The sequence below is a fragment of the Phoenix dactylifera genome, chromosome 15 (genome assembly GCF_051530095.1).
Source record: "Phoenix dactylifera cultivar Ajwa chromosome 15, Ajwa_hap1_PhDact_Kaust_v1.1, whole genome shotgun sequence".
Taxonomy (NCBI): domain Eukaryota; kingdom Viridiplantae; phylum Streptophyta; class Magnoliopsida; order Arecales; family Arecaceae; genus Phoenix; species Phoenix dactylifera.
This window is the reverse complement of record NC_143204.1, coordinates 975,065-1,119,243: the sequence shown is the minus strand read 5'-3', so window position 1 is coordinate 1,119,243 and position 144,179 is coordinate 975,065. Positions and strand designations below refer to the sequence as shown.

The 144,179-nt window shown below is 39.5% G+C and overlaps 2 protein-coding genes and 1 pseudogene across 10 annotated transcripts in view; all 3 read left to right on the top strand.

The window, feature by feature from the left end:
* The first annotated feature begins 319 nt into the window (after positions 1–319).
* Positions 320–417, top strand: LOC149751184 (small nucleolar RNA R71; annotated as a pseudogene).
* A 63,569-nt stretch (positions 418–63,986) lies between these two features.
* On the top strand, positions 63,987–116,055 carry LOC103697805 (protein DA1-related 1-like). Of its 9 annotated transcripts, XM_088711632.2 has the most exons (14): positions 63,987–64,374; positions 64,507–64,618; positions 65,622–65,747; positions 66,309–66,461; positions 70,757–70,826; positions 72,836–72,968; positions 92,468–92,591; positions 92,675–92,758; positions 93,709–93,828; positions 94,054–94,266; positions 94,355–94,417; positions 94,549–94,667; positions 94,983–95,041; positions 115,520–116,055. In XM_088711632.2, exons 4-14 carry the CDS (start codon positions 66,351–66,353, stop codon positions 115,834–115,836), a joined length of 1,413 nt encoding a protein of 470 aa, XP_088567758.1. In that variant the 5' UTR covers positions 63,987–64,374; positions 64,507–64,618; positions 65,622–65,747; positions 66,309–66,350; the 3' UTR covers positions 115,837–116,055. The 9 variants fall into 9 exon arrangements, with proteins under 9 accessions (XP_088567758.1, XP_088567759.1, XP_088567757.1 ...); XM_088711633.2 differs by lacking the exon at positions 65,622–65,747; XM_088711631.2 differs by lacking the exon at positions 63,987–64,374 and having other exon boundaries at positions 64,377–64,618.
* A 23,162-nt stretch (positions 116,056–139,217) lies between these two features.
* Positions 139,218–144,179, top strand: part of LOC103713886 (4-hydroxy-3-methylbut-2-enyl diphosphate reductase, chloroplastic-like) — a 6,273-nt gene continuing 1,311 nt past the window's right edge. The window contains exons 1-9 of the mRNA XM_008800938.6: positions 139,218–139,645; positions 139,780–139,976; positions 140,625–140,804; positions 140,901–141,032; positions 141,135–141,209; positions 141,297–141,402; positions 141,484–141,578; positions 143,383–143,568; positions 143,700–143,786. Coding sequence (XP_008799160.1) covers positions 139,378–139,645; positions 139,780–139,976; positions 140,625–140,804; positions 140,901–141,032; positions 141,135–141,209; positions 141,297–141,402; positions 141,484–141,578; positions 143,383–143,568; positions 143,700–143,786 — 1,326 coding nt within the window. The 5' untranslated portion in view covers positions 139,218–139,377. The remainder of the gene's footprint in view (positions 139,646–139,779; positions 139,977–140,624; positions 140,805–140,900; positions 141,033–141,134; positions 141,210–141,296; positions 141,403–141,483; positions 141,579–143,382; positions 143,569–143,699; positions 143,787–144,179) is intronic.

Genomic DNA, 144,179 nt, shown 5'->3' with positions numbered 1-144,179 from the left:
TATGGTCTTGACGGGTTCAATCCTTCTATGTTCAATTTCCTCTACCTTCCTAGTAAGGGCTGCCATTTTAGCCTGAATATCATCCTGAGTACTAAGGTTATAAAGGCCCCCCTGTCCAACGCTAGTAGGCTTAGGCAAAGGTTTATTCACTCTATCCCCTGTATCCCATAATTGTGCAGTCTCTGAGAGAGAATCTAAATAATCCCATGCCTCATCGGGTTGCTTTTCCAAAAATAGTCCATTACACATAGTCTCTATAAATTGTTTTAATTGTGGAGACAACCCTTCGTAAAAGAAACTAATGGATCTCCATGTTTCAAACCCGTGATGAGGACAAGAGAGAAGCAAATCTTTAAATCTCTCCCAGCATTCATAAAATGTTTCATGGTCTTTTTGTTGGAAGTTACTAATGTGCCTTTTCAAAAAGTTAGTCCTTTGTGCGGGAAAGAATTTTTTCAAGAATTCTCTTTGCATATCTTGCCATGTTCCTAGCGATCTAGGTCTCAAGGAGTTCAGCCATGTTTTGGCTTTATCCTTTAAGGAAAAAGAAAACAAGGTCAATTTAAGGACATCTTCCGATACATTTGGCACTCTAAATGTGATACTAATTTCCTCAAAATCCTTAAGATGAAGATAAGGGTTCTCGGATTCCATTCCATGATACTTTGGCAGCAATTGAATTACTCCTGGTTTGATTTCAAAGTGTCCTACATTTTCAGGAATAATCATGCATGAAGGTTGACTAGTCCTAGTGGGATGTAAATATTGTCGAAGTGTCATAACTGAGGGTCTACCTTCATCACCATGGTGACTTCCTACATCATCAGGAAAATTTGCCATCTCACAAGGTGTGAGATACTGCGAAGGAATTTCAAGGATGTGTCCTAAGGGATGATCTAAAGTTGTAGACTTAATCGACCGGTGTCGTCCCTATCCCAACCTAGCATACAAAATTTAATTAAATTTTTTTTAATATTTTTTTTAAATAAATATAAATATAAGTACCAACTAAAGATACCCTAAAACTACACCCTAAGACAAAAATCTATTCACAATCAAACATGCAACTAAACATTACACCTCAATTTCTAATATTTTTCTTAAATTTCTAGACAGCTCCTAACTAGTTTGAAGAGGGCACCTAAGCCTCCAATCCGGTCTAATGAACCGAGTTGACCAGGTAAGCTCCCAGGTAAGTGGAGGGGTCACGATGCGTTCGCAAAGGTCCCACTTAAAACCACTTGCCTCGAACAGATGAACTATCTCCCTTATAGGGACAAAGCTTGCCTAGACATCAACTAAGCCACAGAGCGAAATTGGTGCAACTTTCGTTGGTCTTCATCCTATTGAGCTCGAATGTCCTTAGGGGCCAACGTCTAGTTGATTTTAGTTAAGCTTAGGATATTTATGCAATGGGGTGATTTTTGGGCTAAGGACGAGTGATGAAATCCCGACCTTATCTTTTTAAATGGGTTCAGCCCTTAGAGTATTTTATGCTGATGCCATATACTATATGCAACAATCAAGAGATTTTTTTTTTAATATTTTATGACATGACATTAAATTTCATTGAATAGGTGATCAAGCAAATTTTTTTTTTTTTTTTTTAACTTTTCAATTAGCAACAAGGGTTAATGAGATATGATAACAATAAAATTCTGATCTAAAACAATTAAATGCAGAAAATTCAAAACAGACAGCAGCAAGTTTTCGTATTAACTGATAGTCTTAAAAGTTTCAGAATGTCAATCAGACCGTTCAGATGAAAGCAACACAGGTCCTGCACCTAAAGACCAAATTTGAGTTCAATCAGACGGTTAATTTCTTTGATATCAGAGTTTGATGCAGACTGTGCAGGGAATAAAAAAACAGCAATAAAGATTTTTTTTTCAAAGAAAAAGACTAAAAAAAAATACTAAGATACTGATTAAATCTAAAATTATACTAATAAATCAGTCGTTCCCCGGCACGGTGCCAAAAACTTGATGCAAAAATAAAATTGTTCTCCCAAGTGCAGGAGAATCGCACAAGTAGTAAATTCTCGGGAGTCCGAGGTCGAATTCTCAGGGAACGAAATATATGTGAGATTATTTAGTATAATTTCAGATTAATCAATTCAATAAATTTGTGGATTAAAATGATGTTTTGATTTTTAGAAATTAAATGCAAAGAATAATAAACAAAATTCAATGAAATAAAGATGGTAGGGATCTGGTATCTCCCTTGATGATATTGCATCCAAGGAATAAACTTTATGGTTCTTGATTAAAGATTAAATGTAGGATAGATCTAATCATGGTATATGTTTCATGAACATATGAACTCAATTTCTAAGCATCCGTCATATTTTCTACGTCTACGACGAATCAAATACTAAAGCAATCCATATATCAATAATCATAATCCATTAAAGATCTATCTATGAAATAACTACACATGAATCAAGAACATATCAATAAATATAAACCATTGAAAGCAAAAGTTTAGAGTTTACTTCAAAAAGCAATACATCAAAGGTTCCTCCATCTCCCTCCCTAAGAAATCAGCCCTCCATTAACATAAAAGAAAACTCCTTTTTTTTTCTTTTCTTTTTTTTTCGGAAACAGGGGCTCTGTTTCCCTTTCTTCTTTTTTTTCTTTTGACAGAGGGCTCCTCTGTTTTCCTGCCGAATGGGAAAGAATGAGGCTCTGTTTTTTTTTTTGAATGAACTGCCCTCCCCTTTGCCAACCGAGAGAACCCTCTTATATGCTGCGATTGGTCCCTGATCCCACAGGATAAGGGGAGATTCCGAGTATCCCGGATGCGAGAAGGCCAAACGCGAGATGGGAGCTGATCACGGATCCTTGGGGCTGACGTGGCGTGGCAGGCTCGGCTGAAGATCCTCGCAGACGGCTGGGAATGCTGTGGATACGGGTGAATCACCACGGTTGGCTGGGAGATCTGGGAGAAGTTGGATGCAGGAAGGCTTCACGGAAGGATGTGTGGACTGCGAGGAAGACGGAAGGCTGATTGCTTGCTTAATCCGGAAGAAAAGGATGGACGCGGACGGGAGATGATCGCTGATGCTGAAATCACGGGATGGGAAGATGGATCTTTGCTGGGATGAGGTGCGGACGAGGCGTGCGCTCGTGAGGAACTCGGACGTGGACGCTGCGATGAAGTCGGATGGAGCTGGGACGTGCTGTGGAAGCTTGGGAGATCTGAACCGTGGATGGCTCGCGGAAGAAGCTCCATGGATGATGGATGGCTGGATCGAAGGATGAAATTTGGGTGCTGGGAGGTTGCACGGACACTGGATGAGGGGTCACACATTGGGCTGCTCTGGAGAAGCAGACGCGGAAGATGCTTCGCGATTCTTCCACGCGGGTGGATGGGCTGCACGCGGCTCAGATGCTTGGGCTCATAGAAGACTGAAGCTGCGATGAAGTGGACAGCTGAACTTGACCTCCTCCTAGTGTGCAACTGGGGTCGACCCATACGGTTGGCTGGTCACCTATAGTGATGCATCTTTTTGAACCCAATGTGCATTTTAGCTTTGATTTCCGATCACCTGCACCCCACAAAAATATAATATTAATACAGCAATTTTATCATTATTTGTTAGCAATAATACTAATTTAAGTGATGTATAGATCGCACTTTTGTGCTCTCATCATGTACTCTTTGATATTCCTTTCAAAAGTTGTTCTATCTGATGAATAGTGCCACTTTAAATAGTCTCCTACATCCATTGGACAAGCCCCAATGGTTAGAATTCAAAAACTAGCCGTTACTGACTTTGGGAAAGACAAAAAGTACATCTGCAGAACTAGCCGTTATGCTTCAGCCCGTGTTTGGGTCGGCTCAACCTGTCCTTGGGTCGACCCAACTTTCACTTGGGTCGACTCAAATATTCCTTGGGTCGACTCTCTCAGAAAACACAGAAACTTGAAATTCAGCCTTTCTTCCCTTGGGTCGACCCAACCATTCTTTGGGTCGACTCAAAGTTCACTTGGGTCGACTCAACTTCTTCTTGGGTCGACCCTCTCAGTAATTCCAGAGAACCATTTTCTGTCTTCTTTTCTGTCTTGCCTTTGGGTCGACCCTCTCAGGGTTTGGGTCGACTCAAGCTTGGGTCGACTCAACTACTTCTTGGGTCGACCCTCTCAGTGAATCCAGAGAACCATTGTTCTGTCTTGTTTTGAGGATCTTGATGTTTGGGTCGACTCATGCTTTCCTTGGGTCGACCCAACTCACTGTTCATCTGTGCCATTTTTGCAGAAGTGTGCCAAATGATTTCTTGATGTGCCGGGGTCGACCCAATCATCCTTTGGGTCGACTCAATCCACACTTTGCTGCATCTCAAGGTTAGATTCATTCAAATAAACAATGAAATGTATCTATATCAATTTATACAAATATCCTGAGAGTAATAGTCTTATAAATGAAGTATCAATTTAACTTATAACATACTCTAGATAATTGCTTGTTAATCATCAAAATAACACTATCATCCTCAATCTCCCCCTTTTTGATGATTACAAAATAAAGAGTATGAGCCTATTGATACTTGTCTTTAAGATCAGTTTTTGAAAGGGCTTAACTTGCTGAATTTCAGCTTTTCATATATAAGAGTGAAATCTCCCCCTATTTCATTTAAATGTTGCCAATTTGACTTTTTGAATTGCTCCCCCTTTCATTTATAATTCATTAACGATGAAACTTCAAAAATTTGAGATAAAATATGAGTTTCAGGTTATGTATCGGGGTGCGAGAGGTGCGTGCCAAATTCTGAAATTATATGTGCCAAATTCTGAAATTTGATAGAAATTTTTGATTTGATGATTTTCATTGTTACAAATTGCTCCCCCTTAGATGTATAAGCTTTCTTATATGATTTTCAATTTGTTTGCCCAATTATTTCTCTTTTCTTGCATAAGTTCTTATTTCTCTTTCTTTACATAACTTCTTATTTCTTTTTCTTTACTTCTCCTTTCTTTAACTTTCTTTACTTTTGCTCTTATTATTCTTTCTTTACTTACTCTAAAGATATCTTTAGTTCTCTCCTTTTTGTTACTTTATTTACTCTAAACAATATCTTTACTTCTCCCCTAAGATCTTTACTTCTCCTAAAATAAATACTCTTTCTTTACTTCTCCCCCTTTTTGTTATCATCAAAAAGATACATGGGAAAGATGCAATAAATACCAAACTTCAAACTTCATTGATCAAAATGGGAACATTTTCATACATTCATGCCAAAAATAAAAACAGATACAATGTTCCTGAATCAAAGTTTAAAGATACATGATAAAAGCAAAATACATATGAGAACTAGATATCTAGCCTAGGCTCTAAACATAGATGCTAAGATCAGCCTAGGGAGACTCTAACGGCTGGGATCTAGTCCTCATCCTCCTAGTGTACGTGGTGAGGGGAGGTCGAGCCTGGTGAGACTGTGTCTGGCGTGGAGCACGACGAGCTGGATGACTCTGTGCCGAAATCTCTGACTCAGCAGCCTGTGGCACAGATGGTCCATGGGTCTCTCTCTCTCTCCGGAGTGCTCCTATCTGCTGCCTCAGATCACTGATCTCAGCAGACATGACGTCCAATCGGGCGTCCAATCGGCTCGTCAGCCCGTCAGTGATAGTCCTCGCCTGAGCTGACATGAGCTCAGTCATCCTGCTCCAGAACTCATCCATATCTCTCGAAGGAACGGATGATGATGGTCCAGCCTCTGAAGGTGCAGTAGGATGATCCATATGCTCCTCATCCTCATCCTCTGGTGCATCTCCCTCTGGTGCCTCACCCTGAATGCCTGCTCCAGTGTGAATCCACTGCCCGTTCACTTTCTCATATCCCATGTGTATAAGTGTCCGTGCAGTGTATGTGTCAGTATGATGCAGACTCTTGGATGCCTCCTCCTCGAGTGCTAAACCGTGCTGTCGAAAAATCAAGGTGAGTATCATACCATAAGGTAGTGATACCCTGGAGTTGCACATCACCTTCCTCATCTGTCTCAGTATCATGGCTGGAAGATTTAGGGGAATCCCCTGAATCATACACTCTATCACTGCTAGATCTCGCTCTGTGATGAGATCGAATCTCCCGATCTTTGGAAATAAGATTCTATTTATTATACTGAGCAGTAATCTCATTTCAGCAGTAAGAGAACTAGCTATTACCTTCGCGGAAAAGTCGAAGTTCTCATTTTTCATGATCAGCTGTAGAGCTCTCATTTTGTTTTCAGGCTTTTCCGGAGTGGCTCCTACGCAGGGTAGATGAAGTAGCTCACTCAAGCTCTCCTCAGAAACTCGAACTCGAACCCCTCGAACTTCCGAAACAAGCCCTCCCATACCAGTTTTGAGGAAGGCACAGAACTCCTGAACCAATCCGGGGTAGATCATCACATCTAGGGAGCAAAGATACTCCCAACCTTGCCTTTGGATCCATTCCCTCAACCGAAACCCTTCTTGATCAAAAAACTCGGAATGGATCCTTCTCCCCATTGTAACCGGTCTCCCCGCAAATCTTGCAAGTATCACTGAGGGGGAAGGAGGAGGAGGGGCCTCCGCACGTGCCTCACGTCGTGGAGACACGGTAGATGGCTCCGTAGGTTGCCTTTCCTCCCGTTGGATCCGTGTGACTCTTCCGAATCTCTTGGCTACGGCTCTTTTGGGTCCCATTTCTCTAAGATCTCAAGGTAATCTACTGTTTGGAGGAGTTTGGAGGAGTTTGGAGAGTGGGGATTAGAGTATTCAGAAGAGGACAAGGGCAAACAGTGCCCTAACAATGCTCTCGGGTCCCCTTTTAACAGTGGGGTCCCGACGTTGGGTCGACTCAACGTTGGGTCGACCCTATTCTGGGTTGGGTCGACCCAAGTGCAGAATTTTTCTTTTCTCTTCCTTTTTGCTTCTAAGAATTTTTCTTGCTTCCAATCCTTATAAACTCTTTATGGGACAGTGATACATGAGTAAGGAATCTCTAGATAACAAATTTGACTCATGTTTCATGGGATTTTAGAAATTGGAAGAATGTATCATGAGACTACTAGCTCCCTTTTATATTTCTTCAATAAAAAGGATCACATATGCCTAATTCCCTCCTTAGCATGCAGAATCTATCTTCACTCAATGGTTTCGTAAATATGTCGGCTAATTGTTTTTCAGTGCATATATGCTCAATACATATATTTCCATTTTGCACATGATCCCTAATAAAATGGTACCTTATTTCTATGTGTTTGGCTTTAGAGTGCTGAACTGGATTTTTAGTAAGATTGATGGCACTAGTATTATCACACTTAATAGGAATATTATCTAGTTTAACTCCATAGTCCTCTAGTTGTTGCTTAAGCCATAATACTTGAGCACAACAACTACCAGCAGCTATATATTCAGCTTCAGCTGTGGACAGTGCCACTGAATTCTGCTTTTTGCTAAACCATGATACTAAGTTATTTCCTAAGAATTGACATGTGCCACTTGTGCTCTTCCTATCTAATTTGCATCCGGCAAAATCAGCATCTGAATACGCAAGCAAATTTAGACAGGAGTCCCTTGAGTACCATAGCCCTATATTGGTATTTCCTCTTAAATATCTAAGGATTCTCTTAACAGCACTTAAATGTGACTCCTTAGGATCCGATTGTGTTAGGGTTTCCCAGTGCCCTAGGGCGCAGCGGAAGATACGGGATTATAAAATTTTCTTATAAAACCCATTATATGAACTAGACTCCTCAAGCTGGATAGCTTCTCCTTGACCTCCGCTACCATGAGAGATACTACTACTGTGGAGGGGGTGAGGTCAGTGGAAGGTGCACTGGTGGTACCTCTGAGTTCCCTTACAATGTCATCCCTCAACTCTCTAAGCTGCTCAGGACTGATTCTGACCTCTAGAGGCTGCTGAGGTGGTGGCACTGTGGTTGAAGGTCTAGCAGAGGACGAGGGCCTGACAGTGGATGAGGGACCATCTGTGGATGGGAAGGTGGAAGGATCTGTGGAGATGTCCTGGTCATGGTCAGAGGTAGGAGAGTGATGAGTAGTGGGGTCAGATGGTATGGATGTAGAGGACTTCCTAACCCATGTACCCTCCACTTTGTAGAAACCCATTCGGTGGAGAGTCCCCTCACCCATATGGTCTGTGTATCGAAGTGTGCGAGAGGGTTCCCCCTCAAGGATAGGAACCTCTAACTCCCTAAAGATCAAGGTGAAGAGCATACCGTAGGGGAGACTCAATCTAGGCTTATCTAGGGGTTCACTTGTTGGGTTTCCCAGTGCCCTAGGGCGCAGCGGAAGATACGGGATTATAAAATTTGTACTGATGATCAACTTGCTGATATCTTCACCAAATCCTTGAGTAAAGATCGATTTTGTATTCTTAGAAGAGGGTTAGGAGTGATTGATCCATTCCTTTGATACTCTTCTCTAATTCATTGATTTTGACGATTAGCTTATGTTGGATATAGGATTTCACGTCTATGATTATCAAATCATTTCTTGAGTTCTAAAGATTTTCATATCTCTCACTTTTGGCATGAAATTAAGTGAGATTTTGGTTATGTGCCAGAGTTCGAGTCGACTCGAATGAATCTAAGAGTCGACTCGTAAGCGAGTCTACTCGCGCATGTTTAGGAGTCGACTCGAGGGCGAGTCGACTCGCGAATTTGCAGGAGTCGACTCGAGGTCGGAAATCCATCTTTTAACCCTAAACGAACCGATTTTTTCCAAAACCTATTCTCGGACGTCATTGTTCCAAAAATCCTAGAGTCGTCTCCCATGGTCGTCTCCGACTCCCTTCTTCGTTTTTCGTCGGTTTTTTTCTTCCTTTTCACGGCTCTCCATCCTAGGGTAGGTCAAGATGCCTAGGAAAGTCGTTGTCCCTAGCCAGAAGAGACCTCTCACAGCGAGCGGCGCCGAAAGACGGTCCAAGGCGTGGAATGAACCCGTGAGGCCACCACCTCCGGTTCCTTTTCCGCCTAGGTCGATTCCCTCGCGTTCGTGTGCCGGGAGGGTTGTCTCCACCGGGAGGAAAGTCGATTTCGACTTCCTCTCCCATGAAGGGGATAGCTCCCACACACCCCACCGATAAGACTGAGGCTCTTACGGCCATCCTAGGGAGACCACCCCAATCACCCATAGAGGAGGTGTTTGCAAATCAACTTTCAACTGAAATGCGCCTCCTCCTGAGTATCATCTCTCGTACCCTCTTTTCCAAAATCGGTAGGTTTGACTTTATCTCTAAAAAGGACTTAGCACTTATGTTCAATATCCTACATGACATTCCTCTCAACTTCCCAAAACTCATCTACAGTTACATTAGTGATGAAAGAGTAGATGCCCTATAAGCCAATCATTTGATGGGTTTCTCTTCCTCCAAATCATGTACTTTGACACTCGATATATATCAATAAAGGCATTGTGTTTCATCATTTGCTGCTTATCTATTTTATTATTGGATGATGAACCCCATAAATTAGGACATTGGTTTTAGGGTTATGATGAGATCATACCAGTGAGATCTAAAATCCTAAAATCCTAATTTAGAATATTCCCGGTCAAATTGGTATATTGAGTCGGGGATCAATATTACCGGAAAGACTGGCACATCTTATGTATGCTCAATATAGAGGGTGATTGATCTCACAATCACTTGTGTGAGACACTAATACAAAGATGTGGGTGCTCATTAGAGAAATGAGTTCACTGAAATGACCAGCCATGAGAACATCTTATGGATTCTTACTTAATTATTAAAAGATGGTTCTCATAGTGGGAGTTGTGCAAGTGATCCTTAGACCTGAGATCACCATGGTACCTTGTGCACTTGAAGCTATGTTTTGGTTTACCCTCATTCACGACATTGCGTTGTGTACGGGGTATTCTGGATATGGTGGATTTTGTACGAAGGTTGTGAGTAGGTCAACAAGGAATCAGTCACTTCTAGTAAGAGAAGGTAACATCCTACTTACTCTAATCTTATGATGATTCAAGAAGCCTTTGATCAAAGCAAAATGAATATTAGAAAGAGTTTCTAATGTTTCATTGTTTGAATTATCATATAAAAGATTGAGAGAGACATGAATAAGTGATTGAGTTTGATATTGATCCATACTCATGCACTTATTCAGGATGTAGTATGACTGAGGGATTGATTGCACAGTAACTTGCCACTGAAGGGTATGTTTGGATTTGTCCAATACATTCCTCATCTTCCGGGTAGACATGATATGTTGCTAGACGTCAATCATGTCTTGTGGGTTGATCGGATCAAAGAGTTTGATTAGATCAAAGCATCAGAAAGGTTCTAATTGCTAAGTCAGGTTTAGCACTAAATTGAACCTAAATTGGATTAGAGGTATTCTAATCAGGTTAGGTCAACTTGCACCTGCACCTACTGCTGGCTAAGATAAGGAACCCAATGGGTCACACACAAGGGAATTGATCAAGGGTCTAATTGGATTAGATCATGTTTGCAAGATGAACATGCTAGCACGTGTTGCAAACCCTAGCTCCTGATTCAAATTAAATTCGAATCTGATTCTTAGGTTAGGTTGATCTAATATGATTAGATCATGACCTAATATGGGTTAGCCAAGAGTTGGAACCAATTTGGCTTTAATTAGACCTGATTTGATTAGATTTAATGTTTTCTTTAAGTTGGTTAAACCCAATTGGATTGGGTTTGATAGGGCCTTCACTTCTGGACCATTGGATCACTCCCTGGATGAAGGATCTGGTCCACTGGTTGACGCCTTCATCTGGACCATTGGATGGTTTCCTGGATGAAGGATCTGGTCCACTGGTTGGCGCCTTCATCTGGACCATTGGATGGATTTCTGGATGAAGGATCTGGACCATTGGTCAGCGCCTGAATCTGGACCACTGGATGGCTCTCTGGATGAAAGATCTGGACCGTTGCTTAGCGCCTGAATCTGGACCATCGATGATGGCATCTTGCTTCTGGACCATTGAATGGCACCCTGGATGATGATGCCTTGATCTGGACCATTAGATGGTGCCTAGATCTGGACCATTGGCTTTGGTTCACTGCATTTGGGCCCTTGGATCATAAGGATTTAAGAGGGAGACATGAGAAAGAAGTTGATACACCCTTCTCCTTAGCACCCCATCATGATGGGATGCCTCTCTTGGCACATGCCTCATCATGATGAGGTGTGTGGATGGGATGCATCCCTTTATGATGCATCCCTCCATCTCTTATAAATAAGGAGGTGCTTTGGGGTTCTAAAGATCGTCAAAGAAAAAGTCTCTCCTTCTCTCTCCCTTATCCCTTCTTTCTTACAAGCCTCTCTCTTTTGTCCTAACCCAAGACAAGAGGGTCTTCTTTAGGACAAAAAGGCTAGTGAATGTTTTAGAGGTAGAAAGAAAGAAGGAAGTGAAGAAAAATCAGCCAATTAAATCCTTTGGAAGGATTGAACAATTAGAATCAAGTTTTGGTGGAGCTAGAGTCTTGAACCCATTCCTGTGTGGATCAACATCGGAGGGTGAACATTTGGGCACCTTAGGACATCTTCAGACATATTGGATATAGCGTGATAGGTATTCTTCTATACCAAGATTATATTTTCTACATTATTTGGTTATACTATTAAGGTGATCTTGGCTTATTAGGATTTCATATAATGGGTTTTATAAGAAAATTTTATAATCCCGGATCTTCCGCTGCGCCCTAGGGCACTGGGAAACCCAACAAGTGAACCCCTAGATAAGCCTAGATTGAGTCTCCCCTACGGTATGCTCTTCACCTTGATCTTTAGGGAGTTAGAGGTTCCTATCCTTGAGGGGGAACCCTCTCGCACACTTCGATACACAGACCATATGGGTGAGGGGACTCTCCACCGAATGGGTTTCTACAAAGTGGAGGGTACATGGGTAGGAAGTCCTCTACATCCATACCATCTGACCCCACTACTCATCACTCTCCTACCTCTGACCATGACCAGGACATCTCCACAGATCCTTCCACCTTCCCATCCACAGATGGTCCCTCATCCACTGTCAGGCCCTCGTCCTCTGCTAGACCTTCATCCACAGTGCCACCACCTCAGCAGCCTCTAGAGGTCAGAATCAGTCCTGAGCAGCTTAGAGAGTTGAGGGATGACATTGTAAGGGAACTCAGAGGTACCACCAGTGCACCTTCCACTGACCTCACCCCCTCCACAGTAGTAGTATCTCTCATGGTAGCGGAGGTCAAGGAGGAGCTATCTAGCTTGAGGAGTCTAGTACAGGGTCAGTACATGTTGCCCAGATAGACAACCCAAGAGGGAGGGTGAATTGGGTTTTAAAATAATTTTGCAATTAAAACGTTTGAGGATGACTAATTAATACTTTTGCAAGATGATTAATTAGTTGCTATGTGCTGTGAGTGAAATGAGAGTGAGAGAGAGAGACACAAGCAATCACAAACACAATGTTTATAGTGGTTCGGAGCTAACCCTTGCTCCTACGTCCACTCCCCAAGTCTTACTTGGGAATTCACTATAACCCCTTGGATTACAGCCGGTTGTTTTACAAGCTCACAACCCAACTTGTTGTTTTACGAGCTCACAACGAACTCGGTCGGTTTTCCCAGGCTCACCGACTAGAACCACCCCGATTGTTTTTCCGGGATCACAATCGAATCCTTACACGTTGGTTTTACCCTCGGCTCACCAACCAACCTCTACACACTCTTGATTCAATCCCCTGATTGAATCAAGCAAAGACAAGATGGAAAGAACAAGGACAAACAGAAAAACAGAGCTTCTAAAAAGCAGATATACAGCAATATAAACTAGAGAGAAGTTAAGAGCCCTCAAACACTTTTGAGTTGGAATAGAGAAGGGCTTCTTGAACTGTGAGTCTCCTCTTGAATGTCTGGTCGACTTGAAGGCAGGAGGAGACTTCTTTAAATGTTGGGAAGAGGTAGCTGGATGGAGTTAATGGCGCTCTTCCTTCTTTTCTGTTGAAAACCAGTTGGTAGAGATAGGATGCTTGATTTCTTTGAGTGGAATGGTGCTTCTCTGCCTTGCTACAGTCCTCTGTGGCTATTTAAGCCATCCCCCACGGAAACTAGCCGTTAGACACCTTTTTCTGCCCGTTCTGCACACTCTGCACATCCTGACAATATGTCCGTTGGGGTCGGAGTCGACTCGCGCGATCTGGAGTCGACTCGGCTGTAGCGGGAGTCGACTCATGCTTTTCTGGAGTCGGCTCGGCAACTGTTCCAGATTTGAATTGAAGTGACCTCCGCGACTGGGAGTCGACTCGACTTAACCCGGAGTCGACTCGCCAACTTCTGGAGCTGACTTGCCATTTTCGGAGTCGGCTCATCCCATGAAGTCCATGGAGCTAATTTTTCAACTTGGCCCACTCGAGTCGACTCGACAATCCTGGGAGTCGACTCGGCGCTCAGAGCCCGAACTCCCGATCTTCTGTCTTTTGGCTCGTCCAGACTTGGAGTCGACTCGAACTGTTCCAGAGTCGACTCGGCTCTCAGTTTCCGAAACACAGCCTTCTGCCTTTTTGATGTAGCGCTGCCTTGGAGTCGACTCGAGCTGTCTGGGAGTCGACTCGGCTCCCAGAGACAATAATTCGGTCTTCTGTCTTTTTGGGGTCGCGCTGTCTCGGAGTCGACTCGTGCATTGAGGGAGTCGACTCGGATCTCAGAGTCCGAAAACTGCTCTCTGACTTTTGCCTTGTGTACCACTGAGAGTCGACCTGCCAACCATCGGAGTCGACTCGCGTTCCACAGGAGTCGACTCGAATCTCAGGGTCGAAAATCGCTCTCTGACTTTTCTGTCTGTAACTCCTTGGAGTCGACTCATACTACTCCGGAGTCGACTCGGTAATCATCGGAGTCGACTCGCGCACTTCAGGAGTCGACTCGCTGACAGGTTTTGAGTTGAGTCTTTCTATTCGTCTGTCAGTTCTCAGTCGGAGTCGACTCGTAATGATCCGGAGTCGACTCGAGCCCGTGCCAGTGATTCTGATACGCTTGGAGTCGACTCGTAATATCTCGGAGTCGACTCGAGTCTCAGACTTTGGTTCAAACTGACTTCTTAACTTATCCAAAATATCTTGAACCAAGTCTAGAAACACTTAGACAAGATTTTCACTGAAACACTCAATTGAATTCATTAGTAAACAAAAGATATACTCAAATGCTTTGAGCTCATCAAAATCAAATAGGGTTTTAATCAATCACTCCACAATCTCCCCCTTTTTGATGATGACAAAACATTGAGTATATGTAAAGTGAATTGCTCAATAAACAAGGAAATGAAATCTATAAATGAATTCAAGTGTCTGGTTTTTTAATTTATCCAAACTTGAAAGGTGTGAAACAATAAATTTTGGAGTTAAAGCTCCCCCTTTCATTTGGAATTATATAAGCCTTCATGTCATGCACTCAATTGTTTGGCTTATATATATTTAATGATTTGACTTTCTTAAAAATTCAGATTCTCCCCCTCAACATATGCATTCTACTTTATTTTGATTCTCTGAATTTTCTTTTAATGCATTGAAGTTTTTGAACTAAAATTTTTGATTTTTAGAGGGAAAATCTGTCAATTTGTTCTTGAGTAGGATTCAACTAATCTCCGAATATCCCTTGAATAGATTCTGGAGATTACTCCATTAGGAGCCCCAACAGAGAGATAATGAGCCTCGAGGTACCAAATCCACTAAGAACAAATTATGTTTTAATTTTTGATTTATTTTATGTTGATTCCATTTACATATCTATTAAATATTTCTCCCCCTTTTTGTCATCGTATCAAAAAGGAAGTGAGTATAACATGCAATCATTTAGAGAGCAAATTGCACAAAATTGAAGAGAATATGTCTACTCATTGTATTGATGTGTATGTAAATACATTTGTGAATACAATAAGTAAAGCAAAAAGAATACATGTCAAAATACAAAAAGATATCTAAGGCTTCCTCGAGAAGGATGCGGCTCCCCGGGGCATGCGCTCTGCAAGTAGTGTGACTGCATTGGTGACGTGCTCGAGCTGTCGGATAATGGCCGAGGTGGCCCTGCTATGTGTCGTATCGAGCTCGGTCACCGACTGCTGAAGTGTGTCAAGCTTGGCGATGAGCACATTCGCCAAGCGCTCGGCCCCCTGGGTAGTGATGCCCATGTCGTGTCGCATGTCATCGCGCATCTTCCGAGTGGTGCTCGTGACTTCGCTCATGCTGTGGAACTGGGCTTGGATCAGGAACCTTACATTGTAGATCTCTTCCCGCACATGGGCCATCATCTCAGCCACGGCTGACAGGGAAGGGACCAACGCTGAAGAAGGTGCAGGAGAAGGAGCAGGCACTGAACCCCGGAGCTCCCTAAGTAGGTCGTCTCGGAGATCTCTAACTATCTCCTGCCGCAACTTCCGGAGCTGCTCAGGAGCGATCCGGACCTCCATGGGCTGAGTAGGTGGAGCTGAGGAGGAGGGTCCGGCTGAGGTGGTGGGAGCAGAAGTGGAGGGAAAGGTAGGATAGTCTGAGTCTGGGTCAGGACTGGGGGAAGGTCTGGTGGTATGTGTGGAGGTGGATGATTTCCTAACCCAGGTTCCCTCAACCTTCCGAAACCCCATCCTGTGTAGGGTTCCCGGACGCATGCGATCTGTCCATCGCAATGCGCGAGAGGGTTCCTCCTCAGGAATGGGAATCTCGGCCTCCCTAAATAGAAGAGTGAACATCATGCCATAGGGGAGGGTGAGCCTAGGTCTATCTAGTGGCTCACATAGGTATCTATACATCATCTTGGAAAAGTTGATTGGGGTGTCCTGGAGGATGTAGAACATAAGAGCTAGGTCTCTCTCAGATACAAAATCGAAGCGGCCAGTCTTCGGGAAGAGGGACCTAGAGATGATACTCAAGAGGAGCCGCATCTCAACTGAAAGTGAGCTAGCGGACACCTCATCTAAGAGGGACTGAGGTGGATGACCTAGAATGGCCGTAAGGGCCTCAGTCCTATCCTCGGGGTGTGTGGGAGCCACCCCTACTTGTGGAAGATGGAGGACCTGAGCAATGATATCCTCCGAAATGAACAATGGGACACCGGCTACCGTGCCCTCGATACCCCCATCGCCCCTATGTACAGTACCGTAGAACTCCCTAACTAGGCCAGGGTATGTGGGGAGATCTAGAAAACAAAAATACTCTAAGCCCTGGGCCCGCAGTCTCTCTCCTATAGTAAAGCCCTCCCGGGAGAGATAGTCGAAATCGATGTATCTCCCGGTGGAGACCGCCTTCCCGGCGCACGGCCTCGAGGGAACCTCCCTCGGGGAACGAGCCGGAGGTTGTGGCCTCGCGGGATCGTTCCGAGCCTTGGAACGCCGCTCGGCACCGGTCGCGGGTTGGGGTCTCTTCCGGACAACGGCTTTACGAGGCATTTTGACCTAGGGAAGAGGAAGGAACCTAAAGAAGCGAGGAAGATGGACGGGAAAAACCTTAAGGTCGGCCGGAGACGCTCTAGGAGTCGGCTCTAGGGCTTGTGAACAGTGGCGGCGGTGAATAGAAGTGTTGAGTAAACGATGAAGTTAGGGTTAAAAAATCGGATCCCGACTGCGAGTCGACTCCTCTGAGTCGCGAGTCGACTCGACCTCGAGTCGACTCCAAAGTATGCGCGAGTCGACTCTCCTTATGCGCCTATTGACCTCGAGTCGACTCCCGACTGAATGCGAGTCGACTCCCCCTCTGCTGCCATCGATCTCGAGTCGACTCCCGTAAATGTGCGAGTCGACTCCCCGTTACGAGCCGACTCTGAAACTTGCTCGAGTCGTCTCGAACTCTGGCACGCACCTAAAAATCATGCTATGTTCGTGCCGAATGAGGGATAATCACTAAGTTATGATCTGATTTGATGATCATTGTAAAGAAACTCTAAATTAGCCACAATCTAATCATCAAAATCAATGAACTAGTGGAAAATACCACTAGGATGGATCAATCACTCCCAATCCCCTCCTAAGCACACTAAATCTCTCTTCACTTAAGGGTTTTGTAAAAATGTCAGCTAATTGATCATCAGTGCAAACAAATTGAAGTGTCACATCACCATTCAGTACATGATCTCTTATGAAGTGATGTCTTATCTCAATATGTTTAGTTCTTGAATGCTGGATTGGATTTTTAGTTAGATTAATGGCACTTATATTATCACAATTAATGGGAATTTTATCTTGTTTAATGCCATAATCTTCCAATTGTTGTTTGATCCACAAGATTTGAGCACAACAACTCCCGACTGCAACATATTCAGCTTCAGCAGTAGATAATGCAACCGAGTTTTGTTTCTTGCTAAACCATGAGATTAAGTTTTCTCCTAGGAATTGACATGACCCGCTGGTGCTTTTTCTATCAAGTTTACATCCAGCAAAGTCTGAATCTGTGTATAGGTTAAGTTTAGGCTAGATTCTTTAGAATACCATAACCCTATATTCTTTGTTCCTATTAGGTATTTAAAGATTCTCTTGACTGCAATTAGATGAGATTCCTTAGGATTAGACTGATATCTAGCACACATGCAAACACTAAACATGATATCAGGTCTACTTGCAGTAAGATACAATAAAGATCCTATCATACCTCTATATAGTTTCAGATCTACAGATTTACCTGATTCATCTTGGTCTAATTTGCATGATGAGCTCATGGGGGTGCTGATTGATTTGTTCCCCTCCATATCAAACTTCTTAAGCATCTCCTTGATGTATTTAGCTTGATTGATGAAGATGCCTTCTTCAGATTGTTTGATTTGAAGCCCGAGGAAATAATTCAGCTCTCCCATCATGCTCATTTCAAATTCACTCTGCATCAAGTCAGCAAATTCTTCGCAGAGGCGATTGTTAGTAGCACCGAAAATAATATCATCAACATAAATCTGCACTAACAACATATCTTTGTTTTTCTTCTTTAGAAACAATGTTGTATCTACATTATCCCTAGAAAACTCATGTTCTAATAGGAATTTGCTAAGCCTCTCATACCATGCTCTAGGTGCTTGTTTCAAACCATAAAGTACCTTGTTCAATTTATATACATGATTAGGAAATTGATAATTTTCAAAACCAAGAGGTTGTTCTACATATACCTCCTCATTAATATACCCATTTAAGAATGCACTTTTTACATCCATTTGAAATAATTTGAAGTCCTTAGAGCATGCAAATGCTAGTAAAAGTCTAATTGCCTCAAGTCTAGCAACAGGAGCAAAGGTTTCATCAAAATCTATACCTTCTTCTTGATTATAACCCTTTGCTACTAGTCTAGCCTTATTCCTTATTACAATTCCATTTTCATCAAGTTTATTTTTACAAATCCATTTGGTACCTATAATTGAATATTCAGTAGGTCTTTCAACTAGATTCCATACTTTGTTTCTAGTAAATTGGTTTAATTCTTTTTGCATTGCATTTATCCAATTTACATCTTTTTCAGCTTCTTCTATGTGTTTGGGCTCAAAATGTGAAACGAAAGCTAGATGATTGTTTAAGTTCCTAAGAGATGCTCTAGTCCTAACAGGTTGAGATGGATCATCTAGAATTAATTCCTTAGGATGCTCGTGAGCAAACCTCCAAGCCTTAGTCAGCCCATGATCCATAATAGCCTCTTGGCTTGATGATGCATTTCCAATTAATTTTTGATTATCATCTTGTAATGTCATCTCATCTATCTTCTCTTCAAGAATTTCACCATCATCATCAAAATTAACTCTCTTGCTAGAAGAGATATCACTAAAATCATCAAAAACAACATGTATGGATTCTTCTATAACTAGGGTTCTTTTATTAAAGATTCTATAGGCTTTACTAGTTGTGGAGTACCCCAACAATATACCCTCATCAGATTTAGAGTCAAATTTTCCTAGATTATCTTTTCCATTATTATGAACAAAACACCTACATCCAAAAATATGAAAATAGTTCACTTTTGGTTTTCTGTTTTTCCAAAGTTCATAAGGTGTTTTCTTTATGATGGGTCTTAATAAAACTCTATTTAATATATGACAAGAAGTATTGATGGCTTCTCCCCAAAAGTACTTAGGGAGGTTACTTTCACACAACATAGTTCTAGCCATTTTCTCTAGAGTTCTATTTTTCCTCTCCACAACTCTATTTTGTTGTGGTGTCCTAGGTGCAGAGAAATTGTGTGTTATCTCCTTTTTACTACAAAACTCATCAAATAAATAATTTTCAAATTCGGTACCATGGTCACTTCTAATAGCTATTACTGAAGTATCTCTAGCATTTGTTACTTCTTTATGAAATTTCTTGAAAATTGAAAATGCTTGATCCTTATGGCCTAAGAACATGACCCAAGTATATCTAGAATAATCATCTACGATAACTAGACCATATTTATTTCCACCTAGACTTGTGGTTCTAGTTGGTCCGAATAGGTCCATGTGTAGTAGTTCTAGAGGTCTAGAGGTAGAGACACAATTTATAGATTTAAAGGAGTTCCTTGATTGTTTGTCAAATTGACATGCTTCACATATTTTATTCTTTTCAAACTTTAATTTTGGCAAACCTATCACAGAATCTCTTTTAACTAGTTTAGATATGGTGTCCATGCTTGCATGACCTAACTTACGGTGCCATAACCAACTAGCATCATTATCCTTAGTTTCATTAACAACTAAACATGGGTTGTGTTTGGCAAGATCCTCAAGGTCTACAACATACACATTTCCACGTCTTATTCCTTTAAAAACTAAACTATTGTCATTTGGGTTTGTTATGATGCATAGTGATGGTTTAAACATAACATTATAACCTCTATCACATAATTGACTAATGCTTAATAAATTATGCTTAAGACCATCAACATATCGAACATTATCAATAAAAGTTGAAGGGGTAATTTGTACTTTACCTATACCAATGATGTGACCTTGGTTATTGTCTCCAAAAGTCACAACACCTCCCTTCTTAGCTTCAAGGGTGAAGAATTGATCCTTGTCACCCGTCATGTGTCTTGAGCAGCCACTATCCAAGTACCAACAATTTTTGTCGACCTTGGCTGCAAGACACTCCTACATAAGCAAATTATATAATCTTAGGTACCCAAGTTTTCTTGGGTCCTTCATGGTTAGTAATGTTGGTTCCTTTTGGAACCCAAACCCTCTTAATTTTTCTTTTAGTTTTCTCTTTCCTATAATTACACACATTTGCTTTATGTCCTAAAGTTCCACAACAAAAGCAGGTTATTTTCTTAGTTTTACTTTTCCCTGCTTTAACAAAGAAGTTACTAAGAAGTTTTTGCTTATGTTTAGGTTTATACCCTAAATCCGCTCTATTGAATACCGCTCGTTGACTATTAAGTATCATATTCAATTTTTCAGAACTATATGTAAATTTTTCAACCAAGGGTTTGTATTTTTCAAGTTTTTTAGTTAGTGTTTGTTTTTCTGCTTTTAGATCATTTAGTTTTTTTATGAGACTCTCATTTATATGTTTATTGTTTTTGGGTTCTAATGTTTCTTTGTTCAGCCTTTCATTTTCTTTAGTTAAGGTATTATTCTTTTGTATCAAGATTTGGTTACTTGTTTTAAGTTCTGCATTTTCTTTGATAAGAACATCTTTATCCTTAACTAATGAATCATACTTACGGAGATGAGTTTGGTTAGTTACTTTTAGTTCTTTGTTTTTAACGTTTATTGTTTTGTATTCATCCATTAATTCATTGAAAGCATCATATAATTCATCGAAAGTAAAATCTAAATGTGATACGGATGTTACCTCATTTTTATTGGCCATGAAGCAGAAATTGGCCTTTTCTCCTTGTTCCTCATCCGATGATGATGATGATGTGTCGGAGTCCGATAGGGTGGTGACAAGGACTTTCTTCTTCTTGTACTTGCTTCCCTTCTTCAGTAAAGGACACTCAGCTCTGATGTGTCCCGGCTTCTTGCACTCATAACATCCAATCCCCTCATTTTTCCTTTCCTTACCTTTATCCTTTCGATAGAAATTTGAGGGGCCTCTCCTTTGATGAAAGGACTTCTTTTGGTTGATGAATCTTCTGAACTTACGTACGAGAAGAGCCTCATCATCCTCTCCCTTGTGATCTTCTTCTTCACTGCTGCTACTGCAAGACAAGTCTTTGTTAGATGATGTAGATTTGAGAGCTATTACCTTTTTCTTATGGGAGGACTCTTCTTCGCTGTGTTTCTTCATTGTTAGCTCGTGCGTCATTAGGGATCCAAGAAGCTCCTCAAGTGGTAGCTTGTTCAAGTCCTTGGCTTCTTGGATTGCCGTCACCTTGGCTTCCCATGACCTTGGTAGACAGCGAAGAATCTTCCTGACAAGATCACTGTTAGTATAGTTTTTGCCAAGGCTTTTTAGGCCATTGACAATGTCAGTAAATCTAGTGAACATGCAAGTGATTGTTTCATTAGAATCCATCTTAAATAGTTCATACTTATGAACCAATATGTTTATTTTGGATTCTTTGACTTGATTCGTGCCCTCATGGGTCACTTCAAGTCTATCCCAAATCTTTTTTGCAGAATTGCAAGTAGAGACTCTATTGAATTCATTCCTATCTAATGCACAGTAAAGCACATTCATTGCTTTGGAATTGAGTTGTGCCTTTCTCATGTCATGGTCATCCCAATCCTTTTCGAGTTTGGGTACAGTGACACCCTCTACATAGATGGATGGGATGTATGGTCCATTTACTACAATGGTCCACATCTCATAGTCTTGGGCGTGGATAAATATTCTCATCCTAGCCTTCCAATATGAGTAGTCGGATCCATTAAAGAATGGGGGTCTTTGGGTGGACTGACCCTCAATGTGGGAAGATCCAAATGGGGTTGTCATTTTGATCTTTTACTCTTAGGGTAGAAGAGTTTAGGCTCTGATACCACTTGTTGCCCAAATAGACAACCCAAGAGGGGGGGTGAATTGGGTTTTAAAATAATTTTGCAATTAAAACGTTTGAGGATGACTAATTAATACTTTTGCAAGATGATTAATTAGTTGCTATGTGCTGTGAGTGAAATAAGAGTGAGAGAGAGAGACACAAGCAATCACAAACACAATGTTTATAGTGGTTCGGAGCTAACCTTTGCTCCTACGTCCACTCCCCAAGTCTCACTTGGGAATTCACTATAACCTCTTGGATTACAGCCGGTTGTTTTACAAGCTCACAACCCAACTTGTTGTTTTACGAGCTCACAACGAACTCGGTCGGTTTTCCCAGGCTCACCGACTAGAACCACCCCGATTGTTTTTCCGGGATCACAATCGAACCCTTACATGTTGGTTTTACCCTCGGCTCACCAACCAACCTCTACACACTCTTGATTCAATCCCCTGATTGAATCAAGCAAAGACAAGATGGAAAGAACAAGGACAAACAGAAAAACAGAGCTTTTAAAAAGCAGATATACAGCAATATAAACTAGAGAGAAGTTAAGAGCCCTCAAACACTTTTGAGTTCGAATAGAGAAGGGCTTCTTGAACTGTGAGTCTCCTCTTGAATGTCTGGTCGACTTGAAGGCAGGAGGAGACTTCTTTAAATGTTGGGAAGAGGTAGCTGGATGGAGTTAATGGCGCTCTTCCTTCTTTTCTGTTGAAAACTAGTTGGCAGAGATAGGAATGGTGCTTCTCTGCCTTGCTACAGTCCTTTGTGGCTATTTAAGCCATCCCCCACGGAAACTAGCCGTTAGACACCTTTTTCTGCCCGTTCTGCACACTCTGCACATCCTGACAATATGTCCGTTGGGGTCAGAGTCGACTCGCGCGATCTGGAGTCGACTCGGCTGTAGCGGGAGTCGACTCATGCTTTTCTGGAGTCGGCTCGGCAACTGTTCCGGATTTGAATTAAAGTGACCTCCGCGACTGGAAGTCGACTCGACTTAACCCGGAGTCGACTCGCCAACTTCTGGAGCTGACTTGCCATTTTCGGAGTCGGCTCATCCCATGAAGTCCATGGAGCTAATTTTTCAACTTGGCCCACTCGAGTCGACTCGACAATCCTGGGAGTCGACTCGGCGCTCAGAGCCCGAACTTCCGATCTTCTGTCTTTTGGCTCGTCCAGTCTTGGAGTCGACTCGAACTGTTCCGGAGTCGACTCGGCTCTCAGTTTCCGAAACACAGCCTTCTGCCTTTTTGATGTAGCGCTGCCTTGGAGTCGACTCGAGCTGTCTGGGAGTCGACTCGGCTCCCAGAGACAATAATTCGGTCTTCTGTCTTTTTGGGGTCGCGCTGTCTCGGAGTCGACTCGCGCATTGCGGGAGTCGACTCGGATCTCAGAGTCCGAAAATTGCTCTCTGACTTTTGCCTTGTGTACCACTGAGAGTCGACCTGCCAACCATCGGAGTCGACTCGCATTCCACAGGAGTCGACTCGAATCTCAGGGTCGAAAATCGCTCTCTGACTTTTCTGTCTGTAACTCCTTGGAGTCGACTCATACTACTCCGGAGTCGACTCGGTAATCATCGGAGTCGACTCGCGCACTTCAGGAGTCGACTCGCTGACAGGTTTTGAGTTGAGTCTTTCTGTTCGTCTGTCAGTTCTCAGTCGGAGTCGACTCGTAATGATCCGGAGTCGACTCGAGCCCGTGCCAGTGATTCTGATACGCTTGGAGTCGACTCGTAATATTCCGGAGTCGACTCGAGTCTCAGACTTTGGTTCAAACTGACTTCTTAACTTATCCAAAATATCTTGAACCAAGTCTAGAAACACTTAGACAAGATTTTCACTGAAACACTCAATTGAATTCATTAGTAAACAAAAGATATACTCAAATGCTTTGAGCTCATCAAAATCAAATAGAGTTTTAATCAATCACTCCACAGTACATGAGATTCTCCGAGATTCAGGAAGCTACCAAACAAATGCAAGACTCGGTGAGGTCCGAGCTACTAGGCCTGAATCAAGGAGCAGAAAGGGTTGCAAATGCAGTGATAGACAAGTTAGAGACAATCAATGAAAGTGTAACCCAATTGACCCAGACTCAAGCTCAGGCGACTTCTGAGATAATTGCGCAACTGGGGAATGTCTCTAAAGGAATGAGTTTGCTCCTGCAGGCTCAACGGCGAAGTATGGGAGCTTCATCTTCTTCTTGTAGACATCCTTAGATTTGTATTTATGTTATCATTTAAAGTCCTTTTGGACTTTCAATCAATGTACTCAAATTTTGTAATACATACAATGAATTGAAGTCATTTTCTGAAAAGTTGAGCATTGTGCCTTTTGTGTTATAACTTTCTGTGTTATGTGCCTCTACATTGATTCTTTGATACTTCACCTTTTTGCTATGATGACAAAAAGGGGAAGAAAATATAATACATTGTATGTAAAGGGAATCACTAAACAAGAAAATTTTTTAAGCAAAATATGATTTGTTCTTCGTGGATTCGATACCTCGAGGTTCATTATCTCTCTGTTGGGGCTACTCAAGGAGTAATCTCTAGAATTTATTCAAGAAATATTCGGAGATTAGTTGAATCATATTCAAGAACAAATCATCAGATCTTTTCCTTCTATAATTAAGAACTTAAGCTCAAGTTTAAAACATTAAAAGAAAATTCAGAAAACTTGAGCAAAATTCAAACAAAATTGAATGTACATGCTGAGGGGGAGAATCTAAAATTCTAAGAAAGCAAATTCATTAAAGACATATAAGCCAAACAATTGATTGCATGATTTGAAGGCTTATATAATTCCAAATGAAAGGGGAAGCTTTAATTTCAAAGTATACTGACTCATACCTTTCAATTTTGGATACACTAAATGACTAGACATTTGAATTCATTTTAAAACTTTATCTATGAATCATTCTTTGAATGGATAATTCTTTTTACAAATACTCAATGTTTTATCATCATCAAAAAGGGGGAGATTGTGGAGTGATTGAGTAAACCCCTAATTGATTTTGATGAGCTCAAAGCATTTGAGTATATTTTATGTTGTACTAAAGAATTCAATCTAGTGTTTCAGGCAAATATGTGTGAATTTCTGTTTAAGTGCCTCGAGCTTTGGTTCAAAGTAATTTGGCTAAGTATTGGACTCAATTTGAACCAAAGTCTGCATCACGAGTCGACTCCGGAACTTTGCGAGTCGACTCTAGGTGGTTTAACGCTTCTGGCACAAGCTCGAGTCGACTCCAGAACTCTTCGAGCCGACTCCGACTGAGAACAGACAAAAAGACAGAAAGAAGAGTTTCAGATCCTGTCAGCGAGTCAACTCTAAAAGATTTCGAGTCGACTCTGATGCTTGGCGAGTTGACTCCAGTTGGTCCCAAGTCGACTCCAAAGGGTAACAGACAGAAAGACAGAACGATGGATTTTAGACCCTGTTACCGAGTCGACTCCACAAGGTTGCGAGTGGACTCCGATTCTTGGCGAGTCGACTCCCAGTATGTCCGAGTCGACTTCCAAAGGAAAGCAGTCTGAAAAGTCAGAGACTCACTTTCGGAGACCTTGTGAACGAGTCGACTTCAAGTGTTGCAGAGTCGACCCCCAAGATAGTCGAGTCAACTCCAGTAAGGTCCGAGTTGACTCCAAGGCAGATCAGTTCAAAAGACAGAGAATCAGCTTTGCAGTCTCTGAGAACGAGACGTCTCCTGAAGATCTCGAGTCGCCTCACAAGTCAGCCGAGTCGACTCCAAGTAAACTCGAGTCGACTCCAGGAAGAAAAATAGAAAGTTGAGTTTCTGGAACTCTGAGAACGAGCCGACCCCTAAGTGTCTGAGTCGTCTCCAGCTGTTGGCGAGTCGACTCCAGTTTGATCCGAGTGGACTCGAGGACGAAGCATGCTGTTGCCCAAGAAGACAACCCAAGAGGGGGGTGAATTGGATTTGGATTAATTCTCGACCAATTAAAAACTATGATTAGTAATTAACTAATTCTATTGCAAGCAAACTAGTTAAGTTACTAGATGAAGTGAATGAAGAGAGAGAGAGAGAGAACAGCAACCAATACAAATACAAACCAATTTATAGTGGTTCGAAGCTAACTCTTGCTCCTACGTCCACTTTCCAAGCTTTACTTGGGAGTTCACTATAATTTCTTGGATTACAGATGGTTGTTTTACAAGTTCACAACCCAACTTGTTGTTTTCGCGAGATCACAACGAACTCGGTCGGTTTTCATAGGCTCACCGACTAGAACCATCCGATTGTTTTTCCGGAATCACAATCGAATCCTTACACCGTTGGTTTTAACTTCAGCTCACTAACAAACCTTACAACTCTTGATTCAATCCCCTAATTGAATCAAGTAAGAAAACAGTTTGGAAAAAGTTACAGGAAAAACTTCTTTATAAGCAAATATTAATCAATATAAATAGAGTAGAGTTAGAAGTCCTCAAACAGATTTTGGAAGATGAAGAAGGAGCTTCTCGAACTCTGAGTCTCCTCTTTTAGTGCGCTGAAGATCTGATGTCAGAGGAAGAGCCTTGAATGCGAAGGGAAGACTTCTAGGAAAGTATTAAATGCAGTTCTTCCTTCTTTTGCTCGACTTTTCTTTTTAATGGACTCTTGAAAATTGAAAAACACTTAATGCTCAGATGGAGTAACTCTCCTCTGCTCTACTACTATTCAATCTGGCTATTTAAACAGTCCTACTTGAAAAATAGCCGTTAGACACTGATTTCTGACCGTTCTGCACAGTCTGCACCTCCTAACAATGTATTCGTTGGGGTCGGAGTCAACTCGCTCGATCTGGAGTCGACTCGGCTGTTGCTGGAGTCGACTCATGCTTTACTAGAGACGACTCGTCTACTGTTCAGAATTTGAATTAAAGTGCTGTCCCGTCCTGTAGTCGACTCGGGCCAAACCGGGAGTCGACTCGCCAATATCAGGAGATGATTCGACACTTTTGGAGACGGCTCGTTCTCAGATTTTCAGAGATCTATGTTTCTGCATTTCTCTCTCGAGTCGACTCGGATCATCTTGGAGTCGACTCGAATTCTTCTGGAGTCGACTCGGTAACAGGATCCAGAAAACACTTCTCTGTCTTTCTGTCTGTTACTCCTTGGAGTCGACTCGAAACTGTCGGGAGTCGACTCGGCAAGCATCAGAGTCGACTTGAATCCTTCTGGAGTCGACTCGGTTACAGGATCAGAAATTCATCTTTCTATCCTTCTGTCTGTTCTCAGTCGGAGTCGACTCGTAGTGTATCGGAGTCGACTCGAGCTTGTGCCAGAACCTCTGAAACACTTAAGAGTCGACTCGCACTCTTTTGGAGTCGACTCGAGCTTCAGACTTTGGTTTAATTTAGCTCAACACTTAGCCAAATGTCTTGGAACAAAAGCTCGATGCTCTTAAAGATAAATTCACATATATTTACCTGAAACATTAGATTGAATTTATTAGTACAACATGAAATATACTCAAATGCTTTGAGCTCATCAAAATCAAATAGGGGTATAACCAATCACTCCACAATCTCCCCCTTTTTGATGATGACAAAACATTGAGTATTTGTAAAGTGAATTGCTCAACCAAAAGGAGATTTATGGTAAAGTTTTGAAATGAATTCAAATGTCTAGTCATTTAATTTATCTAAAATTGAAAGGTATGAATCAGTAAATTCTGAAATTAAAGCTTCCCCTTTCATTTGGAATTATATAAGCCTTCATATCATGCAATCAATTGTTTGGCTTATATGTGTTTAACGAATTTGCTTTTTTAAGATTTCAGATTCTCCCCCTCAACATATGCATTCAATTTTGTTTAGGTTCTCTGAATTTTCTTTTAATGTCTTGAGCTTAAATTCTTACTGTCAGAGGGAAAATCTGTCAATTTGTTCATGAGTATGATTCAACTAATCTCCGAATATCCCTTGAATAGATTTTGGAGATTACTCCTTGAGGAGCCCCAATAGAGAGATAATGAGCTTCGAGGTAACGAATCCACTAAGAACAAATTACTTTTTACTTTAAGAATTTTCTTTTTAGTGATTTCCTTTACATTTCAATTCATCTATTTTTCTCCCTCTTTTTGTCATCATAGCAAAAAGGCACAAAACATAGAAAAGTATGCACAATTTTGAAAGAAAATTTCTACTCATTGTATTAAATTCAAATTTGAGTACAAGAGTGATTACATATTAGAAAAAGTCCTCAAGGAACTGTACATCATAAAATCAAATAAAAATAGACTAGGTTTTCTTTGTAGTGGAGGATGTGGCTCCCGTTCTCAGTCGATTAACTTGCATGACCAAGCTTATCCTCAGAGACGTTTCCTAGTTGCTCGATGATCTCCGAGGTGGCCCTAGACTGTATTGAGGTGAGCTAGGTCACACTTTCTTGGAGGGTGTCAAGTTTGGAGATCAAGGCATTTGCTAGCCTTTCTGCATCCTGACTTTGGCTACCAAGCTCGTGCCTGATGCTATCTCGCATCTTCCTGGTGTCATCCTTTACGTCGCTAATATTCCAGTATTGAGCTTAGACTAGGCTCCTGATGTTGTAGATTTCCTCCTTCAGGTCTGCAACCATCTTAGACATGGTTGCTAAGGAGGGAACAACATCAGAGGAGGGAGCAGTAAGGGGACCTCGGAGCTCTCTCAACAAGTCATCTCTCAGCTCCCTCACAATCTCCTGTCTCATCTCCCGGAGCTGCTTAGGACAGATCCTGACCTCCAGGGGCTGCTGAGGTGGTGGTGTAGTAGAGGGTCCAGCTGAAGTGGATGAGAATGAAGGACCAGAAGTGGAAAAAAAAGTGGGAGGAGCTATGTAGTGATCCTGGTCATGATCAGGACTAGGTGAGTGATGGGTGGTAGGGTCGGATGGTGTGGATGAAGAGGTTCTCCTAATCCAGACTCCTTCTACTTTATGGAAGCCCATCCTATAAAGAGTCCCCTCACCCATACGATCAGTGTGCCTAAGGGAGCGTGTGGGTTCTCCCTCAAGGATAGGAACCTCTAATTTCCTAAAAATAAGAGTAAAGAGCATACCATAGGGAAGGCTTAGCCTAGGCTTATCTAAGGGTTCACAGAGATACTTATAGATTAGCTTTGGAAAGTTTATGGAAATGTCATGTAGGATGCAGAACATCAATGCTAGGTCCTTTTCTGAGACAAAGTCAAACCGACCAGTCTTAGAAAAAAGGGTCCTAGATATGATGCTCAGGAGGAGTCGCATTTCAGCCAAAAGCTGATTTGCAGACACCTCCTCAATGGGAGATTGGGGTGGTCTCCCTAAAATAGTCATAAGGGCCTCTGTCCTATCTGTAGGATGTGTGGGAGCGATCCCATCGCAAGACAAGTGGAGGATCCTAGCAATGAGATCTTCGGAAATGAGAATGGGGACATTGGCTACTACTCCTTGGACACCACCGCCACCCCTTGTAACGGTCCCATAAAATTTCCGAACTAACCCCGTGTAGATGGGGAGGTCAAGAGAACAAAAATATTCTGGACTTTGGGCTCTAAGGTGATGCCCTAGGTTGAACCCTTCCCGGGAGAGGAAGTCAAAGTTGACTTTCCTCCTGGTAAAGACTGCCCTTCCGGTGCACGGTTGCGAGGGAACCGTCCTCGGCGGAGAAGGAACCGGAGGTGGTGGCCTCACGGGTTCGTTTCTCGCCTTGGACTGTCTCTCGGAGCTGCTCGCGGAGAGAGGTCTCTTCCGGCTCGGGACAATGACTTTTTCAGGCATTTTGACCTAAAACCATGGGATGGACAAGAGATATGGAAGAAAACTCGAGGGAGAGGACCTAGAATGGGTCGGAGACGAGGTCGGAGGCGACTCTAAGGTTTTGGAACAGTGTCGGCCGAGAATAGAAGTGAGGAATAAACGTTTCAATTAGGGTTAAAAATCGGATTCCCGACTTCGAGTCGACTCCTAAATATGCGCGAGTCGACTCGACCTCGAGTCGACTCCTAAATATGCGCGAGTCGACTCGCCCACGATCCGACTCTAAAATCTATTTGAGTCGATTCGAACTCTGGCACATAATCAAAAAACTTGTTATTACCGTACCAAAGAAGAGAGTTATGGAAATATCTAAGATTTAAGAACTGATTTGATGACCATAGATAATAAATTCTATGTCTAACATAAGCTAATCATCAAAATCAATCAATTAGAGGGGAGTATCACAAGAATGGATCAATCACTCCTAATCCTCTTCTGAGAATACAAAATCGATCTTCACTCAAGGGTTTTGTGAAGATATCAGCAAGTTGATCATCAGTGTAAACAAATTCAAGTATTACATCATCATTTAACACATGATCTCTTATGAAGTGGTGTCTTATCTCAATATATTTAGTTCTTGAGTGTTGAATTGGATTTTTGGTTAGATTTATGGCACTTGTATTATCACAATTTATGGGAATCTTATCTTGTTTAATGTCATAATCTTCAAGTTGTTGCTTGATCCATAAAATTTGAGCACAACAACTTCCAGCAGCAACATATTCGGCTTCAGCCGTAGATAGTGCAACCGAGTTTTATTTCTTGCTAAACCATGAAATTAGGTTTTCTCCTAAAAATTGACAAGACCTGCTGGTGTTTTTTCTATCAAGTTTACAACCAGCGAAGTCTGAATCAGTGTACCCTATTAAATTTATGCTTGATTCTTTAGAGTACCATAGACCTATGTTTTTTGTTCCTATGAGATATTTAAAAATTCTCGTAACTGCAATTAGGTGTGATTCCTTAGGATTAGATTGATATCTAGCACACATGCATACACTAAACATAATATCAGGTCTACTTGCTGTAAGAAATAGTAAAGATCCTATATGCCTCTATACAGCTTTTGATCTACTGATTTACCTGATTCATCTTTGTCTAGTTTGCATGATGAGCTCATGGGGGTGCCAATTGACTTATTTCCATTCATATCAAACTTCTTTAGCATTTTCTTGATGTATTTAGCTTGATTGATGAAAATCTCTTCTTTGGATTGTTTGATTTGAAGTCCGAGGAAGTAGTTCAATTCTTTCATCATGCTCATCTCAAATTCACTCTGCATTAACTCAGCAAACTCTTCGCAAAAGCGATTGTTAGTAGCACCGAAAATAATATCATCTACATAAATCTGCACTACCAACATATTTTGGTTTTTCTTTTTCAAAAATAGAGTTGTATCAACATTTCCTCTAGAAAATTCATGGTCTAATAGAAATTTGCTAAGTCTTTCATACCACGCTCTAGGGGCTTGTTTTAGACCACAAAGTGCTTTGTTTAGTTTATAAACATGATTGGGGTATTGATGATTCTCAAAACCAGGAGGTTGTTCTACATAAACTTTCTCATTAATATACCCATTCAAGAAGGCACTTTTTACATCTATTTGGAATAATTTGAAATCTTTATTGCATGCAAATGCTAGTAACAATCTAATTGCCTCAAGTCTAGCTACAGGAGCAAAAGTCTCATCAAAATCTATTCCTTCTTCTTGATTATAACTCTTTGTTACTAGTCTAGCCTTGTTCCTAATCACAATTCCATTGTATCAAGTTTATTTTTGTATATCAATTTAGTTCCTATTATTGAGTATTCAGTAGGTCTTTCAACTAAGTTTCATACTTTATTTTGGTTAAGTTCCTCTTGCATAGCATTTATCCAATTTACATCACTTTTAGCTTCTTCTATGTTTTTAGGTTTTAAATGTGAAACAAATGCAAGATGATTATTTAAGTTCCTAAGAGAGGCTCTAGTTCTAACAGGTTGAGATGGATCATCTAAGATTAATTCTTTAGGGTGGCTATGAGCATACCTCCAAGCCTTAATAAGCCCATGATCAACAATTACCTCTTGGTTTATTGATGTATCTCCAATCTGTTTCGGTTCATTTTCTTGTAATGTCATGTCATTCATCTTTTCCTCAAATATCCCTGCATCATCAAGAGCTACTCTCTTGCTAGAAGAGACATCATTAGTATCATCAAAAACAACATGTATAGACTCTTTAATAACAAGAATTCTTTTATTGAAGACTATATAAGCTTTACTTGATGTAGAATATCCCAAAAAGATACCTTCATTAAATTTGGAATCAAATTTGCCTAAGTTATCTTTGCCATTATTATGAATGAAACACCTACACCCAAAAACATGAAAATAGTTTACTTTGGGCTTTCTATCTCTCCAAAGTTCATAAGGTGTTTTCTTTATAATTGGTCTCAATAAAATACTATTTAATATATGACATGATGTGTTAATGGCTTCTCCCCAAAAATACTTAGGAAGGTTATTTTTACACAACATGGTTCTAGCCATTTTCTCTAGGGTTCTATTCTTTCTTTCCACAACTCCATTTTGTTGTAGTGTCCTAGGTGCAGAGAAATTATGAGCTATCCCCTTTTTACTAAAGAATTCATCAAATAGATGATTTTCAATTTTCGTTCCATGATCACTCCTAATAGCTATAACTGAAGCATTTCTTGAGTTAGTTACTTCCTTATAAAATTTCTTAAATATTGAAAATGCTTCATCTTTATGAGCTAAAAACATGACCCATGTGTATCTAGAAAAATCATCTACAATGACAAGACCATACTTGTTTCCACCAAGGCTTGTGGTTCTAGTTGGTCCAAAAAGATCCATGTGAAGTAGTTCAAGGGGTCTAGCAATAGAGACACAATTTATGGATTTAAAGGAACTTCTAGATTGTTTGCCATATTGACATGCTTCACAAATTTTGTTTTTCTCAAATTTTAGTTTTGGCAAACCAATCACAGAATCTCTTTTAACTAATTTTGATATTGTATCCATACTTGCATGACCTAATTTACGGTGCCATAACCAATTTGCATCATTGACTATAGAATCACTAGCTACTAGGCAACGGCTATTATTGGCGAGATCTTTAAGATCTACTACATAAACATTGCCACGCCTTATTCCTTTGAATACTAAGCTATTGTCAATTGAGTTGGTTACGATGCATAGAGATGGCTTAAAGAGAACATCAAAATCTTTATCACATAATTAACTAACGCTAAGTAAGTTATGCTTAAGACCATCTATAAATCGTACATTATCAACGAAGGTTGAAGAGGTGATTTGTACTTTACCTATGCCAACGATGTGACCTTGGTTATTATCTCCAAAAGTCACAACACCTTCCTTTTTAGGCTCTAGGGTGAAGAATTGCTCCTTGTCACCCGTAATGTGTCTTGAGCAACCACTATCCAAGTACCAACAGTTTTTGTCTACCTTGGCTGCAAGACACTCCTACACAAGGAAATCATACAATTTTAGGTACCCAAGTTTTCTTGGATCCTTCAAGGTTAGTAATGTTGGTTCCTTTTGGAACCCAAACCTTTTTAATTTTTCTTTTAGCTTCTATTTTCCTATGGTCACACACATTAGCTTTATGTTCTACTTTTCCACAGCAAAAATAGGTGATACTTTTAGTTTTACTTTTCCCAGCTTTTACAAAAAAGTTTTTAAGAAACTTTTGCTTATTCTTGGGCTTATACCCTAAACCAGTTTTATTAAACACAGCTCATTGATTATTAAAGATCATCTCCATTTTTTCAGAACTATATGTAAACTTTTCTACAATAGGTTTGTATTTTTCAAGTTCTTTTGTTAACTTTAGTTTTTATATTTTTAGTAAGTTTAAGTCTTTTGTAAGATTATCTTTTATAGTTTGGTTACTGTTTTTAAGTTCTGAAACTTTCTTAGTTAGTCTTTCGTTATCTTTAATTAAGGTATTAGTTTTTTGAATTAGCAATTGGTTACTTGTTTTAAGTTCTAAGTTTTCTTTGATGATAGAATCCTTGTTCTTAATTAATTTATCGTACTTATGAGTGTGAGATTGATTAGTTAGTTTCAATTCTTTATTTTTAAGGTTTATTGTCTTATATTCATCCATTAGTTCATTAAAAGCATCATACAATTCATCAAAGGTAAAATCTAAGTGTGTTTCAGATATTACCTCATTTTCATTTGCCATGAAGCAAAAATTTACTTTTTCCTCTTGTTCCTCATCTGATGATGATGAAGTTTGACCGGAGTCTGTCAAGGTGGAGACAAGAGCTTTCTTCTTCTTGTATTTGCTGCCCTTCTTCAGCAAAGAACAGTCGATTCTGAAATGTCCCGGCTTCTTGCATTCATAGCAACCGACTCCCTCACTTTTTCTTTCCTTACCTTTGTCCTTGTTGTAGGAACTTGAGGAACCTTTCTTCTGATGAAAGGACTTCTTTCGGTTGATGAATTTTTTTAACTTTCTTACAAGAAGAGCCTCATCTTCATCTCCCTCATTGTCTTCTTCTTCACTGCTGCTACTGCAAGAGGGATTCTTGTTAGAAGAAGTAGACATAAGGGCAATTACCTTTTTCTTGTGGGAGGACTCTTCTTCACTGTGTTGCTTTATTGTGAGCTCATGTGTCATCAAAGATCCAAGGAGCTCTTCGAGTGCCAGCTTGTTCAAGTCTTTGGCTTCTTGGATCGCCGTTACCTTGGCTTCTCATGACCTTGGTAAAGATCGAAGAACTTTCCTGACAAGGTTACTGTTAGTATAACTTTTGCCAAGGCTTTTTAGGCCATTGACAATATCAGTAAATCTAGTAAACATGCAAGTGATAGTTTCATTAGATTCCATTTTAAATAGTTCATACTTATGAACTAGCATGTTTATTTTGGATTCCTTGACTTGATTTGTCCCCTCGTGGGTCACTTCAAGTCTATCCCATATCTCTTTTGCAGAATTGCAAATAGAGATTCTATTGAATTCATTAGGGTCTAAGGCACAAAATAGTACATTCATTGCTTTGGCATTTAGTTGTGCCTTCCTTCTATCACTATCATCCCAATCTTTTTCAAGCTTGAGTATAAAAATGTTATCTGCACAGATAGAAGGAATATATGGTCCATTAACTATGATACTCCAAACATTATAGTCTTGGGCTTGGATAAATATCCTCATTCTAGCTTTCCAATAGGTGTAGTTAGTTCCATTAAAGAATAGAGGCCTATTGGTGGATTACCCCTCACTAGGAGAAGATCCAAAAGGGGTTGTCATTTTGATCTTTTACTCTTTTAATATAAGAGCTCCAGCTCTGATATCACTTGTTGCCCAAGAAGACAACCCAAGAGGGGGGGTGAATTGGGTTTGGATTAATTCTCGACCAATTAAAAACTATGATTAGTAATTAACTAATTCTATTGCAAGCAAACTAGTTAAGTTACTAGATGAAGTGAATGAAGAGAGAGAGAGAACAGCAGCCAATACAAACACAAACCAATTTATAGTGGTTCGGAGCTAACTCTTGCTCCTACGTCCACTCCCCAAGCTTCACTTGGGAGTTCACTATAATCCCTTGGATTACAATCGGTTGTTTTACAAGTTCACAACCCAACTTATTGTTTTCGTGAGATCACAACGAACTTGGTCGATTTTCACAGGCTCACTGACTAGAACCACCCGATTATTTTTTCGGGATCACAATCAAACCCTTACACCGTTGGTTTTAACTTCAGCTCACCAACAAACCTTACATCCCTTGATTCAATCCCCTGATTGAATCAAGTGAGAAAACAGTTTGGGAAAAGTTATAAGGAAAGCTTTTTTATATGCAAATATTTATCAATATGAATAGAGTAGAGTTAGAAGCCCTCAAACAGATTTTGGAAGAGGAAGAAGGGGCTTCTCGAACTCTAAGTCTCCTCTTTTAGTGCGCTGAAGATCTGATGTTAGAGAAAGAGCCTTGAATGCGAAGGAAAGACTTCTAGAAAACTATTGAATGCGGTTCTTCCTTCTTTTGCTTGACTTTTCTTTTTAATGGACTCTTGGAAGTTGAAAAATACTTAATGCTCAGATGGAGTAACTCTCCTCTACTCTACTACTATTCAATCTAGCTATTTAAACAGTCCCACTTGAAAAATAGCCGTTAGACACTGATTTCTGGCTATTCTGCACAGTCTGCACCTCCTGACAATGTATCCATTGGGGTCGTAGTCGACTCGTTCGATCTGGAGTCGACTCATGTTGCCCAAGGTGACAAGCCAAGAGGGGGGTGAATTGGTTTTTCTAACTTTTTGATTCCTTAATCGAGTTAATTGATGAGTAAGTAATTGTAGTAAAGTAAGACAATACACAATGCAAACACACAAGAAATATAGTGGTTCGGTGCTCTCCTAAGCACCTACGTCCACTCCCCAAGCGACCCCTTGGAAATTTACTATAATCCCGCGGATTACAGTTGAATTGTTTTTCGGGCTCACAATCCAAAAACCTTTACACTTTGGTTTTTCGGGATCACCAAAAACCTATGTTGGTTTTACGGGCTCACCAACGAACCTTCACAATTGGTTTTACGGGTTTACCAACAACCTACGTTGGTTTTACGGGCTTACCAACAACCTACGTTGGTTTTACGGGCTTACCAACAACCTACAATGTTGGTTTTACGGGCTTACCAACAAACCTTACAACAAGAATAAAGAACAAGGAACTAAAGCTTCTAAATGAGCAAATAAAACAATTATGAGCTACAAAAAAGAGTTTAGAATATAGTTATCCCTTTAATAAGGCTCTTCTCTTCTTTGTCACGATTGCTTCACTCTTCAAGGGTTGGTGGAGCTCTTAATGTCTCTTGGAATCTGCTCAACCACTTCGTTTTGGCTCTTTGAATGAAGCAATTGAATGAAGCTTGCCTTGCTAGGGTTCTCTCTTGAATGCACTTGATGTATTTTCCAAAGCTTGCTTCCTCTGATGAATACTCCCTCTTAAATACTTCTCCAACCTCCAAATAGTCCTTCCTGACCGTTGGATTGAAGAAACTAGCCGTTTATAGCCGTTGGGAGTTCAAAAAGCACTTCTGCACAACTAGCCGTTATGCTTCTGCCCGTGCTTGGGTCGACCCAAACTTTTCTTGGGTCGACCCAAACCACTGTTCATCAGACTTGGGTCAGCTCAAGTTTTTCTTGGGTCGGCCCTCTCAAAAAATACAGAACCTTGTATTTCAGCCTTCCTTCACTTGGGTCGACTCAACTCTTTTTGGGTCGACTCAAGGTTGGGTCGACTCAAGGTCCATTGGGGTCGACCCTCTCAGAGATTTCAGAGACTTGTTTTCTTGAAGCTTGAAGATGGGGTCGACTCAACTTTCACTTGGGTCGACCCAAATGCTGTTCATCCGTGCCATAAGTGCTAGAATGTGCCAGAATGTTTCTTGATGTGCCGGGATCGACTCTACCTCTTCTAGGGTCGACTCCTACTTTGTGTCAAGTGTTCCAAAGGCGTGTCAAACGTATCGAGGTCGACTCCAAACTAATTGGGGTCGACTCGAACCATGTTTTTCTGCACTTTGAAGGTTAGTTATGCTCATTGAAACAACAATATGATATTCCAAGTAAATTATGATGCATGGCACAATAAAGTTTCATACCCTTAACAGTCGAAATTACCGAATTGCCCTTTTAGGTATTTTTAACGTGAAACTTTGTCAAAATGAATTCTTGAGCTTTCTACCATTCTCTATTACAAATTTTATGTCGTTTATCAATTTTGAGAGTGGTTTTGACCATATAATCCTAATGTATCATGAGTGTATCGAGGGTGTGCCATTTATCAATGATGTATCAAGTTAATTTGCATTTCTAATTTGATATAGCCTCAATAGTTGTGTTAATCATCAAAATAACATTATCATTCTCAATCTCCCCCTTTTTGATGATTACAAAACATTGAGTGTAAGCAAATTTGCATTCATATGAAAAGTTAGATTTAATATTCATAAAGTACTTTTGGTTCAAGAGTTTCAAAATAGTCTTATTTAGAGTTTGTATAGATGAACCAAGAGCTCTCCCTATCCTATCCAAATGGATGCCAAATGAGTTTTAGCTTTGCTCCCCCTTACTCTTGTATTTCATTAAGACAAAATTTTCAAAAGTTTGTGTCAAAGCAAGAGTTTCAAGTCATGTATCGAGGCAAGAAAAATCTCTATGATTATGTGCCAGATTTAGATTTTCTCTTTGTTAATTGTCTCCCCCTTAAATGTATGATGCATGTCTCCCCCGTAAGTATACAATATATACCTTTTATATTTTTTTTGTTGTACGGTCTTTGTTTATAGAATTATCTTTCTTATAGAATTTGTTTCTAGTTTCTCTCTTATACTTTCTCCCCCTTTTTGTCATCATCAAAAAGAATAAATAGCAATGGATAGTATTATTATGACAATCACAAAGATCATGACTCAAGAGAAACATTGTCTATGCCAAAAGCACTATGTTTTAGAGAAGAAATACAAACTACCACAAAGAGCAAATGTAAGTCAAAACAAATACAAAGTCTAGAAGATACTTTAAGAACATACTTCATGATAATGCTTTAGAGTTAATCAGCTTTAACGTAATCAACATATTTCAATCTAAGCTGATTGATATTCAATTCAAAACATAAAGCATTATAAGCATATACTCAGATATTTCTTTTTCTTTTTGACAATATCAAAACGATTGCAAAATAATGAAATATCAAGCACAAGACAATATTTCATTCAGTGCATGCCAAATTATTGCAAGAATATGAATTATGTGACTCAAGGCAATACTATCAGGGCAAGATAATGAGTATAGATTAGAGCCAATTAAGATAGTTTTAAAATTATGATTGGATCACATCAAAATCAGGGATTAAAAGTTTGGCTTTAAAAATGAGACATTTAAGATGTGAGCCAAAAGAGATCTCTAAATATAGATTCCAAAGATATTTTTCAAATCAAGTGTAGATGGAATCTTTTTCAAGTTATTTCAAGAAGTATCAAGAATAATATTCAAAGAAGGCACGAATGAAAATTCAACACCTCTTTTATATATATATATATATATTCATATATTAAGTATATAGCAAGATGAGAGCAATCTAATTAATTTTCAGAGTATAGTATAAGAGCAGATAAAGATCAAAGCTTATATACTCGAAAAACATAAGATTATGTTGAATCCTTAATTCTTAATGACTTCAAAGTTCTTTCATGATATAAAAGTATTGGGGCATAGATACCAAAACATGAATTTATGCAATGTAGGATTCATAAAATTCAAGGCTTTGAAAGTTCTTTTAGAGCTCTCTTAAAGACTTTCTTTTACTTCTTTAAAAATCATAGCATCAAAATCAATTAAAATGAATTGGCTCAGATTGAAACACTAAAGTGCAAGCCAATAAGAGCTCATTAGTAGATTCTAAAGTAAATTTCCAATACTCAGACAAATGGAATCCTTTTCACTTAGTTTTCAAAACAAGTGATTTACCAATTAAGTACAGATGAAAATCCAATTTTCAAAAGATATTCAATGAAGCACAAAGTCCAATACCAAAATATGCTTAAATTGATATCAGTTTGAAACCAATTTGACATTAAAAGCATGCTAAAAGTCCTTTGCCAAATTTACATAGAGTAATCTTTAATGATTTAGCTTTAAGAAATTCATGTCTCTTTCTTGTATGTAAGGCTCTTGATATCAATTCATGCTTTGTAAGTAAAACAGTTAAATTCAGAAATTAACAAGAATGATCATGAATCAAATATAAAACATTCAAGGTGTATATTTATAAATTTCAATTTCTTAGTCATAGTTTCTCAGCAATGTATACATGAAGCACAATAAATCTTTTTAATATCAAAATAAAATCATATGTTTAGAAACATTTGTTCGCAATCAAGATTATTGAAAAATACATCATTTAGACCAATTTTAATAAACTTATAAGATAGAAAATGATATGTTTTAGATGCATATCGGAGCAAACAATCAAAGCATCAAAATTAATTCTATTTTTCTTAAACCATAGTTTTCATCTAGAAATCATATTGTGTTATTCTCCAAAATGATGCAATCATTGAAGCATATAATGAAAGTTACAAAGATGCAACGATAGAAGCATTTTTGAATTAAGTTTAAGCTTTTATATAAAATTAGATTCTGAATTTCATAAAAATTTTCAAGGAAGCTTTTAGGATTATGATTTGAGATATACATCTTCTACATTGTAGCTCATCTTAAACTATTAAGATTGAAAACACATATTTCAAAAACATTAGAGCACATCTAGAATCTTTGTAATTCATATTGAATATTGGTACAAATTGGAGGACATTATGTACTAATGTTAGGCAAGTTGAAAGATAAATTATAATCAATTCATTCTGCCTAATTTGCAAATTCAGATTATCCTTTTCTTTTATTTTTCAGAAGATATTTATTAAAATAGAAGTATCCTTTTCTTCTTCTTTTTATAAATATATTCAACTTTCAGATTTCAAAGGTGATCATGAACGACAAATCTAAAATTTCTTTCAAAAATATTTTTAGAAAAATTCTTATGTAATTTTTCAAACATTCAAGCATTGGAACCGATTTAATAAGAAATTTTGTTTTTGATCAAGAGAGTACAAGAGAAATCCAAAATATCATTGATGAGTATAGAATACAAGTAAAAACAATTTTCATTAGGCTTTGGAACATAAGTTATTTCGAAGTCAAAGGTGAAGCAAAAACTTGTATACAAAGTTAAAGCCTATTCCAAATTATGAGTGTCATAAAAAGAAAAATAAATTTGCTATTGGTAGAAACATATTTCAATCAAATTATTCAAGCATGGAGCATTTCAAACTGAATATTAAAAATATATAATTCAAAGTATGCAAAACATAACAAGCATGTCATCGATCAAAATCAATTCTTTTCAAATAAAATTTCTCCTATTTAAATACAATTTAGCACTGATTTTATCCTTAAGGTGTGTTTTCAAGTGATTGAAACTTCATTTGCTTTTTCACAACCTTCTTATATATTTTCATTTATTTATCATTCATTCCCCATTTTTTTTTTTAATTTCTTTCTTTAACCACTCAATGAACATTTTGATTATCTTCATTTGTTTTTCGATTTTACTTTTCTATGCTCTATATTCTATTTGCTCCCTATCTGGTGGAGTTGGAAGGGGCACGAGGTACTACCACTAGCCTCTCTCTTGTGCCGTCCCTAATATACCCTACACCGAATAGTTGGGTCAAATAGTGCCGGGTACTACCACTAGCCTCCCCGTTGGCACCATCCCTATGATGAGCAATGTAGAAAGGTTAAACTTTTCTCTTTAAAAATGTTCACTCCAAACTCTTCCTATTATGTTGATTATGGATTTTATCCCATCCAAAGGAATGCTCACATAATTCTTACAAATGTGCTGAATATATTATGCTTGTTTTGCTTTTACCTAAGATTGGAGTACTTACTTAGTTATATTATCTTAACAAATTTTTATGAATCTTTTGATATCAATTAGATGTGATTCATTAGAATTAGTTTGATATCTTTGCATATAAGCACAAAATGAGCATACAATTTGGCCTACAAGCTGCATGATATAGTAATACAGCTTCAAACAATAAAATTACCTTGCTCATTATTTTTAAACTCTACAATATGGGGTCATAGATATACCTTTCTTCATGCCAAACTTCTGTAAGAATATTCTTGTGAACTTACTTTGGCCAATGAAGATCCCCTTTCTTATTTGTCTTAGTTTGGAGTTCGAGAGGAAAGATTAATTCATCTATTTTACTCATTTCGAACTCACCCTGCATGAGCTTAGAAGAAAAAAAAACTTTACATAAAGCTTCATTAGTAGCACCACAAATAATGTCATCAATATATATTTGAGCAATTATGATATCAGAATTTTTCTTTTTGATACATAGTTTTATCACTATTACTTTCTATCAAAAAGTTACTTAATCATTCATATCATGCTCTTGGTGCTTGTTCTAAATCAAATAGTATTTTATCATTTTTGTAATGAATATTTTTCAAATATAGATGGTTATTTTTACATAAAAATTTTAATCCACACAGAAGTTCATTCTACACATTTATTTGACAAAATACAAGTCTCATAAAACAATCAAATGAAAGTGGTTATCTTTGGCTTCTAATCATGCAAAGATTTCATCAAGATCTATTTCATCTTTTCTGATTAATTCTTTTAGTAATCACAAATTCTTCTTAATTAAGTGTGTTTCTGAAAAACTCAGTTTTGTTCCAAATATAAAAAGTTTTCAGATTCTTCAATAAGATTTCAAATTTTATCCCTTTCAAAATGATTTAGTTTAACTTAACCAATTATCATCTTGTTCATTCTTCTTAATGTCTTTTAAATAGAAGCAAAATGACAAACTAGATTCTCAATAAAAGATCTAGTTTTAGTAAGAATAATATAAATTGATATTTCTACAACTAGTATCTTTTCATTGAATATTCTATATGCATTGCTTAGAGAGTAATATCTAAAGAAACACTTATTTTATCAGATTTGGCATATATTTCATTCTTGAGAACATAACATGTATAACTGAAAAACATGAAGGTATGCACCATTTGATTTTCTATTTTTCATAAGTTCACATGGGATTTTCTTCAAAAATAGATTTAATAGAAATCTTATAATATGACAAGCTGTGATGATAACATTAATCAACTGCTATCACAAAGCATTGTCCTTACACAACAAAGGTTCTATTTTTATATTTTTATAACCTCTATATGTAATAGTATTCTTGGTGCAAAAATAATTGTATTCAATACCGTTTTCTGTGCAAACCTTATTAACAAATTGGTTTTCAAAACTGTGCCATGATACTTTCACAGTTTGCAAACCCTTTTTATTTGAAACCTTTTGTAAGTTTGTGCCAAAGCAGAGAATATTTCAATTTAAGTGCCAAGAATAAAACCAATGTTAGCTTTGAGAAATCATCCATAATTACAAAGTCAAGAAGTTTATCTCCTAGGCTCACTATCCTAGAGATCCAAATAAGTTCTTATGGAGAATTTTCAAAGATTAAGAGGTGGAAACAATGTTTTCAGATTTCGAAATGATTCTAGTTTGTTTTTCTAGATGACATGCATAGCAAACTTTGACCTTTTAGAAATTAATTTAAGTAAGCCAATGACAAGGTCTTTTGAGATTAAGTACATACTAGTATGAGTTGATTTTATATGCCAAAAGTGGTTTCTTTAATCTTGGTATTCATAGTGCATATATTTAAAGGCATACCAAGTATACATTCTCATGTCTATTATCAATAAAAGATAATACCATTGATAAAAACTCTCAATCAAACATATAGAGAATTCATAGAGTTATTCTTAATAAATTGATTAATCATTTAGCAACTTATCCAGCAGTAAGTAAAGCATACTATAAAATGAAGTGATTTGATTATATTTTTAAAAATATTACCTATATCACAGAATTGACTAATACCTGCAATTTATGTTTTAATTGGATACTAAGGCAAAGAGAATGATGAGATGCAAGGATTACTAATTTTATTATTCTTTTCATTTCAATTACTTTTCTTAAGTATATTTTAAGTTTCATTCTTTAATATATGTCTAGAGCACCCAATGTCTAAATTAACATCTTTTGTTGGAGCCTTGAGTGCTAGACACACCTACAGAAAATATTCAGATTTTCAACTTAGGAACCCAAGCTCTTTTGGGTCCTTGTAGGTTAGCTATTATTGTTTCTTTTGGAACCCATATTTTCTTAATAGCTATTTTGTCCATAGGCTTGCAGATTTTATGATTATAAGGAATGTATTTCTGCATACTCTTATTAAATTTAACAAACATCGATTTAATATAAGTAGATGATGGATTTTTAATTTTCTGTTTTTGTTCATTAGGTTCATCAGATAAATTAGAATCCGTTTTAGGATAGATAGTGGAGGATTTAACACATATGTTATTAAGGAATTTTTGTGTGTACCAAGATTGATATCCTAATCCAGCCTTTTCAAATTCAGCTTTTTGATTATTTATCATTAAGTTCAGTTTTTCAGAGCTGATAGTAAATTTTTTAACTATAGGCTTAAATTTGTTAACTTCTTTAGTAGCCTTTCATTGTCTTCTGAAAGTATTTTATTATTTTTCTGAGTTATATCATAGCTTTCAGCAAGAGATAGATTTTTCTGATTTAGCTTTTTATTCTTTAAACTAAGCTTCTTATATTCTAAGTATAGATCAGAAAAAGCATCATAAAGTTCATCAAATGTAAAATCAGATTGAGTTTCAGTATGTACTTTATCTTGGAATGAGAAATCACTTTGTGTTCCAATACATACCTTATCTTCATGTGCCATAAAGCAAGGATTTTTAATTTTAGTTTGCTGCTCTTCTTCTTCAGAGCTAGTTTCAGATTCACTAAAAATGTTAGTGCATTCATATTTACCTTCAAGCATATTCCAGATTTTCTTAGCAGTTATGCAAAAAGATATGCTATTAAGTTCACTATCATCTAATGCACAATATAGAATATTCATGGCTTTTGCATTTTGCTGAGCCATTTTCTTATCATGATTAGTGTTTGTGTGTAGCCCGTTGACTATGATACTCCATAAATCATAGTTATGTGCTTGAATGAAAATGCGCATGCGTGCTTTCCAATGTGTGTAGTTTATGCCATTAAATAGTGGATGTCGATCAATTAATTGTCTCTCTCCTAGAAAACTGTCTATTTGAATTGTCATGATATTTGGTTCTTTGACGGTTAGGTCAAAATCAAAAAGGCAAGGAATTATAGAGCACCTACTCTGATACCAGTTGTTGCCCAAGGTGACAAGCCAAGGGGGGGTGAATTGGTTTTTCTAACTTTTTGATTCCTTAATCGAGTTAATTGATGAGTAAGTAATTGTAGTAAAGTAAGACAATACACAATGCAAACACACAAGAAATATAGTGGTTCGGTGCTCTCCTAAGCACCTACGTCCACTCCCCAAGCGACCCCTTGGGAATTCACTAAAATCCCGCGGATTACAGTTGGATTGTTTTTTGGACTCACAATCCAAAAACCTTTACACTTCGATTTTCCGGGATCACCAAAAATCTATGTTGGTTTTACGGGCTCACCAACGAACCTTCACAATTGGTTTTACGGGTTCACCGACAACCTACGTTGGTTTTACGGGCTTACCAACAACCTACATTGGTTTTACGGACTTACCAACAACCTACAATGTTGGTTTTACGGGCTTACCAACAAATCTTACAACAAGAATAAAGAACAAGGAACTAAAGCTCCTAAATGAGCAAATAAAACAATTATGAGCTACAAAGAAGAGTTTAGAATATAGTTATCCCTTTAATAAGGCTCTTCTCTTCTTTGTCACGATTGCTTCACTCTTCAAGGGTTGGTGGAGCTCTTAATGTCTCTTGGAATCTGCTCAACCACTTCCTTTTGGCTCTTTGAATGAAGCAATTGAATGAAGCTTGCCTTGCTAGGGTTCTCTCTTGAATACACTTGATGTATTTTCCAAAGCTTGCTTCCTCTGATGAATACTCCCTCTTAAATATTTCTCCAACCTCCAAATAGTCCTTCCTGACCGTTGGATTGAAGAAACTAGCCGTTTATAGCCGTTGGGAGTCCAAAAAGCACTTCTACACAACTAGCCGTTATGCTTCTGCCCGTGCTTGGGTCGACCCAAACTTTTCTTGGGTCGACCCAAACCACTGTTCATCAGACTTGGGTCAGCTCAAGCTTTTCTTGGGTCGGCCCTCTCAGAAAATACAGAACCTTGTATTTCAGCCTTCCTTCACTTGGGTCGACTCAAATCTTTTTGGGTCGACTCAAGGTTGGGTCGACTCAAGGTGGGGTCGACTCAAGTTCCATTGGGGTCGACCCTCTCAGAGATTCCAGAGACTTATTTTCTTGAAGCTTGAAGATGGGGTCAACTCAACTTTCACTTGGGTCGACCCAAGTGTTGTTCATCCGTGCCATAAGTGCTAGAATATGCCAGAATGTTTCTTGATGTGCCGGGATCGACTCCACATCTTCTAGGGTCGACTCCTACTTTGTGCCAAGTGTTCCAAAGGCGTGTTAAACGTATCGGGGTCGACTCCAAACTAATTGGGGTCGACTCTAACCATGTTTTTCTGCACTTTGAAGGTTAGTTATGCTCATTGAAACAACAATATAATATTCCAAGTAAATTATGATGCATGGCACAATAAAGTTTCATACCCTTAACAGTAGAAATTACCGAATTGCCCTTTTAGGTATTTTTAACGTGAAACTTTGTCAAAATGAATTCTTGAGCTTTCTACCATTCTCTATTACAAATTTTATGTCGTTTATCAATCTTGAGAGTGGTTTTTGACCATATAATCCTAATGTATCATGAGTGTATCGAGGGTGTGCCATTTATCAATGATGTATCAAGTTAATTTGCATTTCTAATTTGATATAGCCTCAATGGTTGTGTTAATCATCAAAATAACATTATCATCCTCAACTCATGCTTTACTAGAGACGACTCGCCCACTGTTCAGGATTTGAATTAAAGTGTTGTCCCGTCCTGGAGTCGACTCTGGCCAAACCTGGAGTCGACTCGCCAATATCCGGAGATGACTCGGCACTTTTGGAGACGGCTCGTTCTCAGGTTTTCAGAGATCTATGTTTCTGCATTTCTCTCTCGAGTCGACTCGGATCATCTTGGAGTCGACTCGGCTCTCAGAGCCCGAAAAACTGATCCTCTGCCTTTTGAGTTGAACTGCCTCGGAGTCGACTCGGATTATCTTGGAGTCGACTCGGCTGACTTGGGGTCGACTCTCGTATTCTCAGAGTCGACTCATTCACAGAGTCACTTTGTTTGGTTTTCTGCCTTTCAGTCTGCTTTCCTCTGAGAGTCGACTCTTGCTTGTTTAGGAGTCGACTCGCCAAATGTTGGAGTCGACTCGAATTCTTCTAAAGTCAACTCGGTAACAGGATCCAGAAAACACTTCTCTGTCTTTCTGTCTGTTACTTCTTGGAGTCGACTTGAAACTGTCGGGAGTCGACTCGGCAAGCATCGGAGTCGACTTGAATCCTTCTGGAGTCGACTCGGTTACAGGGTCTGAAATTCATCTTTCTGTCCTTCTATCTGTTCTCAGTCGGAGTCGACTCGTAGTGTACCGGAGTCGACTCGAGCTTGTGCCAGAACCTCTGAAACACTTAGAATCGACTCGCACTCTTTCGGAGTCGACTCGAGCTTCAGACTTTGGTTTAATTTAGTTCAACACTTAGCCAAATGTCTTGGAACAAAAGCTCGATGCTCTTAAAGATAAATTCACATATATTTACCTGAAACACTAGATTGAATTCATTAGTACAACATGAAATATACTCAAATGCTTTGAGCTCATCAAAATCAAATAGGGGTATAACCAATCACTCCACACATGCACTTTAATTCAAATCTGGAACGGCGGGTGAGTCGTCTTCAGTAAAGTGTGAGTCGACTCCAGTAACCGCCGAGTCGACTCCAGATCGCACGAGTCGACTCCGATCCCAACGGATACATTGTCAGGATGTGCAGACGAGACAAAACGGCTCCAAATCTCTCTCTAACGGCTAGTTTTCGAAAGGAACTACTTAAATAGCCAGAGTGAACAGTAGTAGACAACAAGAGAGCTATTCCACTTGAGTATTAAAGCATATCAACCACTGAGAGCTTCAAGAGAGTTAATCCGAGCAAAAGAAGAAAGAAGCATATTCAATTCAAACCGAAAAGTGCTTCCTTCTCATTCAAGGCTCTACTACTGTCTTCCAACCTTCGGTGCTTTCAAGAGGAGACTCAGAAATCGAGAAGTCCCCACTTCCTCATCTAAAATCTGTTTGAGGGCTTCTAACTCTACTTTGCTTATATTGTTCTCACACTTGCTTCTTAGAAGCTTTCTTTGTGAACTCTTAAACTTTGTCTTTTTCTTACTTGATTCAATCAGGAGATTGTATCAAGGGTTGTAAGGTTTGTTGATGAGCCAAAGATAAAACCAACGGTGTAAGATTGTGGTTGGTGAACCGAAAAAACCAACTGAATTTGATTGTGAATCCGAAAAAATAATTGGGTGGTTCTAGTCGGGGAGCCTGTCAAAACCGACCGAGTTCGTTATGACCTCGTGAAAACAATAAGTTGGGTTGTGAGCTTGTAAAACAACCGGCTGTAATCCTAGAAATTATAGTAAACTCCCAAGTATGGCTTGGGGAGTGGACGTAGGAGCAAGAGTTGGCTCCGAACCACTATAAATCTTTTGTGTTTGTATTGCATTGTGTCTCTTTCACTCTCTTCACTCATTGCATCTAGTAATCTAACTAATTCGCTTGCAATAGATTTAGTTAATTACTCATCGCATTTTTAATTGATCAATATTTAATTAAAATCCAATTCATCCCTCCTCTTGGGTTGTCTCCTTGGGCAACAGATTGATTAGATAGCTTTAATTCTTTATTCTTGAGAGTTAGAGATCTGCATTCATCTATTAGTTCATTAAATACATCATATAATTCTTCAAAAGTAAAATCAGGATGAAATTTAGAGCTTACCATAGTTTCATCAGCCATAAGGCAGTGATTTTCTTTTCTTGTGGTTCTTCCTCCGATGATGAATTTTTAGTTTCGCTCAAGGATGTGAGGGTGCTTTCTTTTTCTTCTTTCCAAACTTCTTCACTAATGGGCAATTAGCTCTAATGTGCCCCGGTTTTCCGCATTCATAGCACCTGACTGTCTCTTTTTTTTTTTGTATCTTCTCTTTGTTAAAGGTGTTGACCCTCTAATGGATTTTGATGAATACAAAACACTAGAGCATAATTCCCTTTATCTTAACAAGTTATTTGAGGATTTTAGTTGGTTAATTAAGAATATTGTTAAGAAATGTCTAGGCAAGTTCCCATGATTTTTAAGAACTTATTGAAGAATTTTTGAGATGAAAGAAAAAGTTCAGGGACAGCCGAGACGTCTCCGGGTTGTCTCCGAGACGTCTCTGGCACAAACAGGAAGAACTGGCACGTCTGGAGACGTCCCCGTAAAGCGCGGAGACATCCCCGGAGCGCGGAGACGTCCCCTGAAAAAGCGGAGTCGACTCTCTCAGAGAATTCCAGAAGACTTGTTTTTCGGAGATATAACGGCGGAGACGTCCCCGTAAAGCGCGGAGACGTCCCCGGAGCGCGGAGTCGTCCCCGAAGAAGCGGAGTCGTCCCCATGCAAAAAGCGCAAACAAGCGGAGACGTCCCCGTAAAGCGCGGAGACGTCCCCGGAGCGCCTGGGACGCGACTAACAACTTTTTCAGGTTTGATTTGAATTTCAAACGTCTCTTTTTTGTGTCTAACGGCTATATTTGCTTTTTAGGCTATAAAAGGGACCTCTTAAGTGCTTCTCAACATCTTCTTACCAACCCAATACAAGATCATTCAAGAGAGAAGAGAGAAAAAGAGGTTCAAGAGAGTTAGTGCATTCAAGTGAAGAAATCAAGCGCCTTCAAGTTTTCCAACAGATTTCGTGCTCAACTACTCTCTCCCGTTTGGCATTCAAAGCTCACATTCAAGCCAACGCGATCCACATCGGAAGAACCATCATCTCCCACGCTTCCAACGGCTAAAAGGGTTCTTGCGGGTTCTATTATTTATATTATTATATTTGCTTGTTTAAGAAGCTTTGATTTGTTTTAAACCTTTATTCTAATATCTTGTAACTTGATTCAATCAAGGGATTGAATCAAGGGGTTTAGGTTTGTTGGTGAGCCGAGGGTAAAACCAACGTGTAAGGGTTTGATTGTGAGCCCGGGAAAACAATCGGAGTTGGTTCTAGTCGGTGAGCCTGGAAAAACCGACCGAGTTCGTTGTGCGCTCGTAAAACAACAAGTTGGGTTGTGAGCTTGTAAAACAACCGGCTGTAATCGGTAGGATTATAGTGAAATTCCCAAGAGGTCTTGGGGAGTGGATGTAGGTGCTGGGGTGCACCGAACCACTATATGTCCTTTGTGTTTGTAATGCCTCTAGTTATTGTCTAACTAACACACTTACTTACTTAGATAAATTGCTTGCTTAATTCTTATCCGCACATCCTTTAGTTGCAAGCATATTTAATCAAGTCGAAGTCTATACATCAAACCCTTGCTAAGTTTAACTTTCACTGTGCATCTATACAACTTAGTATAGTTAATCATAAAGTTTTAGAAGTAGCATAAAAGTTTTAAAAGACCCAATTCACCCCCCCTCTTGGGTTGTATCTACTGGGCAACAAGTGGTATCAGAGCAGGTGCTCAAATATTATTTGTAGTCTTAACCGACTAGAGCCAAAGATCATGACAACTCAAATAGATAGTTTTCTAGGAGAAGGACAATCAATTGATACACCTCCACTATTTAATGGCATAAACTATACACATTGGAAAATACGCATGCGCATTTTTATACAATCAGTTGATTATAATTTATGGAGCATTATAGTCAATGGAACACACACAAATACTAGTCATAATGAGAAAATGGCTCAACAAAATTCAAAAGCCATGAACCTACTATATTGTGCACTAGATAGGAATGAGTTTAATTGCATATCTTCTTGCATGACTGCTAAAGAAATATGGAATATGCTTGAAGACAAATATGAATGCACTAACAAATCTGAAACATCATGTGTAGAAGGAGAGCAGTATCACATTGAAAATCCATGCTTGGTGGCACAAGAGGTACATGCTGAAACTGAAAGCAATTTTACATTTGATGAACTCCATGATGCCTTTTCTGATTTGTATTTAGAATATAAGAAACTTATTTGTAAGAACAAAAACTTGAAGATTGAAAATCAAATTCTAATAGATGAAAAACTGAAACTAACCAGTAAAACTGAAATCTTAATTAAAGAAAATCAAGAACTAAATCAAAGAGATCAACTTCTCACTGAAAGTCATGATAAACTTAAGAAAAACAATGAGTTACTTTCAGAAGATAACAGAAGATTAACTAAAGAAGTTGACAGATTAAAACCTGTTGTTGAAAGATTTACCCTCAGCTCTGAAAAATTGAACCTAATGATAAATAATCAAAGAGCTGAATTTGATAAAGTTACATTAGGATATCAACCTTGGTACACCCAAAAACCTTTTAAGAATATGTTTGTTAAAACAGTTTTTAATTACTCTAAAACAGATTCTTATAAACAAAAGCTAAGTAAAATCTCTTCTGTTGTTCCTAAATCTATACATTACAAATTTGATGAACCAAAAAGGGAGAAACAGAAAATTAAAAGTTTTCCTACTACTCATGTTCGATCTAAGTTTGTTAAATTCAACAAGAGGATACAGAAATACATCCTTTGTAATCCTAAAATCTGTAAATTCATGGACAAAATAGCTATTAAGAGAATATGGGTTCCAAAAGGAACAATTATAGCTAACCTACAAGGACCCAAAAGAGCTTGAGTTCCTAAATTGAAAATATGATTATTCTCTCAGCATGCATGTCTAGCTATCCAAGGTTCTAATGAAAGATGTTATCTAAACAATGGGTGCTCTAGACATGTGTTAAAGAATTGAATTTAAAATGTAATTTAAAAGAATGATTTAAATGAAAGAAAGAATGAAATAAGTAATTCTTACATCTTCTCGTATTGAAATTACTTTATTAGTTGATTAAAACATAACTTGAAAGTATTAATCATTTTTGTGATATAAGTGATTTTTTTTTGGGTATGAAAAGAAAATATATTCAAATCACTTCATTTTTATAGTATGCTCCACTCACTATTGGATAAGTTGCTAAATGATTAATTAATTTATTAAGAATAACTCTATGAATTCTCTATATGCTTGATTAAGAATTTGTATCCATGGCATTATTGTTTATTAATCATAAATATGATAATGTGTACTTGGTATGCTTTGGAATATATGCACTATGAATACCAAGATTAAAGAAACCATCTTTGGCATATAAAATCAACTCATGCTAGTATGTACTTAATCTCAAAAGACCTTGCCATAGGCTTACTTAGATTATCTACTTAAAGGTCAAAGTTTTGCTATGCATGCTAACTAAGGAAACAAACAAAAATCATTTCTAAATCTAAAGATGTTGTTTCCATCTCCAAGTTTTTCAAAAGCTTACATTGGATTTATTCTGGAAAAATAAAACTGAAGTATTTTTCTGTATTTACTAAATCTTGTAAAAGTGGTTCAAATGATAAAGGTTTCCAAACTGTGAAGATAAAGAGTATCATGGCACAGTGTTGAAAACCAAAATCCTGATAAAGGTTATACAGAAAATAATATTAAATCCAATGATTTCAGCACCAAGGACACCATAAGCAAAATAGGATTAATAGAATTCTTGAAGAAATGAAAAAGACAATTATGTATGATAGTCATCTACTTAAATAATTTTTAAAAGACTATCATCACTGCTTGTCATACATATGATTTCTATTTTTGATGAAAATTTTGATCTTCTGAAAAATGAAAAATGAACCATTGCATATCTTTCATATTTTTCAGTCGTACATGTTATTATGAAAATAATGCCAAATCTGATAAAGATACTTCTATCCTTGGATATCATTCATCAAGCAATGCATATAGAACATTCATGAAAAATTCTAGTTGTAGAAGTATCAATTCATTTTATTCTTTATGAGACTAATGATTTATTATCAAAATACTAAAATCAAATTATATGGTTAATCTTTTACATATGCACTTAATGAAGAAAAATTGATGACTACTAAAAGACTAAATCAAGAAAAGAGGAAATAGATCTTGATAAAGATTCTTGCATGATTAGAAGTAAAGATCATCATTATCATGTGCTTGCTTCATGAGCTTTATATTCTGTCAAATGAATGTGTAGAAGTCACTCCTATGTGGTTACTTCATTAAAAAGGAGATCTATGAAAAATAACCACCATATTTAAAAATACACATTACATATATGATAAAGCAATATGTGATTTAGAACAAGCATCAAAAGCATGATATATAAAAGCTTAAGCAACCTTTTTGATAGAAAGTAATAGTGATAAATCTATGCATCAAAAAGATGAATTTGTGATATCTTATTTGCTCAAAGTATGCATTGATGACATCATTTTTGGTTCTACTAATGAAGAGTTACATTGCAAAGTGAGTTTGAAATATGATGAATGAATTAACATCTTCTCTCAAACTCCAAATTAAGACAAACAGGAAAGGGGATCTTCATTGACCAACGTTAGTCCACAAGAAAACTCTTATAGAAGATTGGCATGAAGAAGGTATATCTATGACCCCATCTTGTAGAATTTGAAAAGGATGAGCAAAGTAGATCTATTGTGTTAAAGCTGTATTGAAGTATGATAGAATAATTATTTTACAGCTAGTAGACCAGATTGTATGCTCATTATGTGACCTTGTGCAAGACTTCAATCTAACTTTAATTAATCATATTTTATTGATAACAAATAAATCATAATCTGAATTTTGATAGAAACAAATGTTTAAGATAAATTGATTAAAACATAGTTAACATATCTTATTGATAATTATCTTAAGCAAATAGAATCTAAACTAAATTGACTTAAACTATCTTGGTTAATGAATCTATCTCTTTAGTTCAAATGATATGTGCTTGCTTATATTTAGGCAATCTCTTGAGTAAAGTGACTCAACATGCAACTATTGTCATATCTTATATTGAGTCATCTAGTTAAAAAAAATATATATGTTGGATGAATGCTTTGTATCTTAAAGAAACTAATGACCTTCCTTCAAGAAAGAAAAATGAGAAATTTCAACTTGAAGGATATCTTCATGTAAGATACACTAAACATTCACATGCAAACAAGAGAGAGGATCTTCTTCAGCCAAAAGTTCACACATAAGAAATCTAGTTTGGCTTGAAGAACATATAATGAATAGGTAATTTAGATACCTTTCTCACAAATTAGTTGAGCAAAGTCAGTAACTTAAATCTTATTATGGCATGATTAAATTCTTTAATTATTAATTTTTGATATCATGTCTATATGTGTATTGACTGACTTATACTTTTAGAAATTATTTCATGGTTTGCCCAAACTAAAATATATCTTTGCCTATGTCATAACCATGAAATACACAAGTATATGCTTAAAATGTTGATGTAAAATAACTTGTGAAAAGTTATGAAACCTTGAGCATAATGAAAATGTTGTTTGCATGATATACATATATATGATACGTAAGATTAATTCTCTATTCTGCTCTCTCATGAAAATTACTTGAGAATAACAAAAAGAGAGAGAGATAAAGAAAAGAAAATGGATATTATTCAAGAGAAGTAAAATCCAAGTAGAGGCAAACACTTCAACCTTAAGGAAAAGCAAAACAAACTTAATATATTCGACACATTTGTGAGACTTGTGTGAGCATTCTTTTGGAAGGGATAAAATCCATAATTAATTACACTTAAACAGGGAGGTTTTGAAATAAACATTTTAACCTTTCTATATTGCTCATCATAGGGATGGTGCCAATGGGGAGGCTAGTGGTAGTACCCGGCACTATTTGACCCAACTATTCGGTGTAGGGCATATTAGGGACGGCACAAGAGGGAGGCTAGTGGTAGTACCTCGTGCCCCTTCCCAACTCCACCGGATAGGGAGCAAATAGAGTATAGAGCATAAGAAAGTTATAAATGAAAAACAAAGTAAATGAAAGTAGAATTAAGTCAAATTTTTAATCACTTGAAAACACACCTTAAGGATGAAATCATTGCAAGATTATATTTAAATAGGGGGAGTTTATTTGAAAAGAATTGATTTTGATCCTTGACATTCTTGTACTTAGTATTTTAATGCATGACTTAACACATGGTATATTTTGCATATGGTATGATGTCTTGATTTATGGATTCTCAATATTTTGTAATGTTTCATACTTGGACAATTTGATTGAATGTTTGAAATACTACATAACATCTTGTGTTTGGTTTATTGAAAAGAAATTTCAGATTTGTCGTTCACAATCATCGTTAAAATCTGAAAGTTAAATAAATTTGTAAAAAGGAGAAGAGAAGGATATCTCTATTTAGGCAAAATGAATTGAGTTTGTTTTATCTTTCAACTTGCTTAACTTTGGTATATAATGTGCTAATTCATACCAAAACTCGCATTAAATACAAAGATTCTGAATATGCTCTTATATGTTTGAAATATAAGTTTTCAATCGTAATGATTTAAGATGAGCTATAATGTGGAAGATACATATCTCAAATTATGACCTTGAAAGGCTCTATTGAAAATCTTTATGAAATTCAGAATCTGATTTTGTATAAAAGCTTAAACTCATATGATTTCTAAATAAAATCTTAATATAAGAAAAATAGAATTAAAATTTTGATGCCTTGGTTGATTGCTCCGATACGCATCCGAAACATATCATTTCTTATCTTTAAAGTGTACTAATATTGGTCCAAATGATGTGTCTTTCGATGATTTTGATTGCAAACAAAAATTTCTAAATATATGATCTTATCTTGATATTAAAAAGATTTATTGTGTTTCATATATACATTGGTGAAAAACTATGATTAAGAAATTGAGTTCTATAAATATATATACCTCAATGATCATCTATATGTTTTTCTCTCCTACATTCTTAAAGACTTCCATCAGAATATATATATAGAGTGAATGATCTTAAAGCTAGAAATATTTCAGCTCACTCAAATGATTCTTAAAAGAAAGATTAGGAGAAAGCATAACTTGTGCTTAAAAGATTAAAAAGGGTGATTGCTATAAATTTTGAATAATTCTTGATCACTCGACATTCTCGATATCATAGAATTTCAGTTTTATTCACGCTTGTCATTAAAATCTGAAATTCAACAAAAGAAAAGAATGATTGAAGAGGAATGCATCTTTTGAGGGGGAGCTTTAGATATCTTATCCTAAAGTTACTTTAATTTGATGCATACCTTGATTTTTATGGATTGATTTTGATGAACATCCTTATATTGCAATACATGCTTTAATTATAAGTTTATACCTTAAGATGAGTTCTATAAAGGTTGTCTTATCTCAAACCTTGAGTCTTATGAAAATAAGCTGAAACTTATAGAAAACATATTTTTGAGATTGACAATTTTATTGAACATTATCTACAAATTCTAAACTCTTAAAATGGAATGATCAATTAAGGGGGAGAAAGAAAATTTCAGAAGGAAAGATCTTATGGAACTTAATCGCATAAATCTATAACTAAAGGAGAGGAAAAGAATACTAAATGAAAAGTGATCCTAATACTCTCCAATATGTATCATCTGAAATTTAAATCTGAAAATCTTTATGATACACCTTGAGGCGTGTTATTTGGTTAGTATATCTCATGCATCACTCTTGAACCAAATTGCAAATCTTAAGAGCCTCTAATTTAATGAAAAAGGGGGAGAATAATGTGTTAAATTTTCTTGAGTATCTCTTAGAAAATCTATTTTTGAACTTCACTAATGAGTCCTAATTGGCTTGCTCTTTAGAACTTCAATTTTGTGCCAATTCATTATTTTATGTATCAAATTGTGCTTATTCTCTAAAGAAATAAAAGAAAGTCTTTAAAAGAGCTCTAAGATGTATCAAAAATTGCATGAATTCATATTTTGGTATTTGTGCCCCAATGCTCTTATTATCATAAAAGAACTTTGAAGTCATTAAGAATTAATGATCCAACAGGATGATATGTCTTTCAAATATATAAGTTTTGATCTTTTACTCTGAAAATCAATTGAATTGCTCTCCTATTGATAAAATACTTAATAGATTAGGCAAAAGGTCTTAAATGAGCAAGCTTTTCCACTTATTATTGAAGAGAGGTCAGATTTCCATTCGTGCTTTCCTTGAATATCATTTGTGGTACTTCTTGAATTAACCTAAGGAAGATTCCACCTACACTTGATTAGAAAACTATCTGTGGTATCAAATTAGAAAATTTCTTGAAATCACATTCGATGTGTTCTGCTCTGGAATTATCTTAATTGGCTCTGATCTATGCTCATTAATCTTTTTCTAACATTATTGCCTTGAGTTATATGATTCATATTCTTGCAAATCAGAGTACAATAAGAAAAAGAAATATCTGAGTATTCTTATCTTTGTGCTTAATGTTCCACTATCTTTTTGATGTTGTCAAAAAGGGGGAGAAATATCTAAGTATATGCTCATAATGCTTTGTATTTTATATTGAATACCAACTCAGCTTAAACTGAAATAGGTTGATTGTGTTAAGCTGATTAAATCTAAAGCATTATCATGAAGTATGTTTTAAATATTTATGTTTTCTACTTCATGCAACTTAGCTATGCATTAGTCCTAGAACACAATATATTTTATATTGCACATACTCCAAGTTTTGTCATCATCAAAAAGGGGGAGATTGTTGACCCTCTAATGGATTTTGATGAATACAAAACACTAGAGCATAATTCCCTTTATCTTAACAAGTTATTTGAGGATTTTAGTTGGTTAATTAAGAATATTGTTAAGAAATGTCTAGGCAAGTTCCCATGATTTTTAAGAACTTATTGAAGAATTTTTGAGATGAAAGAAAAAGTTCAGGGACAGCCGAGACGTCTCCGGGTTGTCTCCGAGACGTCTCTGGCACAAACAGGAAGAACTGGCACGTCTGGAGACGTCCCCGTAAAGCGCGGAGACGTCCCCGGAGCGCGGAGACGTCTCCTGAAAAAGCGGAGTCGACTCTCTCAGAGAATTCCAGAAGACTTGTTTTTCGGAGATATAACGGCGGAGACGTCCCCGTAAAGCGCGGAGACGTCCCCGGAGCGCGGAGTCGTCCCCGAAGAAGCGGAGTCGTCCCCATGCAAAAAGCGCAAACAAGCGGAGACGTCCCCGTAAAGCGCGGAGACGTCCCCGGAGCGCCTGGGACGCGACTAACAACTTTTTCAGGTTTGATTTGAATTTCAAACGTCCCTTTTTTGTGTCTAACGGCTATATTTGCTTTTTGGGCTATAAAAGGGACCTCTTAAGTGCTTCTCAACATCTTCTTACCAACCCAATACAAGATCATTCAAGAGAGAAGAGAGAAAAAGAGGTTCAAGAGAGTTAGTGCATTCAAGTGAAGAAATCAAGCGCCTTCAAGTTTTCCAACAGATTTCGTGCTCAACTACTCTCTCCCGTTTGGCATTCAAAGCTCACATTCAAGCCAATGCGATCCACATCGGAAGAACCATCATCTCCCACGCTTCCAATGGCTAAAAGGGTTCTTGCGGGTTCTATTGTTTATATTGTTATATTTGCTTGTTTAAGAAGCTTTGATTTGTTTTAAACCTTTATTCTAATATCTTGTAACTTGATTCAATCAAGGGATTGAATCAAGGGGTTTAGGTTTGTTGGTGAGCCGAGGGTAAAACCAACGTGTAAGGGTTTGATTGTGAGCCCGGGAAAACAATCGGGGTTGGTTCTAGTCGGTGAGCCTGGGAAAACCGACCGAGTTCGTTGTGCGCTCGTAAAACAACAAGTTGGGTTGTGAGCTTGTAAAACAACCGGCTGTAATCGGTAGGATTATAGTGAAATTCCCAAGAGGTCTTGGGGAGTGGATGTAGGTGCTGGGGTGCACCGAACCACTATATGTCCTTTGTGTTTGTAATGCCTCTAGTTATTGTCTAACTAACACACTTACTTACTTAGATAAATTGCTTGCTTAATTCTTATCCGCACATCCTTTAGTTGCAAGCATATTTAATCAAGTCGAAGTCTATACATCAAACCCTTGCTAAGTTTAACTTTCACTGTGCATCTATACAACTTAGTATAGTTAATCATAAAGTTTTAGAAGTAGCATAAAAGTTTTAAAAGACCCAATTCACCCCCCCTCTTGGGTTGTATCTACTGGGCAACAAAAGGCATGAGGGGTATATCTCTTCTTATAGTAAGGCTTTTTTTTGTTCATAAACTTTCTGAACTTCCTCACAAGTAGAGCTTCTTTTTCATCTTCCTCATTCTCATCCTCACTGCTGCTGCGGCAAGCACTTTTTTTGTTAGTAGTGGATTTAAGTGCTATTACCTTTCTTCTTTGGCTCTCATCCTCGGTATGTTGCTTCATAGTTAACTCGTGAGTCATCAAGGATCCAAGAAGTTCTTCGAGTGGAAGCACGTTGAGGTCTTTGGCTTCTTGGATTGCCGTTACTTTTGCCTCCCATATCCGAGGTAGAGAACGCAACATTTTCCTAACAAGTTCACTGTTAGAATATGATTTACCTAGGCTTTTCGGCCCATTAATAATATCAGTGAACCGAGTAAACATGCAAGTAATGGTTTCAGTTGGTTCCATCTTGAAAAGCTCAAATTTATGCACTAATATGTTTTTCTTAGACTCTTTTACTTGATTAGTACCCTCATGGATAACTTCAAGTATATCCCATATTTCTTTGGATGAAACACAAGAGGAGATCCTATTGAATTCATTAGGGTCTAAGGCACAATATAAGACATTCATAGCCTTAGCATTTAATTGGGCTTTTCTCCTATCATTGTTATCCCAATCTTTTTCAAGCTTGGGAATAGGGATGTTATCCACTGTGTGTATAGGAATGTGTGGTCTTCCATTTACAATGATGCTCCATATATCATAATCTTGGGCATGAATGAAAATTTTCATTTTAGCCTTCCAATAGATATAGTTAGTTTCGTTAAACAACGGTGGCCTATTGGTCGACTGTCCCTCTGCAAGGGAAGACCCGAGTTGAGTTGTCATCTAATCTTTTACCCTAGTTTGATTGGAACAACAATCACTATAAGAGCACCTGCTCTGATAACACTTGTTGCCTAGTAGACAATCCAAGAGGGGGGGTGAATTAGGTACTAATAAAACTTTGATACTTTTTAAGTAATCTAATGAGAATTGTGAAGCTTTCTTAATTCTAATCTAAGAGGATAAATCAACCTATGAATAAAGCAATAAGGAAACGATGCTCAAAGAACCACGACACAAACACATGGAATTTTATAGTGGTTCGGAGCCAACCCTGCTCCTACGTCCACTCCCCAAGCCTCACTTGGGTATTCACTATAATCCCTAGGATTACATCTGGTTGTTTTACAAGCTCACAACCTAACTTGTTGTTTTCACGGGATCACAACGAACTCGGTCGGTTTTCACAGACTCACTAACCAGAACCAAATCGATTATTTTTCCGGGCTCATAATCTAACCCAGTTGGTTTTCTCCGGCTTACCAACTACAACCTAAACAATGTTGATTTTACACTAGCTCACCAACAATCCTTAATCTTCTTGATTCAATCTCCTGATTGAATCAAGAAACAAAGTTAGAACATATAAGTTACAGCACAATATAAACAATATGAAAAAGGTAGAAGCTCTTAAACAGATTTTTATGCTGAAGAAAGATGTGGCTTCTCCTTTTCTGGATCCTCTTTTGAATGCGTCGATGGTTGAGGATTAGATAATCAAGCCTTGAATGTGAGGAGTACTTTTGAAATCAATGTAAGCGTAGTTATTCCTCTTTCCCTTTTCTAAAAAGGCTCTAAACTTTCTTTTGGGAAGATGTAAACTTGAATGCCCTTCAATGGATGCTTTGTTGTTGTCTCCCTTCTCCTTTTAAACACTTTCAAGGCTTTTTTTTTAAAAAAAAGTAGCCATTAGAGAGACTAAGAGAGTCGTTCTGACATTACTGTGTAGCCTGACAATATGACCGTTGAGATTGGAGTCAACTTGCGCGACTAGAAGATGGCTCAACTGAAATTGGAGACGACTCATGTTCTTCAAGAGACGACTCGCTCACTATATCTTTAATAGTACTGCTTAGGTATTTCTTCCAGGAGATGGCTCGCGACATTTAGGAATCGACTTGCCAAAAGCGAGAGATGGCTCAAGACCTTCAGGCGTAGACTCGGTCTCAGTGTATCAGAAACTGGATTTCTGTCTTCCTTTATTGGAGTCGACTCGATCACAGTTGGAGTCGACTTGATCTCAGTGTATCAAAAACTGACCTTCTGTCTTTCTTGTTGGAGTCGGCTCATCCACAGTTGGAGTCGACTCATTATCAGAAGCTTTAAAGACTTGATCTCTCACTTGATCCTCGGAGTCGACTTGATCTCAGTGCCGCAGAAAACATTCTTCTGTCATTCTTGTCGGAGTCGACTCGTCCATAGATGGACTTGACTCGATAGCAGTTGGCTTAAAAACGAGACTTCTGTCTTTTCGCAGGAGTTGACTCGCCCACAGTTGGAGACGACTCGATATCAGTTGGCTTGAAAACTGGTCTTTTGTCTTTTCGCAGGAGTCGACTTACCCACAGTTGGAGTCGACTCGAGTACTGTATCTTAGAAAATAGTTCTCTATCTTTGCTCTTAGAGTCGGCTCAGTCTCAGTCGGAGTCGACTCACACTTTGCATTCAGAAATCCTACTTTCTGCTAATGCATCAGGAGTCAACTCGCCCAAACTGGGAGTCGGCTCGAGGGCGTGCCAGTTAGCAGTCTTTGTGCCAGAGTCAACTCAAGAATCTTCGGAGTTGACTCGAGTGCAGGGCATAGATTGAAATGGTTCCAAATATAGTAAAGGTTGAATTTAAAACCCTTGAACCAATTTTTAAGTCATTCTAGCACATTCAACAATATTTCCCTGAAACACTCATTTGAATTCATTAGTATAATATGAAATATACTCAAGTATTTTGGGCTCATCAAAATCAAGTAGGAGGACAACAATCACTCAACAACTTTCAATTAGCCATCTCATTAATCGAACTCCATCCATCCCTTCCTTTCCTCGCACCTCCTTTCTGATATTTTTAGTTCTTTGCTTGCTTTCTTTTCTTGGTCTTCTGCCTTTGTTCATCGATTGAGTGCTTGGAGGACTCAAACCAATTAAGCAAGGCACTTACCAATTGAATCAATTCCTGGTGATGAAGAAGAAGAAGGAGCTGTGAGGAAGGGAAAAAAGTAGCTAGTCAAGCCATAACGAGCCTAATTGCAACCCAAACCAATTAAGCACCTCCCCCCATCTTATTCGTCCACAACCGTTGAACCCAATTGATCTAATTAGTCATCCTCATCATCTCCTTCTTCCTTTCTCCATCCACATGAACCCTAGCCGCCATCGATAGAAGCAGAGAGAAAAAAATAGAGATCAACCCCCATCATCCCAAAATCTAGCAACTATCCCACCCATCTACGTCAATTGGTATTAGAGCAAAGATCCTTGATCACCACGAGCACACGAAGCGAATGTCCCTACAATGCCCATCATCAACTTGGGTACTCTACCACCATGATTACGAGAAGCGGCCATCCCTACAATGTCGATCGACTTCAACTTGGGTACTTTACTATCATAAGTATAAGAAGCAGCTGTCCCTACGGTGACGATTGAGAAGAAAAAGAGATGTTGGCTAGCATCGCCCAATCAACTTGCTACTATGGCACAAAAGATGGATGTTGTGGATGCACAACTACATCATCGCTCTCATGTTGGGAGAGGATCTTCGGAATACAGCAACAAAGGCATTTCTTTCCCTCGAGATAATTTTTCTTTTACAAGATCTGAAATTTCTGCCAATAGGGAAAGCCAATCCGATTGCAGCAAGTGCGGTGGCCGAGGGCGCTTCGCCGATATTTGCCCCACCAAAGATCAGTGATTTATATTGGTTTGCGAGGAAGACAAGATCGCTGCGACTTCTGAAATTTTTTCTAAACCTGCTAAGGTTGAAGAAGAGAAAAAAGGCAATGAAGAAAAAGCCGACGCAGTGGAACTAGAAGGTTCAGAACTGTTCGTTTATGTCGTTCATAGGATCCTTTCGGGTTGCAAGCAAGGCGAGAAAGTTGGATCTGAAATTTTCAAGGTAATCTCTTCTTCCCCACTATCATCTTTTCCAAGACCTTCTTCTCTATTGCTGCCCCTTCCTTCTTCTGCTCCACCAAAAGTGGTCCATGTCCGTGTCGAGCACAACAACAAGGCCATGAACCTCACCATCGACAACGGGAGCGGAATATATTCACCGACGCACTCCGACCAAGCTCGGGGTGCCCTTTATATTCACCGACGCACCCCGACCGAGCTTGGGGCATCCTTTATATTCGCCAATGCACCCCGACCGAGCTTGGGGCGCCTTATCCATCAACGCGCCCCGACCCTCGAGCTTGGGGTGCTCTACCGAGCAATCCTCGAAATCGGGGAAGCTAGGCCAACTTTAGCACCCGCCAAGCCGACCTCGCCGAGTACACGATGCGATCCCTCATCGAGCTCGGCCTCACCTGCGACCGCATCCACGTGCGAGCCCACGCTCGTCTACATGGCCATACATTACAATGTTACCATGCCATGCTTGCTTGTTGGCCAACGACAGTCAAGAACAACACCATGCTGCTCCAACCATACCCCGTCGCACCTGTTAACGCCTTACCGTTCACAGATATGCTTACACTGTGCGCCTCAAGTAAGCTCTAGCTGCGCGCCATCTGTCTAAAACCTATCTCCTCCCATGATGAGAACAGGCCATATCTCCGCCACTTGGACACCTTTATGGAGATTATAAATAGCCCCATCAGGTAATACTAGAGGGACTTTTGGATCAACTAAAATCCATTCTAACTTGGGCGTTGGAGGGTCCTCACCGGAACCGCCGGTGAGGCTTTGTGCAGATATGCCGTCGCTCGGGAGGTGGCTATCCTCTTTCTTCGCTGCGGCTGGTAGCTCCTTCGACTCCCCCGGCGTCATCACCCTCAGGCCAAATTTGAACCACAACAAATCTAAATCTTGTTATTGATAGTAATTTCCACATAATGAGTGGAGAGTTTACCGCATGTAGAATCCCCACCCCCCCCCCCCCTCTCTCTCTCTCTATATATATATATATATATATATGTGTGTGTGTGTATGTATATATATATATATATATATATATATATATATATGTATGTATGTATGTATAAAATAGATTTTGGAGGCATACAACATATTTTCAGCTATTTGCTGTCCGGCAAGGTCCAAAATTATGTAACTGTCTTGGCCAATAAAGGATTCTACCGTATCTAGAGTACCATACACGTCGAATCCCATTGAAGGTTCATTAACCCGGAGGGACAAAAAAGAGCGTAAGAAATATGGAAGTATATTTGCACTAGTTTGACAAAAAGCCCAGGTGGAAGGCTCATCGAAGATCCCAGCCCTTGCATCGATATTGCCACTCTCCGTCATCTGTCTGGTTGGTGGATGGGTATTGGGCCAGGAATCTGTTGTCCAACCCCTTCTGCTCTTCTTATACTTCGGCAGATTCCTCCTCCACTTTCTATACTGAAAAACGTTCCCCTTTTTTAATGTTGGCGGTGGGTGGTTTGGTACTCAAAACAGCCGTGGATCTTACCTTTCAAAAGCACCCTCTCTTTCCCCCGCCTCTCTGTGACTCGTTGCATCCACGTCTTTATCCTCCCACCAAGCCACGAAAGCCGCAAAAAAATCGAAACCAAAGTACCCGAAGAGAGAAAGAAAGCCGGGAGAGGCCAAAACAAAATAGAATAGAATGTTGCATTCTATTCTCTTCTAACCCCCTCCCTCTATATATTTTTTACTGAGGTTTTGGCTTATCTTTAGGGATTTGGGGGCCTTGGAAAAGCCCGGAGGACCCACCGCCCCTTGGAATGGCGTAGCGTGAGAACTTTTCAACCCCCACATGCGTCTGGTGCCCTCCTCCTCCTCCACCAAATCTCTCACGGCTTCGCCGTGAACCCGGGGTCGATCCCCGTCATCGCTTCGTTTTGTTTCCTCTTTTACGAGTTCCATTGATCTTTGCTCTGCGATGCTCCTTTCCCAGATTGGAAAGAAGAGGGGAAATTGTGGGCGATCTGTTGACGATCGGGGAGCTTTTTTGATCTGGGTCTCTGTCGATTTGACCGATGTTTTTGCAGTTCTAATGTCAATTTGAGGTAAAAAGAATCATGGTGTTAGTTGTGGATTCCTTATCTTCTTGATTGGTTTAGTATTAATTGCCAATTATATAGTTGAGGATGGTGTGGTGGTGGATGGTGCCTTTTCTCTTCTTGGAGTTCACTATTTAGGATTGCCTACGATCCAGTCTTTCATTAGAATTACTAGTTATCAATTTTTGTCCTGCATGCCATTTCTGCTATGATTTTCTATCTTTCTTCTGTTTGCTTCTCTATTGTTATGCCTATATGAATCGTTTGACATATCATGCACTGAATTGTTTGGATTATGTCCATTGAGGTGCACATGATCCGCTGGGGATAGGGATCATATGGAAGCGCATAACTCTATCACTATTGATGTATAACTTCTTCCTTAGTGTAGTCTCGGTGAATACTTTAAGACTTGGATGGTTTGGTATATACTACGATATCAGACTTCTTAAAACTTCAATAATATCTTTTTGCCCAGAGCTGGTATTCTAAGTCCTCTAAATTTTGCCTCATTTTCTTCTTCTTTTTCATTGTTTTTCCCACCAACTCTTTGATAATGGGAATGGTTGCTAAATATGTTACCATTGCTAAATGCATTGCCCCAACAAGTGGAGGACTTGAATTTGTATGTGAAACAGCGAGTGATTGGACTATGTCAAAACAACAACAACAGGGTCTGAATTTTTTTTCACTCGATCATAGATTTTGACTGTCATTAACTGATTGCATGATGTGGGAGACCAATTTGATGTGGGAATACCTTTATAAGAATCAAATAACACCATATCGAGTATCAATTCAAAGAAAAGCGGAACAAGAACCTCTTTTTCATTGAAATAGCAAAGCTGTTAAGTTATTCAATCTTGGATTCTTAAACAGACATTGTTAAGTTAGCATTATGAGATGCCACATTCATATTACATTGACAACCAAGGTAGAAATTTTCTTAACTCTACCAATCTGTGTTGACAAGACATTTCTGCCTAACAAATTGTTTTCTCTGCCCCAGGGGTGCTGAGAATTTATTGATCCAGTAACAGACACTCTTCATGTTGCACGCCTTCCTTTTTTTCCAATCATATACCTTTTTCCACCGCTTGATCATCTTTCCCACAGTATTGAGCTTCTAACAGAGGTAAGTGGCTGCCTGATGTTGTTTTGCCTTAACATAGATTGATCAGTGTCTCAGCAGTCCCATTTTACGGTGTTTTCTGCAATGTCTTTATTATTTTTTTTTGCCATTGGCAGATTTGACTTTGTCACATGAACATTTTTCATTGGAAAAGTTTTTGCTATTTAGTCCAGTTCGGTACTCTTTGCTCAAGTTATTGCATAAGAGTCCAATGCTTTGCTAAAATCTGCTTTAATCAAAAGCACACCACTGATATACTAAACTTGGATACTTGTTATTGCACATAGTCCAAACCCATGCCGTTTATACATGTTATGTTGAAGCTCAGGAATAAACAACGAAAATAAATAAAAGTTCAAGCAAGCTAGCATTGTTATTTTCTCTGCAAATTATGAAGCTCCAGGTATTACATTATGCAGAAAACTAATTTTCAATATGGTGTATCCTGCGGAAAGACTGGTCTTAGTTTATACTTTTTACTGGAGATGTCTTTTGAATAAATGCTTACATGTTTTTGTTTTCAATCATGTTCTATGTGCCTATTGAAGTTTTATCTTTTTGCAGTCAAAAATTAGCCGCAGCCATGTTCAGATAACTTCATGCATCATGGGTTGGTTGAACAAAATCTTTAAAGGTTCCAGCCATAAAATTTCAGAGGGACAATACCATGGAAAACCTGGGGATGATAGGTTCTGGAATGAGCCATCAAGCTCATTGGTAACTATGATGCATAGAACTTGTCTGTATTCTCTTTTATTGCATTTTTTTGATACTCTTTTGAGGTTGTCCAGTGTTTTCATACCTAACATGATTCTTGTGGTTAAATTCAACTATCCAAGCACTCATATTTTAACTTGTATCCAAGGATGGGAGATAAAAGCGAACAGACAAACTTAAAATAATCCATGAGAAACATGACAGTTAAGTTGGGAATGGTAATGTCCAGAATAAATGTTTTAGTAGTTGCAACAGCTTGAACTCCTTTCTAACACTTTCTAATATACTGATACATTATGATACATCAGAAATCTGAATATGATGAGGCGTGAATGAATCTCTTAGTTCATCTGTCATTTCAGTGGGTGGAACTTGCTTCCCATATCCTTTATTGTGTGATCTAGTTTTCTTTTTCTCACATTTCACACCATTTTGTCATAAAAGATGCTTTCCCATCCTCATGTACAAGGAAAAGCTTCCAATGGTTGAGAGGATGTATATATATATATACACACACACACACACACAAGCAAAATGTTGGTCAGTACTGTCTCTCCATCACTCTCTGAGTGCTTTGAACTTATTATCTATCAAAAATAGCATATTCTTGTTCCCCATTCTGCAGTAATTGTTCCTGTCTCTTATGGGCTCTAGCTCTAGGCTTGATTTCTGTAAGCTTTGTAATTTGTCCACCATCGTAGAAATGATGGTTTGGCTTGTTTCCATCATGATATTGATACTTGGTAAATCTTGTATGTTGTGAAAAATCTTACAATGTTGCTCTCGTCTAACTACAGGCCTTCTTGTTATGCTAAGACAATCCTGATCACAATAATGATTGTAGCCAGTCTGTTCAATGCCTTACAAACACATCAATGCTGACTGCTATTCCATGTTTTTATCAAAAATATTGGGCAGCCATTGTGTAAGTCATGTTAATTCACTATAGTTTTTTATTGACCCCTCAACCTTTGCTGTAAACTATAAAAATTAGAATAATGGAAGATTTATAAAGCTTCATAACCCTAATCATGTCAAGATATTTCAATGAAAGATCACTAAAATATGTTGCTTTGTTGTTTAGCCAACAATGCCAGATATAAACCTTCTTCCCCATGTACTGATGAAAAGCAATGAATCATATGTTTTCTTCTTCATCTCTCTCTGGTATCTGCTATTTTTATCCATTTCATGATTATAGTTTGCTAGGCTATCTAAAAAAAATCCTACTTTCAAGTGTTTGCCCTTCTTTTCCCATCTGGGTGTACAATGGAAAATGTTGGCTGACAAAAAGGGTGCAAGTTAAATGGCTACGATAAATAGGTGCATGGGTATGCCACCGACGTTGGATCAAATGGAAAGATGGTGATCAAAGGGAGGATAAAGAATAGCATGGGTTTATGTGCCTTGACCTTCAAGAACTTTCTCAACTGTCATATTACCGTTCAGAGTAGATGGATTTGGATAGGAATAGGGGTGCAACACTAGGCTATGACAGTATAAATTCTAAGTTACAGCTACTTTTAAGGTAGAAAAGGTAGAAGTTGTTGATAGATTAAGAACTAAGATAAGATAAAATGCATTGATTTGGATTGTCGAAGGATCTTTTTTTCAACATTATAATTTGATATTTATAAGTGGCTCTTCGTTATTGGCGAGATAGGTGCTACTACTCCTCTTGGATATTTGTCTTTGCTATTGTTTGCCACATGGCCCAATACTGCCATACATGATAAGTAGTGCTACCCCTCCTTTCACGTCGTGAGTTGTGGAAAGATAGGTGTAACTATCCCACTCCTTCCGTGTTATGAATAATATAGGTAGATGGGTGTAACAACCCTTCTTAGATTTCACTCTATTAAGGTCTCATCATAGGTTGATAACTCTTGCTCCCTTGTGTCTACATCACATTCATTCAGCCTGCATCCTTGGCGTTTTAGTCTGCATCTTCCTTGGTATATCAGTCTTTAGATTGCAATTGGTTTGAACGTAGTGTAAACAATGCCTTCCACAACCCATCAGTCGATGGTCAAGAGGGTGACGGAATGTACTTGACACTACATCCATTGTTCAAAGCTTTGCACTTGGATATCATTTTGCTTGGTCAATTTAAAGACCATGGCGTATTTGGTAGTGGTGCGACTTAAATTTGAGCAATAGTTAGAAACCATTGAGGATCTGATGGAGATAAGAACTATCGCCGTGCTTGCCTCCTAGCTTGTGGGGATGGTAGATGCGGCTGATCTAGAGGGAAAGGTGCTCAATAATATGGATAATGCCCCTTGGTATTTAGATTTGGCATGTGTGGTTGTCAAGGAAGAGGTGGTGGTACCCTCGCAGGTGGTTGCCTCTCCAGCTCTCAAAATAAGGGCATGCTGCATTGCAAGTTGATTGAACTATTGTCCTCCATTCACTGCCACTGGAAAATGTCCGACTCTAATAAAAGGGATTAGTGTTAGCATGATTTTGCTGACATTCCTCCTAATAACCATATGCAGATTAGGATGGCTGAAGCCCGTCTCAGCCTCGAACACTAATCATTGTTTACCTGTTGGTCTTACCTGCTCTTGCATTTATCTGTAGGATATCTTCCTCATTTCATCGGTCTGTAGATTCTGAGGACTCCATGGAACAGACTTCAGTCTTGTCCTTCAGGTGGGTTGAAAAATAAAAGTTAAGTTTCTTAAAGATCCTAACATCCTCGTACTGTGAAAATTGATAAGCCAATCCGCCCAACAAAGTGGTAAGATTGGCTAATTTTGTCATAGTATGCACTAGAATATGTTTTGGCACACAATTCAGGCTCTCAATAATAGAAACAAGTCTTCCAACCTGCTCTAGCATCGAAGTCGAAGATGTTGCATATCACTCCAAGAGTGGCCTTAGCACAACAATTTCTTTCTTTACAACTGCTTCATTAATCTTTTTCCATAATGGCATGATAGTAGCTATGCAGTGTCCCACCGGACGTGCGACAAAACTTGTTTGCCCTTCTTGTCCCGCTTGGATGTGCCAAGGAACTTGTTGGTTGATGGACAAGGGTGACAAGTCAAACTGCTACAATAAATAGGTGCATGAATGTGCCACCGGCATTGTATCAACTGGAAATATAATGATTGAAGAAAGAGTAGAGAGTTGTGTAGGTCTAGGTGCTTTGACCTTCAGGGATTTTTGCTTCTATTACACTACCGTTCGAAAGAGATGGATTTAGATAGGGATAGGAGTTTAGTGTTGGGTTGTGGTAGTAAAAATTTTATGTTATAGCTACTCCTAAGGCAAAAACTACTGATAGATTAAGAACTAAGATAAGACAGAATGCATTAATTTGGATTATCGAAGGATTTTTTCTTCAACACTACAACTTAATATTTATAAATAGCTCCTTGTAACTGGTAATATGGGTGCCACTACTCTTATACACTTGTCCTTGCTATTATTAACCATATGATCCACTACTGCCATACATGATAAGTAGTGCTACCTCTTTGCTTACATCCTAGATAGTGGAAAGATAAGGAAGATAGGTGTAACTACCCCACTCCTCCCATGTTACAAATACTGGGAAGATGGGTGTAACTACCTTTCTTGGATTCCGCTTCATTAAGGTCTCGTCATAGGCTGATAACTTTTGCTCCCTTTGGTCTTCGTCACGTTCATTTGGCCTACATCCTTGGCATTTTGGTCTGTACCTCTCTTGGTGTAACAGTTTTTTGATTGTAGTCGGCTGGGATGTGGTGTAAATAGTGAGTCGTGACTATTTTGTGATCAAGCTACTATTTTTCATAAATGCCTTCTAATTTTTCTTATTTTACCAATAAATACAATAAATACATTGTCATTCCAACTTTTGCTGCCCTATTCATACCTCTATCAATTTACAAGCATGAAACGGTATCCACTCAATTTTTGGATGTGTGAAAAAGTGCATGTTACTTGTGATGGTAGTGTCATGGCTTCTTACAATAACATAAAAACAATGCTATTCCATCAAGTGGGTAATGAATCCTACTAAACCATAATTCTTTTAAATTATGCACTCTCTTTTGTTGGTTTATCTAGTCTTGCTGTGTTCACCAAATAGCATTTTGCATTTGAAGTTAATATATGGTGCCTAAGAGAGAACGGTTTTCCTTTTTTCAGATACATGACGGTGGGGCAAATATTTACTCATGTGATATTTTGCTTTTGTTTTTTGTAACAATATTGAATCTATTTTAGTGTCATCTTTCTTGTGTTTAATATTGGTTCTTCAGTGTTTTCAGTATCTATACTTAATTCAGTTTGCCTTGTTACAGGATGAAGATATAGATCATGCTATTGCACTTTCGCTATTAGAAGAAGAACATAAAAAGGCAAAGGCAATTGGTAAGTATTATGTTTGTTGCATGGTCCTGCTGTTAGCTTGTTTTGCTATCAGATGATGAATGACATCATTTTTTTCACCCTTGGATGAGAAATCCAGGTGTGGTCCACCTAAGAATACAAATCCTTGCTAATTAAACCTTGAATCTATTGTCTCTCTATGTCATAATAGAAGAGTCCCTTTTAAGATATTCAAGTCAATTTTGTAGATTCAATATAATCTTTCTTTTTTTAATGGGGTTTGATTGATCTCTTTTTTTCACAAGGTGATTGTTATTTTTCTGCTTCTTATTGACTGCATATCCACTAAGTTAGGTAATGGTGACATTTATTTGTTTATTTATTTTTGAGGGGGGTGATAATAATGTTAATGGCAGCTATCATATCAATGCCGTTATACGATATCAATGTTACTAATTTTTATATTGCTTCTCCCTTTATATCTGTATTCCACATTAGGGATAACATACCTGCATTCTTAATACTGTGAAACACCTTTAAATTCCTGTAGTCTGCTGCCTTTGATTCATGCATCATTCTAATATGATATCACGGATACAGATCATGTATGTGTTTTTCTCATCTTCTGTATTTCCAATCCCAATCTGCCTTATTAGAGCTCCATTTTATGCAACTTCTTCTTGCAGAAAGTTGCATTTCTACTTTGACTAATGATTGTTGGCCCAAAGTTTCATATTTCCATGACATTTGTATTTCTTCCTACTGAATATTGGACTTGTTCATATTGTTGAGAAGTAACACAGACTCATCGCAGTTCAATTCAATTAGTGGGTTGCAGAGTATAAGTTCTTGTTATTCACCATTCTTGCTGCGATTGTCTCATGCAAGGTTTTAAGAATCTGTGCCAGTGGGAGTGCCAGTCACCTGCTGGCATAGTACAAACTGTCTCCTCACAGCACGCACAGTGCGGTGGCAAACAAAAAAGGATTTCAAAATATAGGTGCCAGTACTGGCACGGCATGGTATGTCCTGGCCAGCACAGCCAGCAATTAAAACCTTGTTCTCCTGTTGACTCCCAGTTACTTATGTCTACCTCATCTACCCAAGTACTAACTCTTTATTGACAAATAATTAGTTGTGCTGGATCGTATCATAAAAAATACTGCTTGTGGTATATGGCCAACTCTCATGCACACTGCATGCAGGATCACCCTGAGGGGGATGTTATCATCATCATACAGATTTTTCTTCTTCTAAGGAGCCCAATAATTGATGAAATTTTAGTCTTTTCTCCTACTCCTTGCATAGTACTGACTGTTGACCACATGTCTGAAAGTTGAGTATTATAACACAGAGATTCTGATTGTTTTCTGGCCCTTTGATGACTTCATCACAGCGAGGAGTTCTGGCATATGCCAAAATCCACATGAAACCCAGCATCACAATCTTGATGCAAACTTTCGTTGAATCCATTCCTTATGTAGTACCATGTTCTAATCAAAATACTTATTATCTATCTATCATCCTCATAATGTCACCAGATTCTCTTCTTCTTCAAGAACTATATTCATGTTAGACTAGCCCAAGTATCTGAGCCTTATCTTCGATGATTGTGGTAAGATGAAGTGCAACCAGGGGACTACTGCACTTCTCCTGACTTGTTGCGTTGAATTTGGCTAGGAGGATAGTTGCTGAGACAATGTTACTTCATTTTGCTAATCCACTTCGTATTAAGTATCTTTGCTTTTGCCTTGGATCAATAGCAGTTCGAATCCTGTTAATTTGTTACTTGATAGTTTTTTCAAAGTACATTATTGAAGGAATTGGAATGTTGTAGTATTCTTTATTTTGGTGCCTTTCTTTTATCTTTTCTTTTTCTTCTTTTTCAACCCAGAACTTATTGGCCAATGAAATAAACAAGTGATTTTCTAAATTTTCTTGGAACTAATTCCTTCTTTTGAAGATACTCAAAAAATTGGATATTTTATTGATTGTTTTTAATAATTATTGTGTACTTATGATGCTTTTTAAACTTGGTTGCTCTACTTCAGAAAATGAATCGCACTTGGAGGAGGATGAACAACTTGCAAGAGCTTTACAGGAAAGTCTAAACGTTGAATCTCCTCCTCGCGAAAATGGCCATAATTATCAACCACTACCATTTCTCTTTTCTTCAGGGTTCAGGTATCTTTTTCTTAAGTTTGGTTTGCTATCTTCACTTTATCACATATCCAAAGCCTACAATATATTTATCATCAGATATTGGTAAATAATGTTGCACCTATTTAGTAGTACTTTTTCCAACTTCTCTTGTCCATGAGATGCACTTTATCATGCTAATTAGAGCTTGTAGCTGCAAAAAAAGTTGGGAATAGAACTAATTGAAGGTGAAGACTATATAACTGCACCTAAGTAGTGTTTGACTGCGTGCTATCTATTCAATCGAATCAACTATAGAACATCAAAATATGCCACTTTTAATAAAGATTTCATAAAGAATGAATCTAGCGGTCGACCATTTCTGGATGTCAGAATCCAATCTCAGCAATCCAAATCCCTCGAAGCAGTGCCAACATCATGGTACTTCATTTGCCAAGTTAAATGACCTTGCAAAACAAATTGGCTGCTCTATATGATTCCTTTTAGAGATTATAATTGCAATCTTATTTAACTTTTGATAATTAAATCACATGCTCCTGGTAAAATATTTTTCATTTAAGGAAAAGGATGATTCTATTGTGGGCCTCATTTCAATTGCTGTTGCACTTGGTTTCCATACCCAAAGTTTAATTATAATGGTGTTTAGTGTGGTGATGTTTGTTTTTTGACTGATCACCTTATGTTCTTTAGAGTGATTATTTAAAATAAACAGAAACCTGATATGTGGTTTTGCTGTAATGTTAACTACATATACTTAAATATGGAGTAGATCAGAAATTGTCTCAAACATGGACTTCCATGAGCTGCTGGGCTGTTATGTATGCATGATCGAATATCCCATCTATCAATTTTGATGCATAGACTGTTGCACTTAATCTTGCTCATTTGATCCTCCATTTTATCCAAAGTTGATTGCATTGAACACATCTACATTGAGGCTGGGAAACCTCCTCCCCACCCACACCTTCATTCTCTTCCTTCTCCGATTTAGAAAGCATACTAAATTTCACTCCAATCTTTCCCCATTAGCAACAAGAGAAGCTCTATCATTCTGCCCTTGATAATTAAGCTTAGTTAGCTGTACTGCACCATCCTTTATTGATAAGGCGTGAACTTGCCAAAACCGTAATGGCCCAATGTTGTATAGGTCGTACCAAACTGTTGCCCAAGGTGACAAGCCAGGAGGGGGGGGGGATGAATTAGTTTCTCTAAATTTTTACTATCTTAATTTAGTCAATCGATGAGTGAGTGAAGTTAAAACAATACACAATGCAAACACACAAGAAGTATAGTGGTTCGGTGCTCTCCTAAGCACCTACGTCTACTCCCCAAGCGATCCCTTGGGAATTCACTATAATCTCGCGGATTACAGTTGGATTGTTTTTCGGGCTCACAATCCAAAAATCTTTACACTTTGGTTTTCCGGGATCACCAAGAACCTATGTTGGTTTTACGGGCTCACCAACGAACGTTCACAATTGGTTTTACGGGCTCACCAACAAACCCACACTATTGGTTTTACGGGCTCATCAATAAACCTTTACAAGGTGATTAAAAAGAAGAAGAAAGTTGGAACTCCTAGATGAACAAATATAACAATTATAAGCTATAAAGAAGAGTTTAGAAAATAGCTATCGCTTGATGAGACTTCTCTCTTCTTTGTCAAGAATGCTTCACTCTTCAAGGGTGGATGGAGCTCTTAATGTCTCTTGGAATCTGTTCAACCACTTCCTTTTGACTCTTTGAATGAAGCACTTGGATGAAGAAAATTAGGGCTCTTGTCTTTCTTGTGTAAGCTTTGATATTTTGCAAAAGGATCCTTTCTCTGATGAATAGTGTCACTTTAAATAGTTTTCCTCACCCATTGGACACCCCCTATTGGTTAGATTTCAAAAACTAGCCGTTACTTACTGTTGGGAGGACAAAAAGTACTTCTGCAGAACTAGCCGTTATGCTTCTGCCCGTGCTGGGGTCGACCCAAACTTTCCTGTGGTCGACTCAAACCACTGTTCATCAGACTTGGGGTCGACTCAACTTTCACTGGGGTCGACCCAACTTTTACTGGGGTCAACTCATGCTACATTGGGGTCGGCCCTCTCAGGAAACACAGAACCTTATATTTCAGCCGTTTTTCACTGGGGTCGACTCAACTCTTTTTGGGTCGACTCAAGGTACAGTGGGGTCGACTCAAGTTCCATTGGGGTCGACCCCCTCAGGGATTCCAGAGATCTAGTTTTGAATGACACAACCTTAGGGTCGACTCATGTTCAGTTGGGGTCGACTCAAGGTGGGGTCGACTCAAGTTATATTGGGGTCGACCTGTTAGGGATCAACCTTACGATTACGGAATATAAAGGATAGTAGGAGAAAGAGGAACACGGCAAAAACAATAGCAAACGCACAAGACACTTAAGTTTATGTGGTTCGGAGTCTCTTGTTTCTACGTCCACAGCCGCACAGATCAATATTTCACTATATGATCAAAGGAAGTTACAGAGATTCAAGAGAAGAGAACAAACTCTCTTTCTCACAGCAAGCAATCTCTCTCAAGACGAGCAACATGTCGTCTTCCTGATGCACATAAAGGATCTACTTTTGGAACCTCTCGTTGATGAGTTCTAGGGTTTCTTTAGGTTGCAACATGCCTCTCGTGTCCCTCAAGAAGTCTATATATACCTCCCAATCTCTTACTTTGATTAGGGCTCAAAAAATCTTGGCTTGGACCCGGTTCATAACTCAGCCTCGCGTGAAAAACGTGCTCAAGTCGACTCCCACAATTCTGCGAGTCGACTCGGCAACAGTTCACAGAAAAATGCCTCTCTGTCTGCCTGTGGGAGTCGACTCCAACACTGGGGAGTCAACTCCAAGTCTGCTGGAGTCGACTCCAAAAAGCTGTGCCAAGACTACCTGCGTGCCAGAGTCGACTCCAAGTCTGCTGGAGTCGACTCCGGACCTTGCTGAAGGTTTCTTTCTATGCTGATTCAACTCTGAATCTTCTCGAACTCTTTCCCGCTTGTGTTCCCTTGATCCTCCACCACCATAGTGCATATAGGGGTCTAGAAAAAAAGGAATGGATCAGGCTCTACAACCCAACAACTCTCCCACTTGGAGACTGATACATCCAGTCGTGCATCTATCTTAAAAATAAACAAACTTCCATATCTTGATCTGTATTCTCTGTGCGGCACCTCCATTCAACTATCTTTGGAGGCCAATTGAGGCCATGCATCGCCTCAATTTCTCTGTAGTGACTGTCTTAGTCAACATATCAGCTGAATTCTTTACTCCTTGAATCTTCTCAAGTAACAAACTGCCATCTTCTAGCAACTTTCTGATGAAGTGATATTTCAGCTGTATGTGCTTCGTTCTTGCATGAAACATTGGGTTCTTAGCTAAGTGAATAGCACTCTGACTGTCGCAGAATAGTACACTACAGTTCTGTTCTCTGTCCAGCTCTTTCAGAAGGTTCTGCAGCCAAATCATCACCTTGCTGGCTTCTGTAATGGCAACATAATTTGCCTCAGTTATCGAAGAGCAACGATATTTTGCAGTTGTGAGAATCAGCTCACTGTTGTCCCGCCTACGGTATAAACATACCCTGTGGTGCTTCTTCTAGTGTCAGTATCACCTCCTAGGTCTGCATCCACAAAACCTTGTAGTGTTTGACTGCCTTTTCTAAAACACAAGCCTACATTTCTGGTACCTTTCAAATATCTTAGGATCCACTTGACAGCCTCCCAATGTTGTCTACCCGGATTGGCCATGTATCTGCTCACAGCTCCCGCTGCATGTGCAATGTCGGGTCTCGTGCATATCATAGCATACATCAAGCTGCCTACGGCTGAAGCATATGGTACCCTTGACATCTTCTTCAGCTCCTCATCATCCTTGGGTGATTGCTCTTTTGAAAGTTTGAAGTGGCTCGCCAAAGGTGTCGATCTGATTCTGTCATATTGAATCTATTCACCACCTTATTAATGTAGTTAGCTTGAGAAAGCTTCAGTGTTCTAGCCACCCTATCCCTTTCAATCCTCAGCCCAAGCATCTGTTTTGCTGCACCCATGTCTTTCATTGCAAACTCCCTTGATAGTTCTTTCTTCCATCTTTCAATCTCTTGTAGGTTTGGTGCGGCTATCAACATGTCGTCAACATACAAGAGTAAGATGATAAAACTACCATCAAGTACCTTAAGATAACAGCAATGATCTTCTTGACATCTTGCAAAACCATTGTTGATCATGAATGCATCGAACTTTTTGTACCACAACCTTGGGGCCTGTTTTAAACCATACAAACTTCTCTTTAGCTTACATACAAGATTCTCCTTGCCAGGGACTGCAAAGCCGACAGGTTGCTGCATGTAGATGTCTTCATCAATCTCTCCATGGAGAAATGCAATTGTAACATCCAACTGCTCCAAATATAGATTTTCTGCTGTCACAATACTCAGAATCACTCTAATTGTTGAATATTTGACTACCGGAGAGAAAATCTCAGTGTAGTCGATACCTTCCTTCTGTTGAAGCCTTTCACAACCAACCTTGCTTTGTACCTTTTGCTGCCATCATGTTCCTCTTTAACTTTGTAGACCCACTTGTTCTGTAAAGCCTTCTTGCTTTTTGGTAGTGAACTGAGTTCCCAAGTTTGATTTCTATCCAAGGACTTTATCTCGTCCTTCATGGCTAACTCCCACTTCACCGAATCTTCACTTTCCATGGCTTCTTCATAACACTCGGGTTCACCTTCATCTGTCAATAGCAGATAATGTAAAGAGGATGAATATCTATCCGGTTGTCTCGAGATTCTTGTAGATCTTCTCAGCTGCGGTATACTTGGTGGAGGTTGTGCCGCAACATTTTCTGAATTTTCAGGATTTCTCTGAGCTCTTTTGGCAACGTCTTCTTCTGTAATCTCTTGCAACTCAACTTGTTGTTTTTCCTTGCTTTGCTTCCCTACATTCTCAAGATCTGAAGTATTCTTGTCCTTATAGAGAACTCGCTCATTGAATATCACATCCTTGCTTCTGATGACCTTCTTGTTCTGCGCATCCCAGAACTTGTAACCAAAAACATCTGTACCGTATCCAATGAAGAAACACTTTTTGGACTTTGCATCTAGCTTGTCCCTTTTCTATGCATTGATGTGCACAAAGGAGACACCCAAAGACCCTCAAGTGTGACAAATTTACTATTTTTTCTGTCCACTCTTCTTCAGGCAATTTGCAATCTAGGGGAACCGACGGGCCTCTGTTTATCAGATACGCTGCGGTGTTGACTGCCTCAGCCCAAAACATCTTGGGCAAACCAGTATGGATCCTCATACTATTGGCTCTCTCGTTCAAAGTTCTGTTCATTCGCTCAGCCACCCCATTTTGCTGCGGTGTGCTAGATATCGTCTTCTCCATTCGGATTCCATTCACTGCGCAGAATTTCTTGAACTCGCTGCTGTCATACTCACCGCCATTATCAGACCTTAGTCGTTTTATCTTTGCACCAGATTCATTCTCCACTAGACTTTTTCACTTCTTAAAGGTGACAAATACATCTGATTTGTGCTTCATGAAATAAATCCCAACCTTTCTGGTAGAGTTGTCGATGAACGTGACATAATAGTGTGAGCCTCCAAGAGATGCAACCGGTGAAGGCCCCACACATCTGTGTGTACAAGCTCTAGCTTTTCTGTCTTCGGTGTTCTTCCACCTTTTGAAAAACTGACTTTTTTCTGCTTTCCAAATATGTAGTCTTCACAGAGACTTACATCAACAGTTTTCATATCTGCTAGCTTGTTCTTCTTCACCATTATCTTCATACCTTTCTCACTCATATGTCCGAGTCTGCGATATCAAAGAGAACTATCTGCACCTGTCTCTGCTAATGCCACCGTATCCTTGGTGTCATTGGTCATGTAGAGTGTCCCCAACTTGTTCCCACGTGCTATCACCATAGCTCCTTTGGTAATTTTCCATGAACCACCTACGAAGGTAGTAACATATCCTTCGCTGTCAAGCTGCCCAACAGAAATCAAGTTTCTCTTCAAGCCTGGGACATGCCTCACATTCTTCAGTTTCCACACTGACTGATTCAGCATCCTGATATGAACTTCACTTTTTCTCACAATATCTAAAGGCTCATCATCAGCGAGATAAACCTTTCGAAGTCTCCTGCAGTGTAATTTAGCATACACTCCTTCCGTGAGGTAGAATAAAACGAAGCTCTAGAGTCTAGTATCCACGATTCCATAGGACTGTCCACGCTGAGAATCAAAGTATCGTTGGCTTCATCTGTGGTTACATTCATGGACTCCTCGTTCTGCCCCTTGCTTGGATTCTTCTTTCTGAGCCAACAATTCTTCCTCGTGTGGCCCATCTTGCCACAATGCCAGCAGCCATCACCTTTCGATCTAGACTTGCTCCTCCTCTTAGACTTCGATCTGTCACGGTTTTCACTGCGTTGCACAGTTCTTCCTCTACCTTCAGATGTGTTCAGAATCGAACCAGATTTCACACCAGACTCCCTCCTTCTGATATCTTCACTGAGTATCAGATTTCGGACCTCCTCAAACTTCAGTTTGTTTGAGCCGCAGGAACTGCTTACAGCTGTCACTGTTGCACCCCAACTTTCTGGCAAGGAGGATAGGAGAATTAGAGCACGAACTTCATCCTCAAAACTGATTTCCACGGAACTCAACTGGCTCATAATCAGATTGAACTCATTGATGTGATCCATAACTGAGGAACCTTCACTCATCTTCAGATTGAATAAACGGCGCATCAGGTACACCTTATTGGAGGTCGAGGGTTTTTCGTACATATTTGACAGTGCTTTCAGCAAACTTGCTGTTGTCTTCTCTTCCAAAACGTTGAACGCAACGTTTCGAGCCAACGTTAAGCGAACAACTCCCAAAGCCTGACGATCCATTAAATCCCAGTCGGCCTGGGACATATCTGTCGGTTTCATAGCTTCAAGAGGTAGATGAAGTTTCTTCTGATACAGATAATCTTCGATCTGCATCTTCCAGAAACCAAAGTCTTTGTCGTCAAATCTGTCAATCTTAACCTTGCCTTCTTCAGCGCAATTGCTCCCACTTTTTCCTTCGAACCAGATTGCTCTGATACCAGTTGTTAGGGATCAACCCTACGACTCCCACTTTTTCCTTCGAACCAGATTGCTCTGATACCAGTTGTTAGGGATCAACCCTACGATTGCGGAATATAAAGGATAGTAGGAGAAAGAGGAACACGGCAAAAACAATAGCAAACACACAAGACACTCAAGTTTATGTGGTTCGGAGTCTCTTGCTCCTACGTCCACAGCTGCACAGATCAATATTTCACTATATGATCAAAGGAAGTTACAGAGATTCAAGAGAAGAGAACAAACTCTCTTTCTCACAGCAAACAATCTCTCTCAAGACGAGCAACACGTCGTCTTCTTGATGCACACAAAGGATCTACTTTTGGAACCTCTCGTTGATGAGTTCTAGGGTTTTTCTAGGTTGCAACATGCCTCTCGTATCCCTCAAGAAGTCTATATATACCTCCCAATCTCTTACTTTGATTAGGGCTCAAAAAATCTTGGCTTGGACCTGGTTCATAACTCAGCCTCGCGTGAAAAACGTGCTCGAGTCGACTCGGCAACAGTCCACAGAAAAATGCCTCTCTGTCTGCCTGTGGGAGTCGACTCCTGGAGTTCTCGAGTCGACTCCAACACTGAGGAGTCGACTCCAAGTCTGCTGGAGTCGACTCCAAAAAGCTGTGCCAAGACTACCTGCGTGCCAGAGTCGACTCCAAGTCTGCTGGAGTCGATTCCGGACCTTGCTGAAGGTTTCTTTCTTTGCTGATTCAACTCTGAATCTTCTCGAACTCTTTCTCGCTTGTGTTCTCTTGATCCTCCACCACCATAGTGCATATAGGGGTCTAGAAAAAAAGGAATGGATCAGGCTCCACAACCCAACACGACCCTCTCAGAGATTTCAGACAACCAGTTTATGAATGAGACAGCCTTGGGGTCGACTCATGTTCAGTTGGGGTCGACTCAAGTTATATTGGGGTCGACCCTCTCAGGGATTCCAGAGACTTGTTTTCTTGAGGCTTGAAGATGGGGTCGACTCAAGCAAGTTTGGGGTCGACTCAACTACTGTTCATCCGTGCCATTTTTGCAGAAGTGTGCCTGATGGTTTCATGATGTGCCGGGGTCGACTCCATCAATCTTGGGATCGACTCATTCCATACTTTGCTGCAACTTAAGGTTAGATTCATCCATATAATCAATGAAATATACTTCAAGCAATTTTGAATGTATGCCATGGTATTGCTACATACTCTTAACAATGAAAATTACTATTGTCCTCTTAAGAGTTCGTTTCACTTGAAACTTTGCCGAATTAGAATTTAGAATTCACTATCTCTTTTCTATTGCAAATTTTATCTCATTATTAATCATTGAAATACATCTTGATCTCATTCTTTTAATGTACCGTGGGTGAGGAACTTAGTAATGATGTATTATATTACCTTGTAATATTTAATTAGATATTCCTTTAATGGTTGTGTTAATCATCAAAATACCACTATCATCCTCAATCTCTCCCTTTTTGATGATTACAAAATATTGAGTATGAGCAGATTGTTACTTAACTTAAAATCAGTTTTAGAAGAGCTCAAGTTGCTGAATTTCATCTTTTCAAATTTGAGAGTGAATTCTTCTCATTTTTCATCCAAATATTGCCAATTTGAACTTTTTGATTTACTCCCTTTTTATATTTGGTTAAAGATGAAACTTCAAAAATTTGAGATAAAGCATGAGTTTCAGATTATGTATCGAGGTGTGAAAGGTATGCCAAATTCTGAAATTTGATTAAAAGTTTAGACTTTAACATTTTCATTGTTACATATCGCTCCCCCTTAAGTGTATATTATCCCCTTTTATTAATTTTCAACCTTGTTTGATAACTTATTGCCACTTCCTTCTTTTCTTACTTTTCCCCCTTTTTGTTATCATCAAATAGGTGCATGGCAATAGATAAGTAGATACAGTAAATAATAAACAGTCAAGTTTCATTGATCTGAAAGGAACATTGTAGTACATTAATGCCAAAAATACAATATTCTTCAATCAAAGTGCAAAGTACATGATCAACACAAAATACATATGAGAACTAGATAAATCCTAGGCACTAATCATAATGCTAACATCAGCCTAGGGGATATCTAATGGCTGTGATCTAGTCCTCATCCTCCTAGCAGAAGTGGCGAGAGGAGGTTGAGCCTGATGGAACTGAATCTGGCGTGGACCTCGCTGAGCTGGATGACTCTGTGTCGATACCTCTAACTCAGCTGCTCGGGGTACAGATTGGACCATGAGCCTCTCTCTCTCCGTAATGCTCCTACCCGCTCTCTGAGATCGCTAATCTCAGCAGTCATGCTATCCATCCTGCTCCACATCCCATCAGAGAGAGTCCTCACCTGAGCTGATACAAGCTCAGTCATCCTACTCCAAAACTCCTCTGTACATCCCGTAGGTGTGGATGACGAAGGTCCAGCCTCTGAAGGTGCTGTAGGATGATCCGCAGGTATCTCAGCCTCAGGGATAGAGTCCCCAATTTCTGGTGCATCACCCTCCGGTGCATCACCCTCTGGTGCATGTATCCCTGCTCCTGCACGCACCCACTGCTTGTCCACCTTCTCATAACTCATGCGAACTAGGGACCGTGCAGTGTAAGTGTCAGTGAATAGCAGATGCCTAGAGATCTCTCCCTCCATAGATATGTCATGCTGTCTGAATATCAGGGTGAGTATCATACCATAGGGCAAAGAGACTCTGGATTTGCATATGGCCTCTTGCATCTGCCTGACCATCATAGCTGGAAGATTCAGGGGAATGCCCTGAATGACATGCTCCATAATGACCATGTCTCGCTCAGATATGTGATTGAATCTTCCACTCTTCGGAAACAATATCTGATCTATGAAGTTATGCAACAACCTCATCTCAGCTGATAGAGAGCTAGCTACTAAATTTTCTGAATAATCAAAGTTCTCTCTCTCAAAAATCAGCTGTAGAGCTCTCAACTTACTTTCTGGTCTTTCTGGTATAGCTCCTTCGCAGGGGAGATGAAGCAACTCACTCAAATTTTCTTCTGAAACCCTAACCCTTACTCCTCTAACTTCAGACACAAGCCCTCCCATTCCAACTTTCAGGAAGGCATAGAACTCACGAACCAAGCCCAGGTAGATCACCACATCTAGGGAGCAAAGATACTTCCATCCTTGCCTTCGGATCCAATCACCCAACCGAAATCCTTCTTGATCCAAAAATTCGGAGTGGTTCCTTCTCCCCATGGTCACCGGTCTCCCCGCATATTTTGCAAGTTGTACGGAGGGGGAGGGAGGAGGAGGAGGCTCTACACGTGTCTCACCTTGTGGAGGCACTGTAGAAGACTCTCTAGCATGTCTATCAACACGGGTTGTCTGTGAAACTCTCCCGGATCTCTTAGCAATGGCTCGCTTGGGTCCCATTCCTTCCAAGATCTTGATCTAACGGCTTTGGGAAGCTTCCTTCTACTGTTTGGAGTTGATTGGAAGAGATTGGAGAGTGGAAAATAGGGTTTTAGGAAGAGGACAAGATGAAACAGTGCCCTACATAGCTTACGGGTCCCTCTTTTAAAAATAGGGTCCCGCCGTTGGGTCGACCCCAGATTTTTCTTGGGTCGACTCAACGTGGGGTCGACCCCATTCTGGCTCGGGTCGGCCCCAGTTCAGAAAATTTTCTTTCTCTTCCTTTCCTTTTTTTTTTAAAAATTCTTCCTTTCCTCCAATCCTTACAAATTCTTTATGGGACAATGATACATGAGTAAGGAATCTATAGATGACTAGTTTGACTAATGTTTCATAGGTTTTTCGAAATGGGATGAGAGTATCATAAGATAACTTGTTCCTTCTTATATCTACTCAATCAAAAGGATCACATATACCTAATTCCCTCCTAAGTATGCAGAATCTATCTTCACTTAAAGGTTTTGTGATTATGTCAGCCAATTGTTTCTCGGTACACACATGCTCAATACATATATTTCCATTTTGAACATGATCTCTAATGAAATGATACCTTATTTCAATATGTTTGGCTTTAGAGTACTGAACTGGATTCTTGGTAAGGTTAATGGCACTAGTGTTATCACACTTTATAGGAATGTTATCTAGTTTAATTCCATAGTCCTATAGTTGTTGCTTGAGCCAAAGTACTTGAGCACAGCAACTTCCGGCAGCTATATATTCGGCCTCAGCCGTTGACAATGCTACTGAATTCTGCTTTTTGTTAAACCATGATACTAAGTTATTCCCTAAAAATTGACATGTTCCACTAGTACTCTTCTTATCTAATTTGCAACCAGCAAAATCTGCATCAGAATATGCAAATAAATCTAGATAGGAATCTCTAGAGTACCATAAACCTATGTTTGTGGTTGCTCTCAAATATCTAAAGATTCTTTTGACAGCACTTAGATGTGACTCCTTAGGATCTGATTGGTATCTAGCACATATTCCCACACTAAACACTATGTCTGGCCTACTAGCAGTAAGGTAAAGCAAGGATCCAATTAAGCCTCTATAAAGCTTTATATCTATACTTTTTTTTTTCCATCTTTGTCTAGCTTACTAGTGGGATTCATTGGGGTGCCTATTCTCTTGTGATTTTTATTCCCAAACTTCTTTAATATTTTCTTTGTGTATTTAGTTTGATGAATGAAGATACCTTCCTTAGTTTGCTTGATTTGTAATCCGAGAAAGAAATTTAGTTCTCCCATCATACTCATCTCGAATTCTCCTTGCATTAATTTAGCAAACTCTTTGCAAAGATTATCATTAGTGGCACCAAAAATTATGTCATCTACGTATATTTGAACTATTAGCAAATTTTTGTCTTTTCTTTTGAGAAAAAGTGTTTTATCTACATTTCCCCTACTGAAATTATTATTCAGTAAAAATTTGCTTAGTCGATCATACCAAGCCCTAGGTGCTTGTTTCAATCCATATAATGTCTTATGTAATTTAAACATATGATTAGGCAATTCATGATTCTCAAAACCAAGAGGTTGCTCTACATATACTTCTTCCTCTATAAAACCGTTTAAGAAGGCACTTTTAACATCCATTTGATATAATGTGAAATCCATGAAGCATGCAAAAGCTAGAAGTAATCTAATAGCTTCTAATCTGGCCACGGGAGCAAATGTTTCCTCAAAATATATCCCTTCTTCTTGATTGTATCCCTTAGCTACAAGTCTAGCTTTATTTCTTATAACTATCCCGTTTTTATCTAATTTATTTCTAAAGATCCATTTTGTTCCAATTACTGAGTTATGCTTTGGTCTCTCAGTTAATGTCCATACATTGCTTCTTTTGAATTGATTTAATTCTTCTTGCATAGCATTTATCCAATTTGTGTCTTTTTCAGCTTCTTCATAAGTCTTAGGTTCTAATTGTGAAACAAAAGCAAGATAATCATTTAAATTTCTAAGAGAGGATCGAGTTCTTATCCCTTGAGATGGATCACCAATGATTAAGTCTTTAGGGTGTCCATGTGCATACCTCCATCCCTTTGGCAAGTCTTGAGATTGTGGTGGCACGCGTTTATTTTCCTTTTTTTGATTTGGCACGTCATTAAGATTCAATTTTTCAAAGTCAATAATTCCTGCATCATCATCAAGAATATTTTCTCTCCTAGGAGACTCACTATCAGACTCATCAAATATGATATTAACTGACTCTTCAACTACAAGAGTTCTTTTGTTGAATACTCTGTATGCCCTGCTAGATGTAGAGTATTCTAAGAAGATACCTTCATCTGACTTGGCATCAAATTTACTTAGATCCTCCTTGCCATTATTTAAAATGAAACATCTACATCCAAATACTTTAAGATATTTAGCAGTTGGTTGCTTATTCTTCCAAAGTTCATAAGGAGTTTTCTTGGTTATAGGTCGTATTAAAACCCGATTTAGAATATGGCAAGCAGTACTTATAGCTTCAGCCCAAAAGTACTTTGGAAGATTTGACTCGCACAACATTGTGCGTGCCATTTCCGCCAAGGTCCTATTTTTTCTTTCAACAATCCCATTTTGTTGAGGCGTTCTAGGTGCTGAAAATTGATGTGAGATACTATTTTCATTACAAAATTCTTCAAAGTGTTGATTTTTGAATTCAGTTTCATGATCACTTCGAATTGCTATTAAGGTGAGCTTCTTTTCAGTTATGATGTTTTTATAGTATTTCAAGAATGCTGAAAATGCTTCATTCTTATGTGCAAGAAATGAAACCCATGTATATCTTGAAAAATCATCTACTATAACTAGTCCATATTTCTTCCCTCCTAGACTTGCGGTTCTAGTGGGTCCAAATAGATCAATGTGTATGAGTTCAAAAGGCCTAGTGGTTGATATTATATTCTTTGATTTGAAGAATGTTTTTGTTTGCTTTCCTAATGAGCATGAACCACAGATTGTCCTTTTCAAAGGTTAATTTTGGCACATCTTTTATCAAATCCTTCTTGACTAGTTTTGATATTAAATCCATACTAGCACGTCCTAGTTTACGATGCCAAAGCCAACTTATTTCATTTTTTTTTCTTCATTAGTAATTAAACACAATCCATTTTTCTTGCCTAATTCATGAAGATCTACCATGTAAATATTTCTTTACCTTTATCCTATAAGTACAATGCTATTATCTTTAGGATTTGTGATTATACATACTGAGGCTTCAAATATGACTTTAAAACCTTTATTACAAAATTGACTTATGCTAAGTAGGTTATGTTTCAAACCATTAACTAATAAGACATTTTCTATAAAGATAGATAGAGTAATAAAAATTTTATCCTTTCCAATGATAAATCTTTTTTCATTGTCTCCATAGGTTACTACTCCACCTTTCTTAGATTCCAAGGTGACAAATTGTTCTACGTCACCTGTCATGTATCTTGAACAGCCGCTATCTAGATACCATCGTTTATCCACCTTATTAGTTGCAAGATACCCCTGCAATCAAGATCAAGAATATGCTTTAGGTACCCAAACTATGTTGGGTCCTTTAGGGAGTACTTGATGTTCCTTTTGGAACCCAAACTTTCTTGGATTTTAGCTTATGATTATTACTCAATTTGGTGTAGCTAGACTTTTTATAGTTACACTCATATGCTTTATGTCTTAATTTATTGCAGCAATGACAAGTTATATTTTCATTTTTGGCTTTCACAAATATGTTCTTTAAATATTTTTGTTTCCTATTTGTTTTATATCCTAATCCAGCTTTATTATATACAGCTTTTTGACTATCAAGAATCATATTTAATTTAGTTGAGCTAAGTGTAAACTTGTCTACTAAGGATTTGTATTTTTCAGTATCTTCCTTTAACTTGACATTTTCAGCAATTTGAATTTTGGTTTCATTAGTGAATCTCCTACTTAATGTTTCGTAGTCATTAGATAGTTTTTGCTTTTCTTTGATAAGAGATTGATTTTCATCTTTTAGAGCTTTATTTTTATTGATTAATTTCTTGTGTTCTTCCATGAGTTCTAAAAATGCATCATGTAACTCTTCTACTATAAAATCACATTCAAGTTCAGAATCTACCTCATCGTCTCTTGTTGATCTTCCTCTTCCGAACTTGACTCCTCACTTTCACTCCATTCAGCCATGAAGTTCTTCTTCTTAAGTTTTCTTGCCATCCACTTCAATTCCGGACAATCTATCTTAAAATGCCCGGGCTTGTTACACTCATAGCAAATTGGCGTTTTCTTTTCCTTTTCTTTGTCCTTATCCTTTTCTTTGCTTGAGCTACCTTTGAAGAAGGGCTTCTTTTTATGAAATTTCTTCTTTTCTCTCATGAACATTTTGAATTTTCTTCCAAGCATAGCCATTCCTTCTTCATCATATTCCTCCTCATCATCAGATTCTTCTGATTCAGTTTCCTGTTTTGGAGTAGTAGACTTCAAGGCAATGGTATTTCTTTTCTTGACCTCATCTTCTGAATTTTGCCTCATGGTCAACTCATGGGTCATGAGTGATCCTAGAAGTTCTTCCAATTGCAATGTATTGAGGTGCTTTGCTTCTTGAATTGCTGTCACTTTGGCCTCCCAAACTCTTGGTAGAGATCTGAGAATTTTTTGCACTAAATCAGAGTTAGTATACGACTTTCCTAAACTTTTTAGCTCATTTATGATTTCTGTGAATCGAGTAAACATTTCAGTTATGGACTCAGTGGACTCCATTTTAAACAACTCATACTTATGAACTAATATTTTTATTTTTGACTTCTTGACTTGATTAGTTCCTTCATGTGTGACCTCCAGTTTATTCCAAATTTTTTTTGCGGAGATGCATGTAGATATTCTATTGAATTCACTTACATCTAGTGAACAGTAAAGTACATTAATTGCTTTTGCATTTAGTTGTGCTAGTCTTCTATCACTCTCATTCCAATCCATTTCTGGTTTGGAAATGATTGTGCCCTCTATACTAATTGTGGGTGTGTGTGGTCCTCTAGTTATGATATTCCACAATTCATAGTCTAGAGCTTGAATGAATATCCTCATCCTAGCTTTACAGTATGTGTAATTAGAGCCATTAAATAGAGGAGGTCTATTTGTGGATTGTCCCTCGCTCATAGAGCATCCTACTTGGGTTGTCATGATCTTTGTCTCTTGATTGTGAGATCAACAAATACTATGTGAGCACCTTGCTCGATACCACTTATTGCCCAAGGTGACAAGCCAAGAGGGGGGGTGAATTGGTTTCTCTAAATTTTTACTATCTTAATTTAGTCAATCGATGAGTGAGTGAAGTTAAAACAATACACAATGCAAACACACAAGAAATATAGTGGTTCGGTGCTCTCCTAAGCACCTACGTCCACTCTCCAAGCGACCCCTTGAAAATTCACTATAATCCCGCGGATTATAGTTGGATTGTTTTTCGGGCTCACAATCCAAAAACCTTTACACTTTGGTTTTCCGGGATCACCAAGAATCTATGTTGGTTTTACGGGCTCACCAACGAACCTTCACAATTGGTTTTACGGGCTCACCAACAAACCTACACCGTTGGTTTTACGGGCTCACCAACAAACCTTTAAAAGATGATTAAAAGGAAGAAGAAAGTTGGAACTCCTAGATGAGCAAATATAACAATTATAAGCTACAAAGAAGAGTTTAGAAAATAGTTATCGCTTGATGAGACTTCTCTCTTCTTTATCAAGAATGCTTCACTCTTCAAGGGTGGATGGAGCTCTTAATGTCTCTTGGAATCTACTCAACCACTTCCTTTTGACTCTTTGAATGAAGCACTTGGATGAAGAAAATTAGGGCTCTTGTCTTTCTTGTGTAAGCTTTGATATTTTGCAAAAGGATCCTTTCTCTGATGAATAGTGTCACTTTAAATAGTTTTCCTCACCCATTGGACACCCTCCATTGGTTAGATTTCAAAAACTAGCCATTACTTACTGTTGAAAGGACAAAAAGTACTTCTGCAGAACTAGCCGTTATGCTTCTGCCTGTGCTGGGGTCGACCCAAACTTTTCTGGGGTCGACTCAAACCACTGTTCATCAGACTTGGGGTCGACTCAACTTTCATTGGGGTCGACCCAACTTTTACTGGGGTCGACTCATGCTACATTGGGGTCGGCCCTCTCAGCAAACACAGAACCTTATATTTCAGCCGTTTTTCACTGGAGTCGACTCAACTCTTTTTGGGTCGACTCAAGGTACAGTGGGGTCAACTCAAGTTCCATTGGGGTCGACCCTCTCAGGAATTCCAGAGACCCAGTTTTGATTGACACAGCCTTGGGGTCGACTCATGTTTAGTTGGGGTTGACTCAAGTTATATTGGGGTCGACCCTCTCAGAGATTCCAGACAACCAGTTTATGAATGAGACAGCCTTGGGGTCGACTCATGTTCAGTTGGGGTCGACTCAAGGTGGGGTCGACTCAAGTTATATTGGGGTCGACCCTCTCAGGGATTCCAGAGACTTGTTTTCTTGAGGCTTGAAGATGGGGTCGACTCAACTACTGTTCATCCGTGCCATTTTTGCAGAAGTGTGCCTGATGGTTCCATGATGTATCGGGGTCGACTCCATCAATCTTGGGGTCAACTCATTCCACACTTTGCTGCAGCTTAAGGTTAGATTCATCCAAATAATCAATGAAATATACTTCAAGCAATTTTGAATGTATGCCATGGTATTGCTATATACTCTTAACAATGAAAATTACTATTGTCCCCTTAAGAGTACGTTTCACTTGAAACTTTGCCGAATTGGAATTTAGAATTCACTATCTCTTTTCTATCGCAAATTTTATCTCATTATTAATTATTGAAATACATCTTGATTTCATTCTTTTAATGTACCGTCGGTGACAAACTTAGTAATGATGTATTATATTACTTTGTAATATTTAATTAGATATTTCCTTAATGGTTGTATTAATTATCAAAATACCACTATCATCCTCACAAACCAATAGCGAATAACAAACTCTTCCCTGCTCCCTTGACCCTAATTAACTCCCATCCTGCCAGTGCATTGTATCTAACCACACGGTAGCAAATGGGTACAAGTAGCTAAAGATCTCACATTCAACATCTACAGCCAAATGGTTAGGCAACACTACGACACCTAGGTCAAAATCCCACTTACCAAACAAACAAGATGTCGAGAGGCGAACTCTTCCATTCTCCTCCAAAAGCTAAAGTGATAGCAGCTGTATCCATGTGGAAGAAGGTAAGCTTTCGGCAGCACTTTTTTCATTAATTTAAAGTTGGACTATGTTGTAATATGGAAATCGACACCACATGAATCAATTACAGTTGCATAAGCCATAACATTACGTTTCTTAGTTGTCCATACACTCTTAGACATTTTTTCATCAAATAGTTAGGATAGGCTCCAATCACCAACTACATCTGCAACCTTGCAAGTTGTAAAGGGTCAATTGTTTATGAGGCAAAGTTGGATGCAGTTGATTTTACAATCATTGATGGTTAGCTGGTCATTGATGCTCTTATCACTCTGCGATCAGCATACTGTTGCTCAAGTATGAAATGTCGGTATCATCTCAGATAGTTATAGCTATCTGTAACAAATGATTTATTGCGCCATCTTTATTGATAATATGAAATCAACGTCATCAACTTGTTCCTTGGTACATTTTTTTGATAAGTCACGAATATTATCAACATATATTTCATGTGAAGAAATGCCATATATGCACCCATTTCTATATTTTATTGCTAATTTTCTGTAATTTGAAAGTGATTTTGCAGCATAAGGTGTCCAAATTGTCAACTGTTGGGTGCTTAAGTTTACAACTTTTCAAGTTTCAGCACTTACAAATCCACATCATAGATTCCAACTTTGCTTAACAAATTCTCTTCAAATGCTCTTATTGGAGTAAAATAAACTTCTGTTCAGCTTAAACTCTTACCCGTGGTTTTGACATGTGTCTAACAAAGAATTGGGTACTTCATTTGAGAGATGAATCAAGAAAATCTCCTAAAGCAAGATTAGGCCAAACAACCACCAAAATGGCTACTTGAAACTACTATGGGTTAAAATATTGTTAATGTATTAGAAAATGTTAGGACTAGCAATTGCATGGAAAGGTTACATAAAGAATACCAAAAAGAAACTAATCCCAAGTTGATGTCTAAAACTGTGAGGTACTCCAAAACCCACTAAATTCATAAAACCTAGTGAAAAATAATCATGCGAAGCGAACCTTGGAAATTTGGAATGAGGAACACAGCATGCTGGACATATAGGTTTTGTTTAATGACAATTTTGATATGAATATCCACTGAATAATTTTGCAGTGTATCAAATGTATAATGGTACTGACATGGCAGTCTTTTTTTCTAGCTCAAAGTTTGGTACATATAAGTGATTACCAAACCATATATGATTATTGCTATAGACCTAAGGTTCTCATGATATGCCCTTTTTTCTTATCTGTTTGTTTAATCTAGAGCATCCCTTGCCTAGTATTATGACAATTCAACCTACACCAGCTCATCTTGACTCTAGATATGACTTTTCATATTTCTAATTAAGAGAATACTAGTGAAAATGCTTCTAACTGTTATTCCTGTAAGATAGAAGGCCATTGTGTAAATTGATTATCAGAAATGAGGGTTCTAATCTGACTTGAAGTATAGAGCAGCGGTCAAGTAGGTAGGAAATCTTAACAGTTAACATTGAGGAAATGAATACCTCTAGTGCATTGTTACAATACGTATGCTCAAGGAAGAAAAAATCTTATGGAGTATTTCTTGTAGGATAAAATCTAAATTCCTTCGACCACCAAAATAATTCTGCCACACATTGTATATTGGTTTTTAAAAAGTGGCATCTCATCTCATTCTGGTTGAATCTTGTTAGCCAGTTAAAAGAAAAAAAACTATCATTTTCTTCATTTTATCTTGTTGCTCCTCTTTTTTATTTTTAAAAATCTTTCTGTAATATATTCAGTAGAATATGTGCTGGCTGCAATACCGAGATTGGTCACGGGCGCTTTCTTAGTTGTATGGGAGCTGTTTGGCACCCAGAGTGTTTTTGCTGCCATGCTTGTAATCAGCCAATATCAGATTATGAGGTAAGGAAATTAATAATACCTGCTTGGCATCTTGTGAGAAGTTTTATAGAATGGGACTGAAGTACACTAGTCTATTGGTACAGTTCTCCATGTCTGGGAATTATCCATATCACAAGTCTTGTTACAAGGAGCATTATCACCCAAAATGTGATGTTTGCAAGCAATTTGTAAGTATAAATAATGCTGAACTTATATTTTCTTGAATATATAATTCAAGCAGGATGTGTAATTTGAGTCTTATTCTTGTGTTTAATTGCCAGAAGCATTAAAACACACCATATTATTGGGACACATTGAAGCACTTCTGAGGAACGTCAGACCAATTCTGAGCTAAATCCGATATTTGATGATAAATATTGATAATTTGTTTAAAAAAAAAAGAAATGTGGGTGACACTTGCAAATGAGATAGAATTTCTAGTGCCATATTTCATTCTGACCCTTTTGTCATAAAATTCAATTGCATAACTATCAAATAATTCTTTGCATTTCTTGATTCTTTGATCATTCAACTGTGGAAGACTATTACCCTTATAATTCCCTCCACACCCTCCCTGCCTCTGCGAATCTGTCTCCCTCCAATTCTCTGTCCCAAGATTTAATATGAAGTGATAAATCCATGTCAGATCCAGCAGAAATTATATTGTTTTTTGAAGGCAGCTTGGGCCTTTACAGTCTTATTGTTGTAATCCTATGGACATCAAATTTACTATTCTTTAATATTATTGTTGCTAATATTTTTACAAAATTAACCTCCTCAATCTTCTATTAAGATCTTTTGAGATCCTTGCTGATACTTTCATGAGATCACAACCACATTTGCTACTATCTCAGCTGACAGCTCCTCCTTATCATTGCATGATCTGCTATCATTTGTTGGAAGCCTCAAACAAGAGTCAGGGCTGTGTTGGTGCTTGTTAATATAGATGGCTATTATCAACATGACTTCAAAATCTAGGGTTACTATGAGATTTTTATAATGCATTATAATGTTAGTAAAATTTAATGGGAGACATCATTATTGTTGCTCCTGAAGCTTTTGGGGATTGTAATTAGGCTTGAAAATCTCTTTGAAAATTTGGACTAAGTTTTCAATGTGATCATGTCCTCATTTGCAGATTCCAACAAATATGAATGGCCTTATTGAATATAGGGCACATCCTTTTTGGCTGCAGAAATATTGTCCCTCGCATGAGATGGATGGTACTCCGAGATGCTGCAGTTGTGAAAGAATGGAGGTTGGTCTAAGCTATTATTTTGCATAACTTTATCTAGGTGTCAAAGATGATCCTTTAATGATGCTTGCTTAGTCCTGTTACATGTGATAGTGCTAGACCTTTCTTGTATATAGGTTGCTCCAATCTTGATTTACAGTACGTCAACTTTTTTACGAATTCTAAATCATATCTTGTTTTCGATATGTGCTGCTTACTATCCTTTTCTTTCTCTTTATAAAATCCCAGCCAAGAGACGCACAATATGTGACTTTAGATGATGGGCGGAAGCTCTGCCTGGAGTGTCTAGATTCTGCAATAATGGACACTAGCGAGTGCCAACCTCTTTACCTTGATATACAAGAATTTTATGAAGGTTTAAACATGAAAGTGGAACAGCAGATACCATTGCTTCTTGTTGAGAGACAAGCTTTAAATGAGGCAATGGAAGGGGAAAAGAATGTAAGTGATTTAAACTCTGGAAGTTCTGCTTTTAGTACATTGTATAAATCACTTTCTTAACATTTACTAATTTACCTTTTGGGAGCAGGGTCACCATCACCTTCCAGAAACCAGAGGTCTTTGCCTTTCTGAAGAGCAGACAGTCAGCACGGTGAGCAAGCTTCAATTTCATTAACTTGAATGTGGAAAAATGTGCTTCTTGAAAAGATTACGCTTGTTTTCTCTTAATTATTGTCGTTTCTTAAAATCATGAACTAAGCTTTAAAAAAAAAACATTATCAGATTTTAAGGAGGCCAAAGATTGGAGCTGGAAACAGAATTATGGAAATGATAACAGAGCCATATAGACTCACTCGACGATGCGAAGTAACAGCCATTCTTATACTTTATGGTCTCCCAAGGTATTATTTAATTACTACATGTCTTTCCTGTCATTATATTGGTATGATTTTAATACCAACTTGCCATATGAACTAAAAAAAAATCCAGAATATTTAATCCTATCCATTATATTTTGTTGTGCCATGCTGAATTACTAGCCATCAACAGCTTGTGATATGTTCTGTAGACAATTATCGAGTTTTCAAGCATTAGTGATGACCGAAATTGCAATAACAACTCCAATTATTATGGTTCTTTTCAATTGTAAATTACAGATAAATAAAATGCAAAGACTTTGAGATAAGTACTTATTATTTAAATCCTTTTTCATACAGGTTACTGACAGGGTCAATTCTTGCCCATGAGATGATGCATGCATGGCTCCGGCTTAAAGGTATTTTCTCAGACGAGAGGTGGTTAAATTCTATTCGCTTTCTTTCTCTTCTACTTTACGGTAAAAATTTTACATTCCAAAAGAGCAGCATATGACTACAATGATTGGAGGAATTAGTCTGGCTAATAGAGTTAAAATTTGATGTTTATTATGTAGGACCATTATTTTAGGTAGGTTCCTACCCTTTTCTTTTGTTGAAATCTGTAGTTCTGTTCAACTGTATTTTCAGTGTTGGTAGAACCATCTCGAACTGCCCAGTTTGGAGCATCTCGAACTGCCCAGTTTGGAGCACACCGAACTGCTTGATTTTGGGCGTACTAAACTATACCGGCGACGGACTGGGACGGTTCCAGCCTCCAGCTCAAAAAATGGTGGAAGGGGAGAGGGAGAAAGAGAAAGAGAGAGCGAGGGAGGGAGGGGGAGCGAGGGAGTGGCCGGTGGCGGTTGGAATAGGGGTGAGGGAGGGGGAGAGAAGGCTTTTGAAGCACTCTCTCTCCTTTGTGTATTAGAATAGGCGTGGATCCCCTGTTTTAGAATGGAAGCCCTTTTTTATATTTTTTTAGAATTTTTTAAGTGACTTCGGTAGCTACTGTCGTGTTCACTTAAAAAATCAAAGAAAAATATAAAAAGGGGCCTCCATTCTGAAACAGACGATCCACGCCTGTTCTAACACACAAAGGAGAGAGGGCTTTCGTTAGTAGCTACTGCCGAGTTCACTTTCTTTTTTAAGAAAAAAGAAATAATAAGTGAAGTTTGTAGTGGTTGCCGACTTCACTTAAAAAATTCAAAAAAAAAAATATGAAAAGGGATGGAAACTACTATTTCATTTCGAAACAGGGGCTCTCCCCCTATTTCGATGCTTGGAGGAGAAAGAGCTTTGAAAGGCTCTCCCCGTCTCCCTTGCCCCCGTTCCGGCTGCCGCACTCTCCCTCTTTCCCTTCCTTCCTCTCTCTCTTTTTCTCTCTCCTTCTCCCTCTCCCCTTCCCTTTTAGTTTTGCTTGTTGGTTCATGCCGAGACGGCACGACATGGTGGCATACTGTATCTTCCCGCTGGCCAACCGACATGGATGCTGGTTTTGGTACTGCCTTGTATATTTTCTTGGCACAAGAAGTGGTTGACTTTTTACTAGCACTTAAAAAAATAGCTGGGTCATAGTTGATTTGGGTGACTTTCTTTAAACTAACTTGGCTAATTTGTCCGTTATATCGAAAACCTTAACAAATTGTCTATGTTCACCGAACCAGTATCGACACCTGTACTAGTCGGCCACTAGTATGGTACGGTATCAATTCCGCACCATTTCAATACATGGTACGCCATGGTGCACCACTCAGTTGATCGGTATGCCATTTCCTCAATTTTTTATTTTTTGTTTTCTTATTTTTTTGGTTTCCACTTGTAACTTTGATGATTATTATTGTGCAATTTGAAATTTCATCGTTCTTTTGATGTCGTTTCACCATAAAATAGAATTGAAGTAGGCATGCATAATGACATACAATATACAACAATAATGTAAAGAATGACGTCGTTTTACCATAAAATGTAATTGAAGTAAATATACATACAATGCAATATACAACAAATAGAGTACTTTAATGCTTGATAGTGATACTAAACTGACCGTCCAAATATCTCGATAGCGAATCTGACCCGTAATATGCTTGAGGCTATGAAGGATGATACAACTCAAATATGATGACCCAAATGAACCATATCCTTACCCATATGTGTCATATCATACCGGTGTGGAATAGGATCTAGTGTATGACTCGAATCCCGATATGTCTAGGGCTTTTACTACACGTGCCAGATCATTTACAGCAGCAACGTCATGTCCCAAAAGACCTCGAGGGGGCAGTCTCCCATATGCAATAGTATCGTCATGGGCTCTACTAGGTCGTGCATCATGGTCCCTATTCTATGGTATGAGTGAATTGAGACTCATCGATGAATTGAAAGCCACCTTGGGGTTCTGAGTCATAAGCTGTTGTGCCATTCTAACCACTAGATGCATCATCAATTGGGCTGCTAGCATCATTGCGATTGTGTGATGAGCTAGCCTGAGCGAACAGACTCCTTCTTGACTCTCTCCAATGGATATGCAACTGCCTTGCCTTTTCTTTTCTTGTTGGCCTGAGTAGCTGCCTTCTTTCTTTAGGTGCCCTTGTATGCGTAGCTCTATTGGGAGGATCAATTGGACTCTTCATCTTGACTAGACTGGGTACCGTGGTGGCCTCTTCTCAGCAGCTCTCTATCAAATCATTGGAAGGATGTCTTGGACATGGAGCCCTATGACGTTTGGCTCCTCCTTGACCCCTATGGTTGGTCGGTTGGATGTGAGCGTGGCATGTCTCGCTGTGCCTACTGTTCTTTATCCATCCTAGACTTCTTGATTACGAAACTTGCTGTTGAGGAGGCGATCCTAGTTCATCTAGCTTTGACTGTTGCTACTGCTGATGGCTGTTAAGCCAACCAATCATTGGATCCTTTTTGTCATGCAAGAAGTCATTGTGAAGTGGGTCATTGTAGGTCCCACTTCCTTTTTAATGCACTTCAATCTTAGACATAGATTGTAATGTCTGTATACTAGATCTTCAGGTGCTTCTATGTAAGATGGTTCCTCTGTTTGTTGTGGATAAGGGTAAAAGTAGACCAATTGCGCTTACAACAACTAAAGGAGATTATGTTCGAGAGGATCTAGATCACCGAGTACTTAATGCTCTTGGTTGATGTGCTAAAGTGCAACCACTATTTGGTTAGAAATGCATTTAAGAAAATTACATATTAGAAACCACCAATTACAAAACATCCAAAGAGCAATTATAGACTTATAGTTGATGTTTCAAAATACTTGGATTCATACGATCTTTGCTTGCTATAGCTACCCTATTGCGGAAGTTGTAAGTGATTAACAAGGCACATAGAATATGATGTTAATTTGATATTTCTAATGACTTTACAAGTTGACTCAAAATACTCCACTCAAGTTAACTAACCTCTTCCAAACACTAGGCGGCAACTTCCATATTGGACTTCATCTTATAGCTGATATTGCATAAGGCGGACAAAAGTTCTTCATCCATAACTATTCCAAGGATTCTGTACTGGAATGTCAGGTTCAGATAATACGTTGTCAATACATTTTGCAATTGTATAACATTGACATAGGTATATGATTAACAAGTATGCTAATGAACATTACCTGTTAGATGTAGATCTCTGCCCATTTGACAATCCCACCTCAGCTTAATGATATCAATGTACTCCTATGCATGCTTGGGGTCTGGCTACATCATTTGGACCTTGGCAACCATCTTCATATGGTAGGGGAAGCCCATCTGAGGGTACCTTTTACTATCTATAGCTCTCAGCACTCCGTATAATGACTTGATCGCTTTTACAATTCTCTAGGCTTGTTGCCATAATTACTGGCTTGTCACCAAGCTCTCCATGTGACTTCCTTCAGTGTCGATCCGTATATATCTGCTCTCTTGCTACTCGGCACTGAGCATCTGATGTGGGCATGCTTTCTTTTCGAGTATGCTATCAAGTGCAGTGTAATTAGTAGCAAAATGGGTGACTGCTAGCCTCAGTATCTCTTTCCTTGTGTACTTCCTCATCAAAGTTAGCACCCATGTGTGGTTGTATGTGAATCTAGTAATGGATTGGGCAATCTCGATGACCTGTTTGACTTTGTGAATCTTCTCGATGTCCATCAAACATAAGATAAATACAATGTGTAGCACATGAGATCTAGAAAATATTTGGCTGCCGCTGCATTGGAATCTTCCTAGCGGTCCTATACCGTGGTCTGTTATCTATGACTATCTATCCGATATTCTACTCTCCCACTTGGTCTCTAACTTTCTCCCTCAATCTAAGAATGTACTAAGCATCGTACACCTGATCTGAAGCATCTATTTACTTATGAAAAATATCGTATCACAGTATGCCAAAAAATGATGACTCCGCTTGCTGGAACCTGTCCAACCATCACATATAAGAGTCAAACCGCAGGTGTCCCACTTGTTTTGGCTGGAGGCTATATGCTTATTTAACTTCTCCTTCTTGTTGTCTAGAAGCTCACCATATATATCCTTCAGCCCTGGAGGATCTATACCCTGACCAGCTCTTTAGGTGGAGGTGATAGCAGATATTTTGTGTTGTTTGCCACATATGTAAGGATGTGACTGAAGTGGAACCAGGATGCAATGACTCTCCATATATATTTCTTATCATTCACTCGTATGGTATCAATCTTTTGTTGCTTCGGATCTTTGTTACTACTGGATCTACTTCATGAATGGTGGCCCTTAACGGAATCTCTTTGGAGGACTTCTACACTTTCCTATTGCCAAAGGTTCTAAACATGGATGCTATATTATCTACCGCCTCTGCTGATGACCTTTCTGATTGAGGAGATCCTCCTATAATTTGGATTTACTCTACCAGCTTTGTTGCCAAAGCCTGACTCATATTGTAAGGAGAGCCTAAACCAAGCTTTATAGGCCTAGCAATCTCGTCTAGCTACCATTGGTCATCAAGGCGCACCTAGATGGCAGCCTGAATCTACGCTTCCTCGACTGATGTAATCTTAGGGCTGCATCTTATACATAGTTTATATTTTTTGTTGTTTCTATGCTTTTCATCCAAAGCTATGTTTAGGTTTGGATTTTCAGTCGAGTCATGTACTAGGACTACTAAGCAAAAAGGGTCCACCTAGGTGTGATAGGAAGCCTAACCCAACCCCAAATCACCATACTTAATTGCCTGAGCCTTGGCCTGTCTTCAATACCCACGGCCATCACTCATTTCTAGGAACGGAGAAGGATGGATGATAGTCTTGGAGATAGAATTGTGTATGTTGAATGTATGGAAGAAGGGGGGAAGAAAGTTAGAAAAGAAAAAAATACAACATAAATCTACATAAATACGCAGAAATTTGCAGAAAATAGCAACAAAAAAAAAATACTGTTCACATGAACAGTAACCCAACCCGAGTTACTGTTCACGAAACAGTAATGGACGGTTGGATGGAAGATAAGGACGAGTGGGAGAAAGATAAGGGCCGTTGGGAAAGTTGTTGGATAAGGATTAGTGGAGAAGTTATAGAAACCGTTTTGGAGGATTTTTAGAAAGATTGTTATGGCTATTTTTGGGCCTATAAAAAGAAAGGACAATAGCCATTGAAAAAAAAAGAGAGGAAAAAGAAGAAGAAAATCTAGAAAGGTGAATACCACCGTGGGCGAAGTCCGAAAAAATCTTTTTCCTTCCACTTTCATCCTGCTTATTGACCTATTTCTTCTTGGAGCCACCTTCTCGACCCTGTCATCCTTTGTCTCGATGCCTTGGTGGAGCGTCGCCTGAAGATTCTCATTGGATTGGAGGAACCAAACTCGCAGAAGTAATTATCCGACTAGTTCTATCACCATTTTTTATGCAGCCCTTGTTTCTTCATCTATCAATTATTATCTCTACCCATGGTCTGCCGTACCGGTCCGGCCTGGGACCGGTACCGGATCAGTGTGAAATCCGGTACCTGTAATTTATTGTTGAAGAACCGGTACGGGATCGGTTCGGACCAGTACGCCACCGGTACGCCGACCGGTACCGGTACGGCGGACCTTGTCTCTACCCATCATCATTACCATCGTTGCCATCTATCACATCCTTGGAACTCGAGTTTACTAGCAGTATTTTTTTTAATGTTCTGTTATAGTTATTTTTAATTTGTTGCACTAGTTATATTTCATTGATTAGGCTTCATTAATAAGATATCTATCATGTTCTGTTTTGTGTTCACTAATCTCTATGATGATCTTTTGGGCTTAAGAGCATTTGTTGAATTATCTAATCAATTGCACCATAATTGACTATTATGAAATCAGTCTACATCTATAGTAGTCAATTATAGATGCACCAAAGTAGTATCAGAGCCAATAGGTTCTGCATATCTAGAAATTTTAATTATTGTATTTGCATCATAACATTTATTTTTTTCTTTAAATTCTGAAAATTAAATTTCTGCAGTTCAAAACAGAGAAATATATTTTTTGAATTAAAAAACAGTAAATTATATTTTCTACATTTAAAACTACAGAAATTTTAATTTTTGGAGTTAAAAATGCAGAAAAATTAGTTTTTGCGTTTGAAAAAAAATTCTGCATTCATTTTTCGCATTTAAAAGAGTTAAAAAATTTCTGCATTAAAATATTCATTTTTAGCATTAAAAAATTAAAAATGAGAAAGAAAAAAAGAAGAAAATTCGTTTTTCATCTGCCAAATCCTTCCATTATTAAGTACGGCTGGTACCATTTCGATGTGTTTCGATTCTTTCGTCACTTTCCCTTTCCCGAGTTTGTTAATCGAAGACTGGTAACCAACCCTAATCTGTTAATCGCTTAGCCTCAAAAAAAAAATTCTGAAAAAATTTGTTTCACCTCCTAACATTAAAAACACTTCTGAAACAATTTTGGGTTGAATCTTAGCTTACAATCATGTCTGATAATTGGCAAGATACATTTAGAACCAACAACAAACCTTAGAACAGATCCAACGACAAATAGAACACCTCTCCAACTTCATGACTAGACTAGAATTAAACATACTTGAGATAGTGAGACCTAGGAAAGAAAAAAACCATCAGAATGAACTAAGACGTAGAGTCAGACCTCAAGATAGACAAAGGGTCAATCAAAGGGTAGTCGAGAGTAGTGAGTTAGATGAGATAGAAAATGACTCAGATGACCAACCACTATATAGGAACAGAGAGAGACCACCACATAGAGAACCCCCTCGTGCTAGACGTTGGGTGATGGCATTAACATAGATATTGGGAATTTTGAGGGGCATTTCGAACCAGATGCTTTTTTTAATCAGGTTGACAAAATCGACCAATATTTTGATTGAAAGAAAATTTCTGAGGATAAAGAGGTCAAATTTGTGACCCTCAAGTTAAAGGGACATGTACTAATTTTGTGGAAGCAACTCCAGGAATGGAGTTTAGAAAGATAAGGATAAGATCCGTACCTGGAGTAAGATGAAGGAGAAGTTGAGGAAGCGATTTGTCCCATTGGATTATCGCCAAAATCTCTACTTGAAATTCCAAAACTCCAACAAGAGGCTAGGACCGTGGATGAGTACACTGGGGAGTTCTAGGAGCTCCAAGTAAGAAACGGTCTTAGTGAGGACCCCATCCATATTGTTAGTAGATATATCAATAGCTTGAGATAGGACATTCTGGACCAAGTGGAGATGTTCGATGTCTTGAGTATTGATAATGCCCATCGTCATGCACTGAGAGTAAAAGCACGATAAAAGCGAACCAGTGGTTGAAAGTGGGGCTCTAACAGAAACTCCACTACCCGTGAAAAGTGTCAGTTCGGAAACAACACAATAAGTTCTCAAAACTTTACAAAGACCACAACTGCCCTAAAGCCCAATACTAGCAAGTATGGGACAAGGGCAAAGGCGTACTGGCACCAGCAGCTAATTCCACTATCATTTTTTATAAGTGCTGACAATCCGGTCATAAATCCTCTGAATGTCTCCTGAGAAAATTTCAATCTTAGTCACACCTGATTGAGCAAGGACATCAGGACGATTCAGATGAACCCAATCTAGAGGCAAATGAGGGTGAGTTTGAACAGGAGGATGAGTCAGAGAACGACGATGTCCACATTACAGGTGATGAGGTGGGCCCACTCAGGGTCATTCACCGTGTCATGGTCGCACCTAAGCAACCTGTCCAGGATAATTGGTTGAGGCGAAGTATTTTCTTGACTATAGGTACTGCAGGAGGATATAGATGTTCTATCTTGATTGATAGTGGCAATACTGAAAACTTCGTGTCTCAACATATGGTTGATAAACTAAAGATACCTACACAAAAGATTCATAAACCATATAAGGTATCTTGGTTTAAGGAGGGAGTTGAGGTTTCGGTCACCCATAGGTGTCTAGTAGAGTTTTCCATTGGATAACGATACCAAGATCAGGTATGTTGTGACGTTATGCCTATGGAGGTGTGCCACGTGTGGTTGGGTAGGCCTTGGCGGTATGATAGAAAGACCCAACATGACGAAAAAAAGAATACATATTCCTTTGTGAAAAATAAAATAAATATCACACTCTATCCACAAAAGAAATTGTATGGGTATAACACGAAAAATTCTGTGAAAGAAAGAGGCAAAGAACCTACTCAAAGGGCCCTGATTCTAAATTCAAAATCTTTCAAGGCTGAACTGAAAGAGGACTCGGTAGTGTGTTCTGGTAGAAAAACAGATCCAGGAGGAAGTGGAGATTCCAAAGGCGGTCCAACCTTTATTGTCTGAATTGAAGGACCTGATTTTTGAGGATATTTTAGATGGCTTTCCACCCTTGAGGGACATTCAGCATTGCATTAATCTAGTCCTGGGTGCAAGTTTGCTACACTTCATTATAGGATGAGTCCGATTGAGTACGAGGAGCTGAACAAGTAGGTGACCGAACTCTTACGAAAGAGTTTCATTCGTGAGAGCATGAGTCCATGTGTTGTACCTGCTTTGCTCACTCCAAAGAAAGATGGGTCATGGAGAATGTGTGTTGATAGCCATCCCATTAACAAGATTATAGTCAAATATAGATTCTCGATTTCTAGACTTGATGACATGCTTGATATATTGAACGACGCAAAAATTTTCTCCAAAGTTGATCTCAAGAGTGGGTACCATCAGATTAGGATATGCCTAGGAGATGAATGGAAGACTGCCTTCAAAACAAAGGATTATATGAGTGGTTGGTCATAACATTTGGGCTATCCAATGCCCCAAGTACATTCATGCGAACCATGAACCAAGTACTTAGACCATTCATAGGAAAGTTCGTAGTGGTGTACTTTGACGGTATCTTGATATATAGTCCTAGCCCTGGGTCTCACTTAGATCATTTGAGGCTAGTATTGCAGACATTTTGAGACCACAAATTGTATGCAAATCTGAAGAAATGTCTCTTTTACTGACAATCTGATTTTTCTGGGTTACATTGTGTGATCAAAGGGTATAAAGGTTGACACTGACAAGGTAAAGGCCATTGAGTCGTGGCTTGCACCTAAGAGTGATAAGGTCTTCGAGGTGGATTGTGATGCCTCACATGTAGGCATAGGAGCTGTCCTAAGTCAGGAAGGATGTCATGTGGCTTACTTTAGCGAAAAACTGAATGACACTCGTTCACGCTATTCTACGCATGACGTAGAATTTTATGCAGTCATTCAGGCTTTGCGCTATTGGAGGCATTATCTCATTCAACGGGAGTTTGTACTCAACTCTGACCACGAGGCTTTGAAATATTTGAATTCATAGAGGAATCTGAATAGAAGACATACTAAGTGGTCTGCTTTCCTGCAAGAGTACACGTTCCACTAGTCTGGAACCACTAACAATGTGGCAGATGCCTTGAGTCATCAAGTTTATTTGTTAGCCACTTTGAGGGCGTAGGTTGTAGACTTTGATGGCATGAAGGATAAGTATGCTACTGACCCATATTTTGGTGAGATTTGAGAGTTGTGTTAGACGACTGGGTGTCAGGATCAAGCGCTACCATTACACCAAAACCCGCAGGTATTAGTGAAGGTGCAACTATATTTTCTTAAACCGCACTCGAGGCAGGGGTCAGCTGCTGGGCGCACCAATCCATGGGTTCAGGGACCAACCTTGGTATAACCCACCGAATCACAGACACCGCTGGCAGGGGCAGGACATGCCGCTCAGGGACTGCCTACTGGCCACTCGAGCCGTCTCACCTGAGACCTCGAGCCGACTCGCGGTATGGCCAACATTCCTCCCCCCCCCCCGAGCGCAAAGCCTGGGATTCGAACTCATGATCTCTGGCTCTAATACCAATTGTCAAGATCAAGCGCTACCATTACACCAAAACCCGCAGGTATTAGTGAAGGCGCGCACCCGAGGCAGCGCATGGGTCGGATGCTGGGCTCACCAATCCATGGGTTCAGGGACCAACCTTGGTATAACCCACCGAATCACAAACACTGCTGGCAGGGGCAGGACATGCCGCTCAGGGACCGCCTTCTGGTTGCTCGAGCCGTCTCACCTGAGACCTCGAGCCGACTCGCGGTATGGCCAACACTGGGTCAGATCCTCCTATTAGCTTTCACATTCAAGACGGATTCCTGTTTAGAGGATCACGCTTGTGCATATGTAGAGATGAAATTCGTGAGACTTTGATTCAGAAATTTCATAGAGGGTTAGCTGCTCATGATGGATAAAGTCGCACTTTAGGACTTCTAGTTGAGAGGTATTTATGGCCTAAGATGAGAGACGATGTCATTAGATACGTGCGAAAATGTTAACATTGTCAGCAGGAAAAGAAAAAGGTCCATAATATAGGCTTGAAAACCTCGTTGCCTATCCCTAGTGGCCCTGGGGAGGATGTCACCATGGACTTCATTATAGGACAACCCATGACTGCTAGGAAGGTTGATTCAATTTTTGTTGTGGTAGACCGATTTTCAAAAATGGCACATTTCATTCGATGTAGAAAAATATCTGATGCATCTCATATAGCAAATTTATTTTTAAAAAAAAAGTGTTAGATTGCATGGTATTTCAAGATCATTCACATCTGATAGGGATAAAATTCACTAGTTATTTTTGGAAAAAAATTTGGAGCAAATTAGGAACAAAACTAAACTTCAGCAGTGCTTATCACCCCCAAACAGATGGTCAGACAGAGGTAATGAACCGTACACTCGGTAACATGCTTAAATGTTTGGTTTGTGAGCGTCCTACTCAGTGGGATTTGGTTTTAGCACAGACTGAATTTGCATACAACAGTTCTATAAATCGTACTACTTGTAAGTCTCCATTTGAAATCATCATGATTTTTCTATTCCATACATACTTGATCGTGCTTCTATTCCCTATCATGGTCGGATAAGTGCCGAAGCAGAGGATAATATTAAGCAAGTCCGTCACATCCAACGAAAAATCCGTTAGTGCTTGATTGACTCCAGTGCCAAGTATAAGAATGATGCTGACTGTCATCGCAGGAAGGTTCACTTTGCAGAGGGCAATCTGATGATGGCCTATTTTAGGGGAGAGATTTCTATTGGACAGTTACATCAAGCTCAGTTCGCGAAAGTATGGTCCATTCTACATACGTCGAAAGTTGGGGGAGAATGCCTATTTATTAGATTTTCTAGATAACGTCCAGACTTCCTCAATTTTCAACGTTGCTGACCTTTACCAATTTCATGGAGATCCACCAGAGGCGCTTGTAGTTCCAGATCTGCCCAACACCAGCTCAGAGTCCAGTTTCCATGGGGGCATTGAGGATATCCTTGACGTGTGAGCAGTAGACACTAGGCATGGGCAGTACCGCAGATTCTTTGTACGTTGACAAGGGAGACCTATTTCAGACAGTTCATGAATCAGCAAGGATGAGTTGAGGCGCCAGAGACCTGATTTGTTGTAGTGGATACAGGAGGCCTACTCGTCAGAAATCGATTTCTTTCCAATTGGAGGGAACTAATGTAATCTCAGGGCTCTATTTTGTACATAGTTTATGTTTTTTGTTGTTTCTGTATTTTCCATCCAAAGCTATGTTTAGGTTTGGATTTTCAGTCGAGTTATGTACTAGGACTGCCAAGCAAAAGGGGTCCACTTAGGTGTGATAGAAAGCTTAACCCAATCCCAAACCACCACACTTAATTGTCTGAGCCTTGGCCTACCTTTAATGTCCACGACTATCACTCATCTCTAGGAACGGAGGAGGATGGATGATAGTCTTGGAGATAGAATTGTGCATATTGAATGTATGGAAGAAGGGGGAAAGGAAGTTAGAAAAGAAAAAAAATACAACATAAATCTGCAAAAATATATAAAAATCTGCAGAAAATAGCAAAAAAAAACACTGCTCACATGAACAGTAATCCGGCCCAAGTTACTGTTCACGGAACAGTAATGGACGGTTGGACGGAAGATAGGGACGAGTGGGGGAAAGATAAGGGCTGTTGGGGAAGTTGGATAAGGATTAGTGCAGAAGTTATAGGAATCATTTTGGAGGATTTTTAGAAAGATTGTTACAACTGTTTTTGGGCCTATGAAAAGAAAGGACAACAACCATTGAAAAAAAAGAGGAAAAAGAAAAAAAAACCTAAAAAGGTGAGTACTACCATGGGCGAAGTCCGGAGAAATTTTTTTTCTTCCACTTTCATCCTGCTTCTTGACCTATTTCTTCTTGAAGCCACTTTCTCAACCCCGTCATCCTTCATCTCGATGCTTTGGTGGAGCACGGCCTGAAGATTCTCATTGGATTGGAGGGACCAAACTCGCAGAGGTAATTATCCGACTAGTTCTATCACCATCTTTTACCCAGCTCTCATTTCTTCATCCATCAATCATTATCTCTACCCATCATCATTACCATCGTTGCCATCTATCACATTCTTGGAATCCGAGTTTACTGTCAGTATTTTTTTTATTGTTCTGTTGTTATTTTCAGCTTGCTGCACTAGTTATATTTTATTGATTAGGCTTCATTAATAAGATATCTATCATATTCTGTTTTGTGTTCACATACCTCTATGATGATCTCTTGGGATAAAGAGCATTTGCTGAAGTGTCTAATCAATCATACCATAATTTACTATTATGAAATCAGTCTACACCTGTGGTAGTCGATTATAGGTTGCACCATCGTCATTCAGTACGGACTCTTTATAGCCCTTCAGATTTTTGGAGTGGTTAAATGGAGGCTCTGTTGCCTTGCACTCCACCTCTACCATCTTTTTGGCTGCTTTCTTTTTGGTTGTTGAAATTAGCGAAGTATTTATTCATTAGCTAGCAGATTTTCTGCAAGCATTTTCAGCATGTACGTGTTGGGATTACCACCAGCTAGATACTGTTTCAACCTGGTTACCTCTTCTTCCTTGAGCTCTATGTCGCCCCATTTGCATCTCCAGTGGTGCTGGACTAAGAGCATGACCTTATAATCCTAATAAATATTATGCCCTGGGTTCTTTCTTGTTGGATCTACTCCTGTAAGTTTACCAAACACATCAAACAATTTTACATCAATTGCTAATTACCTAATTAATTATTTAAAAATTAGTGAAATTATATTGTAATTAAAAAAACCAAATTAATCCAAGAAATACTTCTACATCATCATATATATACAAATTTTTAATATTTTAAGACTTCATGAAATATCTTTAACTGATTTTTATATAATAAATCTATGTTTATTTAGAATACAAAAAATAGTTATTTTAATTCAGAATAATATAGAACCTGCCACAAATGCTAGATATATTTTTTATCCTACATTATTATTATTTATTTAATTATTTAAAAATTAGTGAATTTTTCTATAATGCAAAAAAATCGTTTTCTACTCTAGAAAATACTTTTGAGTTATCTATACATAGTACTAATTTTTTGTTTTATTTAAATATTTTTAAATAATTTTTGATTTAAAAATAACTTTAGATAGACAATGTTTTGAAAATTAGCTTGAGTTGACAACGTGGCATCCTACTAAAGATGTTACATATATTTTTTTTCATCCCATGGGTATGTACAAAAGGCTACGTATTTTTCCAACTTATTCAAATTTGGGCCTATAATTCTGCGTACATGATCATGCCCAAATTTAAATAAATTGGCACCAAATTTTGATAGAGAGTGGCATGCACATTCCTAAATATCCTACTAATTTTACAATATTTTTGATTAATTTTTATTTTTATTAATTTTTATTCAAAAATCTATTTTTTACTTAAAAAATTATCAAGTTAATGAAAATTATGATTTTAGTGACATTGCGTAGATCATCCATAGGCCTACAACATATCATGAAATTATGCCAATGTCAAATTTTGGCATGATCTCTTATTTTCTCATTTTCTTACTAGTTTTAGCCTCAAAATGAAAAAATGAGAAAGACATAGGAGAGGGTCATTACCTATTTTTATCTTGAATCTGGCTTACATCTGGTGAAATCTGGCCTCTAGCAATTTTTCACTTTTTTTTTTAAATAGGTGAGGGGTTTAGAAGGCTCAAGAGGCCTTCTCAGCCTCTTATCTCTTTTATTCACACGAGAGTGAGGGTATTTGGTGGATCAGGCCGAACCATGATGTACCTCCTGGTTCGCCTCAGTACCACTCCGAAACGCTTGGTTTGGAGTGGTTCGCCACCAGTTCAGGCATTATTTCGAACCAAGGGGAAACCATCCTGGTTTCCTTCGGTACAGTTTGAGACAAGGTCCGCCGAACTGGTTCCAAGACCCGTGCCGGTCGGTGCCTGGATTGGTTCAGTATCGGTTCATACCATAACGAACTGGTACTGGTAGAGTGTGCCGATTCACGGACCGACATGCTATTTTTTTTGGATGTTTTTAAAAAAATTAGTCCGTAATCACTTTTTTTGAACTTTTTTAATGAATTTAGGTCTAATTTGATTTTTTTCTGATGTTGTTTTGATGTTTTCGAATATTTCTATTATCCCAGTTTAACCTTGATGATGCATCTGAAAGTGAATCCTAGGTTCTTCGGTGTTAAGCATGCTGATTTTTTTTTTTTGGAAAACCATGGCTGAACCTGATCGGGTTGCCTACGTACCCCTTCATAAGGGGGATCAAGCCATACGTAGTTCTTTTTAAGTTTCAAAAATGCAGCGGAAAAATTGAATCAAATAATTTAATTCATGCATGCTTACAAGATCAAATCTAGAAATCAGCACCTTAAGAACACATAATATTATGCCGGAATCGTTTAAACAATTATGCTAAAACTTTCATACATGATTAACTATCAGATCTGAAACTTAAAAACTCTATTCCAATTAATCTCCGAATATCCATTGAATGGATTTTGGAGATATCTCCGTGAGGAGCCCCAAAAGAGGGTAAAACCTCGGAAAACCGGACCTAGATCTTGATACCATAATAAATGATGGATGAAAGTTGTGGATCTGATCCTTGACTTCACTGCCACGCACACGAATGGCCTCTACGAGAAGTACACGCGAAGTTCTTGAAGAGATCCAATCCTGTGGAAGTGCTAGCTTGCGCAGAATTTCTTGAGGCTGAAATTTGATCTTCCCAACGCTATCAACTTTTGAACCGCCTTCTTGGAAGAATTTGGAGAAAAAGTTTGGAGGGATTGAAGAGGACTTAGATCTGATCTAAAGACTCTTATCAGGGACTCCTAACACTAATGGCGCAATGGACTTAGAGGAGGAAGAAGTCAGCTAGATTGAATGCAGAATTTTTCCATGCATGAACTAGGGTTCCTCTCTTTTCTTTTCCCTTTTTTCTTCTTCTTTTTCTCTCTTTTTTCCTTGAATTCGACCACCAGCTGATGGAGGTCCTTTTAATGTTGCTCTCCTACCTAACTTCATGCCAACCATCCCATATTTGTGGAGGATTTTGTGGGGTTTTGAATTTTGAATTCAAAATTCAAGTTCATGTGCCATTACATGATGAAGCTTGATTTAATCTAAACCATTCATCATGTTGCCACTTCCCTCTTTCAATTTCAAAATTCCCATGCCCCCAAACAGATTAGAGGGTCACGTGGTGATTTTGTGATGATTAAATTCGAAATTCAACCTTAATTAGAAGTGAGATAAAGATAAAGATGATATATGTCATGAAGAGAGAGAATTTGATCTTATCCAATTCTTTTCATGAATTTATCTCTCCATTTCGACCCATCTAATGATGAAAGAGGTCTCTGATGTTGCCAAGTGTCCCATGGCACCATTAAATAAATTAAATTAATTTTTAATCATATTAAAAATCAATTTATGGCGCCATGCATGAATATGTGACAAGTGGATTTCAAGATCCGAACAGTTTCAGATCAAACCCATTTAATTTAATTAAATCCTAACAATTAGAATGATCCAATTACCATGGGTTGATCCTAATCCAATTAGGTCAATCCCTAATTAAGCACAAATTTAATCTAATTTAATTTGGTCAACGTAAGTCCTCTTGATTCAGACCTAATCCAATCAGGTCAAAAATCCTGATTGAGCCCAGAATTGAATCTAATTCAATTTGGCTCATCCTTAGTCTAATTACTCAATCCAATTGAGTTCATTAGCAATCTAATTATTAATTAATCCTCCGATAATTACTTTAATTATTTTATGAGATAATTTGCCAATCGAATTGACCAAATTACCCCTGAATGATTCTTAATCATTCATCAGCCTTCTTGATCAATCAGGAATCTTCTATGCGTGTGACCTCATAGGATCGAACCTAAGCCGGTAGTATAGGAACGACTTCCTACACTAATCAATGTGACCATCTAGCAATGGTACCCGACGTCCAGATAGGCCGAATATATGCGAAGCAAATATTCTGAAACCCTGAACTATGGTTACTGTATAATTCAATCCCTTTGACTCCTAATGCCAGGATGACTTAGAGCTCACTGTCAACCCTATAATTAGTACATCCATTATGTAATTAACTTTAGATATCCCGTGACTCCTCACTGGGATTACCCTGGCCAAGGTTTTGCTAAATTAATCACAAGACATTATCTCCTGTTTCCAGGAGGGGTCAATTCCATCTCGACTCACAACTGACTACGCAAGTACTTGACTGCACCCAGTGACCTTCCGTCACTGAATTAGAAATCTAGGTAGTCCGGTACCAAAGTACAATGAGTTGCTTGCTAGTCACAAGTTGCGGTCTCAGATCAGAGGGCCAAACTTATACCCATATCCACTCGGAACATCTCTTGACAGTAGAGTGTTTCGGAATTGACCACGTTCAGTGAAATGTACTCCTACACTTCACCTGTGTGGCATACCAGTGTCTCCACACTCCTTGGTTAAGAGGACAACCAACGTATATGTCACACAACGACCTAATCTTGATAATGCTGTCGTCCTTATAACAACATATCATTTGGTCGCGAACTAGTTTAAGGACTCGAAGATAAATCCTCCTTTATCATTAATAAGTCCTAAGGACTTTATCATATAAGAGTTCATTTGAAGATGTAAAATGATGAATAATGTCAAAAAATACTTTATTGATTTGTCAATTCATTTAATCATCAACATGCTGACGATTGACATTTAGGATACAATTCCCAACAGCGTCTTATTATTTTAAAATGATACAAATCGTAAAGTGAACATCATAAAATATTCTCAAATTAAGTAGCGACATAAAAATTAAAAAAATAATACAATCAATTACATACATTTAAAGTCCATCATACATACCGATATCTAAAATCGGGTCGAGTGGCGATGCCTCTCGTAGATATCCAGATCATCAGCATAATCAGGAGGCACATTAGCCTACCCCTCTAACTAAGCGGCGTTATAGTCTTTTATATTAATCCTCTAAGAAATGTGCACCGAGTTATAAGCACTCGGATCCTCGTTGAAGCTCTGGCTCTGAGAGGTGTCCTCTGGCTGATAATACGGTTGTGGAAGGGGCCATCTGAATGTCGCTAGCAAAATTCGATCCGTAAGATACTCCGGGCTGCATAGGATAGTAGCTACTGAACGATACCTCAGACGCACCTTATCCATATTCGTATCCATATGGGTCATTAGGCTACCTGTGGCTACGGATAATAGCATTCAGTATACGACTCAAAACCTGATACATCTATGTATTCTACTCTACGTGCGAAGTCATTTGCAGCTACATCGTGTCCTCCTAAATGATCTTAAGGAGTCCGTCTTCTAATGCAATCGTATCCTCGCGGACTCTACCAGATCGTGTATTGTGGTCTCTATCCTGTGTGGTATGCGTAAATTGAGACACTGATGAATTGAAGACCACCCTGTGGCTGTCTCATAAACAGTGGTCTCTTGTCCTCCACTCTTCTTTGACTAACAGATCCATAACCACCAGAACTGTCATCGCTGCTACTCTTGGTCTTTGAATTTGAGTGTACTGACATTTCAACACTCTCCATTGCGGCTGCAGATGCCTTTTGTTCTTCTCTTTTGGTATGCTGGGCAGCTGCCTTCTTATCCTTCGTGCCCTTCTCTATGCCGAGAGGATGTATGTCGCCCTTCTGACCGAGTCGACCAAGTAGTATACTGCGTTTAAGCATCTCTCGATCATATCTCTGAGAGGATGTCTCGAATAAGGAATCATGTGGTGATTGGCTCCCTTATGGCTATGGCTGATCAGCTGGAAGAATGCATGAAATATTGCGCTCAGCCTATTGCCCTGCATCGACCCTAGTCTCGTTGGCTACGAAAATGATCGTGGAGGCGATCCTCGCTCATTAAGCTCCGGATCTTGCTGCTGGCCCACAAGCCAGCCGATCATAGGTCATCCTCATCATTAACGAAAGCACTATAAATCAGATTTGTATACTTGAGCTCTAGTTCTCCCTGAATGCACTTCAGCCTTTCCAACAGGTGACGTGATGCTTTTTAAAAAGCCTCAGGCAAAGTGCTACAGTGCCAGAATGTTTGGAACCGGGTTGACTCGGTGCAAACCGGTGGGTTCGCATCGAGTTTGCACCGAACCAACTAATTCCAGCCGTTTCAGGCATTTACCAGCTGGTTCTGGCTGGTTCGGGCACTTACCGGCTGGTTCCGGTCGGTAAGTGACTGGTTCTGACCGGTTCTATATAGGTTCCGGCTGGTACGGGGCCGGAACCGAATATAACAGGCGAACCAACTCGGTTTCACATCGGATTGGTTCGGCGCTACCCGAACCGGGCGGTTCAGCCGGGTTCGGTAGTCCTTGGTTTAAGATGCCCAGAACTAGGTGTTTCAGGACAGTACGCTGAACCGAGTATTTTGGAGTGGTACGGCAAACCATGCTATCTATGTTAAATAAAAGATGAGATTGCTCTTACCTAGAGTGGACATCTTCTGTTGGACGGTGGTGACTGGGTGTATGAATACTTCTGATATGATTCAAAATGAAAATCAGTTTAAGTGGTCAATTCTAAGATCTAAGTGAAATTTTTGAACAACGGGCGGACATAACATCTCTCCCTTCTTCCTAGTGGCTCGTATACTTGTGCAATCACTCTGATCTATCTGTTTTCTTCTGTTTAGTGCATGTTGTGGAATATTCAGAATTTTGTCCACTGATAGTGGAAGAATGGATTGGTCGGTGGTCCTCTTAGATAAAAAGCCTGTAGAAATAAATTGAGGGTGTATTGACTGAAAGAAGGTAATCTATGCTGACCATTTGATCTACTAATTCATCACTTATAACTTGGATTGCAAATGACTCTTCCATTTATGCCTCCTCGTATGAGGAGGTTAGATGCATAGAGATAGGCTTGCAAACACATTCTGATAGTTCACTTTCACTCTTTGAGTTAGTGGGTCAAGCTTAACTTTGATGGTACTTTCTATCAATCTGGATTGCCTGTTGCTTACGGAGACTTTATTACATTTTAAAGACAAGCATGGGACTTGCCTGTTATGCTCGTAGCGATCTTCTGGCACTGCTGGACTTTTGTGAGACCTAAATTGAGGCCTCTGTTCTTTGCTTCAAAATTACTTGTTTGGTTGCTTTGAGTCTCCTCATTTAATGGAATTCATATTCAAAGAAAACTTCTTACCTGGATCGCCAATTAACTGTTTGCAGATTTGCTTTATGAGATTGGGAGTTCTCGTGATATTATTATCTAAACTAGGCTTACTGAAGCATCATAAGAATAACAGATTTTAATGGTTTCTCATGCTGCATTTACGCTTCAATTTGACCAGGTTGCATGCCTGGTCTTAATAGGCCATGGGTCAATCAGAGTTGGTCCAGGAATCAAACTTATCAAGTGGGCCCGACTGGGTTTTATCAGGAATATACTAGCATAGGAATTTTAAGTTTATCAATTTACCACTGATGACCCTAATATCTAATTTGATTGTATAATGTATCATTTTGGTTGTGTTGTAACTTATTGTCATTGTAGAGCATTGTCAGGATTATGTTTTGATGATATATTTAAATGATCACGATTAATATTTAATAGGTTTAAAGTTTTTAGCTTAACTTCTCGACAAGAATATGTGTATAGATTGAGACATTCACTGCAAAACAAGTTGAAAGCCAAAATTGGATAAACACGCCAAAATTGAAGGTAGCATTTGCATAAAACTTTCGAGATTCTTCGCTTTTATTTTTGCTCTTCTTTGAAAGCAATGAATCCTGGCTACCAATAGCTGCGAAGATCTTACAATTTAAAAAGCATAAGGGTTTCATCATACATGTTGTCCAGTGTCGTTCATTTTCTTCTTGGGTTTTTGAACACAAAAACAGAAATAAGCAGTACCAAATGGGCCTTGTTTTCCCGTCTTTCCGGTATTTTAAAACTAAAAGGTGACAAGCCCTTGCATTCTGAATCCCATCAGTTCACATCACTAGGCTGTGCATTTTTCTTCTTGTGTCATTTCATGTGTACTGATTGTGTTTTCAATGTGATAGTCATCTGAGCTCGTTCAACCCTGACCATGTTACAGGATATCCCACCCTTAGTCAAGAAGTTGAAGAAGGTATCTGCCAGGTTCTGGCACATATGTGGCTGGATTCAGAGATCATGTCAGGGTCAGGCAGTAACATTGCATCGACCTCAGCCTCTTCAGCATCTACATCCTCAAAGAAGGGCTCCAGATCTCAATTCGAGAGGAAACTGGGGGACTTCTTTAAGCACCAGATTGAATCAGATACTTCATCAGCATATGGAGATGGTTTCAGAGCTGGCAACCAGGCAGTTCTTCAGTATGGCCTTAGACGTACGCTTGACCATATCCAGTTGACAGGGAGCTTTCCATGCTGAATACGGTCGCCATGTTATCTTTGATTGTTACACAATTTGTTGTTCAGACTAACGATGAAATTTATAAAGAAATTATGTCCTTTAGTCATCTGCATAGAAAACTACAGTTTCCATACCTGTAAGGTGCACTCCCTTAATCAGTCTCTTTGAATAAGCCGAATAACTAATCCACGTTTTGTTTTGCAAAGTTTTCAATACAGTTTTTTTGTGCGTTATGGACATGATGCCCTGGATGCTTGCGACTCATGATTGTGATATACTACGCATTATGTGATTTTTTGTAGGGGATATCCTGTTAGGTTATGATTGTTCCTGAGCTTGATCCAGGATCTAAGCCTGCATGGGTTAAGACAGCCTGGAAAAATTGGCAGATGAGTCACGAAACAGGTGCAAACAATCAACATGAAGTCAGCAGCCTGGTTTTATCAAGTTTACAGCATCTATATGCCTGTCGATTGTATCCTATGCCTGCAAAACTATACGGCATGGCTGGACTGAGAAATTTTTATCTTGAAGGAAGCAACAGAACAAATGTCGGCTATTTTTTCATCATATGCCTGCTATCAGTAGAACATTCGAAAGTACTGCCTTCTGAGTAACTTGGATATGTGTTTTTTCTTTGTGAGGTGGAGAGCTTTGGACAAGTGTACAAGATCGTCCTAGGAAAAAGATTAGTATGTGTTGCCCAGTTATGCAGCCCAAGAGGGGGGTGATTTTGGATTTTTCAATAACTTTAACTAATTATGCAATAGAATTAAATGCTTGATTAAAAAAAATAAGTTGTAGCAAATGATTAATAAGTAAATGAACTGAAAGTAAAGGCAAATAGATCAAGCAATGCAAACACAAAAGATTTAAAGTGTTCGGTGTTAACCTTGTTGACTTGAGAGCGATAGTTCTTTTCTTTGTTTCATCCTCTTCCATGTTCTGTTTTACAGTTTTTCTAGAGGAAGGGCATTGAGATCTTTTGCTTTTTGAATGGCAATGAATTTGACCTCCCACGTTCTTGGTATTGACCTGAGAATCTTTCTCACTAAATCACTTTTAATATATGATTTACCAAGACTTTGAAGATCATTTATAATATTTATAAATTTGATAAATATTTCAGAAATAGACTCACTAGACTCTATTTTCAATAACACAGTACCTTTATGATTTACTTTCAGCCTATTTCAGATTTCTTTTGTAGATAAACAAATTAAATTGCAATTAAATTCATTGGCATATAATGAACAATATAGAACATTCCATGTAAATGTGACATCTTGTCAAATTTATCCAATTTTCTTTCGGGTTTGGGAAGAGACATACCATAAATTACTTTTGTGGGTATGTGACGACCATTAACCATGGCAATCGTAGTCTAGTGCTCGAATAAAGATGCACATACGAGCTTTCCAAAAAAAGTAGTTGGTTCTATTAAATAAAGGAGATCTATTCATAGACTGACCCTCAAGGATAGAGGTACCAACAAAAGTAACCATTGGCGGTTAGGTCAATAAGTGGCTAAGTATTATGCTCTTATACTACTTGTTCTCGAGCTATGCAACCTAAGAGGGAGGGGGGTGAACTGGATTTTTTGAAAGTTCAGAACTATGCAGCAAAATTAAATACTTGATAAAAGAAAATAAGTTGCAACAAATAATTAATAGGGTCTTTTGCATATATACCCTCCTAAATATATGAAATTGTGTGAATAGAGCCGATATAGCTTCTTTACAGCCTATCATAGGAAGTATGGTGGATCAATAATAGGGCCTTTCTAAAGGCATAGAAACTATATATGAGGAAGATGCAGATATACAGATTCGACCTTCGTTTTTCGGGAGAATGAAATAGGGGATCTTTGACTTTCCGGTAAGGAAAGATAGGGCAAGCTTTCCACTTCTTCATGAAAGACCACACGACCCAGCCTTTAAGGCGGCGTAGGCACTCGGAGAGTAACCCGACGTCTCATAAAATTACTATTTGTACGTATATCTTTTTTTTGTATATGTATCTGTACCATCTATTATTTTTAAAGGATAAACGACTTAAAAATAAAATGACTAAAATACCCTTATGGTAGATATGTAAAAAAAGTTATAAGGGTATACATGCAAATAACAACTTTATGAGGGTATTCTTGCAATTTATCAGATTTAGAAGGGTATACATTCGAAAAATTTATTAAAAGAATTAAAACTCGGCCAAAACTTGTTGAGTCTTTTTTGATTCAGTTAGACTAACAAGTCAAAAAAAAAATGAGCCACATTGTTATTTTTTTTTTATGATCATGACTTGGTCAAGTTAGAATATTAGGTGATCATTTTGGTAATTCTATTCTCTATTTGATTTTGATATAATTATCATTATTAACTTTATGATATCTATATATTCTTCATTATTTTTAAAAGATCAAAGCATATCAAATTTAAATTAATTATAGTGCTTAGAATGGTAAAATATTTTTTAGTGATTTGTAAATATTGAGTTGTTTGTTTTTAAGGCTAGAATTTCTTAAAAGCAACATGATTCATTCTATAAGAATTCATATTAACATGAGATAATGTGACATGATAATATCAATCTTTTGTCGCCACCTTTTTTCATTAAGAACAACTGAATTATTTTTATTGAATTTTGATCATTTTTATTAGATTTTTTAATAAATATGTGTAATTGCAAGAATACCCATGCAAAGTTGCTATTTGCATGATTCTTATAAAGTTTTCTTGTTGTGCCTCTACTTGTAAGGATATTTCAATCATTTTAAATTTAAATCATTTATTTTTTAACAGTATTAGATGGTATGGGTATATATATAAAAAAAGTAAAAAGAAGGTTTACATGCAAAATAAGTATTTGATGAGGGTTTACATGCAAATAGCAATTTTACGAAGATATTCATACAATTTTATATATGTTGGAGGGTATACGTGCGAAAAAACCTAATTATTATGTAAATGAACTAAAAGTAAGGGCAACTAGATCAAGCAATGCAAATACAAAAGATTTATAGTGGTTCGGTGCTAACTCTACACTGATGTCCACTCTTTAAGACTTTCTTCTTGAAAATTTTACTATAATCTATTATCTAGATTACAATCCAGTTGTTTTTTGGGTTCCCAACCAAACCCAGCTAATTTTTTAGGTCAATTAATCAAAACCTTCACCGATTGTTTTTTGGATTCATAATCAAACCAGTTGATTTTCTAAGCAATCAACCAAAACCTACCCCGAGCCTATCCAAGGCTCAACATAATCAAATTATAGGTTTGGATGGATCTTTTTCTAAGTTTCAATTCCTAAAACTTGTTACAATAAAGAATAAAAAAAATAAATATGGTTACAATGAATACAACTCTAAGACCGTAAATGTAGAACAACAAATGGAACTACACTCTGGTTGGCTTGATTTCTCTTGAAGGCACTTTACCAACTCTCAGAAGTTGAGGATATAATTTTTCAGCTCATAATGAAAGCTCTTATATGATTTGCTCATTACGGCTCTCTCTCTCTTTCTCTCTTGCTTTTAGTGAATTTTTCTTTGTAGTGCTTGAACTCTCTTTTTATTTGGTGTTCCAATATGTTTATACGCTTTAGAGAACGTTGGAACATTTTTTTAGCCGTTAGATAGTTAATAGAGCCGTTGAGAGATAAAAACAGCAGTTTAGACTCACAAGAAAACTAGCCATTATAGTTGTTAGGCGTAGAGGGTTTGACTCCCAATTTCTAGGATCGACTTGAGATTTTCAAAAGTCGAATCTTGATGTTCAGGAGTCGTCTCGAGCTTGCTTCTGTTTCTCCTGCACTCTATCCAACTTTTGTGGCACTTATAGAGTTAGCTCTTCTTGGTTTAGGGATCGACTTGAGATTTTCATGAGTCGACTCAATGCTTTCAAGGGTCGTGATGGCGTAGGAGGACTTTGATAGCACTTTTGGTGTAGCGGATGGGATGGAGAAGGATGAAGGATGGTGAATGGTGTAGCTCTGATACTAATTGACGCAGACGGAGATGGGGAGGAGGCCAAACTTGGGGAAGATGGTGGCTCCTTCTTCTCTTTTTTTTTTTTCTATGGCGGTTGGTTAGGCTAGGGTTTCTCCTTGCAGATGGAAGGGAAGGGAAGATGGAAGATGGCTAATTGGGCATGGAAATTGGCTCAATTGGGCGAGGGTCATGCTTGAGGGAATTGTGAATGGGATGGGATTGGATTGGACCCAATTTAGGATTGAGTTAGTGGCATGATAAATTGGGTGGACTTGGCTAGGTTGAATGAGGTTCAACTGGGCTTAATATGGTGTAATAAATTGAAGGCAGTGTGGCTAGTAGGGAAGAGTCCTAATGGAACTAGGACTCTAGGGTTGGCATGAGATATGGAAAGGTTGTTGGCGTGAGAGATGGAAGGAGTTCTTCTTTCACTAGGATTCTCAAATAAGGAAAGAATATGGCATGAGGAAAGAAAGGAATAGCTACTATGGTGTGAGAAGGGTTGTGGCATGAGGAAGAATACTATAACTAAAGATGATGGATGGAAGAGTCTCACCTCCACTCAAACTCTTCGAAGGGATTGAGCATGAGGATGGGTATAGAGTACCACTTCACTCAAACTCTTTCCAAGCTTGGCGTCTCACCATGGAAAGAGGATGGACGCAAAGCATATAGAAGATTCAAAAGTAACTTTAAAGCCTTTATCACATAATTGACTTATGCTTAAAAGATTATGTTTTAGGCCATCAACTAACAAAACATTTTTAATAAATGAAGGAAAAGTGATACAAATTTTACTAACTCCAATGATTTTTTCTTTGCCATTGTCGCCAAAGGTGACCACCCCTCCTTTCTTCTTAAGAGAAATGAATTGAGATTCATTCCCTATCATGGGTCTAGAGCACCCACTGTCCAAGTACCATTTTTTGTTTGCTCCATGGGCTACACACCTGTATCATAGAAATCAAGTTTTCATTTTAGGTGCCCAAGCTCTTGTGGGTCCTTGCAGATTAGCTATAATGGTTCCTTTTGAAACCCAAATTCTCTTGTGAGCTATTTTACCATTTAAGATATTTTTCTTTTTTCTTTAGGTAAAGTTTTCCTTGAAGGCGCTTACCACAACTCTCAGAAGTTAAGGATGTAATTTTTCAGCTCATAATGAAAGCTCTAAAATGATTTGCTCATTGAGGCTCTCTCTTTCTCTCTCTCTCTCTTCTTCTTAGTAGATTTTTCTTTGTAGTGCTTGAACTTTCTTTTTTTTTGGTGTTTCCATGCATTTATACGCTTTGGAGAATATTGGAACATTTTTCTAGTCGTTAGACAGTTAATAGAGCCATTGAGAGATAAAAACAACTATTTAGACTCATAAGAAAACTAGCTGACGCATTGTTAGATGTATGCCCTAGAAGCCAATTTGGCTGACGCATTGTTGATTCTAGGGACATAATTTTGTACTTGACTATTTATTATTGAATAAATAAAAGGCATCTTTTTCATTCATATTGTTTATGTGTCTATGAATCATCCAAGAAATTAATAAGATGATGATACATATTCTCAAGAGTTGAGAATTTAAGCCATGTATCATTGGTAATTAATTTCTAAATGCTCCTGATCAATGGATCATCACGAGGACGGTGATCGATCCGATCAGTGCACAGATCACTTTCCTCCTGGATGGACGAGACTTGAGTCCACAGTGAAGGGACACTGAAGTGATAGTGCAGGTGCTTGTTAGAGAACAAGGGTACTGAGCGTGACCAAGACAAGAAGTCACTTGGATGTCTATCCACTCGTCAGTGACTTGCTTGATGTTGCAGTAGTGTGACTGGTCCTTTGACCTGCGGTGCTTCGGCTACTCACAGTGAGGTTATTGTAGTTTGACTGCACACATACATGGTCTCTAGCCATATGGGTCCATGCAGTGTAGATTGGCTGCAGTAGGTTCACTGTAGGAGTAGGGTATGCACCTATAAGGAATCTATCGACCTTGATAGAAGAGGAGTGATCCTATGTGATTTGTTAGACTGAGTTCTAAGACCTTGGCCAGGGAAGTAATATAAAGTGGAAAAAGAGTTTTCCACTATCGAACTCAAGTCGAATAAATCTTGACATATGACAGACGATGGGGTTTGACGAGTTGTCCATGACCTCCGTCCTGTAGGGATCCACGATAGTAGGACTGTATCACATGTTAACTGCACCTAGAGGTTCATCATTCCATTCTGCTGGGTAGCCACTACATGCTGCTAGGTGTCACTGGTGGATGGTGGGACTCATAGGGATTATCTTGATGATCGATAAACCCTAATGAGTTGAGTTGGAATCGTTCCAACCCATTGAAAGGAGTTTTCAATGATATAGTGATAGAGATCACAATATATCTCACTACCAGTCAGAATAGAACCTATGGGGTCACACACACTAGAAGTATTGACCGATCCGATGGTTGAAATCATGATTAGGAATCACAAGTAATCAATTTGATTGATAAGAAGTTGAAGAAGGAAAGAGAATTAATTAATTGGACTTGAAACAAGAGTCCTACTTCGAGTAGGATACCTAGAGTCCTAATTGGATTAGGACTGGAAATCTTAGTTGGAGTAGGACTGGGATTCCTACTTGGAATAGGATTCCTCAATCCTAATGAGATTAGGAGTTTTGAATCAAAATTGGATTCCTACTTGGAGTAGGATTCCTAGAGTCCTAATCGGATTGGGACTTTGGATTCAAATTAGAGTCCTAATTGGATTAGGACTAGAATTAAACAAATCCTAATTGGATTAGGATTCCTTAAGTCCTAATTAATTATTAATCTAATGAATCAACATGACTCCTAATTGGATTAGGATTGAAGAGTTCAATTGAGTCATGGTTCATTCAAGTCCTAATTGGATTAGGACTAGCATAGATTGAACCCAAATTTGGCTAATCCTAATTGGATTGGGATTAAACCATAAGAGAGGCACCTAACATCACAAGAAGGAGGGATCACGCCCCTCCTCCTCTCCTTGTGTGCGGCATGAAGAGAGGGGCCGCGCCCCCCTTCTCTCTTTGGAAAACCATCTAGGGCTCCTACTTTGGAGGAGCCCTTGATGGCTATAAAAGGCACCATGAGGCCGGCGCCCTAGGGCATTGGAATCCTCTTCCTCTTGTGCCGTGGCCACCCTCTTCCTCTCTTTAGTTGCAGCCGCAAGCAAGGGTAGAAGCTCTCCAAGTGTTGGCGGCCTCCTCCTCTTCCCTTTCTTCATCCAACGCAAGCAACAGAAGAAGGCTGCGTAGGGGCTCATCTTCTTCCTCTTCTTCATCCTTCTTCTTCCTCCTCTCAAGCACTTTCAAGAGTTGAAAGAAAGAGAGGAGATCAGCCATCAAAGCTATCTCTGCAAGGGAGCTAGCACCCCGGTGAGATAGAAAGCTTGGATCGGATCCTGCTTCGTGTGGATACCCGTAGAGGCCGGACGTTTGAACGGCTTCAAGCGAACCCTCTTCCAAAACCACGAATTCAAATTTGCGGTGATCATCTACCCGCGCAAGGTGAAGATTTGATCTTCCTAATAGTTTTAAAAGTTTTAATTCTTACCTAATTACGAAAGGTCTCGAAACAACGTTCATGCGATGAACGTCGAACCCGTGCATGCCGATTCCGCTGCCATCTGAAAAATTTTTGAAATATCAGCGGCATGGGCGGGTTCCCAACAAATCGTCCGTACGATTTTCCGCGAGCCCGAGTCGACTCGGCTGTGGTTCGAGTCGACTCTGGCACGTCTGAACAAAACTGGCACGATCTAGGATCGACTCGACTGTAGCTCGAGTCGACTCGACGATGCTTCGAGTCGACTCGACTGTAGCTCGAGTCGACTCTGACAGTCCAGACAGAAACATGGTTTTCTCAGTCTTCTGGTCTTTCTCCTCCCGGGTCGACTCGACTGTTCCCGAGTCGACTCGACTGTAGCTCGAGTCGACTCCGACAGTCCGCCAGACAGAATTATGCAGAATTGATTCTCCTTCAATTCTCTTCATCACCAATGGTCTCCACATACCCCAACAATCTCCCACTTGGAGACCTTGGGTATATCCTCTTGTTACTTGTCTCTCCTCTGTGCTCCCACTGAAACTGAATCATCCTAGTGAGATAGGTACGATGCCTCCTCAACGTCTTCAAGCATGAAGACCAGCAGAAGCTGAACAACTCCTCAGCTTCTCCACCGTGACGACCTTCGTCAACATATCTGCAGGATTCTGACTTGTATGAATCTTCTCCAACTTGACGAGTCCCTGCTCGAGCAATGACCTCACGAAGTGGTACCGTATGTCAATATGCTTCGTCCTTGAATGGAAAGCTGAATTCTTTGCCAGATGAATTGCACTTTGGCTATCTGAATATAACATGCAATCCTTCTGCTCCTTCCCAAGCTCCTTCATCAAGCCCTGAAGCCATATTAGTTCCTTGCACGCCTCTGTGGCTGCCACATACTCCGCCTCCGTAGTCGACAATGCAACAACTAGTTGCAACCTGAAAATCCAACTGACGGCTCCACTGCCCAAGGTGAACAAATACCCTGTCGTGCTCCTCCTGCCGTCCAAGTCTCCTGCCATGTCTGAGTCCATAAAGCCCTGTAACCGGATCTCAGAACCTCCATAGCACAATGACATGTGCTCCGTGCCTCTCAGATACCTCAGTATCCATTTGACCGCACGCCAATGCTCCAAGCCTGGGCAGCTCATAAAGCGACTCACAACTCCCACTGCTTGAGCAATGTCAGATCTCGTACAGACCATAGCGTACATCAAGCTCCCCACCGCCGATGCATACGGGATTTTTGACATATTGAGCTCCTCCACCCGCGTCTTCGGACTTTGTCCTTTTGAAAGCTTTAAGTGGGCACCTAGTGGTGTGCCAACAGGTTTGGCACCCTCCATGCAGAATCTCTTGAGTACTCGGCTGATGTACTCCGCCTGAGATAGTCTGAGGATATGTTTAGATCTATCTCTGCTGATCCGCATCCCAAGGATCTGTTTCGCTACTCCTAGATCCTTCATTGCAAATTTTCTTGACAGCTTCAGCTTCAATTTTGCAATCTCATGCATGCTAGCTCCTGCAACTAACATGTCATCAACATATAATAGCAAGATAATGTAAGATGTACCGAAGTCCCGGAAGTAGCAACAGTGATCCTCCTGACATCTCCTGTATCCTATCTCAAGCATGTAACTATCGAACTTGAGATACCATTGCCTGGGCGCCTGTTTCAAACCATAGAGGCTTTTCTTCAATTTGCAAACCAAGTCACCCGTGCCAGCTGCAACGTATCCCTCCGGCTGCTGCATATATATCTCCTCATCGAGACTCCGTGAAGAAAAGCTGTCTTCACATCAAGCTGCTCTAAGTGAAGATTCTCTACTGCCACCATGCTCAGCACCGCCCGAATAGAACTCATCTTGACTACAGGAGAAAAGATCTCTGTGAAGTCGATACCTGCTCTCTGCTGAAATTCTTTTACAACCAGCCTGGCCTTGTACCGTTTCTTCCCATTCTGCTCTTCCTTTAGCCTGTAAATCCATTTGTTTGACAGTGCTTTCTTCCCCTTGGGCAGATCCACCAAATCCCACGTTTGATTCTGCTCCAATGACTCCATCTCATCATCCATGGCCAACTCCCACTCCTTCCTAGTATCAACCTCCAATGCCTCCATGAAGCATTCAGGTTCGCCATTATCTGTGAGCAGCAAATAACTAAGAGTCCCATCATATCTTTGAGGAGGCTTCCCATGAGTACTACGAGTGGACCTTCTTAGTTGTGGAAAGGGTGCCAATACTTCAGGTTCTTGCTCTGACTAAGTCTTCTGACCAGAATTTGTAGACTCCTCTTCAGGATCCACAAAACACGGCTCAACAGGTTTTGTTTCTGATTCAGTGCTCTGCTGCATTTTCTCATTAAATACCACATCATTACTACGAATGATCTTCCTGTGTTCGGGATCCCAAAACCGATACCCAAACTGTTGACCTCCGTATCCAACGAAAATGCACTTCTTTGATTTGGCGTCTAGTTTGCTTCTTTGACTGGAATCAACATGGACATAACTGGTACAACCGAATACTCGTAAGTGCGCCAAATCAATCTTCTTCGCTGTCCATGCTTCCTCAGGAATCCCAAATTCAAGTTTCTTTGATGGCCCTCTATTGATCAAGTAGGCAGCAGTGTTAACTGCTTCCGCCCAAAACTGCTGTGGCAATCCAGCATGTATCCTCATACTCCTGGCACGCTCATTAATTGTTCTGTTCATCCTTTCAGCAACTCCATTTTGTTGTGGTGTCCCTGGAATTGTCCTCTGCCTGACGATCCCAGCCTCTGCACAGTAGTCCTCAAACTCCCTGCTACAATACTCACCACCGTTGTCTGATCTCAGGCATTTTAACCTCCTTCCTGTCTCGAGTTCTACCATTGCCTGCCATCTCCTGAAGACCCCAAATACCTCTGACTTGTGCTTCAAGAAGAACACCCAAAGCTTCCTGGTAGCATCATCAATAAAAGTAACATAGTACTGAGATCCACCAATGGAAGAAATCGGTGCAGGCCCCCACACGTCCGTGTGCACGAGATCTAGCTTTTCTTGCTTCCGAGGTTTACCTTCTTTGTTGAATGAAACACGCTTCTGCTTTCCGAGAATACAATCCTCACAGAAGTCCATCTCAACACTCCTGAGACCCTGCAGTTTTCCCAACTGGTGCATCACCTCCAGTCCCTGATAACTCATGTGCCCAAGTCTGCAATGCCATAACTTGGCGTCCACATCTGCTGCAGCAACTCCAATAGAGTTCTCCGTGCCGTTGGCGATATAAAGTGTCCCAACCTTCTTGCCACTAGCCACCATCAACGAACCCCTGGATATCTTCCACTGATCAGCTGTGAAAATAGTCTTGTACCTCTGGCTCGCCAACTGTCCAACAGAAATCAGATTCCTCTGCAGTTGAGGCACGTGCCGTACGTCCTCAAGCTCAAGTGAAGATCCAGAAATCAACTTCACTTCCGCGCTTCCCCTTCCTTGTATGGTGCAAGGCTCTCCATCCCCTAAATAGACTTTGCCGAAGTCTCCCTTCTCATATCCTCCAAGAAGCTTCCGTTGGGATGTAGCATGGAAAGACGCGCCCGAGTCTATCACCCAAGACTCGTCACCGGTAGATAAAGATAGAACGAGGGCATCCATGTCACCGTTTTCAGCAAGATTTGCTAGATCCTTGCTGACTCCTTCGGTGTGGTCGCCTTGCTTCCCTTTAGGAGATTTGCAGTCCCTCCTAAAGTGCCCCATCTTCCCGCAGTTCCAGCACTTCGCTCCCTTGTTCTGAGGTGCTCGAGACCTGCTGGATCTCGACTTCGAGTCGCTTCGAAATCGACCGTCCTTCTTTTGTCTTCCCCGGTTAGAGATGTTTAGTGCACTTCCAGACGACTCCGTAGCTCCAGAAGATTTCCTTCTTGCTTCTTCACTCAGAAGCACTCCCACAACGTCATCAAAGATCAACTTCCCCGTCGCCGAAGAGTTGCTCACCACCATCACCAGGCCCTCCCAGCTATCAGGCAATCCGGAGAGGATTAGCAATGCCCGAATCTCATCGTCAAAACTAATCTCCACTGACTCCAACTGGGCCGTGAGTCCATTGAACTCGTTGAGGTATTCTGCTACGCTGCCGCCATTTTTCATACGAAGATTAAACAACCTCTTCATGAGAAATACCTTGTTTGATGCTGAGGGTTTCTCGTACATCCGCGATAATGTTGCCATCAACTCCATCGTCGTCTTCTCGTTTTTGATGTTGAATGCCACTTGGGATGCAAGTGACAATCTTATGGTGACGAGCATCTTCCGATCGAGGACCTCCCAGTCTTCATCGGACATCTTTTCTGGTTTCTTCGCTCTACCTCCAAGAGGTAAATAGAGATCCTTCTGGTAAAGATAATCCTCTATTTGCATCTTCCAAAATCCGAAGTTCGTGCCATTGAACTTCTCAATTCGCAACTTTCCTTCATCCGCCATTGCAGAATACCAATAGCTCTGATACCACTTGTTGGCGACGCCCTGCACCGGAACCCACTCACACCAGTACAACCACCAACGTCGGACAAGCAAAGAGAGAAGCAAACGGATAAGCACTCTCTCGCTCCCTCGACACCGGACTCAAGGATCACCGCTTCGCTTCCGCTATGAAGGGCAAAAGATTACCCCGTGGTTTCAATAGGATAAAACACTTGAGCACCGCAGCGGATTATCAAACCAAAGGAAGAAGAAATAGGAAGAAAATAGCAAAGCAAACACAAAGATGTAACGAGATTCGGCTACAAGTAGCATACGTCCTCTACCGCTCCAAATCTCAATTAGGATGAACAGATTACAGAGATAGCACACACCCGAACGATCACACGCGATCGCTCTACAAGAGATTCACACAGAATTCCCCTTGCACAAGAAGTAGGATCCCAATCCTCTTCTTCTCTAGAACCCTAGCCGCACAAAACAAGAGTCTCTCTCAAAATATCCTTGAATATCTCTACTCCTAGGGCTCTCATGAGTCCTATATATAGTCTCAAGACCTTCAAATGATCATAGCCGTCGAAATGCTACCAAAAAATACCAAAAAAAAATCGTCCGTACGATTTTCCGCAAGCCCGAGTCGACTCGGCTGTGGTTCGAGTCGACTCTGGCACGTCTGGACAAAACTGGCACGATCTAGGGTCGACTTGACTGTAGCTCGAGTCGACTCGACGATGCTTCGAGTCGACTCGATTGTAGCTCGAGTCGACTCTGACAGTCCAGACAGAAACATGGTTTTCTCGCTCTTCTGGTCTTTCTCCTCCCGGGTCGACTCGACTATTTCCGAGTCGACTCGACTGTTTCCGAGTCGACTCGACTGTAGCTCGAGTCGACTCCGACAGTCCGCCAGACAGAATTATGCAGAATTGATTCTCCTTCAATTCTCTTCATCACCAATGGTCTCCACATACCCCAACAAAGGTTCGGCTTGCCCGGTCGGTGCACCCAATCGAAGCAAAACTCAGCAAGGTACTCTTGCCATCGGGCTTGCTTGGGTGTAAGCTTCTTTTGTGTGGCAAAATAAGTGTTGGCCACATTATCAGTGATGATCTTGAAGCATGTCCCCAACAAGTAGTGACGCCATTTCTCCAAGCAATGGATCACGGCCGTCATCTCCTTCTCATGCACCGAATACCTTTGTTCTGTGTCATTGAGCTTCCGGCTCTCAAATGCCACCGGATGACCGTCTTGTGTCAAAACACCCCCAATTGCAACATTAGAAGCATCAGTGCTTACCTCGAATGGCCTCTCAAAATCTGGAAGTGCAAGCACCGGTTCATGTGAGATTGAGGTCTTTAGCTCCTCAAAGGCCCCATTGCATTGGGTAGACCACGCCCAAGCCACATCCTTCTTTAGGAGATCCATGAGGGGACTCACGATCTTGGAATATCCTTTGATAAACTTCCGATAGTAGTTTGCAAGCCCCAAGAAGGCCCGCAAGTCACCAATTTTGGTAGGAGCCGGCCACTGTTGAATGGCCCTAATCTTGTCTTCCTCCATATAAATCCGGCCCTTGCTAATTCGGTGTCCCAAGAAGGAAATTCCCTCTTGGCCGAATTGGCACTTCTCCTTCTTGAGATACAACTTGTTGTCCCTCAAAGCTTTGAATACATGATGTAAGTGTTCTAGATGTTCTTCCAAAGAATTGCTAAAAATAACAATGTCATCTAGATACACTACAACAAACTTATCTAAGAAGGGATAAAGCACATCGTTCATTAGATTGCAAAATATGGCCGGTGCATTGGTTAGCCCGAAGGGCATCACCAAAAATTCAAAAGCTCCATACCTCGTGACACATGTGGTCTTAGCCTCATCCCCTTCGGCAATCCTCACTTGCCAATAGCCGGATCGTAGGTCGAGCTTTGTAAAATAGGGCGCCTTTGCCAACCTATCAAAAAGATCCGCTGCGTTAGGGATGGGATAATGGTTCTTTACCGTCACCTTGTTAAGTGCTCGATAGTCGATGCACATCCTCAAGGACCCGTCCTTCTTCCTTTAGAAAAGCACCGGCGCCCCAAATGGTGCTTTGGATGGCTGAATCAGTCCGGCTTCCAGCAACTCATCAAGCTGCTTCCTCAGCTCCGCCAGCTCCAAGGGAGCCATTCGGTAAGGAGCCTTAGCTGGTGGCACAGCCCCTGGCATCAGCTCAATCTGATGATCCACCGGCCGTCTCGGTGGAAGTTCCTTTGGCAGCTCCGTTGGCATGATGTCAATGAAGGCACCCAGCATTTTTTGGATCACTGCAGGAATTTCCTGCGGTTCCTCAATCTGCACCTCCCGCAAGGCAGCAAGGAAGGTGCTCTCGCCTTGCTTCAAGACTTTCTTGGCTTGCTTGGCTGTGATCATAGAGCCTTTGCCTTTCTCAGCCGGCACCCATGCCTCTGTTGGGACAAAGCATGGCGCTCTCTCGTCGCCCAACATGACGCCCCTCAAGTGAGGCATCAAGCATGCCTTAGCCGACAGAAAAAATTCCATCCCAAGTATCAAATCGAAGTCATCAAGGAGGACAACCATTAAAGAACATGCCCCCTTCCAAGACCCAAGCTCGAGGGTGCATTCGGCCACACCCTTGACCGGCATAGCCCCCGAATTCACTGCTTTGATCTTGCTGGGACTGTCGGCCACTTTCAGCCGCATCAACTCCCTTGCCGCTGTGACATGAAATTATTCGTCGCACCGGTGTCCAGCATGGCTCGGACCTTCACCCCATTAACCTTCACCTGAGTATACATCAAGCTTGAGTAAAGAGGAGGTACCTTTTCAACGGTGAGCGCACTGACCACCTGTAGTGGGTTCACTCTCAGCGTGCCCTTTTCTGGCACTGCAGAATCCTGCACTGGCAAGGCATTGACAGTCTTTTTCTTTGGGCAATTCCTAGCAAGATGGGGCTTGCCACATATGAAACAGCCCCATGGAGCCTTGCCCTTCTCCTGCTGCTGCTTTCGATTCGGCCCAGCAACAGGTGCCTTGTTCTTTTTGGCAGCAAAAGGTTTCTTCTGTTTTGGCCATGTCTTGGCCGGTTTGGCACCCGTGTCTTTTGCCTTCTTTGGCCCACTGTTCGAGTTGGAGGCACGGTAGTCCACCAGCCCCTCAGCAGCTGCCATAGCCGAAGGAATATCCCGAACTCCTTGGCGTCGGAGTTCAGTCTGTGCCCACGGCTGTAAGCCGCTCAGAAAGTTGAACAACTTATCTTCTTCGGACATGTTGGTGATATCCAACATGAGGGAGCTGAAATCCTTGACATACTCCCTCGAAGACCCTGTCATCCGAAGCTTTTTGAGGTTCTCCCTTGCAATCCACGAGGTGTTGCAAGGCAAGAATTGATCCCTCAACTCTTTCTTCAAGGCCACCTAAGAATCCACATGCGGACGCCCTGCGCCCATGTCGTCAGCCACTCGGGTTCGCCACCACAGCTTGGCATCCGAGTTTAGGTACATAGTGGCCATATCCACTTGGTCTCTCTCGGGCACTTTCATTGCCTTGAAGTAATTCTCCAAATCCCATATGAAATTTTCCAACTCTTTGGCATTTCTTGATCCGCCAAAGCTCTTGGGATCCAGGACCCGAACTCTTCCCCCTTGGTCCGGATTGGAGGATGTTGAAGGGGTATTCACCACAGCCCTCTTCAACAATAGGATTTCCTCCTCCAAGGCGCGCATCCGATCCATCAGCGGAGTCACCAAATTGGCATGCTTAGCCCTTTGGTGCTCAGCCCGCGCGCTCACATCTTGGACCAAATCATCAAGAGAAGTTTCCAAGGAAACTAACCGTTCATGATGCTCGGTGTAGATAGAAACCAAATCTGGGATTTCTTCTTCCCCCGGGTTGCCCACTAGTTCTTCCAGCCGCACGACTCTCTCGGTCAATATCATGGCTCAAGAACTTCCAAGAATTCACCGAATCAGTGCACAAGGCTCTGATACCACCTGTCACACCCTTGAAAAGATCGGAATGGAGTAACCAAAATTTTTCTTGAGTTCTCCCTCTTTTCTGTGTGCGGCACTAAGGCAATGCCCCTGCCAAAGCCTTAGTCGGCCTTCCAAACTTGCTCACAGCTTAGGATCAGCCCCGCACGCCTTCGGCCCAACCCTTGGACACTTAGCCAATCACTCACACACCCTATCTCAGAGATGCACGAGGATGAAGGGAAAGGAGCCTTTCATTTCCAAATATCATTGCAAAATCCTCCCTCACAAGCCGAGGGAATAGCTTAGCTTCCAATGCTCCGAAAAACCCTTCCAGCCCACAAATGGCTCGGCCAAACACCCTTGGCCGTGGCCTGCACTTAGCCACCTTCGGCCTAAGTGTTGGCCGATGGAATTCCCACAAAGGCACACCCTTTTTCCTAGAGTCCCACACTTGGCCTGCACCCAGAATTTCTCCAAGTGCCCGAGCTCCCTCAGCCTAAGCTCTCTCGGACTCCACAGGAACCCCAACTCCAGCTCTCAACCAAGCCCTTCACAAGCTAGCCTAAGAGCCCTTCTTCCATCCCTCAACCGGCCAGAACCCAAGCCCTTTTATAGGCATCCATTGGGTTGGTTACAAAGGCAGTTACAAGGCTAACCACCTAACTGTTTCAGTTGGGTCGATTGCAACTCCCCCAACTGACTTCGGGTAGCTGTTGCAACCGATTCTTGATTCTTGGCTCAGCCCATGTGTCAAAAGCCAAGTCAGCCAACCAGCCATAGCCTTGTCCGCCCAGCCGCCCAGCACCTTGGTCCCTTGTCCGCCCGCGTGTCCAGACCAACCGGCAGCCCCATGTCGCATGGTCTGGCTGGGTGTCTTGCGGTCTGGCTGCAGTCCAGGCCGCTGTCGCCCAGCCAGGTCGGCTGCCCCACCAAGGCACTGCATGGCATTCGGCCTGCGTGCGCTCCGCTGCGCGCGCCCGTGCTCAGTCCCGCACGCCCCGCGTTCGCTCATCATTGCCATGGCGTTCGACTGCGCGCAGCCCCATTTGGTCTCGACGAGGTTTGCCGCATCCGGCCCGTCCGCACGCGTTGCTCGCGTGCCATCCGTCCAAGCCGTCCAGCCGTGCGCGCGCGGGCGCACGGCCTGACCTGTGTGCACGCGTCTTGCGCGCCAGGCCAGCCCTATGCCAACTCTGTGTGCGCGCCCCGCGCGCGCCTGGCCTTGGCACGGCCAGACTTCGACGCGCCAGCCCTCGCGCCGATGCACCCGAATCCGACTTGGTTTCCTCATGGCCAACCTTTGGCGGGCGTCTGTCCTGCGCACAGGGCAATGCCCAAGTCGACTATGCGCGCCCTCCGCACAGCCCTTGCCGCGCCCGGCCCTGCCGTGCCACCTGCGCACGGCCAAAATGTGGGCCGAGCATCCAAGCCTGCTGTGCCGCCTGCGCACAGCCTCCGTCGTGCCCAGCCCTGCCGTGCCACCTGCGCACGGCCGAAGCATGGGCCAAGCTTCTGTGCCTACTGTGCCACCTGCGCACAGCCTCCGTCGCGCCCGTCCCTGCCGTGCCACCTGCGCACGGCTGAAGCATGGGCCGAGTGACCATGCGCGCGCGCCCCCGCGCGCTAGGCCTGATAGCGTGACAAACAGAGTCCCAGGCGAACTGGGACTCCTCAACGCGTGCCCAAGCCCGCGCGCCAGCTGGCCCACGGCCAATGCTGCAGCAACGTAGTCCTAGCCCGGCTAGGACTCTTCCTTGCGCACGCATCTAGCAAAGTCCCAACCTCAGCAAGACTCCTGAAGCAACCAACCAGCCAGCCACTTGGAGAGCATGAGGGGCGCCATGCAATTGGGTGCCAACGGCCAGAGTTGCAGTAGAGTCCACCGCACCAAGGACTCTTCAAGGGCGCGGTGACATGGTGGAGTCCCATCCTGCCAAGGAGTTCTATGGAGGCGCCACTTTAGCAAGCCGAGTCCCATATGACTTGGAGTCCTCATGGCGCAGCAAATCAGGGCCATGCGCATGCGACACTTTGCCATCTTTAGGGTGCATGGATGAAGTTTAGTTTGCTTACTTTATTTAGGAGTTTGTCAATTGATGTAAGAGTCTTTTTCTTTTTTGGGAGTCTTAGTCTATTTAAAGGGTTGTTAGGGCCTTTTGTGAGGTGTCAAGCAGTTTGATCATTGTTCTAATTCTCTTTGAAAGAGTCGGCAGCAAGGCTTAGGAAGCTTTTGCCAATTTTCAGTCTTAGGTCTAGGATCTTTGACTTAGGCTAGTAAGGGATAAATCAATCTCTTATTAGATTGGGCTAGTAAGGGATCCTTACGATTCCCTACTAGCTTTATTTTCGGTTTTGTTCTTTGTCCTTTGTTTTTCAATTTGGATTGAATCAATAGTAGTTTGCTTTATTGTTTTACCTTTGTGATTGAGTGATTCAACCGACGTTATCTACAAATTAGTCCAAGCATCCAAAGTCTCCAAGGGAGGATGCCAAGGAGTGACAGCAACGGGCTTGGTGCGGGGCTTGGGACCTTGGGCCCTCATCACAATGGCCCCAACAGCTGACAACCATTCACACCAGCCACATAAAGTCGTCACCGGCCTTGGCTCCACAACCCTAACCATAACCATTGGGGGATCGAGAAGAGGATTGCAATTTCCTCAGGTGTGAAGGTATGCTTATAATCACCCAAAAGATCTCATTATAGGCGATCCTTCTTATGGGGTAAAGACTAGGTCATCATTTAGGGATGTTTGTAATTAGTTAGTGTTTGTTTTATAAATAAAAGCTAAACTAAAATGAAGCAGAAAAAGGTCATAATTGAATGAAAATGAAAGTATAGGGCTAGAGCACTGCTTTCTAAATTTTTTGTTGTTTATTATTTTATTCAAGAGATTCAAGTGGAGCAAGTTAAGAAAATTTATTTTTCTAATTGAATCAAAATATGTGGCATTGGTAGCATTTATTTTGCTCATGTAACTCACTCACAAAGATCAAATAATGACAATCTTCACGTATCTTTTTTTGCCTTTGGACCTAGGAGTAGGCTCACATATCATTGCTTAAACATAAATCTCATGAAGCACACATTTCTACTTGTATAATGGAATGAATCACATGGCTCACATCATCGCTTAGGCATGGATCTCATGAATGACACATTTCTACTTGTATAATGGAATGGATCACATGGCTCACATCATTGTTGCTTAGACATGGATCTCATGAATCACACATTTCTACTTATATAATGGAAAGGATCACATGAACCACACCTCTATACTTGTATAACCGAAATTCTTGAGTCTAAAAACAAGGTGGACCCTGAGATCTTCACATTTAGAGTTTATAATGTATTAGCCTTTTTTTTTTTAAATTTAAAAACTAACAATAATGTACCATGGATCTCCTCCAAGACTAGACTCTTAAATAAATGATGCTTACCATTGAACCTAAACCTTTCGGAGAAGCATTCTACACTCTCAATCTGTGAGGATCCGTGCGGGCGTGTGTTTAGTCCCACATCGGTTATTCGTTGGGTAGATCTTGGATACTTATACAGGATCAAAGAATCCAAATAATATCTTCCGGCTAGCCATTTTGGATGAGGTCCTGGATTGTTACAAATGGTATCAGAGCAGACCCGACCTATAACTTATGTGAACTAGGGGACACTGCAGCATGGATCCATTTAGGTTGACCACGGACCGATCGTGGTGTTTGTGATTAGATTTGAATGGATTTGAACCCTTAGCCTGACGAGGACGTCAGAGCTTGAACAGGAAAGTATGTGAGGACCCGTGTGGGCGTGTGTTTAGTCCCACATCAGTTATTCGCTGAGTAGATCTCGGGTACTTATACAGGATTAAGGAACCCAAATAATACCTTCCGGCTAGCCATTTTGGGTGAGGTCCTGGATTGTTACACAATCTTTCCGAGTGCATTGTATTTTTTCAATCCTTGTAAAGTTTCCGAGTGGTCTTGGAAGTCGGATAATGTAGCACATTGCAGCCAGCATCTATAAGGTTTTCTTTTGATCAAGAGCATGTACGCACTTGCCAAATGCGAGTAGCTCTAGTAGGACATGCAATTTAATCAGTTGAACTAAGCAACACACTAGCCATGGAGCAACACAAATAAATGATATGAAATGGTAGAGAGAGTAAATACACAGGGGGGGGGGGGGGGGGGAGAGCTGAGGGAATGATACCAGGGCGTCAATGGACCAAGTCATTAGGATTAAAAATTTAAAGGTTTTTTGCATGAATATCCTTCTAAATATCGAATTTTGCATGAATACCCTTCTAAAATTGATATTTGCATGTATACCCTTTTAAAATACTTGTTTTGCTATTCTACCCTTTTTTATTCTTGTTATTGCATATATACCCATGCCATCTAACGTCGTTAAAAAATTAATGGTTTCAAATTAAAATGACTAAAATATTCTTAATGGGTAGACGTGCAAATAAAAATATTTATAAGAGTATACAAGCAAATAGCAACTTTACAAGGATATTCATGCAATTTTTTATATTTAAAAGGGTACATATGCAAAAAAGAATTCTAGTAGGTAGAAAGAATTTAGATATATTAATTAATGTGGTAGCCTTCATAATTATGTATTTATTAGTTAATATCTTCTCTCTAGGCCTTAGAAGAAACTTCATCATGAGCATCCTCTGCATAAAACACTTTGAAATAGGAATAATTATTTAAAACCTATTTGGCACCATAATCATTTTTTTGTTTTTATTTTTGTATAAATTAGCAAAATTTTATGTCGAGCTTGATTAATGCTGCAAATGGGTCGACCCGACCCGTGACCTACGTAGACCCGACCCGACCCGCATAGATCTAATCTGACCCGATCCATTTGCATCCTTACATGTTATCATCCTCGTTATTTGCACTCTGATGTAGAGAAACTCAGCTCGAATCTAACACTCCAAATAAAGGACTCCTATGTTGGATGGGGCATTACCGTTCCAACTGGTTCATCAATTTGGTACAATAGGCAGATCAATATTAATTATCATGAGGTGCAAGATTTATGTTTCAAAAAAGCTTTCTCCACGACCAAAGAGAGAGAGAGAGAGAAAGAAATTAACAAAAAGTAAAGCCTCGCACACAATAAATACCTGCCGATTACTGATAACTTTTGTACCATATGCAGAATAGAGAGAGATACTAGGGGGTGCGAATCCATCATAAATGGCATAATTAAGTCATAGACAGGCAAATTGAAAAAGAGGTAAAGGGACGCAACCTTGCTTTTTAACTTCACGTGATTGCAATCTCGCGAACGCCCACGGGCGAATGCTCGCGGGAGGGATCGCGATCGCGAGATCGAGATCTCGCGAACTCGGGCGAACGTCCGCGCGATCCCAATAGCTGAAGGGCAATAGTGTAATTTCAAATTTTTATTTTATTTTTAATATTTTTTTAACATGGTTAAAACAACCGTTATGTTAAGGACATTTATATAATAATAGAGTTTTACGAGGATATACATGCAAATATCAATTTTGGAAGGGTCACGCAAAATCTAATATTTAGAAGGGTATCGATGCAAAAAATTCAAAATTTAAATATGAGCTCAAAATCTAATTAAAGTTAGACAGGAACAATTGAAACCATTGCATGGACAATTGGAATGTGCAAAATTTGACCACGTGATAGCAAGGCCAAGTGTATACAAATTCTTATAGTCAAAAAAAGCAAGCATAATTTTATTCATGTGCCGTGCTTATGAGGCCATGATAGCTATTGGTTAGTCAAAACTTGACTACATGGCCAAATCAGCAATTTTATGGTAGGATAAACTGCATCTTCACCTCTTGCCATGTCAAGTGAATGCCAGACCTGGACAAAACAAGAAAATTTTACTAAAACAAGTAATGTTATGGGGTGTCCCAGACAAAAACTTTTCCAATGTTGTTGTTAGGCTTATGATGCCTAATCATCTCCTAGAAGAAAGAAGGAAGAATGATTAAACGAAACAAAGAAATCCAGGTGCCGTGAGAGTATAATTGGAATTCAATTAAATTAGAATGGGATATGGGGATTTCTTGCTATCTAACTTGCCAAATCAGTATTATGAGGATTACAAAAGCATTTGTAGGCACTAGTGGGCACCTTAAAACAGTTTTTTATTCTTTTCTCCTTGGAGATACGCGATAAAATTGGGATGTTGTAGAGAAGATTAGCAAGTCCTCGAGCAAAACTGATGCTCAGAGATGGATAATTTTTTTCTTTTCACCAGGAACAAAAATTCTCTCACTAAAAACAAAGTTAGACGAGAGTTTAGAAGAGGGAAAAGATCTGTTATCATCATGACTTGCGCGCCTTGGTAAATAGACGAGAAAATTGAGGACTATATTGTAACTATAAGCCCACTTGTGATGATTTGGTAATCAATACTCAATCAAGTTGCTACCGTTGTCTTCCAAAATTGGCATTCTACTAGGAGATGTTGAAATAAATTCTGTTACTTTTCTATTTTAGCCACAATTACCTCCATGGCTGCCATTATCTTCCTATATTGTCATTATATGACTCTATATTATCGTTATATAATTTTTCATAATCATCTTAATTTTTTTTATTTTTGGAATCTGATTTTTTTGACAACTTGTATATAAATACAATATTTCAATCAATATGATGAGAAATTACAACTAAAACAATTCCTCTCGCAGTAACCTATTTTGAGTCTGAACCTTTGGTCATCACCGAATTTTGCAGTGAGGCTAAGAAATTGAACCTGGGATCCTCATCAAATCGGACGGTGCTCACCATCAGAGATGGGTTACACGTTTCAATAGTAGTACGGATTTTACCAAGGAAATAAAAAACCCGCAGTATGGATTGGAAGTCAATTTACGTTACAATATTCTACAAAAGAGAGAAGAATCACGTTATCGTGCGCGGACTTTGCATAAAGTTGACGAAAGCATGAACTTTTCGCCGGGGACCGAGACGTGCCCAGCCAAGATTGGCTACGCGAAACCATAATTTCCAACCTCGTGATTTGTGTGCACAAAAACCCAATGGGTCCCACCGTCCTTGGCGGAATCGGACGGATACCATCCAATCATGATCCTCGAGTTCCTGTGCCTCCATTCTTTCCGGAGGTTTGACTCGTGCTTCGCGACAGTTTGTCTCCCTCGCGGCTTTCTTGCTCGCCTTGTTAAGTCCCCCTCGGGCTCACGGCGGTGACCATAGATCCCCTCCTGAATTCCTCGCTGCCACCTGCGTTTCCAGATTTATCATGGCCGTTAGATCTTACCGATTGTCGTACGAGGAATAACTTACTCTTATCTGCTAACGCCGCCGCCGGCAAGTAACGCTTCCGTTGAGGGCGCGGTTACCATAAAACTGAAGTTCTGAAGGGAAGGGGAAAAAAACGAAAATTGTGCCAGTTAAAAGTTATAAACGAAAAGTAACGAAAAAAATTGAAGGACGAAACCGAACCGATAAATAGAGCACCACCACTAACGTTCGATCTCCCTTTCTCTGGACACCGCCTCCAAAGCTCGTGGTTCTTCTCTTTTCCTGCTCTCCTCTTATGATGGCGATCCCCACACAACTGGGTCGCTTCGCCTCCAATCTCTTCATCCCAGGGAGCAATCCCGCTGGAATCCGGCCTCGATCCGGCGGAAGGGTTCCGGTCTCTATCCGCTGCGGTGGAGGCGGCGGGGAGAACTCCACCGCCCGGGAGCCGGACTTCGACAAGAAAGCCTTCCGCCACAACCTCACCCGCAGCGAGAATTACAACCGCCGAGGCTTCGGCCACAAGAAGGAAACCGTCGAGCTCATGAACCGCGAGTACACCAGTATTTCCCCGTCTCCCTCTCTCAATCGCTTTCACTTCTTCCCGAATTCGCGGTTTCAGGATCTAGGTTTTGTTAGAATCGGGGCATTGGAAATCTTGGATCACTGATTAGGGTTGGGGTTTGGGAAATTGCAGGCGATATCATCAAGACGCTCAAGGAGAACAACAACGAGTACACGTGGGGCGAGGTGAAGGTGAAGCTCGCGGAGTCCTACGGGTTCTGTTGGGGAGTGGAAAGGGCGGTGCAGATCGCGTACGAGGCCAGGAAGCAGTTCCCGGAAGAGAAGATCTGGGTTACTAACGAGATCATCCACAATCCGACGGTCAATAAGGTTCGCTATCGCCGGTTGCTAGTTGTTCTTTTTCTGTTCTTCTTCCTTTCTTTCTTCCCCACGATATGAACTTGGCAGTTCAGAATTTTCCCCTTTCTGTGGGTAATTGCTGCTGAGGAAGTGATGGCCAAATTCTACCACGCAGCTCAATTAGTGATCACTGAAGTCGATAGTTTTCAATTATTGAGTGAAATTTACTTTTCAAGAATATGCACTGAAATTAAAGTGTGAAGGATATTTATTTTTGTGTTACTTTGTTTCTGTTGTAGAGAGTTATTAGAAAGATGAGCGATAACATGAATTCTATACTGAGTTTCAACAATCGGCGGAACTTGATTTTGTAATTTCTATCCTTGCTTAATCAAAGGACTTACTAATACAGTTCTGAAATTGCTTTATGTTACTATGTTATTTCCTCAAAAAATAATATCCTAGAAGTCGTGTACTATTTTTGATGCTTAGTCAGCTTATTAACCATGAGTTAGTGACTTGATATCATTTTGGTTTTTGGAAATTTTGCTCAGTTAGCATAGTTACATCGATCTCTATGTAGCAGGTTGTCTCCTGTACTGTACTGTCTTTGATAATATGGAAGCAATTACTTTGATATGACAGAGAATTAGAAATATTTTATGTTAAATAATGCAGAGGCTGGAAGAGATGGAAGTCCAGAACATACCTGTCGTTGGTGGGAAGAAAAATTTTGATGTTGTTGATCAGGATGATGTCGTGATTTTGCCCGCATTTGGAGCTGCTGTGGATGAGATGTATACCTTGAGTCAGAAGAAAGTACAGATTGTTGATACAACTTGTCCATGGGTGTCAAAGGTACTGAAGGTGACATTTGACATAGCTAGAGGCTCATTCCCATTGTTTCATATATTTCGTGTAATTATCTAGGGTATCTTTTTTTTTTTGCCAAAGGTTTGGAATACTGTTGAGAAGCACAAGAAGGGGGATTATACTTCAATTATTCATGGAAAATATTCTCATGAAGAGACTATTGCCACTGCTTCTTTTGCAGCGAAGTATGTTATTGTGAAGAACATGGCTGAGGTACTTTATGGCAGCATTCGATGGACCTTATGATCATCTGAATTTTCTAATGTAAGTTTAGCATGTATAATGAAAACATTTCTGTATGATGTTTGAAAACAGGCAACATATGTATGCGATTACATTCTTGGTGGTGAACTTGATGGGTCTAGCTCAACAAAAGTGGATTTCCTCGAGGTATGATATGCCATTTCATTCTGATTCATTTATTGATTGCAGAAAGTAAGTCAGCTTTCATATAAATACTGCACACAATATTTGCAGAAATTCAAATATGCTGTTTCTCCCGGATTTGATCCTGATGTTGATTTAGTGAAAGTAGGCATTGCAAACCAAACTACAATGCTTAAAGGCGAAACCGAAGAGATTGGTGAGTTGCATGCTTTGAAGCTCTAATAATTCCATCAACCTTTTCATGCTTCATGTTATTATCATATGTTTACATTTTCAGGGAAATTGTTAGAGAGGACTATGATGCATAAATATGGAGTAGAAAATATTAATGAGCACTTCATCAGCTTCAATACAATTTGTGATGCCACTCAGGTAATTCTTTGCCATGGTTGGTAGGTTTTCTGGTTGCTTTTATCTCCTATAGCAAATAGTGAGGCACTCATTCAACAATCTTTTGTTTTATGTAAATTCTCGAGATAGTAAGCTGTCCTTTGCCAGATTATGAGACATTATATTTTTTTGGATCTTTCATGATGAGTTGGTTTTCCAGGCCAGTTTTAAAACAAAGACAACTAACAGAGTTCAAAAAGCACTTTGTGAGCCTTTGATAAAATCTGTAACTTAGGTAAATCATCGTGAAGCAGTTAGGGCAATTTGGTTATTTCCCATTTTTATATTATAATCTAATACCATTTCAAAATATCATCTTGTAAAATTTTTGTAGGTAGTCCTTGTCTTGCGCTAGAATGGCTAACTAAATTTTTTGTTTTTCAGTAGGTTGTAGGGCTATATGATGGTCAATTTGCTGCCCCTCTTCATCTATTTGTTTAGACAAAAAGGGATTATATCAAGATCCAGCCACTCATAGTATTAACAGCTTACAACTTCATACTCAGTAACTGAGCAGAAAGTTCTATCTAAAAGCACTTTTAACCCGGTGTTTGTTTGAGTTTCCTATATGAATATTTGCATTAGTTTTATCAAACTTTGTTCATGGATTGGTTCTGTCAGCTGCCCTCTCACAGTTCAAGTTTGTGTGCTTTTCTCTAGCTGCATAATATATTGGGAATTATGGACACAAGTAATTTAATATCTTCAAATCCTGAAGCTATCAGCTGAGATTAGACTTGTAATCTAGAAATTTTTTTGTATCCTTCATGACTAGTGGGTTGTTAAGTTCTGGGCCAGTTTTAGAAACAAAGACAGCTAATGGAGTTGGATAAGCACTATATAAGCCTTGGAAAAAGTCTGTAACTTAGGTAAATCTTTGTGAAGCAGTTAGGGTAATTTGGTTGTTTCCCATTTTTATGTTATAATCTAAAACCATTTCAAAATATCATCTTGTAAATTTTCTGTAGGTAGTCCCTGTCTTGTGCTAGAGTGGCTAACTAAATTTTCCTTTTTTTCAGTGGCTTGTTGGGCTATATGTAGACACTTTGCTGTCCTTCTCCACCTGTTTGTTTAGATAATAAGAGTATATATCAAGCTCCAGCCACTCATAGTATTAGCAGCTTACAACTTCATACCCAGTAACTAAGCAGAAAATTCTATCTTAAAGCACTTTTAACCTGGTGTTTGTTTGAAGTTTGTCTGTGCTACCTTAGGTTGGAACCTTGCTTGCACTGTTAGTTATAATTCTATCCTCTCTGTGGGAATATACAGTTTCTCTGTTCTTCCCTCTATGAATATTTGCATTAGTTTTATCAGCCTTTGTTCATGAATTGGTTCTATCAGCTGCCTTGTCACAGTTCAAGTTTGTGTGCTTTGCTCAATCTACATAATATATTGGGAATGATGGACACATGTTATTTTGTGCCTTCAAAAGCTGATGCCATCAGCTGAGATTCGACTTGTAATCTAGGAATTGTTGGATAAGAACATTGCTACTAGCACTGCATATTAGAGGCAGGGTCAGATTTAATAAAGCCAATATATATGCAAGATCAGTATCTCCCTGGTAATAAGTTGATGTTCCTGCAATTCGATATCTTTCCTTCTTACTTCTCATATTATACACTTTTTAGATATTGCCAAAATGAGCTTGTTGTGTCTTTACTAGAGTGGCTCTTGTTGAATGATACCTATGTTATATATTCATTACTTTCATTTGTGTGTAAATTGGATGTCCTTTTTCTGGCTTCCATTTTTTAATCTACTTGTACATGCATTTTATTAGGAGAGACAAGATGCAATGTACAAGCTGGTCAATGAGAAACTTGATCTTATGCTGGTAATTGGTGGATGGAATTCCAGCAATACCTCACATCTACAAGAGATTGGTGAACTCCGGGGAATTCCATCTTATTGGATTGACGGTGAACAGAGAATTGGACCAGGAAACAGAATAAGTTACAAGCTAAATGTAAGATTTAGATTAATGATGCATGGATTACATTTATGTTGATCTCTTTTACTTCTTCTTATTAATATTACTAGAAAAAAAAATCCTGTCATTAGTCCTGAAGTCACAAAGTTTTCTTTTTTCCTTTGCAGCATGGAGAGCTTGTTGAGAAAGAAAACTGGCTACCTCCAGGTCCCATCACAATTGGAGTAACCTCAGGTGCATCAACCCCGGATAAGGTAAGTAACTTCAAAATTCTAAAAACAAGATTCATGGTTTAGGGTGTGATAGTGTTGAAGCTGTACCATTTTCATTGCATGATTCTGTTTCATATATTTAGGCCTTGAATAGTTTAGTCACCAATTGGACTCTTTGTAGGATGATCTCCAGCTGATGGACAGATCCTGACAAACATCAGCTCTAGCTCTAGTAATCAATCTGACAAAATAAAACTGCAATAGATGCAACACACAGAATATGTGTCATACAAAGAATAAAATGACTCTAAGACACATTACATTTTATAATGTTTAGACTATGTTACCAATAAGATAGGTTGCTATTCCCGTCAGCCCCAAATATTCTTTGCCAATTTTTAGAGGGTTGATATCTGGATGACTCAACTGTAAGTT

Coding starts and splice junctions, on each gene's coding strand:
- LOC103697805 (XM_088711633.2), top strand. CDS start 66,351: ATGGGTTGGTTGAACAAAATCTTTAAAGGTTCCAGCCATAAAATTTCA. Junction 93,829..94,053: donor GCAGTTGTGAAAGAATGGAG/GTTGGTCTAAGC, acceptor ATAAAATCCCAG/CCAAGAGACGCACAATATGT. Junction 94,267..94,354: donor CAATGGAAGGGGAAAAGAAT/GTAAGTGATTTA, acceptor TTTTGGGAGCAG/GGTCACCATCACCTTCCAGA.